The sequence below is a fragment of the Notechis scutatus genome, chromosome 5, assembly GCF_049901735.1.
Source record: "Notechis scutatus isolate UNSWTSFEM ecotype Mainland chromosome 5, rNotScu1.2, whole genome shotgun sequence".
NCBI classification, from domain to species: domain Eukaryota; kingdom Metazoa; phylum Chordata; class Lepidosauria; order Squamata; family Elapidae; genus Notechis; species Notechis scutatus.
This window is the reverse complement of record NC_142013.1, coordinates 109,087,356-109,231,534: the sequence shown is the minus strand read 5'-3', so window position 1 is coordinate 109,231,534 and position 144,179 is coordinate 109,087,356. Positions and strand designations below refer to the sequence as shown.

General features: G+C 40.8%; 1 protein-coding gene across 1 annotated transcript; it reads left to right on the top strand.

The window, feature by feature from the left end:
- The first annotated feature begins 23,708 nt into the window (after positions 1 to 23,708).
- On the top strand, positions 23,709 to 88,547 carry TDRD3 (tudor domain containing 3). Its single transcript, XM_026673487.2, has 14 exons — positions 23,709 to 23,781; positions 35,206 to 35,290; positions 40,036 to 40,101; positions 43,370 to 43,530; positions 47,069 to 47,210; positions 49,257 to 49,328; positions 49,648 to 49,797; positions 51,905 to 52,042; positions 54,460 to 54,616; positions 56,473 to 56,598; positions 59,336 to 60,162; positions 64,560 to 64,685; positions 86,520 to 86,645; positions 88,346 to 88,547. The coding sequence occupies exons 1-13, from the start codon at positions 23,735 to 23,737 to the stop codon at positions 86,637 to 86,639; spliced, it is 2,217 nt and encodes a 738-aa protein (XP_026529272.1). The 5' UTR covers positions 23,709 to 23,734; the 3' UTR covers positions 86,640 to 86,645; positions 88,346 to 88,547.
- The last annotated feature ends 55,632 nt before the right edge of the window (positions 88,548 to 144,179 follow it).

Below are 144,179 nucleotides of genomic sequence, written 5' to 3'. Positions count from 1 at the left end.
TTTTGTCTTAACAGCTGCCTTCGGAGTTGGAGAAAAGTGTTGGAGTTGGAGAAAAGTGCAGAAGAAGAACAGCTGGTGCCTGTTCCAGATGCACGTATGCACAGAGCTGTCAAGAGAGGAGAAGAACTGAGAAACAGGGGCTGACTCAGGAAGAAAGGTACACATGGGCCCTCCCTAGAGAATAAATAGAAGCAAAAGGGGAGTGGTGGTTACAGAAGACAATATTTCTTTTGTAGGATTTGCTTTTCATGGTTCGTGCCTCAGAGAGACTCCTTGCCAGGTATTGAGTTTACAGCTTTGTGACTGGAAGCTCTCAGCCTGGCAACTATCCAAGGACTGATAAGTTCTGTTCTTGCAATTAACCCTTGGAAGGATTATTGCCAGGACTTTCCTGTGTGTGAAGGCCATGAATTCACAGTTATTAAATAAAGAGGGGGTTTTGTGGGGGAGAAGGAGTCTGTTTCTTGGTTCTACTGAGCTTGGGTCAGAACAGCTTCATCTGGTCCATAATAAAACCTCTCTCCACGGAACCGGTCCATGATGCCCTAAAGGTTGAAGGCCACTGATATAGAAAACAGTAAGATAAATTCAACTCAAAATCCAAAAACACAAAAACAAAACCCTAACGGATTGGAATTGAGTCTGATGTGTAAAAACTCAAACTTTTTTGTATTGACTGGTTTTGTAGTATGTCCATGTCCTGAACTAATTCATATGTATTTATAGTCTTCTGCCACCCATGAATTCTTGCTTTAAGATAATGTGCAACGGAGGCTCCTTTGCCAGCGAACAAGGGTTTCATTGTTCTGCCAGTTCTGAAGTAAATGATTAAAAAATTATAAACTAATTTGCATTGCAGGAGATTAGAAAATTATCCCTTTATTGTAATTAATATATTTGCCCTTCCTAATTATAAAGATTCAAATCTTTCTTGAGGAACTTCATGCAGACATACTCCTCAGTATAAACTATGCATTAGGCTCACTTTTGAAAAGACATTTGCATAATGGAACAAAAAGGATAAATTGCTTCTATTCAGTAATAGCTAGTTTTATAAGCATATCTTTACTAAAACCGAAGTCACTGGGATGAAACATTCGTCCTGAACTTGATGAAGAAACTTCATTAATTGTTATTTAAAAGGCACTAGTCCACATGAAGAAACAATAAAACGCATTCCAGGGTCCAGTCAGCACCCATTTGGGAAAGGGAATTTGAGGAGGGGGTAAGGCAGTGGACGCTCAGTGGCTAAGACGCTGAGCTTGTCAATCAGAAAGGTCGGCTGTTCGGCTGTTCGTATCCCTAGCGCTGCGTAACTGAGTGAGCTCCTGTTCCTTGTCCCAGAAGCTTCTGCCAACCTAGCAGTTCAAAAGCACATAAAAATGCAAGTAGAAAAATAGGGACCACTTTGGTGGGAAGGTAATAGCGTTCTGTGTGCCTTCGGCATTTAGTCATGCCGGCCACATGACCATGGAGATGTCTTCAGACAGCGCCGGCTTTTCGGCTTTGTAACGAAGATGAGCACCGCCCCCGAGAGCCGGAAACAACTAACATGTATGTGAGAGGGGAACCTTCACCTTTAAGGCAGCACATTTGAGTCTAGAGATGATACTTTGATTCTTGGTTAGTGATTGAGTGGGCTCCCAAGTTGCAATTAAAAATATAGATCCATTACTTGAGAGCACACCCAGGTGAAAGTTGTTGGTATAAAAATGTAGAAATGATATTGGGGAATCAAGGAATGAAGCATTAAGGAAGGAAAGACAGCAACACAATGTGAGATAAAAAAAATGTAGAGGGGGAAAAATCAGAGTAACCGACTGATTTTGGGAGAGACAGAAGGTCTGATACACTTTCAATATTCTGTTATTACACTGTAGAATAATAAAGTAGCAAACTTCAAAACTCTGACGCATCTGTTTCTTGACTTGGCCTATCTTAGATTCAGAATAACAGAGTTGGAAGGAACCTTGTAGGTCTTCTAGTCCAACCCCCCGCCCAAGCAGGAGACCTTACACCCAGGGGTGGGATTCAAATTTTTTAACAACCGGTTCTGTGGGCGTTAGTTGGTAGTGTGGCTTTGTGCTCATGTGACTGGGTGGATGTGGCTCAGTGGTCATGTTATTGGCTGGGTGTGGCCAACTCAATATCATTCACATTGAGGCACACATCTCCTCGCCTGGCCTCTCATGACTGTGGGGATGCTGCAACAGTCCTAAGTGTGAAAAATGATCATAAGTCACTTTTTTCAGTGCCATTGTAACTTTGAATGGTCACACCACACAAGCAAAGTACCAGCAAAGGAGCGGGGGGAAAAGGAGGAGTTCCTGAGACAGGAAGTCTAGTCCTGCCAAGAATGTAATAAGGGTTAACGGAGAGGCAGTTTCTGTAAGCAACACCAGAATGTTTCCTTCCTGCCTTCCTTACAGGATTAGGCCAGTAATTTCTTCTAACAACCGGTTCTCCGAACTGCTCAGAATGCTAACAACCAGTTCTAGCGAATAGGTACTTACACTATTTCTGACAGATGGCAATCCAGTCTCTCCTTGAAAGCCTCCAATGCTGAAGCTCCCACAACTTCTGAAGGCAACTTCTGTTCCATTGGTTGATTGTTCTTACTGTCAGAAAATTTCTCCTTATTTCTAGGTTGAATCTCTCCTGGATCAGTTTCCATCCATTATTCCTTGTCCGGCCTTCAGATACCTTGGAAAATAGCTTGACTCCCCTCCTCTCTGTGATTGTTCTCACTGTCAGAAAATGTCTCCTTATTTGTGGGTTGTCTGACAATACACAGCTTTTTAGATGCTGGCAACCTTCTCAGTTGTTCCTCAGCCAGTTGCTGCTTTGGCAGCTGTTTTGCTCCTGTCCAGAAGCTACTAATGGAGTATTTGGATGCACCATTGAGAAAGCTGATGAAGAAGAAGCTACCCAACTTCCAATTGATGCATGTTTGTTGGTTGGATTTATCTCCTGCCTTTCCATCAAAAACTCAAGGCATGCACGCATCACACACACACACACACACACACACACACAGAGAGAGAGAGAGAGAGAGAGAGAGAGAGAGAGAGAGAGAGAGGGAGGGAGGGAGAAAATAGTAACCTTCCCTCCAGATTAAAGAATTCCAACAAAATCGATCAAATCCAAGTTAGGTTTTGATTGCAACCAAGCAAACCAAATTACGACTCCAAGTGGCATCAATCTTGAAATTAATTCAGGTGCCCCTGAACTTCTGAGAATGATTAGCCCAGACACAGAGAGAGCTGGTGGGAGGAGGAATTGAACCTTTGGAAATGTTGGCCAAGAGGGAGTATAAATTTGAGAATTAAATAATGCCTACCAAATGAACAGCCTCTATTTGTGTGCATTGGCATTTCTGGCCAGTAATTGTAATGGCTAGAATATGGGCTATGCTAACAAATTACCTCAATATGTAGAATATGTACTCTCAGGATCTACAACACACAACTTGTTTAAGGGCGTAGCTCATAAAAGATGGATATTGCCATTCTGCCAAGAAAATGGTTGCATAAATATAAAGAGAAACCAGAGTGTTTAGATATAAATCCTCGTCATATTTGGGATTCAAGATGTTGCTTTAAATGACTAATGCATGAATAATTCCTTGCACTTGGGTATCAACTCAGGTGAAAACTGAATTTGACAAATAGCCTAAGCCATTCCCTCACCCACTTCCCACTAAAGCACAAACAAGATGGAAGGAAAATTGATTTGATGCATCTTTGAATAAAGATGTCGTGTATGGAAATAGAAATGCATTACGGCATGGACTTAATGCAATACAGTTTGCATCTTGCAATCAGATAGCATCATTACTTACTTGCACTGTCCCGTAATCACATTTACTAACAAAGAGTAATGCATCAAGAGTGGACAGATTTTATTATTGTGGGATCTACTTTATATTTCCTGCCTGCCTGCCTGCCTGCCTGCCTGCCTGCCTGCCTGCCTGCCTGCCTGCCTGCCTGCCTGCCTGCCTGCCTGCCTGCCTGCCTATCTATCTATCTATCTATCTATCTATCTATCTATCTATCTATCTATCTATCTATCTATCTATCTATGCTGGAGCACAGGACACAGCTCCTAAACTGTTTAAAAATTTTTTAGCAACATTGCTTAGAATATTTTAGTTCTAGTATGAACAACTGAGAATCAGAAATATCTGTATCCAGGAGTAAATTTATGTACCTGTAGACCAATATTTTCTTTTTGACTGTCTTGGATTGACATCAGCTGAGAGATTACAAACAACATAAAGATTGTATAAACCAATCAATCAGTCAATCAATCAATCAGAATAGAGCTGGAAGGGATCTTGGAGATCTTCTAGTCTAACCCACTGCTCAAGAAGGAGACTCTATACTATTTCAGACAGGTGGCTGTCCAGTCTTTCCTTACAAACCTCCAAATATATGAGATATATGTATGATTTTAGATGGATAGATTAGATATATATATATATATTCATACATATATCTCATCTATCTATCTATCTATCTATCTATCTATCTATCTATCTATCTATCTATCTATCTATCTATCTATCTATTTATAAGCTGTGTATATATATATATATGCACACACTTTATATAAGCTTTACATAATCTTTAGGTTTTTCCCAATCTTGCAGTTTCTGAATCTTTCAGAAAGTATTTCAAAAATCTTTTAGGAGAGATTTTCTCGTGATCTTTTTTCCTTCGCATTTTATTGAAGCCAAAAAGGTCAGAAAAACCTTGGGGTGGCGCTAGATAAACAATTACATTGGCACAAGTAACCTGCAAATAAGTGCCCTGTATTTGTCTGCAAGAGTAGTATCAAATTTTCCTCGCTCAGGGAAAACAAGAAAAAAGAGAACATTTCTTCCCCTTTCTATGAAACTGATTTAAGCAGGGTAAGAAAAAGCAGTAAAAGAACACAGTTTTTGTTGTAACATTAGTAATCTATATACTCACATTCTTAGCGCCTAAGGTAGCATACATCAATACCAATAGCAGTTAGACTTATATACTGCTTCACGGTGCTTTACAGCCCTCTCTTACAGAGTCAGCATCTTGCCCCCAACAACCTGGGTCCTCATTTAACCAACTTAGGAAGGATGGGAGGCTGAGTCAACCTTGAGCCTGGTGAGATTTGAACTGCCAAATTGCAGGCAGCCGGCAATCAGCAGAAGTAGCCTGCAATACTACATTTTAACCACTGCGCCACTGTAGCTCTATGCATTTTTATATGCTAATTTGCTTACTTATTTTTGATAAATGTATTATCTTATATCCCATATAGTCCCAGTGTGCCAGATAATAAAAGGAGGCCAGTTTTATCTACCTATTGAGTCCTTCCCAAGGATCTGGGGCAGGCAGATATTATTACTTCATGGTGTTAAAAGTTATTGCCACAGGATGTAAGCCGTTTCAAGTAAAGCTGCCTTTTGCTGTTGACTGATGGCAATTTTCTCAATGCCACCGGTGTTCAAGAGATGTTCCAATTGTTTGGGGATTTCACCCAAGGGACCTTTGCTTTCTTTTGCCACAGTTGTCTTATTTGTGGTGCCGTCGGCTTTTGCTTGCAAGCAAATGGTATTTTCTTGCAGATATTCCGATGCGCCATTGTTGCTACTTTGTCATGTCGTTGTCTGTAGTCCGTGCGATCTTCTTGTAGCAGCTAACAAGGTGGCCCACTGTTTCTTCACCATCTTTGCAGAAGGTGGCATTTGCTGCAGAGAAGAGCAACAAAAATGATTAGGAGACCGGAGGCTAAAACATATAAAGAATGGTTACCGGAACTGGGTATGTAATGAAAAGAAGCACTAGGAGGGGTGACATGATAGCAGTATTCCAATATCTCAGACGTTGCCACAAAGAAGAGGGAGTCAAGTTATTCTCCAAAGCACCTGAAGGCAGGACAAGAAGCAACGGATGGAAACTAATCGAGGAGAGAAGCAATTTAGAACTAATGAGAAATTTCCTGACAGTTAGAACAATTTATCAGTGAAATAACTTGTCTCCAGAAGTTGTCCAACACTGAATGGTCCAACTCTGAAACTTTTAAAGAAGAGATTGGACAACCATTTGTCTGAAATTGTATAGAGTTTCCTGCCTAAGCAGGGGAGGGTTGGACTTGAAGACCTCCAAGGTCCCTTCAAACTCTTGTTATTCTATCTGTCTGTTGCCATCTTCTAAATTCTGCCTTTGTATGAGTTGTTCTTAAGGCTTTGTCTTGGACAGGGAAAATTAACCCTTCTCTTTCTTTCTTCAACTTTCCTGCTCTTGGCAAGTCTTATTATCCTCTTTGCTTGCTATTTATTTATTTTTATCTCTTGGCCATGTAATTTTTTGCCTTGTAACGTCTCATTTCTGTTCTTTATTTGGTCTATCTTGCAGTCCATTTTGGTCTTTCTGGCACTCAGTAAACTTTCATGGTATTTTAGCTTCAATGTAACTTCCTTCAGATATTCATTCTTCCAATGCCCTTTTGTCTTCTTCAACCGTCAGGTATAGTTGCACCATTCCACACCCAACTATTTTCCTTACCAAGTGGAGTTTGTTAATGTTACTATCACTATATTGGTTTACAGATTACCATCCTTCAAGCAGGATTAAATGGCACATTTGGAACAATGAATTTATTAAGAACATCCGTAAGTCCTTGAATTGGTGTGTAGAAATGTAATTTCATTTAGTGGTGGCGGTGTGAGAATAAGATGGCTTTAAATGTGCAAACTTGCTGCCAGATTGCAGAAATGTTAATAACTTCTTGCAATATTGTATTTATGTTACGATATTACTTGCTGTTTAGTGAAAACATTGAAAATGCTTGTGTACCATCTGTTGCCAAATGTAAAGAACACTTTATAAACATGGGATGTAACTTTCTGGAAAATTAAATTTGACTCAACTCTAACATAAAGCTCGATTTACAACCTTTCCTGTTTCTAAAATTTTATTTGTAGCGCACTTTTGAATAAATACATAAATAAAATATTTTTTTTTCATTTAAACTACTGCCTTATAACAGTGAAATATACACATGCACACACAAAGAATGCAAATAATAAAACAAGAAATAAAACTTTGCTAGCACTGTGAATCAATACAATCCTTGGTTGCATAAACAGAGGCACAGAATCAAAACCATGTGAAGTATTAATACTGTTGTGTCGGCGCGTAAGTAGGCTCGGGAGTCAGTGACTAATTTTCAGTTCTTTATTAGTCCCGAGATCGACTCGGGTCGGCTAGGGTATGCGGTGGCTTATATAGAACTTGCTGGCCAAGCCGCGGCCAATGACACCGCTTTGAATCTCCCGCGATTGGTTTCCTCCAATCGCGGGGGATTCGCAGCGGGCCAATCAGTGCGGCTTGCTCGACCAATCGGATCGCCGCGCGTCTTAGCCAATCAGAACAGTTATTTACAAGAATGCTAATGTACAATACAGAACAAATACCGCTTTATAAATCTTTAGTAAGACCACACCTGGAATACTACATCCAGTTTTGGTCACCACGTTACAAAAAAGATGTTGAGTGGCAACTATAAAATGCCCATAGAAAGGCTCTTGATTTAATTAGAGCAATCATTGGAATTGAGACTGCAAAGAAGAGAAACTAAGATAATTAAGGGTCCTGGAGACAAAAACATATGAAGAATGGTTGCAGGAATTGGGTATGGCCAGCCTAGAGAAAAGAAGGACTAGCTGTGACATGAAAGCAGTATTCCAGTGTTTGAGGGGCTGCCACAAAGAAGAGGGTGTCAATTTATTTTCCAAAGCACCAGAAGGCGAGACAAGAAACTAATCAAGGAGAGAAGCAACCTGGAATGAAGGAGAAACTTCCTAACAGTGAGGACAATTAACCAGTGGAACAACTTGCCACCAGAAGTTGTGGGTGCTTCATCACTGGAGGTTTTTAAGAAAAGGCTGCACAACCAGCTATGTGAAATGGTATAGGGTCTTCTTTCTATGGAGATTCTCAGTCATCCAGGTCACAGTTGTCATTAGAGTGCTTTTTTCAGGAGGCAACTGGACTTCCTTGTTTTTTCTTTGAAGACGTTTCGCTTCTCATCCAAGAAGCTTCTTCAGTTCTGACTGGATGGTGGGGAATGGAAGGATTTATAGGGTCTCCTGCTTGGGCAGGTGATTGGAGTAGAAGACATCCAAGGTCCCTTCCAGCTCAATTCTGATTGATTGATTGATTGAGTGAGTGAGTGAGTGAATGATTGCATGTTTGGCATTGGACACATACATGAAAAGTACACACTAAGTGTGTAACAAATCTAAGCCACCATAAATGCAACACTTCATGGCACTCTTTTCTTTCTGCCTTCATCTTAATTGCCATCCTGTGAATGAGTCAAACTTATGTCCTCCTTAGGTGTATTAAAAGCATCTTCAGCAGGTCAAACTCTGTTAGCAGGTCAAACTCTGTTTCTACAAGTTCCAGGAAAGTTGGAAATCAGGGGGTGGGATGCTACCGGTTCGGCCCAGTTCTATAGAACCGGTAGCTCTGAAGAGCAGCAGACACCAAACGGGTTTGGTGCAACGACCTTTTGTTCGTCTGTTTGGCCCGCCCGCCAGCCCGGGCTCTTGGCTGTCCTTTATTTCCAGCTTTTTCAACCTCCGCTGCTTTGCGTGGCACAGCTGAGGTTGAAAAAGCTGGAAAGAAGAGGATTTTCAAATGCTGCGCACCTGCGCACAGTACTTGTCAGCTGTCCTGGTGGCACAGCTGATGTTTTTTTGCCAATGCTGTACATGCGCGCAGAGCAAAACACACTCTCACTGAACCCGTAGTAACACCGGTTGAATCCCACCCCTGTTGGAAACCACTTGAACTCCACATGTAGGGAATGACTGTGAAAGAAGGAGCTTATCTGTGGGTTTCATATCAGGTGGTGGTCCAAGCTGGGCCTTCTAGTACCAACTCATATTCAAGCCTAGAAGAAAGAAGACTTGTGACGTCTCAGGGTCTTAGCTGTAAGCAGGGGTGGAATTCAAAAACCCCCAGCAACTGGTTCGCTGCCCGGTTTCTGGGTGGGCATGGCCATGGTTGGCATGGCCTACCGGAACTTCCAGGAGGGTCATTGTTTGCCTTGCCCAGGGTCTGGAGGCTTCCCTTGGGCCTCTAGGCGGGCGAAAATGGCCTTCCCCTGGGTCCGGGGACCCTCCGGAAACCAGAAACAGGCCCGTTTCCAGACTTCTGGAAGGCCTCTTTTTTGCCCTCCCAGAGTCTCCATGGAGACCCTGCACTTACCTGCATTCAAAATGGGCCACGTGGAGACTCCTGAAAGGGGCAGGGCTGGGTGGGCTGGGTGGGACCAGCTGGTTGGTTCAACTACCAGTTCGGTAAACCAGATGTAAATTTAACTTCCGGTTTGCCTGAACCGGTCTTAACTGGCTGAATCCTACCCCTGGCTGTAAGGCTTCCCTTGTCTCTTCCTCAATTCCTGGTGGAACAAGTAGATTGGCTTCCTAATTGAGATACACAACACTTTAGGTATAGAACTCGGAAATAGCTCTTCAGAATTCATTGTGAGTGTTTGTCAAGGACCTCATTCATCCCTCTGCTAATGAACTTTGTGAAATAAACATTTAATGACTGCACCTCTTTCTCGTCTCACAAGTAGTTTGGTTTGCTCCAGCTTAGGAAAAACAGATAATGAAACCTCATGTAATAATAACCTTGGAAAAAAGTATTCAATACGTACACAAAACCATTTGTCAGCCATTTGGCACATGAGTAAAATGCCAAAAGAAAAGCAAGCCACAAACTAGAGATAGGTAGACAATGTTTCCCTAGATAACCAGATCTGAACTCTTTTTTAAATACCTGCAACCAAAGGACTAGGGTCAGCAAGGAACACCTATAACACCTAAAATGCTCCCTTTATTGGAAGTTGAATGTTTTGCTTTTGGCTCGGCACACACACACACAATTACGGCCATTTTGAAATGTTTCTCATACCTGTCGCTAAGAAACTGGAATGAAAGTCTGTGATTGATTTTATGGAAAACAAGACGAAGCGCTAGATGCTTCTTTTGATCCCATGAAAGGGTTATGTTTATATCTTTAATGACCTCTGATTTGGATGGCAACCATTATATTTTCTCCTACCCCCATTTCCTTCCTGTCCCTGGTCAATAATTTCTGTCTATTTTTTTCTTTCTTTCTTCAATTTGATTTTCAGCTTGAATACACCCCTCCTCATTCAACAAAGTTGTTGGCTTGCTCGTAATTGAACACCTGATATCACAATATCTCTGTAATCAGTGTTGGGATTAATTTTTTTTAAACTCCTGGTTCTCTGGGCATGGCTTGGTGGGCGTGGTAGGGGAAGGATACTGTAAAATCTCCATTCCCTCCTCACTCCAGGGGAAAGGTTACTCAAAATCCCCATTCTCTCCCCATCCCACTAACCTGCTTTCCAGCTCTGTTCTCCATTGCAGGGCAACAAAAGAAGACCCAGCCGATCAACTGGGACTTGGGAGACGGAGAATATATGGGGGTGGGGCCAGTCAGAGGTGGTATTTGCCAGTTCTCTGAACTACTCAAAATTTCTGCTACTGGTTCTCCAGCTGAATACCACCTCTGTCTGTAATGTTAGGAGGAGACCTGTCAGTCTGTAGGAGCCTCGGATCAAAAGGATGTGAGTGATGTGAGCTGTACTTCACAGAAGCCTTTGAATAAAATGTGTTAATCTGAAAAGGTGCTAACACATCCCTTCTAATTTATATACTGACAGGTGCCCAAAAAACCCCCCTACTCAGCTGACTGCTTCTTCAAATATTGGCACATGTCACAGTTTTTCTTTGGAAATCTTTCATACAGTGTATTGGTGCGCTGTGCCATTGAGTAACCCAAAAGGAAGGGCAAGCAATTTGTTTCGATAGCTCTAACGCAGGGGTCTATGCTTCTGTAAGTTATTGGTTAGGTCGGTTTTAGGTTATTATTATTAATATCACTTGGGTTAAGGTATCTTGGTATCTTACATCTGATCTTCAAGCTTACAAGAGTAATTAGATCTTATTTCACTACTGTAGGGTGATGCTGTTGTCAGCAGTAGTAAGAGTGATAGAAATAATATTTTTTTTAAAAAATAACAATCACACAATACACCTCTGTATTCACACTCAGGATAAAATTTCCCTGCGTGAATGCGGATTTCAGCTCTCATATCTTCTTAAGCTAGGTATTTCCAAAGAATTTAAAAAGGAAAAATCCTGAATGGGTAGTAATCTAGTTGAAAGATCAGACAATGGACCTATGGCTACTGGTCATCATATTATTGCAGTACTTGTTAACTATCTTAAGCGCCCTTGTCATGTTTCCTACATTCCCAGGACTTGAAAATCTTGAAAGTCTGTGTAAGTTTCTCTGTATCTCCTCTTATTCGAAACAAAATTAAGGCAGGGTTATTTCTGAGTTTAATTTGCCTGCTTTTTTTTCAATCTCAGGTCTCTAACAATGCTTCAAGCTCTAAGCACATAGCACTTATAAGCAGTATCCCGAATAATGGGAAGCTGTATTTTATATCAGGGGCGTCAAACTGGATTTCTCCAAGGGCCAGGTCAGCACTGTAGTTCTCCTCCGTAGGCTGGCCAGAGGGTGTGTGTGAGATGGGACAGATGTGCCATGCAATACTTTGCTGGCCAAAATGGAGTGCGGGGGGAAGCTGCACACGACTCTCCCTGCCCCGTTTTAGCTGGCAGAGTGCTACAGGAGGCCATCCAGGCCAAAAACAGGGCATGGGCAGGCCTTGTTTGCCCCCTCGTGCCCCATTTTGACTGCACCACAGGCTGGTCCTTTGCTATTTCCAGGCCGGCCCCGCAAGCCAGATTTAAGCACCCTGAGGGGCAGATCCGGCCCGCGGGCCTTGAGTTTGATACCCCTGGTCTATATAGTTTCTTTATCTCTTATCATATTCTAATCCCGTGGTGGCAAACTAATGGTGTGGGTGCTGGAAGTAGCATGCAGAGCCATTACTGCTGGCACGCGAGGTCTACTGCTCATGCGGAGGGTGCGCTGCGTGTGGGAGTCGTGTGTGCATGCGCAGAGGCACGCAGTGTGCGCGGGGAGGAGGCGCATGCCTGCACAGAAACTTTAGCCACCGCTGCTCTAATCTCTCACACTCTAATCTAGTTTTTACCTAAGAATGAAAAAAGGAAGTCAATATGAATGTGAAGACTGACTGAGCAAAAAGTATTTGATTAAGTTGGGAGCTTTTCTTTGCTTGCTTCCTATGAGGAATGTCTCCTTGCCCTCTCTTCCTTTCCTGATTTTTATGAAGCAGCATAATTTAAAAATAATTTGGCCACTTCTCTGCGATTCCTTCAGAAGAAAGCAGGAGAGCAAAGGAGAGAAAAAATGACTTTCATTCTCTCACCGGTGTTCTTTCATTCCTTATGATCTTCCTCTCCGCATGTGAAACATCTGCCTAATCAAGAACGTGAATAACTTCTGCCAATTAATCCAAGCCATGCAGGCAATAACTCCTTTGCTTGACATACATACATACATACACACACACACACACACACACACACACATACATACATACATACATATATATATCATCAGGCGAACACAATACAGAAGCCTGATGATGGCAGATGAGATTCTGCCAAAACGTTGCTACAACTTTAAAAGTACAACTATAATGATGTGGGAAAATACCCGAACAAAGCTGAATACCATACATGTAAGTACCCGCGAAAACTTAAGAATATATATATATATATATATATATATATATATATATATATATATATATATATGTATGTATGTATGTATGTATGTATGTATATAAACACACACACACACACATATGGTCATGCACACAGAGTTGTACGATGCTTTTTTAAAAATATATATATTTTTATTTTTTACACAGACATAGACATAAAACATAAAACCATCTTTCAGTTACATACAGTGTGTCGGTTGGTACAAGTCTTTTGTGCATAATCTCTATAGTTTTTCCCCTCTGATTTATATTAATCCTACTAGACTGTTACTAACATTCTATCATTTTATGTGAGCTGATCACCATTTTAAACTTAACTTACATTGTGACATTCATTTCATCATCACTAATCAGTTCAAAAGTAGCGTATCCTTAAATTATTTTATCTCTACATTTCTATTATACTTATGTTATATAATCTTATGAAATATTTCATTTCCCTGTTTTTTTATCTAACCATTGATAAAATAGATCCCATATCTTATAAAATTGTTTATCTTCTTGCTCTCTAATTTCAAATGTCAATTTACTCATTTCTGCGCACTCCATTATTTTCTTAATAACTTCCTCTTCTATTGGAATTTTCTCATTTTCCAATTTTTAGCAAATACAATTCTAGCCGCTGTTAATACGTTTACAATCAAGTATATCAATTCTCTACTGTATATTTCAGGTATAATACCCAATAGAAATATCTCTGGTTTTAATTCTATGTGTTTTTTTTGTCATTTTTTCCAGCCATGTGTGGATTTTAGTCCAATATCTCTTAGCCTCCATACACGTCCACCACATATGATAGTATGATCCAGGTATCTGATGACACTTCGAACATTTCTCCAATTTGTTCTTGAACATTCTTGCTATTCTTGCCAGGGGTAAATGCCACCTGTAAAATATATGATGCTTTATTTGACTGGTGGTTAGAAGAATCTTTCTCTGTAAACATCCCAAATTACCTGGTGACAAAACAATGAAGATTGGGAATTGGGTAAATAGAAAGAAAAAATAGTGCTGCATTCAGAGAAAATGTCAGGAAGAACCCAAGCGTTGAACAGTTTCAGCTTTATTGCGCAAAAAGAATCCATCAGTGGCAAAATTAGGAGAAGGCTATGTAACAGCAAGTAAATTTGTCCCAAAGATGCTTTTTCAAAAGGCAACTGAACTTGTTTTTCCTTGAAGAGCTGTCGCTTCTTGGAAGAGAAGAGAGATGCCTTCACGGAAAAACGAAGTCCAGTTGTCTTTTGAAAGAGCACAACCATGGCCTGGATGACTGAGAATCTCCATAGACAGCAAGTAAATTTATTGCTGGAATCGTAGGTTGAAAGTATATAATATACTACAAAATATAATGAAATAACCAATAATAATAATAATAATAATACAGGTGGTCCTCAATTTACTACCACAACTTAGCCCAAAATTTCTGTTGTTAAGTGAGACATTTGCTAAGACATGACTTTTCCCCCATTTTACAACCTTTCTTGCAGTGGTGGGATTCAATTTTTTTTTACTACCGGTACTGTGGGCGTGGCAGGGGAAGGATACTGCAAAATCCCCATTCTCTCCCCACCCCACTAACCTGCTTTCCAGCTCCGTTCTCCTGTGCAGGGCAACCAAAGGAGACCCAGCCAATCAGCTGAGACTCAGGAGGCAGAGAATAGATGTGGGCGTGGCCAGTCAGAGGTGAGATTTCCCGTTTCTCCGAACTACTCAAAATTTCTGCTGCCAGTTCTCCAGAACTGGTCAGAATCTGCTGAATACCACCTCTGCTTTCTTGCCGCAAGAGGCAAAAATAAGAAAGTCCAGTTATGTCATGAAAAAGCACCTTTGGGACAACCATGACTGTTGTGAATCAATAAAAGTGAATAACCTAAATGCAAATTAGGGGTTGAAAACCTGCACACTTGATTGGTCCTTATACAACAACTTGGGATTGGGCCAGAACTAGCCCCTGATTGGCCACTTTTGGGACTTTTCTTATTGGTTAGTAGTTTGAACTTGTTGCACATTTTCATTGGTTAATAAGGCAGCAGCTAACCCTATAAAAGGGTTACTGCTGCCCATAGCGTTGCTCTGTTATGTTCTATTACTCTATTAAAGAGTTGAAGTCACTGGTCAGATGTCTGGTCTCCGTTATTCTCCATACATAACAATGACCTGGATGATTGAGAATGTCTACAGACTTTTAGCGATGCAACCTGGGATGAACATCCATTGAATGGTGTGGGAGTAGGAACAGATTTCTGGAGGGACTGCAGACTACAGGAACCATTAACACTACTCAGGTGACCCTGAGGATGCAGATAAACCTCCAAGTGCTTCCATGACCCTCTAAAAAGATGCAAATGACCAGCTGTCTGCAAGGAATATCAATCCTTCCATTCCCTACTGTCTTGTCAGAGCTGAAGAAGCTTCTTGGATGAGAAGCGAAACGTCTTCAAAGAAAAACCAGAAAGTCCAGTTGCTTTCTGAAAAAGTACCTTTGGGTTCCTGAATGTAATATGAACCTGATCATTACTTGAATGGAAACATTAATATTTAATTATGAAAAGGGCGGGCCAGGGTTTCATTTATTCTTCACTTTATTTACAACCAAGTCTTAGGCACCGCTATCTAGAATTAAATTCTCCTTGCCTAGCAGCTTGTCTGAACTGGCTTTCAAAACCTTGGTACATTTGTCTAACTCACTTATCACAAATATGTCTGACCACCTATATTTCTAACGGTGACCACAGTTGACAAAAGCTGTAATGCCTCCAGCAACAAATAACAGCAGAGGCAAATCTTATTTTCACTTCCTAAATTAATTTTATTGCTTTCCTTGGCTTAACCTGTCAAAACCTGTCTTAGTGTGTTGACAAATATTCAGCAATTACACTTAAAAACCGCATGTGGTAACTGTAGAAGAGATCTAAAATATTTCCGTGACATGCAGACACTGCCAAGCAACCAGATTATAAATATTGTTCTCTTTCATGCAATCTCAGTATGACTATAATTCAACCGGGATTTTTTTTATTTCCTATGTTTGCTGTTTGGAAGTATCGGTTATAAATTAATTTCATTACTTGGTTAGAAAAGATCGTTAAACTTCAGGAATATTGTCAAAAGTCTATAAAAGCTCAGAGTTAGAATCCTGTGTTAAGACATGAAGGTTGGCTGGCTGAATTTGGGTTAATCATACACTGCCAGCCCAACTCACTTCAAAAGGTTAGGGGTGGAATTCAGCCAATTCATGCCGATTCAGATGGACGGATGTTAAATTTACATCTGGTTTGCCGAACCAGTAGTTGAGCCGACCGTCTGGCCTCGCTCACCCCACCCTGACTGTTTGATCGGGTAGATCGGTCCCCATAGAGACTCGAGACCAAAAGTGAACATTCAGCTCTTTATTGAGTATACAGTTCTGTACAAAGACCTGCGCTTCGCGGCAGCCCTTCATATAGGAGCTGTCCGAGGCACGGCGACCAATGACAGGGCTTTGAATCTCCCGCGATTGGCTCGGCCAATCTAAGCACGCCAATCACAGCCGTTTAGTTATCCAATCAGGTTGCGGCCCGTGTGGACCAATCAGGTTTCAGGTTTTGGAGTATGCTAATATAGAACACTGACCCTCCCAGAAGTCTCCACATGGCCCATTTGGATGCAGGTAAGTGCAGGATCCATGTGGAGGCTCTGGGAAGGCAAAAAAATGGCCCACAGGAAGTTCTGGAAGTCCAGAAACGGGCCTGTTTCCGGCTTCTGGAGGGCCTCCAGACCCCGGGGGAGGCCATTTTCACCCTCCCAGAGGCCCGAGGGAAGCCTCAGGACTCTGGGGAAGGTGAAAGACAGCCGTCCTGGAAGTTCTAGTAGGCCACGCCCACCATGGCCACGCCCACCCAGCAACCAGGCAGAGAACCGGTTGTTGGGATTTTTGAATCCCACCCCTGGTTGTTATTGTGGGTAAAATAGGAATAGAATTATGTGTGTTTGCTGCCTTGAGTTACTTATAAAAGGAATAAATTGGATTAAGCAAAACTTAAAACCTAACCTACTGTGGAACACATTAACGGGATAAGTTGGAACTTGGTTTTTATTCAAACTACAGAGTACCTTGTCAAAGGATTATTGTCACATAAACCCACCTATTAGTTAATTCAGGAGGAGAAATGTGAGACAATTAAAGAGATTGGGCAAAAGGCCACAAAAATACAGAATACCTTATAATACGCACATTTGAAAATAATGATCATGATTTTAGGGTTGACAACACCCCCCCCCAAAAAAAAGACAACCATTTTTCATTCAAACTAGCCTACATCAATTAAATCCCCAAATGAATCTGTTTCTCACAGAGGCTGCCTCAAATAAATCAATCCTTTTCAATTACCATTAATTTGCAAAGACTGCTGTGCTGAAAAAGTCTGTTTACCAATTGATTTTTTTTTGGACTCTGTTTTATAATGTGTCACAATTCACGTTTTGCTTGCTATTTCATTCCTAGATTCTTACTGTCTCTCCTCCTCCTCCTCCTCTCCTCCTCCTCCTCCTCCTCCTTCTCCTCCTCCTCCTCCTCCTCCTCCTCCTTTTCTCCTCCTCCTCCTCCTCTTTCCTCTCCCACCCTCCTCTTCCCCACCTCTTTCTTAAGCAGAAAAGTTTGTTGCTTACCTATTGCTATTGGTAAGGGAAGAAATGCAGAAAAAAAATTACAGTGTAGATCTAGAAGTGAGCAAGAATAAACGGAAAGACATTTTAAAGAAAGAAGTACCTGCCTACTTGTTTCTGTCATGGCTTGTTCCTCAGAATTTTAGAAAATGTCATTCACTGACATCTCTTGGGGGTGAGCAGATTTTTTAATAACACTCTAATGACAAAGGTTACTGGAGGTGAGAGAAAGACTATTAAACTTGGAGAAAATCCTGATAAGTAGATGCCAGAATTAATCAAAAAGTTGAAATAAGAAAGAATGCTATAGAGAATGTAAATGTCTATGGAGAATCTCAGTCATGCAGCTTGTCCCAAAGGTGCTTTTTCAAGAGGCAGCTGGACTTTCATTGTTTTTCTTTGAAGAAGTTTTACTTTTCATCTAAGAAGCTTTAGAGCTGAAGAAGCTTTTTGGATGGTCAGCAGGTTCTGACCAGGGGTGAGATGCTACCGGTTTAGACCGGTTCTATAGAACCGATAGCTCTTAAGAGCAGCAGATATGGAACTGATATGGTGCAATGACCTTTTGGTCATCTGTTTAGCCTACACGCCTGCCCAGGCTCTTGGCTGTCCTTTATTTCCTGCTTTTTCAACCTCAGCTGCTTTGCATGCCACAGCTAAGGTTGAAAAAATCAGAGAAGAAGATTATTTTCAAATGCTGCGCACCCATGCGCAGTGCTTGTCAGCTCTTCAGGTGGCCAAACACACTCTGACCGAACTGGTAGTAACACTGGTTAAATCCCACCCCTGGTTCTGACCAGTTCTGGAGAACCAGTAGCGGAAATTTTGAGTAGTTCAGAGAACCCGCAAATACCACCTCTGACTGGCCCCGCCCCCATCTATTCTCTGCCTCCCGAGTCCCAGCTGATCGGCTGAGTCTTCTTTTGTTGCCCTGCACAGGAGAACAGAGCTGGAAAGCAGGTTAGTGGGGTGGGGAGGGAATGGAGAATTTGCAGTATCCTTCCCTGTTCCCCCAGGAGTGAGGAGGAATGGAGATTTTGCAGTATCCTTCCCCTGGAGTGGAAAAGGAATGGATATTTTACAGTATCTTTCCCCTGCCATGCCCACCAATCCACGCCCACAGAACCGGTAGTAAACAATTTTATATAACACCACTGATGAGAAGTGAAATATCTTCAAAGAAAACCCCCCGAAAGTCCTCTTGAAAAAAGCACCTCTGGGACTGTTGGAAGTTAAAACCCACCTCTTTCCTAGGAAAATGAAATATTTTAGGATATACTAAAAAGGCAGAATATTTCCCCTAAAAAGAGTAGAAACTCAGAAGCAGAAACTCAGCCCCCACACCTTTGCTAATGGGACATTACTCTGGCCTGGGCCCGTCTATTTTACTTAACAAAGATCTACTCTGGGTAGAGCCATAATAGGAATTGCCCAAAGCCCCTTTCATTACATCATCATCCAAGAAGGCTCAACCAAGCCTGGGACTCAGGACATCCTACAGAGTTGCCCCTGCATGGCCCCATGGGAGTCGGACAACTAATCAGAATACAAGCTCAAATTCAAATCCCAACAGTGGGTATAAAACCAGGCACTCTCAGCATATCAGGCCTTCTTGCTTTCCTTCTTTCTTCACCCAAGACATGTGAACCTGTCCACCATCAAACCATTTTTCCAAGCAGTCACCATGTTTCCAGTGTCTTTCTTCCCCACTTGGAACTGAACCCAGAAGGATATTTATTCCAACAGGACTATAGAGAATGCTGGTTCTTGTAATAGTGGGCATGTTCTTTGCTTCAGCTGGTCTTTTCAGAGGGTTTTTCTTTTTTTAATTCTATCCACCATTATTATAACAAGCACAATTGCTTATTCTAGTTAATATCAAAATTATTAACATAAATGACCCGCTAATTTACTCTCTGCTCCGACTCATTGAGGCACACATTTTTTATTAATATGCATTTGACATGTTTAATTAAAAATAAGACCGAAATAAATAGGAGAGCCACGGTACACCCTTGGTATCGACCTGATACCCACTCAGTTGCAGCTTCCCTAATTACCATTTAAAAAACAACAACCAAAGGGGAAAAAAATCAGATGAAAGTTCTTTGTGATTTAACTTGAAATATCAGAGAGGCACAAGCAGTATAAACTTGGTAATTCTGCATATTAAATAGAAAAGTGGAAAAAAATAATTTTAAAAGCACATTAAAAAAAAATCTGTGGATGATGGTTGTCGCCAGTTGGAGAGAGAGAGAGAGAGAGAGAGAGAGAGAGAGAGAGAGAGAGACTAGGCCATTTGTCAGCCCTCAGATGGAGAGTCAACAGCCCCCAGGTCCAGAGGTGGCTGATGAGAAAGAGGAGGAACAGTTAGGCCCAGTGCCTGATGTGCGGATGTACAGAAGGCAGAGGAGAGGAGAGCAGTGGAAATCTATGGGCCGGTCCTGGGGCTGGAAGAGCCACTGCTGCTAGCGAAGCCCTATCCTAGCTCTGGGGATAAAAGGCAGGGGGTGGAGATGAATAGATGTGGTAGACAACTATTTGTCTTCTGGTCAGATGGACTTGGTTGGACTCTTGGCTGGCATCCCTACTAAAGAGAACATTTAGTTAAATACAGCACGTTTGGGAGCTGGGTCAGAACAATGACATTCAGAGATTTTCAAATGAAGGAGGGATATATTGCACCCATTCCACATGGAATATTTCTGATCAGATTTGCAGATGACACTAAGCTGGCAGGAATAGCCAACACTCCAGAAGATAGAGAAGAATCTTGACGGGCTTGAATATTGGGAGCTATCTAACAAAATGAAATTCAATGGTGAAAAATGTAAGGTTCTACATTTAGGCAAGAAAAACCAAAATGTACAGGTACAGTATAGGTGGTACCTTGCTCAATAGTAATTACTGTGAGAGGGATCTCGCAGTACTAGTGGACAACCATTTAAATGTGAGCCAGCAGTATGCTGCAGCTGCCAAAAAAAACCAACACAGTTCTAGGCTGCATTAACAGAGGGATAGAATCAAGATCACATGAAGTGTTAATACCACTTTATAAGGCCTTGTTAAGGCCATACTTGGAATACTGCATCCAGTTTTGATCGCCACGATGTTAAAAAAGATGTTGAGACTCAAGTGCAGAGAAGAGCAATGAAGATGATTAGGGGACTGGAGGCTAAAACATATAAAAGAACGGTTGCTGGAACTGGGCATGTCTAGTTTGATGAAAAGAAGACTAGGGGGTGACATGATAACAGTGTTCCGATATCTCAGGGGCTGCCCCAAAGAAGAGGGAGTCAACCTATTTTCCAAAGCCCCTGAAGGCAGGACAAGAAGCAATGGGTGGAAACTAATCAGGGAGAGAAGCAACTTAGAACTAAGGAGTAATTTCCTGATAGAACAATTAAATCAGTGGAACAACTTCCCTCCAGAAGGTGTGAATGCTCCAACACTGGAAGTTTTAAAAAAGATGTTGGATAACCATTTGTCTGAAGTGATGTAGGGTTGGACTAGAAGACATCCAAGATCCCTCTCAACTGTGTTATTCTATATTCTAATATTAGATTCTCTTCAGGTTTGGAAGGATGTAAGAAAATGATTGGGCTTTGCACACAGTTGTAAATACAGAGGCAAATGACCGATCCGTATATTGCAGATGTTTGGGGATAGATTTAGTACACATGCTCCGTTCAGAGAAACTTGATTAGGGATTAGGAATAAATATCAAAATTAAGTTCTTGATACATGGATATTTAGCTGTTCAGACACTGCAACAGCCAAAGAAGCACCATAATAATATATATTTAAAAAATCCCTTGACATCTCATAGGAAAGCGGTGGAATACAGACTAAATAATATATCTGAGGCCTGATTGCCCGAGACTGGTGCAAAGAGGTTTTTCCAAAAGCTGCAATTTGCAAAGCACAGTAGGAGCGAAGCAATCTCTCCTCAAAATACTGAAGCGATAGTGTCTTTTTGAAGGCCACCTGTGGCTTCAAAAGGGGGTCTTGGCAGTCCACAGGTAAAGGTCCCCAGCAGAGCAGAGCAAATTCGCTGCTTACGCGTTCAAAGGGCTAATGCTTCGTTCCCGGCTGATGCATTTTGCAAAGGCCTTCTTTCGTCGTAACTGAATAAAAGTACCTGACTCCTTCGTTTACTGAACAGATTAATGGAGTTGGAAGGGACCTTGTAGGTCATCTAGTCCAATCCCCCGGCCAAGCAGGAGACCCTACACCATTTTTTACAGATGGCAGTCCTGTCTCATCTTGAAAGCTTCCAGTGATGAAGCTCCCACAACTTCCGAAGGCAACTTCTGTTCCATGTGTTGATTGTTCTCACTGTCAGAGAAATTTCTCCTTATTTCCAGGTTGAATCTCTCCCTGTTCATTTTCCATCCATTATTCCTTGTCTGGCCTTTGGGTACTTTGGAAAATAGCTTGACCTCCTCCTCCTCTCTGTGGCAGCCCCTCAGATATTGGAAGATGCTATCATGTCTCCCCTGGTCTTTCTTTTCACTAGACTAGCCATGCCCATACATTCATTGTACATTTCAGCCTCCAGTCCTCTAATCACCTTGGTTGGTCTTCTCTGTACTTTTTCTAGAGTCTCAACATCTTTTTTATAGTGTGGTGATCAAAACTGGATGCAGTATTCTAGGTGTGGCCTTACTAAGGCTTTATAGAGTGGTATTAGTACCTCACTTGATCTTGATTGCTTTCCTTCAGAAGTGCCAGGTGACAGATTTAACACTTTCTCCAGCATTTTTTTTCTCTCCCCACAACATGTCTTGACAAAAAGAGGATCACACTGAATCATCCAATCTGTTGGCTGTGACTGGATTGAAATGTGACTGGTTTTTATCAGCACCTTGTTTTACAATACTGTTTTTGTCAACGTTTCCCCCCTTTTTAATGCAATAATGGAATGCAGTTGATGCTTGCCACTGTTGGAAGGAAAAACCTTCTGGTTCAGTTCCATGCTTGGAGAAAGACTCTGGAAATAAAATGGAGGCTGGAGGCTGATTGGGGGAAAAAAATGTCCATTTATTGATGAAGCAGAACCACCAGGGTTTGTGGTTCTGGGGCAGATGACCAAATGGCCGAATAGGTGGATGGATCTTTATAGTTTCTGTTAACTTTGAAGTTTGGGATTTGTGCAATAAGGGCTTTGCATTTCTAAAAGGGTGTTAGGCAATTCCTATTGTGGCTAATGGCTTTCATCCTGTATTGGATATTGGGCAAGGGGTTGCTTGTTCTAATCCTACCACTTTGCTTTTATTAGCTGTCAAACTTTGCTGCAAGGAATTTTGAAATATCCTCTCTTGCATGGACTTCTGCCTGCCGTACAGTATATTTGCTTTGCTTATGAATGGAGCCATCTGGATAGTTGGCTTCCTCTTTCATTAAGCTCTTTATCTCTGCAAGTGCTGGCCTCTGCTGTGGGCTATTAAGAAAGACTGAGGGATGCTTTCTGCCTCTTAAAATATGTTTCTGCATTTCTCCTTCGGGGAAATATAATATTCTTTTTTTTAAATATTAAAATGTTTAATATTTTAATATTTCATTCTTCAGGAGGCGGCGCTTCCCACACCACTTAATCGATCTGTATTTTAAAGAGTGTATAATGGTGATTTGTGGGCGCTTTTTTATCAAGTGGTGACTTGGGAGCACTCTTTTGTTCATCCATCTGGGGGTAAAAGGCAAGGCAGAAAATAGACAAAAAGGGGGTTAAAACAAAAAATCCTGCATGCAGCAAATAGTGGAAAAAAGCAACCAGAACCACGAAAAAAAGAGGATGATTTCAAGTTTTTTCCCCCTTCGGACCCAGATTCTGGTTCTGCTTGCTTTTTCCACTATTTGCGGGGTCCGCAGGGAAAAAAAAACCACCCTTCAAATCATTCTTTTTTTCGTGGTTCTGGTTGCTTTTCCCTCCACTTATTTGCTACAGGCAGGATTCTCTCTGCACGCTCTTCGATGCTCCCAAGACAGGCGCCGTTCCGCCAGGATCCGCTAGGGCCACCCGCGCTCCAGGACCGCCCGCCGGAAGAGAAGACTCTCTCTCTCTCTCTCTCTCTCTTTCTCTAGGTTCCCGGACGGAAGCTGGAAAAAAAAAATGGGAGGCGGTGCGTGCGCACAGGCTGGCGTCCGGTGCCTCGGACTTCCGGCAGCCTGAGCGAATCCGAGGGGGCAGGGTCTCTCTCTCCCTCTCCCCCTCCACTCTTTTTTTTTTTTTTTTTATAAATAACTTGGGCGGAGGAGAGGAAACGCTTTCGGGATTGACCCTCTGCGGCCACCGTGCCTCGGTTTCCCTGCGCGGGGAGGGGGAGAGAGCGGCGGCGCCATGGCTGACGCGGCGGTGGCCGCCGCGACCCTCTCCGAGTCCGGCTGGTAAGTTTCCTGGGGCCGGTGGGTCTCCGTGCCCGGCTGGAGGAGGCTGCCTGCCGGATGGCTCGCTCTCCAGACGGCCGGTGTCCTGGCTCCGTGGCCGCGAGGGCCGCTGCTCGCTGGGAGCAGTGGGGGGGAGCGGGTGGCTGCGGGAGGTCAGCGAAGCTAAGCAGGGTCGGCCCTGGCTCGTCCCTGGAGGGGCGACCACCTGCAAAGGCCGCCTTCCTGGCCGAGGCTGCTTTGTGTTTTTACACCCACAACACGCATAAACTCCAAACAATGTGGTGTGTTTCTGGGCCCTTCCTGGTTTCTCCCATAGTTGCATCCCAGAAAGCCTTGCAGTAAACATGGGTTGCAGCCTGGGGCTGGGATGGGAGACCACGGGGAGATGCAGGGGGGAAATTTATATATATAAAAAAGGATACTTGGAAGAGGAAGGCAGGAGGGGATTATAAAATATAATGCCAGAGAGGAATGAGTGTTAATGTGGGTTGCACCCTTTCCAGTTGTGTTGCATTTTAATATGACATACAATATAATATACTACAGCCAAATGCACGTTAATGTGGGTTGCACTCTTTCAAATTGTGTTACATTTTATAGAATGTAATATACTAGAGCCAAATGCACATTAATGTGTGTTGCACATTTCCAGGTGTTGCATTTGATATACTATAGCCAAATGCACATTAATGTGGGTTGTGCTGTTTCAAATTGTGTTGCATTTTATAATATATACTATTATAATAAATACACTAGAGCCAAATGCATGTTAATGTGGGTTGCGCTCTTTCAAATTGTGTTGCATTTTATAATATATACTATTACTATAATAAATACACTAGAGCCAAATGCATGTTAATGTGGGTTGCGCTCTTTCAAATTGTGTTGCATTTTATAATATATACTATTAATAAATACACTAGAGCCAAATGCATGTTCATATGTGTTGCACTCTTTCAGGTTGTGTTGTGTTTTATATAATGTAAGAGGCAAATGCATGTTAATGTGTTTTGTGTTTTATATAATATACATGTACTAGATCCCATGCATGTTAATGTGGGTTGCACCCTTTCCAGTTGTGTTTTCTATAATATGAGTCAAATACACATTAATTTGGGTTACACCCTTTCAGGTTGTATTGCATTTTATGTCATATAATATAATAGAGCCAAATGCATGTTGATGTGTGTTGCACCCTTTTCCATTTGTGTTGTGTTTTCAATTTCAGAGCCCGGCACTACACTTTTTTAACAATGTTTTAAACATTAGCCTCCTTTTCCAAATGGCTTGTGTTTTACTGGTGAGGATTTGCGATAATGGAGCCAAACGAGGCCCTGATGCACCAGGCCTGCATCCAACCTCTGGGGCTCACCAAATTGCTAAAAGCTTTCGGAACTTACTTGAACAGTTACATAAACTGAAAGCTTTCAACCAAATGCAACTTTTTCATGGGATGGCAAAGAAGGGAGTGGCCATCCTAGGAAAAGTGACATATATTTCAGTGATGGAGAAAACACATTTATTGGCTTGGGGGAGGGGCGGTGTCTTTGAAAACCTATTTATATTGCATCCCGGGGCTCGGATGGGAGACCATGGGGAGATGCCAGCCGAATTTATAAAAAGAAAAAGGATTCTTTGAAGAAGGCAGGATGGTATAATCAAATATAATACCAGAGTCAAATGCAGGTTAATATAGGTTGCACACTTTCCAGTTGTGTTATAATATACTAGAGTTATCGTCAAGCAACCAACGCACTGATTGTATGTGTGTGTGTGTGTGTGAAGTATACAGTAGACATCTCTTTTTTGATATCTGAGACCCTTTAAAAAAAAAAACTGCCAGAAGTAATGCTCGCACTTTAACTGTTTTATAAACTTTTAAAAGTCAAAAACTTTCACAAAATTTAACTCTGGTGTACCTAACTTTGAAGCCTGGTATATATTTTTAAAAATAGATATGTGGTTCTATGTTTTCTCTGACGAACTTGAAATCTTCACAATGGTTTTGATTTTCGTTGTCATCAGTGTTGCCAAAATCAGAAACTCTTCAGTTTTTATTGGCTTCGGGGCATTTATAAGTATTAAATTTTGCAGAGTGGTTTCATTTCATTTTTCTCCTTTTGAGGCAGACTTGGTTAAACCCTTCCTCATACACACAGTGAACCTGCTCAGTTTTGCAAAGTAGCTATGAATGGGTAATATGTCAGAAAAAACTGTTTAGCTTTTCTGGTTTAAACATCCTCCTCAGAAACACATTAGTGAAATTACAGTAGATTACAGATTAACATAGTTAGAAGGGACCTTGTAGGTCTTCTATTCCAACCCTCGCCCAAGTGGACCCTATACCATTTCTGACAGGTGGCAGTCCAGTCTCTTCTTGAAAGCTCCCACAACTGAAGGAAACTTCAGTTCCATTGGTTGATTGTTCTTATGACAGAAAAGTTCTTATTTCTAGGTTGAATCTCTCCTTGTTCAGTTTCCATCCATTATTCCTTGTCTGGCCTTCAGGTGCTTTGGAAAACAGGTTGACCCCCTCCTCTCTGTGGCAGCCCCTCAAATATTGGAAGACTGCTATCATGTCACCATGGTCTTTCTCTTCACTAGACTAGCCATGCCCAGATCCTGCAACCACTGTTTATGTATTTTAGCCTCCGGTCCCCTAATCATCTTTGTTGCTCTTCTCTGCACTCTTTCTAGAGTCTCAACATCTTTTTTATAGTGTGGTGACCAAGGATGCAGTATTTGAGGTGTGTTTTTACTAAGGTTTTATAGAGTGGTACTAATACCTGACTAGATATCGGTAGATATTGGTATCCTCCATTTATAACTGCTTATATTTTTATGCAGAACTTTAAATCAAGCATTGTAACTCCATTTAATGTAGTGTTTTCTGTTATAGCCAAAAAGCTGTCAAGTTATTATATATAAAATATATATTATATATATATATATATATATATATATATATATATATATATATATATATATATATATATATATATATATATATATATATATATATATATATATATATATATATTTTATATATGTTATCCATAAATGGCTCAGAAATATTTTTGTTTAAACAATCTATAGCTCTAATACTGAAACTAGTTTTCAACTGTCTTCTTGGATTAAGAAAAGATTATTTTTTAAAAAAATATTTATCCCACTGGCTGCAACTCTTTGTTGCATGCCTTTGTACTCTTTTAGCTATAGTTCTTGTGGTTTCCATATCTTTGCAATTTATATCCTATCAGGCATGGCATAACTTTAAGTGAATGTTGATTTAAATGGCATCCACACAACGCCACAATAATATGTTATTTGGACAATTTATGGCTGGACTTAATGCTCACCCATTGATGATTCTGATTAGATGTACTTTAATTAGTTTTGTTTTTGATGTGGTCTTGATTGTAGATTACTTTGATTGGGAACTACTGTTTGAAATACCTTTCTGTGTGAAATCGCTGTAATTTCACTCTTTGTAACTTTGCTGGGCTTCATGCAGACTCCAATCCTTTCTCGTAGGAAAGGGTCCAGGTGTGCTTTATGGATAAGAGTTAATAGGTAGTAGTATTAGGTAGTAGTTACAGAAAGGCGGCAGTTCGGCGGTTCGAATCCCTAGTACCGCATAACGGAGTGAGCTCCCGTTACTAGTCCCAGCTTCTGCCAACCTAGCAGTTCGAAAGCATGTAAAAATGCAAGTAGAAAAATAGGGACCACTTTGGTGGGAAGGGAACAGCATTCCGTGTGCCTTCAGTGTTTAGTCATGCCGGCCACATGACCACGGAGACGTCTTCGGACAGCGCTGGCTCTTCAGTTTTGTAACGGAGATGAGTACCACCCCCTAGACCAGAAACGACTAGCACGCATGTGCGGGGGAACCTTTTCACCTTAGTAGTTTCAGAATATTAATAGCTGGCTGATTGCAGAGTATAAATCCCTTCCATTCCTCACCAGCGAAACGTCTTAAAGAAAAAAAAAATAACGCAAAGTTCTAGCAGCCTTTAAAATGGAAGCACCTTGGGGACAACCATGACCTGGATGAATGAGAACCTCGATAGACGTTATGTGCAACCATCTTTCATAGCAGTGGATTAAAATGTAATCAGTTTGATCAGGAGTATCCTAATTGGTGAGAATGAAGGTGGAGCTGGTTTTAAGGGTTCTGCCACATTTGACTAGAGTTTTGTTATCTATAAAATTTAAAAACTTGACCCAGAAATACATTTATTGAATCTTTTGGGGCAGAGTCCATTTCAGGACTTCTCAGAACCTTTGACAGCATCCATCAGGAGACACTAAAGTAGTCCTTGACTTATGACCACAATTGAGCCCCCAAAATTTCTGTCGCTAAGCGAGACATAAAAATGAATTTCCCCCATTTTGCGACCTTGCTTTCTGTAGTTGTTAAATGGATCACTGCAGTTAAGTTAGTAACCTGATTGTTAAATGAATTAATCCCGTTGACTTTGCTTGTTGGAAGCTCGGCTCACATGACCCCAGGACACTTACAACCGTCATAAATACGAGTCGGTGGCCCAGCGTTTGAGTTTTGATCACATGACAGTGGGAAATGCCTCCACGGTGGTAAATGTGAGAAATGGTCGTGAGTTTTTTCAGTGCCGTCGTAACTTCGAATGATCACTAAACAAACTGGACTACCTGTCCTATTATGTTCTTGCATCCTGACATCAAGAACATGAAGTTGTAATTTCCCCATCCTTACGACGCTCGAGGCATCTGTAAACCCAGCCAGAAACTATATATTCGATCAAGATTCTGCTTAGAGGTTTTATAGGACAAGGAGAAATCATTGCGTTTTAGGAAAGATTGGACAATCACAGCAATTTCTGTACAATAGAGGGAACACTACTGCCAGCACTACTCCGATGCACACCCATGCACCTCTGTGTAAGCGTGCCTGTGAATTTAAGACACTTAAGAGTGCTTAACTGGTTTATTTGCTCAATGTGAGGATGAACAGAACTATTGGGTTGAATTAAGAAAAAGTAAAGTTAGAGCAAAGTTTGGCACTTTTTGGCAGCCCGTTCCAAATGATACGGGTACTCCTCGACTTACGAGCCACAAGTGAGCCCAAAACTTCTGTAGCCAAGCAAGACAGGGGTTCAGCCAACTTTGTTCCATTTGATGAGCTTTCTTACCGCCATTGTTCAGTGAATCCCCCACAGTTAAGTTAGTAACATGGTTGTTAAGTGAACCGGGTTTTCCCCGTGGACTTTGTGGGTTAGAAGGTCACAAAAGTGGATCACATAACCTTGGGACAGTGCAACACAAGTCATAAACACGAGTCGGTTGCCAAGTGTCTGAATTTTGATCATGTGACCATGGGGTTCAACGGTCATAAGTGTGAAAAATGGTGATAAGCCACTTGTTTCAGCGCCATTGTGATTTTGAACGGTCACCACGAGTTGTAAGTTGGGGACTATCTGTAGAGAGTACCTGGCTAAGTAGTATAAATAAATGCTTCTCTGGACAAGGTGAAGAAATAGAAGTCTTACTTATCTCCTTGGTGTTTCCTTTTTGATTCCTGCATGGGCCAAGAATAGAGTTGGGAATGTGGGATCCATGACTCTCTCCGAGCGTGGTTATTTTCTTGCAGACGTTTCATCACCAAACTAGGTAACAACATCAGTGCTAGAAGGGAGTTGGGGGGGGGGAATTGGGAATATTAGAAACATTGTGATGTCGTTCTTCTTTAGTGGTCACTTTATATCAATATTATTGAATATATGTAACTCCTGGTTCAACTGTAGCCGTGTTGGCGAACCTGTGGCATGCCTGCTGGAAGTGGAATGGAGTGCCATTTCTGCCAGCACGCGAGGTCGCCCGGGACAGATCTACTGCGCATGAGCGGGGGGAGACGTGCGGGGGAGTTGCGCGCACATGATCCAGACTATTACAGGATTGGCATTTATTATTATCTCACCTTCATTTTTATAAATAAGGCAACAAACACGCCTGATGTTTCTTCCTCTTATTTTATGCACGACAACAACCCTGTGAGGTGAATTGGGCTGAGAGAATGTGATCGGCCCAAAGTCACCAAGATTGCTTTCCTGCCTAGGGCAGGCCTGGAATTCACAGTCTCCTGCTTTCTAGCCTGGTTGCCTTAACCATAAAGTTATTATATCGCTATAGTCTTGCAAAATAAAAGCATAAAATTGCTTTGTTTTATTTAGCCACGTGATTCTTCTTAGCGACCCTAGAATTAGATTTTACTCCTTTTTTTTTCAGTAGTCTTATCAGGATGCCTCCATTTCTTCTAAAGATATGGATCCGACTATAGATTTAAATGTGTATTGTGATTTGTCTGATCATGCAGTAAAGTGAACTCTGGCTATTAATTTATTTTTTTAAAGGTCCAATTTAAAACTTGACTTTTTTTAAATATGCCATCCAGTTTTTTGATAAACGGAAGCTAGATTTAAAACTTGAGGCGAGGGGAGGTTGGTAACAACTATGGAGTTAGGCACTTGAGTATAAAAATGTCAGGTCTGGATTGAAAACCCTTGGATGATCATTAGATGGCAGCGGTAATACTAACATTTTAACTTTTTGCTACCATCTCTAGTATTTTGCAACTCACATACAGTAGTCTTTTGTACGGTTATTATTTTTTTAAGAAAAGTTAATTATAGCTAAATAAGGTAATTGCCGTTTTTTCTTTGCATTTATAATTTAGCTTGATAGAAGACTCATTAAGATATTGAAACCTTGAACACTATTTTATGGGCCCATTAAAACTATTGCTTTACTGTAGAAAATGATTTTTGTTCCTTTTAAGTGTCCTTCACAGATACCATCGTAACAGTGAATGCCAAGCAAAAAAAAAAAAACCAGCAAACTGTAATGTAATTAAAGTTCTCTATCTCAATCCCTGAAGTGGTGAAAATGTTAGCTTTGAGGATTACTGTATTTCTAATCTGGCAATTCATTGGTTTGGATTTTGTGTTCTTTGAAACTGTCTCATTCCGTATAAGATACAATTTATCCAAAGCAAACAAAATTTGGTTACTGCTTTTACTTGATACTCTGAGTTCTGGTCTTAACTTGGCATGAATACTGATACTTTCTTATGTCTAGTGTAATGAAGGGAAAGACTAAAATGATAGCCGTCTTCCAATAACTAAGGGGCTGCCAGAAAGAAGTGGGGATCAATCGATTTTCCAGACCTGCAGAAGGCAGCAATGGATGGAAACTAATAAAGAAGAAAAGCAACCTAGAAACTAAGGATCAATTTCTTGACAGTCAGAACAAGTGGAATGACTTGCTTCCAGAAATTGTGGGTGCTCCAACACTGGAGGTTTTTAAGAAGAGATTGGACAACCATTTACTTGAAACGGTAGTTAGGCTGTTGGTTTGAGTGCCGAGCTTTGGCAATTTGGTTGATAATGTTTCATCACCATTCGAGGAGACGTTGTCAGTGCATTTTGAGTTGTGCTCCTCTGCCAGAACTGTTGTGGTCCACTAGCAGCTTGTGGAGATGGCAGCAGAGTTGGACAGTGGGGAGGACTCGGACGAGGGTCCTGTGTCTGATTCAGAGATGGGGCCAGGGCCACCTGGGAATTATGTGCTGACTCCGGAGCCTCCAGAATCTGACAGCAGCAAGGCAGAGGAACAAGGGGAGCCTGTTCCCAGTGAGCGTATGCGCAGAGCTGCCAGAAGGCAAGAACAGTTAAGACAAAAGGGGCGACTCAGGAGTAAGGCTTGGAGGTGATTCGCCCCTCCCATAAGACATAAAGGAGGAGCAAAGGGACAGGAACCTTTGCAGGAAGCAATTTTGTTCATGCTGTTCAGATTAAACCTTGAAGCTCTGTGTGGACTTTGTACTCCATTTGGCTTCTTACACTTAATTTGGCACTCTAGTTGCTGGCAGCAATTCAAGAGATAAAGGTGGGTGCTTATGTCGAGAGACTGTGTGAGACTCATTACGGGCTGGGAATGAACATAATTCCCAGTATTAAAATAAAAGGAGAGTTGCTTGGACTAAGCGTGTGCTTAATTACGGTCTCAGGAAGCCTTGGTCAGAACAAGAACACAGGTCTTTGTTTGGATATTTCTGAGTCGTAAGATATTTCTGAGTCAACAAACAACATTCAGACTAATTTGCATCTCATAAAAAGATAACTAAAGACCTGTGTTCTGACAGACGAGCACAACTCAAAGCACACTAACAATGTCTCCTCGAATGGTGACAAAAAGTTTGCAACCAAACTGCCAAGCTTGGAGCTCAAACCAACAGCCTAAGCATTTATCTAAAATGATATAGGATTTCTTGCTTGAGTAGGTTGGGCTAGAAAACTTGCAAGATCTCTTCCAACTCTATTGTTCTGATCTTTGTTTCTTTCCGTTGTCCTTTTTAATTTTATAGATTTCTCCCTCTTTCAACCTTTTTACTTTATTCTTAATAAGGAAAAGAGCTTGTCTTAATTTCTCCCACCCTTGAGAGCACTCTGTGCTTATATTTCCATAGAAGTGGGTAGAAGTAACCAAACCTGCTCAGCCCTAATTCAAATTTGGTAACTTGTACCAAACCTGTTTCCTGTCTAATCTTCTCTTTGTGATGATGTGTAATAATTTCTAGTTTCCAATTACAAACACTTGGATAAAATACATTTTCATGTTTACACTCAGCTTTTCTGCATGTTGTTGCTTTTTTTTTAAACTGACCACTCTCTTAGCTTTTAAACTGTTACAGCTTAAATTATATGCCATGCAATATGCTATTTATATGTCTGGAAACTTAATTTGAAGCTTATTATATTTTCCCAGTACTGCTTGTCCTCATCTGGAGTTGAACAAATTGGCCAATGTCATTATTCCTGTTGGAGCTATTACTGTTTTTCAGCTTTTACTAACATAGCTGTATGCTATACAAAACATATTAATGAAGTACCTCTTGTATTACAATAGCTCAGCATTGTTGGCCCTTAACAATTGTATAAATCTAACAGTACTGGCTTTACCGTTAAGAGTCTTGATGAATTGCCGACTACATCAGTTGTTTCTGATTTAAAGCTGCATCTCATCTGTCATCTGCTCTAAATTTAAATCAGTAAATTTAAATTTAAATCAAATTTAAATTGAAACTGTGTGAGAGCAAAGAATATACCCAGTGGTTAAAAATGGAGCATTTATTCTTGGATCTCACGAGAGCCAGTTTGGAATGGTGGTTGAGCTGCTGGCTTAGAAACAAGGAGACTCTGAGTTCTAGTCTTAACTTGGCATGAAAGCTAGCTGGGTGACTTTGGGCCAGTCACCAGGAGACAGTGAGTTCTAGTCCTACCTTAGGCATGAAAGCTAGCTGGGTGACTTTTGGGCTAATCACTAGGAGACAGTGAGTTCTAGTCTTACCTTGGCATGAAAACCGATTGGGTGTCTTTGTGCTAGTTATTCTCAGAGAGATTGGTAAATAAACTATCTTCCATTTTCATTCAGGCTTTGAGGTAAATTCATTTTCTGCCTTCCTATTAATGATTGACATATTCCATGGCTGAGATAAGAAGTCTAGTGTTAACTTTAATCTAACTCTGTAACTCATTCACCCTTTCTGCGATTAATTGCCAATAACTGGTACAATCTTCAGGGAATAGAACAAATTGATCCAGTTTAAAACTTTGGATCTCAGCACCCAACATTACTATCCCTGGATCAGTTGGGAGACCAACAGGAAGTGGAAAGCCACTTCTGAAACTACAAAAGAAAACTGTTTAGTTTTATCCTGTTTCAGGAATTGAAGGCTGTTTTTAACCTTTGAGGTCTGCGTTCCCCACTCCATAGCAATGGTGCTTTATTTTGAAATGTTTACAACAATAGTCTTAGGATAGTTTTAGATCCTCACTTCTCAAATATCGGTGCACCTAAAGCAGGCTGCATATATAACAGTCCCTCTGCTTATTTTCCTCACAACAACCCTGCGAGGTAGGTTAGGCTTAGCATCCCTTCAGCTATACCTAAGGGGAAAAAATTCGTCGTCTCTAAGCACACTAACCTGTGCATCAAAGTGACTTCATGTGACCTTGTTCAGAGTATTGCAGGGTAAATTCAGCACCAGAAAATTAAACACATATGGCTGAGGCTTCATTTAACTTATTTATAAACATATAAAGTAAATTTTACAATACCAGTTGTAGATTTCTCCAACATGGAGCAAACTCAAACAGAAGCAGACATGTTACAGGTTCAGAGTAGAACAGCAAGCTCAGAAACAAACACCAGTTTCACTTTAGTTCAGCAGGCAAGCAAGACACACAGCAGAGGAGAGGAGCAGTTTCATTTTCAATAGTCAGACTCAGAGTTCAACATAGCTTCAGAACTTCAGAGCTTAATATAGAGCCACGCCTAGGCCACTTCTAGTTTCAGTTTCCAAACAGTCCTCACTGGCTGACTTAGTTGCTGTGCCTATTCATTGGCTGACCTTGTTACCATGCTCTATTCCAGTTCATGAATATACTCTGACACACCTTTATCCGTAAGCCCCGCCAAATAACGTTGGTTTGGTCATCCATTCTGTTTGTTTAATGTACATCACTTTTACGAGCATAAAATTATATGTATTTTGACACCAAAACATTGTCACATTGATCCGTTCAATTGTTGAGCTCTTCTATATCTAAATGATAAGGTCAGAAGCAATGGAGCAAATATTCCAAATATTTTTTATGCCATATCAATTAGCCTTTGCAGAACTGTATATTTTCCACATCATTAAAAGTGACTGTTTTGATTGGTACAGTGGCCTAGAAGTGGAGCTTTCACTTCCCAATCAGGAGGCTGTGTGTTTGATCCTAGGTAGAGGCAGATATTTCTCTCTCTGGGCCCACTGAGAATATATCTGCTGAAAAATAAAACTCCACATTGGCGACAGGCAGGACATCCGGCCAGTAAATGCTCAGCTCCATTCAGTTGCTCAGACTCCACCCCGGAAGGGATTATGGGGTTGTTAAAAGAAGATGATTAAAAGCGACTATTTTCCTATTAAGTGCAAGTCATCCATGTTGTACAGGGTTGTATCTGCAACTTCATTGCAATGGTGTTGCTATTCTTGAACTATAATCATATATTAAAAAAAAACCCAAATCCATAATTTCAAAAGCTAATAATTACTAAAGTTATAAAAACTGTATATACACAGTTCTTTAAAAAAGGGGGGGTGAGTTTCAGTATTCATAACATACTGGTATCTTACGGAACACAGAGTTGTGTTAAAAAGAGGCTCTTTGGGAAGTGCTAAGAACTTTGCATCAGACAATTTCTCCTCTCCGTTGTCTATTGAATGATTGTTATCTAATGTACATCTCTGATTACAACAGCATTTTGCAATTACTGGATTGTTATTAGTCTGGATTTCTAATAAACTTAGCTGAAGTATTTTTCCCCCCTTCCTTTAAATAGGTACCTGTCAGATGAAGGGATTGATGCTTGCACAAACTCATCTGAAAGAGTCAACATCAACAATATTATCCTGATTGCACTTAATGTAGGTACAATTTGCGAACTGTTAAAATGTATACTTACTTTTGGTCATCTGTTAGTTAGATTTTTAAATACACCAATTAGCCCCAAAAATGAAAATGTTCCAGGCTGGTTATTTTATTTTTCCTTTGACAAATATTTATTAGTCCTCTGTTTTTATGTTATTCAAATTTACACCAGTCATGTATTGTATATAAAGCTATATTAAGTGAAAAAATATATTTTTAAAGAGGGAGGAAATCATTAGAATAGAGCTGGAAGGGACCTTGGAGGTCTTCTAGTCTAGCCCCCTCCTCAAGCAGGGGACCCTATACCATTTTAGACAAGTGGCTGTCCAGTCTCTTATTAAAAACCGGAAGGAAGGAGGATAGGAAGGGAGCAATAAGGAAGAGGACAACAGGAAGGAAGGAAAGGAAGGAAGGAAGGAAAGAAGATAGGAAGGGAGCAATAAGGAAGAGAAAAACTGGAAGGAAGGAAAGAAAAGAAGGAAGGAAACACAGCCCAAATCTTATTTCTATTTAGAATTTCTTTAGAAGTACATACTGAAATTTTACATGGTGTTGGGAAAGGATAAAGGCCTAAGTATATGTCAGTGTACTTCATATTCCTCCTGTGTTTAACAGGAAGCAAATAATAGTCAATTAGATTGCAGGGTGGTTTCTAGATTAGAGATTGCAATTTGTCTAGAATGTCAGTAATACAGTAAATCTGGTTACACTTTAGTTCGACTTGAATTAGCCAATGACATGGAAAGGAGAAAAGTAGAAACATTTTTGTAATTTCTGTGAATTTAAGAGAAACAGAAGTATGTAAGAGAGCATTATAAAGATCTTTTGGAGTGAATTTTATTGATACATATAAGTGAAAGTGGATGTGTTAATTATAATTAATCCATTCTTATACCGAAGTGGCAGAAGAATGAATATTTGTTTAAAAGCACAAGTGGTTTGATTGCTTATGAAGAATACAGGAATTACAAGGATGATGAGAGAATGTGAAACAGAGTATTTTTGATAGTATCAGAAGTGGGAGAAAATAGACTACAAAGGCATAGAAAGAAGCTTATTTTTTAATGAAAATAAAAGCCTAACCTAAAATAGAATTATTGCAAGAAGAGAAAGTATAAGTTCCTGTTTGAAAAAAAAGTGACAAGATAAATTTCCAAATGGAAAGTGCATAAAACATACAATGATAGGAAAACTGTTGGAACATAGTAAAATAACCCATGATAGGTATGAAATAAACAAAATGTTAAAAAGTTATGTTATTACCGAGCACATCTAAATTATATTAAAGTAACCAAAATATCTTTAAAATCTCCAAGGCATGTCACAACTTTTGGGCACCCCTAATGTTTGGAAATTGAAAGTTGAAAAATTTAACACCCTCTAATTAATTGTGTATGTAAGTGAAAACTGAAGTTTTCTTGGTAAAACAACAGGGCCTGCCGTATATATTTTCTACTTTTATGTTAATAGCTGTTGCACTTCCCGAGTATTGTGTTACTTATACTTTCTGAATGTTTTTCTTAAAAAAAATGTTTAGCACTAAAACCTACAGAAGAAAACTAAAAAGAACTAAAAAGAAAATAACAAAAAAGGTTTGAATTTTTTTAAAATCAGCTATATACTCATAATTTTTTGTTCAGCATGATGCTTACATGGTTGAAAGTGATCTGTTAGGAACAAAGAATAATTCATTAAATATTGACCAAGTTTGAATCCATTTCTCCTTCGTTATTGAGTTTTTCAAAGCTCTTCATTGTCAACTTTTCATCTGGAAGGATTTCCTAAACTCTTAAAAACCACGCATCTTATGAAAAATGTGTTTTTAATTGGTCACTGGTTTGCAGTAACAAATTTGCAGCTAACGGGACAAACTGAACCTATTTCTGATGTTGCGTTGATTTATACGTCTTTAGAAATAAGGCAGTAAACCATGACCGCCTTGGTTTACAGATTCAAATTTGATCTGTTAAGTTTAGCTGAAGATTTATTTTCATGGTTTTTTTTTTATTATAATGAGAGTTCCTTCAATACTTCTTTTGCCCAGTTTTGAAGGGCACAGAGGAAATATCCATTATTCAAAGCATATTTTCATCCAGAGACCCTTAAAACCTTCAAAATTGTTTACTGTCTTGTTTTGACAAAAGGCAAGGCGAAATGAGGGGGATATATATTTATTAACTTGCTTGTCACTTTGTGGGAAATTAAAAGAGGAGAAGAACGGTATCCTAAGATCCTTTCAAGTCCTTCATTATTATTATTATTATTCCTCAATTCAGAATTATCTGAGATGTTCTGTCCAATGGGTTTCCCCCTCATTTCTTGCTGACCATCTCGCCTTGTTCTTTCTAAAATGTTCTCCCAGTTCGTGACAGGATAAGTTTTCTTTGCAGTGGATTTGCTTCCTTCTAATACTGAAATTAGAAGATGTTAAAAAAGATGTTGAGACTCCAGAAAAAGTGCAAAGAAGAACAACCAAAATGATTAGGGGACTGGAGACTAAGGCATATGAAGAACGGTTACAGGAACTGGGCTTGGCTAGTCTAGTGAAGAGAAGAGAAGGGGAGACATGATGGAAGTCTTCCAATATTTGAGGGCCTGCCACAGAGAGGAATACTGCCTTATTTCTAAAGACGTATAAATCAACGCAACATCAGAAATAGGTTCAGTTTGTCCCGTTAGCTGCAAATTTGTTACTGCAAACCAGTGACCAATTAAAAACACATTTTTCATAAGATGCGTGGTTTTTAAGAGTTTAGGAAAGCTATTTTCCAAGGCACCCAAAGGCTAGACAAGGAATAATGGATGGAAACTGATCAAGGAGGGATTAAACCTGGAAATAAGGAGAAACTTTCTGACAGTGAGAACAATCAACCCATGAAACAGAAGTTGCCTTCAGAAGTTGTGGGAGCTTCATCACTGGAGGCTTTCAAGAAGAGACTGGACTGCCATCTGTCAGAAATGGTGTAAGGTCTCCTGCTTGGATGGGGGGTTGGAGTAGATGACTAACCAGGTCCCTTCTAACTCTTAAGTTCCTGATTACAAAGATCTTGGTTTATCTGCCAGCTTATTGCAGATGCTGATTTGGGCTGAAGAGACAATAATTAGACCCAGGTTCCCTTAGCTGGCTTCCATACCCATGGGTCTCCAAGTCCACAACCTTATATACAGATAAGATAGTCTTCAACTTACCACTGGTTGTTCAGTGAATGTCTGAAATGATGACAGGTGCCACTTACAAGCTGGTTTTGAAGTTCCAGCATCTGCCCTAGCGTGGTGACATGGCAGCATTATTCACCAGCTGGCCACACACGCATGGCCATTTGCGGCACCCTGCAGTCAATGTGACCACGAATTATGGTGGGTTTTTTTTTATTACTCAAAATCAGCTTTTCCTTATGGCTCCCTACAAAAAAAATGCCCTAGAGCGAACCAGAGGTTCACTTTTTCAATCACCATCTTTGCTTTGCAGCTGCCGTGTTCACTTAAGAAAGGTAGTAACAATGACTTATAGCTGTAATTGTGTGGTTCAGTTACAATCACAACTCAATCAGAGTAGGTCCCGGAAGGGACCTTGGAGGTCTTCTAGTCCAACCCCCTGCTCAAGCAGGAGACCCTGTACCATTCCAGATAAGTGGCTGTCCAGTCTCTTCTTAAAAACCTCCAGTGATGGAGCACCTATAACTTCTGGAGGCAAGCTGTTCCACTGGTTAATTGTCCTCCCTGTTAGGAAATTTCTCCTTAGTTCTAGGTTGCTTCTCTCCTTGATTAGTTTCCATCCGTTGTTTCTTGTCCTGCCCTCTGGTGCTTTGGAAAATTAAATTGATCCCCTCCTCTTGGTGGCAGCCCCTCAAATACTGGATTACCAGTATGTTCTCTTGAGACAATGAACCAAATAGAAAGGACTAGAACAGGGGTGTCACACTTAATTTCATTGAGGGCCGCATCAGAGTTCTGTTTGACGTCGGCGGGACCGGGGGGCATAGCCGTGATGGCCGTGGCCAGCTCGACATCACTCGTGTTGGGGGCACCTGTGGTGGCCCGAGTGCTCTGCCAGTGAAAATGGGCTCCCATGCTCCGTTTTTTGGCAACGATGGCCTCCTGAAACCCTTTGCCAGTAAAAAAGGAGCTCAGGAGGGCCCTCCCGAGCTCCATTTTCACTGGCAGAGGCACCGGGGGCAAGTTCTTCACCGTTTCCAGGGCAGCCCCGCAGGCCACATTTAAACACCCCGCGGTCCGGATCTGCCCCCCCGGCCTTGAGTTTGACACCCCTGCACTAGAACATTCATTGTCTTTATTTTTTTTTATAGTCCACAATGAATCTTAATGGAAATAGTGAGGTAGGTGGGTAAGTAAGAACCAGCAATTAAACTGCAACCCCACATGACTTGTTCTAAAATTAGAACAAGTGTCTCCTGTTTCTGATGATTTGTTTGATATTAATGGTAAACACTGTTCAAACTTATTATCAAAAGTAGAAAACTTGAGGCAAAAACTATTTGCTTTCGGTAGCTCCTCCACTCATCAGGCGCTTACAAAGTTGCATTTTAATTTTTGAAGTGTACCTTAAGTTGCAAAAAAAAAAAGAAAAAAGAAAAATACTGCTTATAAAAATCCTAAACCTACATTGATCGCTGTGGCCTCGGGTCAAATCATCCTTATTGCAAATGTTGAAACTCTTTTTGATTCCTTATCTCTGCCTTTGAAAAGCAACACTAACCTTTAATATTGCTTTCAACTTTAGACAGACTTGAGAGCCATTGGCAAGAAATTTCTCCCAAGTGACATCAATGGCGGAAAAGTAGAAAAGGTAAAAAAAAAATAATTAATTTTAAAATCCTCGTTCTGTCTTTAGTAAGCTTTTGTGCAAAAGGTCAAAAAGGTTTTTTTGTTTGTGTTTGTGTATGTGCTTTATTTATTATAAGGCGTCCTCGTTCTATCTTTAGTAAGCTTGTGCAAAAAAAGTCAGGAAAAAAAGTGTGTGTGTGTGTGCTTTATTTCTTATTAATGGTTGCTGTTTTTCTCCAAAGAGCAAATGTTGTAAAAGAGCAAATCTAGAAATTCTCCATGGACTGTAAAAACATGCTTCGGCCACAAGATGGCTGTATTTCATTAAACTTGAAGAAAATAACATTAACCACGCTCCGTGACAGTTTTTCTCTCTTTTATTGTCGAGTTAAAAAAATATAGTTCAGACATGATCATCGTTGATTTTTTCCAAAGCTGTCCTGGTTGATTTTTCAACACTTGTTTTTGAAGAGGTTGTACCAATTTAAAGCTAAAACCAGGAAAACACTATTTCCCCCCCCTCCTGATTAAATATTGTTGGATTACTTTGGACATTCTAAGTTAGAAAGTTGGATGTTTTCTGCAAACATCTTTTAAAAACCTTAGTGTCTTAGCTTGAAATGTGGGTACCTGGTGGGTTTTTTTTTTCTTTTTGTTGCATTATACTGAAGGTAAGATCTAAGGTTTTTTTTCGCTTTAAGTATTAAGATGATTCTCCCTCCACCCAGGATCTAGTATTTTCGTTTTGTTTTTTGTTTTCCCAAATTTTGTTCTATTGTACTTTACTAATTTATTTGATTCTTTTTGTTAGTTTTTATTCTTTTTTTTAATTTATATTTTTGTTTTAAATATGATTTCACATTGTGTAAGCTGCCTCGAGTCGCCATGGGCGAATAGGTGGCAATATAAATTAAATAAATAAATATATAAATAAATTTGCAGAAATAATTTAAGAGTCCAGCCTATCTAACATGAAAAAGCTTCTTTAAGCATATCTTAATACGAAGGTAACTTGTATGGGTATATAGGTAGTCCTTGACTTACAACCACAATTGAGCTTAAAATGTCTGTTTTTAAGCGAGACATTTGTTAAGTGGGTCTTGCCCCATTTTATGACACCTTGCCACCGCTGTTGAGTGAATCATTGCAGTTGTTAAGAACATGGTTGTTAAGTGAACCCCATTGACGTTGCTTGTTGGAAGGTCACAAAAGGGGATCACATGACTCTGGGACATTGCAACTGTCATAAGTACATGCCAGTTGCCAAGCATCTGAATTTTGATCATGATTATGGGGATACTGCAATGGTTGTAAGTGTGAAAAACGGTCATAAGTCACTTTTTTCAATGCTGTTGTAACATTGAACGGTCACTAAATGAACTATTGTAAGTTGAGGACTACCTGTAATCAATCTATCTATCTATCTATCTATCTATCTATCTATCTATCTATCTATCTATCTATCATCTATCTATCTATCTGCGAAATACCACTCACGCATCATCACAAAATCTCTAGAATCGTAAAGCCTACAAACTTGAAATTTGGCATGTATGTTCCTCTTGGTTTCCAGGTGCTCGCTAAGAAAGGATTTTTCAAAATGACCATCGGAGCATTAGTATTTCCTATATTATTATTATTAACATGCTCTGATGCTAAGGAGTTCTACTCCCGCTCCCCACCTGAAAAAAAATCTGCTCCAAATGCAAAATACAAGCACAGGAGAGGAGTTTTAGTTTCAGTTTTCGTTTCACAGCACCAAGCAGCTTTAGTACAGAACAGTTGAGTTAAGCCACGCCCAGGCTCCTTGCTGTCTCCTTGCTCACATAGCAAATATACTGTTTCAGTTACCAAACAGCCCTCAACTCTCTTACACACTGACAGGATGCTAGTCAGATGAATACTGATCCTACTGCTGGTAGGCAGATACAGATTCCCCCTTATTTTCCTTTCCAAAAACTAAGCCCGACCACATAGTTTCGTAGCAAAGCACGGTTATTGAGCTAGTATATTTATGTTTGCTGAGCATGTTCTTCAAATTACTATAGAAAGCGCCTTCAAAGTCTCTTTGCTTGCACCATACAGGGGGATGCTGGCATTTGAAAGCATAAACAAAAACCAGAATCGCCAGGCATTCACAAATAATTGGGCATTTTTTAAAAAAATATCTCCCACTTAAGCATCAAGAGAGAAATTCAGTGACACTTTTCTCTTCCTTGGTATATATATTAAAGTGACTAAACTCAACATGGAAAACTTTCCTGAAGTGATAATATCGTACACAGTTTGGCCCGTTTTTTTTCACAGGGATATTTCTGTATCTCCTAGATTATAACCCTGTCTTGGGTTTCGGTGACTATAGAGGCAGGAAGCAGAGGTGATAACTTCTGGCTAAAATGATCCACCAATGGAAAAGTGTTAAAGATTCCAATTAGTTAACCCAAGAATAGCTGGATACAAGTTCACAATGCTCAGTTATAAATGATGGACTACTTTTTATCTCTAATAAGTCACAATGCTAGAGTTTTAAGGTTAGGTAGCAGACCTTGCTCATAAAATAACTTAAATGCATTACTTGAAATATATGAAAATCCTAACTTTGTAATTACGGTAGGCATAATATTGTAGGGGATGCCCAGGCTGAGCCAGAGGGAGGGATCAAGCATGTCATCAGCCTTGAATCTTTTCATACCCGCAAGGCATCTAAGTCCAGCCCACCTTGAATTCATTTGACTCTTATCTACCACCTATTTGCTTTGACTGTTAGTAGTTCAGATTCTTGTAGAGAGCACAAGCTTGCAATAAAGCTTTATATTCTTTTAAACTGCCTGGACATTCCTAATTTTCCTGCGCTGGACAATGGTACCCTTATTAGCTGTGGAAGTGCCATTTCAGCAATAAAATGAAACAAAAACTTGGGAATGAGTTAAAAGCATTTTTCCCCATGCCTATTTGGGGTATCAGTCCAACATTTTTTACATACCTGTGTTTCCCCAAAAATAAGACCCTGTCTTACATTCTTTTTGCCACGAAAAACGCATCAGGTTTTATTTTCGGGGGAAGTTGTCCACTGACTGACCTCACTTGCACCCCCATCTCCTTTTCAGAGTCAGGGGCCTTCAGGAACTTCTGCACCCTGGAGTGGGTGGAGTCTTAATTAGGGCTTATTTTAGGGGGTAGGGCCTTATATTGACCACATGTGTAAAAATCAAGCTAGGACTTAATTTTGGAGTAGGTCATATTTTCGGGGAAACATGGTAGTTATTTTTCCCCCCCCTTTGTCATCGCAGCTAGAAGGCCCCTGTGTTCTGCAGATTCAAAAAATCCGCAATGTAGCTGCGCCAAAGGACAATGAAGAATCTTCGGTGGCTCCCAGAATGCTGCGTTTGCAGATGACCGATGGGCACACAAGCTGCACGGCGATAGAATATACTTACATGTCAAAAATAAGGTAAACAAAGCTTATGTGAACTTTATGATGACACTTGCAGCTTTTAACACATCACATCCGTCCAGTGCTGAAGAGTTACTTCTAAGAAACAGTTACTTGTCGACAAGATTTTTTTTTTTTTTTTTAAAAAGGCAAAGATCTGGGTTCCAGGTTAAGATGAAACATTTTATAAGATGACACAGAGGTTAGAATGCAGTGCTGCAGGCTAACTCCTCGCTCCAGGAGTTCGATTCTGAGTGGCTCAAGATTCACTTTCCATCCTTCCGACTTGGGTAAAATGAAGACCCAGCCTGTTGGGGGCAAGATGCTGACTCTGTAAACAGCTTAGAGAAGGCTGTAAAGTACTGTGAAGTGGTATATAAGTTCTAAGTGCTATTGCTATTTCTGTGTGGAGTATACTGCCAGTAGCAAAAGCAGTAAGACTTATATAGTGCTTCACAGAGCTTCACAGCAGTTTACAGAGTCAGCCTCTTGCCCTCAACAATCTGGGTCCTCATTTTACCCACTCCGGAAGGATGGAAGGCTGAGTAAATCTTGAGCCTGGTGAGATTCGAACTGCTAAATTGCGGTCAGCAGAAGTCGCCTAGAGCAGTGATCCCCAACCTTTCTTATGCCGCGGCCCGGTATCCCCAACCTTTTTTATGGCGCGGCCCGGTACCGGCATTAGCTGGGCGCTAATTTTTGATGAAAAAGTGCTTCCAGTGAGCTTTCTACCCGGAAAAGCTCACCGGAAGCACTTTTTCATCAAAAAAAGATGGCGGCGCCCAGCAAACCAGCGGCCCGGTAGGACTTGTTCCACGGACTGGTACCGGTCTGCGGACCGGTAGTTGGGGACCCCTGGCCTAGAGTACTGCATTCTAATCATTGCGCCACCGCAGCCAAGCCTGACTACTTATGAAAGTTGAATTAGGTGCAAATTTATAATGATTAAAAGTTTCTCCTTCAGGTTTCTTGGATAGCTTGGTATGCTTTTATGGTACCCATTGTGCCACGGTGGCGCAGTGGTTAGAGTGCAGTACTGCAGGCTATTTCTTTTGCCTGCTGGCTGCCTGCAGTTTGGCAGTTCAAATCTCACCAGGCTCAAGGTTGACTCAGCCTTCCGTCCTTCCGAGGTGGGTAAAATGAGGACCCAGATTGTTGGGAGCAAGAGGCTGACTCTGTATATCGCTTAGAGAGGGCTGTAAAGCACTGTAAAGCGGTATATAAGTCTTAAGTGCTATTGCTATCTCATTAGTAGGCTAGAATTTGGATCACAAAGAGAAAAAAACAATGGCCAGATTTCACTGACCCATTGGTCTGAATGAGCTGAAGTTCATTACTGATGGGCTATCAATTTTCACTAAAGGCTGTCCAAGGGAAGTAGTATTACTAATATTTAATTTGCCCGCTTTTGAACAAATGATTTTCCTCACCTTTATTCATAAGCTATTTTTAGGTAAAAGTAGCGACAGTTGCTGCGAGAGGCAAGTTGGCAATTCTGTAGTTTTACTACCGATAAAATTGCAGTTCACATCTCAAGGAGGAGTTTGCACACTTTCCAATTTAATTTTACTGAAGCTGTGAAAACACTATTAACATATTACACACATAGATGAAATAGTTGTTTTTTTTTAAAAATGGCTCACAAGATTCCAACTCTATTGGGCTTAAAAGAAAAACTAAAATATTCCTATTCATTTTACAAAAAAAAAGACATGTATTTATTTTTTCCCATTGTGGGCTACATCAGGGATTGCATAATAATTTCAAGGATTTGAATTGTCCCAGCCTTGCTAATAATAGCAGAAAAATAGCTGGGCCTACAAGAATTTGCTCTGATAAAATTACATCTATAAATTTCTGAGTAGTTTAAATTAGATTTGGGCAAAGGGAAAGATCCAGGTTCTACTTTTGAGGTAAAGTGGAGTTTTAACCTAAATTTCTTACAGATACAGTGCATTTTTATTTGGACTGCACCAGTTTCAGACTACCTGTCAATCAGTCGGAGCTGGAAGGGACCGTTGAGGTCTTCTAGTCCAACTCTGAAGCATTTCAGACAAGTGACTGTCCAGTCTCTTCTTAAAAACCTCCAGTGATGAAGCACCCAGAACCTCTGGTGGCAAGCTGTTCCATTGGTTAATTGTTCTGACTGTTAGGAAGTTCCTCCTTAATCCCAGGTTGCTTCTCTCCTTGATTAGTTTCCATCCATTGTTTCTTGTCTTGCCTTCTGGTGCTTTGCAAAATAAGTTGACCCCCCAGATCCTGGAAGAAGGCAGTTCCAAATCCATTCATTAGAGTTGCCAAGAAAATTCTTTAGGGCTTTGATCTTGAAGAATAGGCAATTTTATTTTTCTGAAGAATTTTGCTGCAATCTTCTATCTTTTGGATTGTGGCTACGGACGCTGTTCTTCTGTTCCCATAAATCAGCTTCATTCTTGCCCAAGTTGCCGTCATTTCAGCCAGATCTTTTTGAAGTTATTGAGATCTGATTTCCAACCAATATTCTGTCCGTTTGATGGATATGCTTGGCGGCCAAAAATGATAGATGTTTTTAGATCTTGTGGCTTGAAATGGTGTTTTTTTTTTTGGTTTCCCCGCTTTGACGATAAACAACGGATACACTCGATGGCAATTGTACAGCAAGCCATGCTTTCAAAGACCGCTGTCAGAAAAAGGACACAGATGGATTTTGACACTTCCTGGATAAAGTGATAATGATGGCCCACATCTTTTCCATGACTTTCTTGGTAATCTTGTAAAATGCAGATGAGTTATGTTGTGGTTTGCCAGCAACCTGTGCAGATGGCAGTGGAATCGGACAGGGGGGAAGAACGAGGACCAGTCAGGGAGTCTGGAGAGGACTTGGATGAGGGTCCTGCATCCGATACAGAGATGGGGCCAGGACCTTCTGGGAGTGGGGTGTTGCCTTCAGAGCCTGGCAGCAGCGAGGCAGAGGACCCAAGGGAGCCTGTTCCCAGTGCGCGTGTGCGCAGAGCTGCTAGAAGGCAAGAGCAGCAGAAACAAAAGGGGCGACTCGGCTGGCAGGTGATTGCCCCTCCCATAAGGTATAAAAGTCAGGCCAAGATGATGAAACCTTTGCAGGAAGCAAAGTAGTTCGATCGGTTCAGAGTCATTCCTGAAGCTCTTTGTACTAGTTCATTTGATACTATTTTTGGCAGCACTTCACAGAACTGAAAGGTGTGTGCTTATCTTGGGGAACTATTTGAGATTAATTCTGGCTGAGAATGAAAACAATTCCTAGCGTTGCAATAAAATAGGTCTTGTTTTTAAAATAAGTTTGTGCGTGATTACGGTTTACGAAACTTGGGTCAGAACAAGTTATTTGCCTGCAGACAGGGTGTGTTCTTTTTACCGAATCATTAAAACAATGCAGTTTGGTTTTCACCATGTTGGTCACAGCCAGGAGTTGAACTAAGAGAACGTGTATAAAATTATTGGGATTGTCTCACTTGAGTTGAATTAGAGCAACGTCATTTGAATAACTCCATCTCGTCCTAACACTTGCATTCTTCTTATGTTTTTTTGTTTTTCAATGTAGTCTGAACACACCGCCTGGAACAAAAATTAAGCTGCTGGGAGTCGTGGAAGTGAAAAATGGCTTTCTTCTTCTGGATGACAGCAACACGGTGGTTCTTGGAGGTGAAGTGGAACATCTGATAGAAAAATGGGAGTTGCAAAGGGTGAGGTAACACGATGCATTTTCCCATCTTAAGCCAAATGTTAAACTCCAGCTGGCTTGTTGGAGACATTTAAGGATGATGTATTTTTGCGTTGTTTTACCCAATTCACTCAACAACCGTGTTACTAACTTAACTGCAGTGATTAACTTAACCGCTGCGGCAAGACAAGTCATAAAATAGGGCAAAACTCACTTAACAACTGTCTCACTTGGCAGCAGAAATTTTTGGCTCAATTTTGGTCATAGGTTGAGGACCCACTGTAGTTACTTATTGGATAGTCTTGAACTGTCAGAGCCTCAGTAGAAAGCGCAGAACATATGAAATGCTTTTAATGGCTTAAAGCAGGGGTCCCCAACCGCCGGTCCGCGGACCGGTACCGGCCGCGGAACAAGCCTTACCGGGCCGCTGGTTGCTGGGCGCCGCCATCTTTTTGGTAAAAGCGCTTCCGTGAGCTTTTCCGGGTAGAAAGCTCACCGGAAGCGCTTTGTCAAAAGATGGCGGCGCTAGCGCTCGGTGAGCTTTTCCGGTAGAAAGCTCACCGGAAGCGCTTTTCGTCAAAAAAGATGGCGGCGCCAGCGCTTCCGGTGAGCTTTTCCGGGTAGAAAGCTCACCGGAAGCGCTTTTTCGTCAAAAAAGATGGCGGCGCCCAGTTGACGCCGGTACCGGGCCACGGCGCCCAGCTGATGCCGGAACCGGGCCGCGGTGTCGAAAAGGTTGGGGGTTCCTGGCTTAAAGGACTTGAATGAACATACAAGGTGTCGAATTAGTGAACCAAAAAGGCAGAAATGCTATTTATCTTGAAAAATGTATTAAACAACATTTGTGCATTAGTTTTGCACTGTTATTTTTCTCCCTGAACTGAGGGCCTTTCTGGTCACAATAAGCCAGATTGCATTCAATTCTCCTTTTATCAGGCAGCCTAGCAAGTTATTTTCCTCGCCAGTGGAAGCATTTGAGCAAATCAGGAAGAAAAGTTGAGCTTTGCCTATGAACTTGCTTTTGAAGTACATAACTAGCCAGAAACCAGGGACAAATTCTGATTTCAGACCCTAGATTGCTCAAGGAAGTAACAGAGTTCACCCCCAAAAGATAGATCTTTTCCTGCCTATTGGGTTTTTCGTGCTTGTAGGAGAAATCAGACTATAAAGAAACACGCCCTACTTGTAAACAAAACATAAATAAAAAAAAACTGGGAAGGAAGATACACAGTGATGTCTGAACTATTAAGCTCTAATCTCCACTGATAGGACAATATTGTGCAAAGTATGAAACAGATATCCAGCTTTTTGTAGCCTTTCCATAGCAAATCTGGATTATGCCTTTTTTTTTAAGTTAAAACTGTCTGCCTGTCCATCCATCTATCCATGCAACTCTATCTATCTATCTATCTATCTATCTATCTATCTATCTATCTATCTATCTATCTAAACATATCTATCATCTATCTAACCATATCTGTCTGTCTGTCTGTCTGTCTGTCTGTCTATCTATCTATCTATCTATCTATCTATCTATCTATCTATCTAATAGCCATCCATCCATTTACATATCCATCCATCCATCCATGTATCTAACTGGTTGTCTGTTTATCTGTCCGTCCATCCATCCATCCATCCATTTGTGTATCTAGCCATCCATCCATTATCTATCTATCTATCTATCTATCTATCTATCTATCTATCTATCTATCTATCTATCTATCCATCCATCCATCCATCCATCCATCCATCCATCCATCCTACTTTTTTTCTTAGGGATAAGGGCAGTCAGCCATGCCATTAAACTCCATCATGAACTAAACAGTCATTTTGTTTTCTTAGGTGTTTGTGTTTTCAGTTATTCCAAGCCTTCCTCTGTTTTTAAAGACAGCATGGAAGAGAGAAGAGATTCTGGATAGAATCTACAGAACATCCAAAGCATTCAAGCAGTGAGAAGCTTTCGGGCAACTGCATTAAAGGATGTGTTGTCAGTAATTTACACGCTGCTATCTTTGTTTCGCACCACTTTCCCTCCTTATCAGTTAATGAAAACTGCTTAATTTTTCAGAGTTTATCGAAGCACAACCGAAGCAACATAGGAACAGAAGGAGGGCCTCCTCCCTTTCTCCCTTTTGGACAGGTATGATAAGCTTTCTGGTCTGAGACATCTTCATTGTCTTCTTTACACTCTGCTGTCATGTATTTGCAATATCTCTTCGCATTTGAAAGATGTAGTCTTTTGTGAAAAATAACTTCTTTATCATTTCAACAGGTGTTTTTTTAAATCTCCTGCAGTGTTAAATCATTGGAATATTTTTTTTTTTTGGAAGTTGACATTTAAAAGCATGTAATATTTAGAAGTGCCTTGCTCAATAAACATGTTGAAGCAGGACAAGAAAATATTGGTAGCTGTAGGCTTGTTTTATCTCTGGCTTAAATGCGCTTTTGTGTGCCGCCAGAGATGCGTATCTCAGCTTCAAGTGGACAGCAAGGAATTGGACCGCCGAAAAACCCTGCAGGCGACCAATGTGGCCAAACCGATGGGCGACAATGATGAATTTGAAAAACAGCGGACGGCTGCTATTGCTGAAGTTGCGAAAAGCAAGGAGGTGAGAATGAATGCCTCTTTGTCTTTTTGTTTTGAAACAATACAGGTATTGTGTTTCCCCCGAAAATACGACCTACTCAGAAGGTAAGTCCTAGCTTGATTTTTACACGTGCACCAAATATAAGCCCTACACCCCCAAAAGAAGTCCTGATTAAAACCTGGCCCGCTCCAGGGTGCACAGGTAAAAATTAAGCTAGGGTGGCGATGGGGGAGGGGTTAGAGCTGCCCTACTACTTACCTTTGGACAGTTGCAGCCAGGCCTCGCACACCTCGGCCCATTTTTTCTAAGAGATACCCTGTTTCTCCAACAATACGGCCTCCCCCAATAGGAAGTCCCAGCATGTTTTATAGGCCTGAAATGAAATTAAGCCCCTCCCCCCAAATTAAGGCCTATATTAAAACATGCAAAATGGGGGTAATGGTGGGGGGGCTTGCCGTTAGGAAGTACTTTTGTTGCACACCCGGATATGGTGCTGCCTGCGTTGACCCCGATATGAAGTGCCCCACCAACGCCGAGGTCAACATCCAAGCCATTGCTGCCCACCCACCCAAAGATGCAAGGGGGGGGAATTAAGTCACCCCCCAAAAAACGGCCTAGCCATTTTTTCGGGGCTCAAAAAAAAAAAAGACCCGGCCTTATTATATGAGAAACACGGTAACAGATCATCAGAGTTGGAAGGGACCTTGTAGGTCATCTAGTCTAATTGCCCACCCAAGCGGGAGACCCTACACCATTTCTGACAAATGGCAGTCCAGTCTCTTCTTGAAATCCTCCAGTGATGAAGTTACGACAACTTTGGAAAGCAACTTCTGTTCCATGGGTTGATTGTTCTCACTGTCAGATTTCCAGGTTGAATCTCTCCTTGTTCAGTTTCCATCCATTGTTCCTTGTCTATCTTACAGGTGCTTTAGAACAGGGGTCCCCAACCACCGGTCCACGGACCGGTACCGGTCCGTGGAACAAATCCTACCGGGCCGCTGGTTTGCTGGGCGCCGCCATCTTGTTTTGATGAAAAAGTGCTTCCGGTGAGCTTTTCCGGGTAGAAAGCTCACCGGAAGCACTTTTTCATCAAAACAAGATGGCGGCGCCCAGTTGATGCCGGTACCGGGCCGCGGCATAAAAAAGGTTGGGGACCACTGCTTTAGAACATAGCTTGACCTCTTCCTCTCTGTGGCAGCCCCTCAAATATTGGAAGACTGCTATCATGTGTCCCCTGGTCTTTCTCTTCACTAGACTAGCCAGGCCCAGTAACCGTTCTTCATATGTTTTAGTCTCCAGACCCCTAATCATCCTGGTTGCTCTTCTCTGCACTTTTTGTAGAGTCTCAACATCTTTTTTTATAGTGTGATGAACAAAACTGGATGTAGTACTCTAGGTGTGGTCTTACTAAGGCTTTATACAGTGGTATTAGTACCTCAGTTTTGCAGCCGGATTGATCCGTAGCTCTGTTATCAGCTGCAGAGGCCTTCAGGATAGCTTTGCTGGCCTTGCCGGATGAAGAAGTTCCTGAAGGCCTCTGACAGTAAAAGAGGTTGGGGGCAACATGTGCAAGTGAGGTGAGTCAGTGGACGACACCCCCACTCCCGAAAATAAGACCTGGTGCCTTTTTTTGGTGGAAAAAATATAAGACAGGGTCTTATTTTTGGGGTGAGGTCATCCACTGACTCACCTCACTGGCACGTGTTGCCCCCAACCTCTTTTATTGTCAGAGGCCTTCAGGAATTTCTTCATCCGGCAAGGCCAACAAGACTTTCCTAAAGGCCTCTGCAGCCGATAACAGAGTCCTCGACTTACAACAGTTCACTTAGTGACCATTTGAAGTTCGGCTCCGAGACATTGCAAGCGTCATAAATTACCTGCCAGTTGCTGGACTGGAAGACCTCCAAGGTCCCTTCCAACTCTGTTAGTCTGTTGTATCAGGAATTGTTTCCTTTTTCAATCATCAGTTTAATGAACCGAGCCAATTACAGGTAGACCACAACGTATAATATTCACATAAATTCTGGGCTCAATTGTCATAAGTCGAGGGCTACCTATGTACAAAGTTTTATCGGCTACCTGTGTACCAAATATATCCTAATAAGTATTATTGTTCTCTTCTCTAAAGACCAAGACTTTTGGAGGCGGTGGAAGTAATACGAGAAGCAACCTCAGTTTGAATGCAGGAGGGAATCGAAGCAGAGACGTATTCCAGAAAGAGAAGGCGAAGCCTGAAGGAAAAAATGAAGGTGTCTATCGTGAATTGGTAAGATACATATCTCTTTCTCTCAAAAAAAGAATAGAGTAGAATAAAATTAGGGTGGAATTAGAATTAGAGTAGAATTGGAGTAGGGTGGACTGGAGTGGAGTAGAGTATTGGAATGAGTAGAGTAGAGTAATTGAAATTAATAGAATAGAATTAGAATAGAATTAAAATAGAGTAGAGTGGAGTATTGGAATGAAAAGTAATGTAGAGTAATTGAAAATAATAGAATAGAATACAGTAGAATTGGAGTAGATTGGACTGGAGTTGAGTAAAGTATTGGAATGAAGAGTAGAGTAGAATAGAATTAGAATAGAATTAAAATAGAGTAGAGTGGAGTATTGGAATGAAGAATAGTGTGGAGTAATTGGAAAGAATAGAATAGTGTAGAGTAGAATAGAATAGAATAGAATTAGAGTAGAATTAGAATAGAATTAGAGTAGAACTGGAGTAGACTGGACTGGAGTAGAGTAGAGTATTGGAATGAAGAGTAGAGTAGAATAGAATTAGAATAGAATTAAAATAGAGTAGAATGGAGTATTGGAATGAAGAGTAGTGTAGAGTAATTGGAAAGAATAGAATACAGTAGAGTAGAATAGAATTAGAGTAGAATTAGAATAGAATTAGAGTAGAACTGGAGTAGATTGGACTGGAGTAGAGTAGAGTATTGGAATGAAGAGTAGAGTAATTGGAATGAAGAATAGAATTAGAATTAAAATAGAATTAAAATAGAGTAGAGTGGAGTATTGGAATGAAGAGTGTAGAGTAATTGGATAGAATAGAGTAGGGTAGAATAGAATAGAATAGAATAGAATAGAATAGAATAGAATAGAATAAACTTTATTTTAAAACTCTAAAAAATAGAATAGAATAGAATAGAATAGAACAGAATCACAGAACAGAATTAAAGTAGAGTAGAATAGAGTGGAATGGAATAGAATATTGGAATGAAGGATAGGATAGGATAGGATAAACATAGTTGGAAGGGATGTTGGAGGTCTTCTAGTCCAACTCCCTGCTCAGGGAGGAAACCCAACAAATCATCTCCACATAGTATGAAACTGTCCTGGTCTTCAATCAGTTATTGTGACTTGAGTGCAGAGAGAAGAGCAACAAAGATGATTAGGGAGCTGGAGGCTAAAACGTGAAGAACCGTTATAGAATTTGGGTATTGCTAGAAAAGAAGGACCAGGGCTGAAAGTCTTCCAATATCTCAGGGGCTGCCCCAAAGAAGAGTGGGTCAACCTGTTCTCCAAAACATCCGAGGGCAGGACAAGAAGCCACGGATGGAAAGTAATCAAGGTGAGAACCAACCTAGGAACTAAGGAGAAGTTTCTTGACAGTTAGAACAATTAATTAATCAGTGGAATGTCTTGCCCTCAGAAGTTGTGAATGCTCCAACACTGGAAGTTTTTAAGAAGAGATTGGATAACCCTTTGTCTGAAATGCTACAGGATTTCCCGCCTAAGCAGGGGAGTTGGACTAGAAGACCTCCAAGGTCCCTTCCAACCCTTGTTATTCTGTTACTCGGTTTTATGCCATAATTAATCCAGCATCTGATGCTTCCTGCACCTAGCAGATATACAAGCTTGATTTGCTTTCAAGAAATTACTATCTAGCTATCTCACATACTGGATTGAGATAACGTTTTAGTTTTATCGATAAAGAGGACTCAATAAGCACACATTTCTTAACATGCCTTCAAACGAACATTTAAAAACAAAACAAGGTCCCCTAACATTTTGTGGTCAGTGGATTTCTGATATTTTAAGAATTTGGAGGGAATTTGGTTCATTTGCTAGAAAATGAAAGGTGGGATTGCCTTGTTTTGTTGTGCAGTGAAGGCAGAGATGAAGGTTGTGCTGTTATTTAGAAGTCCTTTTCTTAAAATGCTCTTTGGCTCCAACTTCTATTCCAGAGGAGGAAATGAGTAAATTGACCTAAAACTGGCTACAGAGGAAGATATAAAATGGGGTTTGGAGTTTAAGCCGGCTCATAGAGTTCTACCTGAATGCTACGGTGGCCTAGAGGTGAAGGTCTTTCCTCACAATCAAGAGGCTGTGAGTTCGATCCTAGGTAGAGTCAGATATTTCTTTCTCTCTGGGCACACTGAGAATATATCTGCTGAACAAAACTCCACATTGGCAACAGGAAGGGCATCCGGCCATTAAAACACTCCGCTAGCTCCGTTCAGTTACCCAGACTCCACCCACATGGGAATATGGGGTCGTTAAATGATGATGATAGAGTTCTACCCCCCAAAAAAACCCCACAACTGAGTCTTTTACAGAATATTTAGTACTATTTAGGGAAAAAAAAGAATCAATCACACTGAAAATCTTTATTTGCTTTTTTAAAAGCAAGGGTTTTGTTTGTTTCCTCTTCGAATTGACTTTTGTTGTTGTTCATTTCTCTTGCAGGTTGATGAAAAGGCTCTCAAACACATCACAGAAATGGGCTTTAGCAAGGAAGCCGCCCGGCAGGCACTCATGGATAATAGCAACAACCTTGAAGCTTCATTAAATTTCCTTCTCAACAGCAATAAACAAGCCACCGCTCAAGGACCAGCCGCTAGAGGTATAATTTCATTTATCTGTCATACAGGAAAGGATTTTTGTGGGATCCCGAATTTTTTGGGAATACAGATTTATTTCCTTAAATAGGACAGATTTATTTACTCCTTGCTGTTCATTTAGTGATCGTTCGAAGTTTCAACATCACTGAGAAAATCACACTTTTTCACACTTAACGACGGGTGCAAGCATCCCCCGTGGTCCCTTGATCAAAATTCAGACTTGCTTGGCAACCAATTTGTGTTTATGACGGTTGCATTGCAGTGGAGGTCATGTGCATCCGCTTCTGCGGCCGCCTGGCAAACCAAGTCAACGGAGAAACCAGATTTTGCTTAACAGCCGTGTTACTCACTTAACAGTTGCAATGGTTCATTTAACAAAGAAAAGAAAGAAAGTTTGTACAATGGGGCAAAACTCACTTTAGCGAATGTTTCACTTCGCAACAGAAATTATGGGCTCGATTGTGGTTGAAAGTCCATGACTTACTGACATTTTTTGTCTGTCTGTCTGTCTGTCTGTCTGTCTGTCTGTCTGTCTGTCTGTCTAATCCATCTGTTTGTCTGTCTGTCTGTCTATCTATCTATCTATCTATCTATCTATCTATCTATCTATCTATCTATCTATCTATCTATCTTACATGCCACCCATATCTCCTTGAGGCAACTCTAGATGGCTAACAATGAAAAAGTAAAGCATTAAAACAATATTAATACTATAACTAATGTAAAAATTGACAAAGATGGGAAGAAAGGGAGCAAAATGCACACGGGGAAGAATTATAGGGTTGAAAGTCTTCTAAACAACATTTTCACAACTGTTTCACAAATCAGTACTGGTGGTAGGTACGTGACCAGGCTAAAAATCATATGGGGAAAAATACTTTTTAAAAATAAGGAAATGAGATGAGAATTGGAGAAAGGAACTATTAATAGATATGGGAGAAGATAGAAAATATGAAAGGGGTATTGAAAGCATATCCGCTGAATGAAAAATTTGGAAGAGATTGCGGAGATCAAAGGTAGACGTAATTAAGAACTTAAACTCAAGCCTAATTTGAAATTTTAATATTTGAAATGTGACAAATGTTTGACTGCAGAACTTTTGCTATTTTAAATAATGCTTTTGCATAAAATGCTATCATTAACAAGTTTGTACTAGAAGTATAGATTTAGGGTCACAAATGTATAGCTTCTCTTCTAATAAATAGCACATAAGTACTGCTCCATAGTGTTTCAAAACACTCTCTGAACTGTTTACAAATTTCAGCATATTTCTCCCAAAAATCTGGGTTCTCATTTTATCGACCTCAGAAGGATGGAATGTGTTTCTGTTCTGTGTTTCGAGGTGCACTTTTAATGGCATAGGTCTGTGATGGCGAACCTATGGCATGTGTGCTGGAAGTGGCACGCAGAGCCATTACTGCCGGCACACGAGCGCTCGCCCAAAAAAGGTCCCCTGTGTATGCGCGCCACCGGCCCGACAGCTGATTGTTGGGTATCTGGCGTGCATGTGCGGGGGCGCAGAAGCGTGCAGGACACATTCGCGCATGCGCAGAAGCGCGTGGCGCAAGTCACACGGGTTGCGCACACGTGCAGAAGTGCGGGTCGCACAAGTCGTGTGAGTCACGCACAGGAGGCATGGGGGGAGGCACACGCATTGCCTTCTGGGTGATGGCACGCGAGCACAACCGGGCAAGCGCGTGCACAATTATCGGCCCGGGAGCCCAAAAAGGTTAGCCACCACTGGCATAGATCTTAACTGTACTTCTTAAGGAAATGTAAAATATTGATTTTTAAATGCTTTACAACATAGACTCGGTTTCTTTCCCCTGTCTAACTAGGCTGTGTGGCTTATCTTTAGGAAAAGGAAAGGGGAGAGGCCGAATAAGACCTGAAGATGAGGAAGAACTTGGGAACGCCAGGCCATCTGCTCCAAGCACTTTGTTTGACTTTCTCGAGTCAAAAATGGGTACTCTCGCAGTAGAAGGTAGGTAGAAAGGTCAGGAGATGCCTGGTTTCATCTCAGATGGAAATCTGCTTGTACAAAGTTGCACGTGGGTTGTCCCTCTTGAGAAAAATTAAATGTCATTAAATAACACGGCTATTCTGACCCAACTCCCCAAACATGACAAACCTTCTGAAGTTATAAATTCCTTTATTAGGAGCTCCAGCAGCCCCGGCAAAAAGTTTCTCTCTCAGCGCAGGCTAATAAGTCCATCCGTCCAGAAGATGAATAGTTGCCTGCCATATCTATTCATCTCCACCCCCTGCATTTTATCCCCAGAGCTAGGGTGGAATTTCGCTAGCAGCGGTGGCTCCTCCGTCTCAAGGATCGGCCCATAGATTTCCACTGCTCTCCTCTCCTCTCTGCCTTTTGGGCATCCGCGCATCAGGCACCTGAACCAGCTGTTCCTCTTCTTTCTCATCAGCCACTTCCTGGGGGCTGTTGATTCTCCATCTGAGGGCTGATGGACGGCCTAGGCTCCGCCTCTCTCTCTCTCTCTCTCTCTCCCTCCCCCTCTCCCTCCCTCCCTCCCTCCCCCTCTCTCTCTCTCTCTGCCAGCTCCATTCCCTGTTCCCCCTCGAAGCTCTCAAGTTGCCTTGATGCTGACCGTGATTCCCACAACTCCTCTTCCTCTGATTCGGCTTTTGGACGGGCTGGCGGCCAACAGGCCACAACAATGGCTTTGTATTTAGGGCAAATATTTAAATCACACAATGGAGCAGCACGGTGGCCTAGAGATGGAGATCTCGCCTCGCAACCAGGAGGCTGTAAGTTCGATCCTAGGTAGTGACAGATACTTTTCTTTCTGGGGGCAATGAATTATTGTCTGCTCTGAACTCCACGAAGTCATCAGGAAGGGCATCCGTTCAGTCGGCCTGATTCTACCCCGATGCAAGATGTTACAGGGTTGTTAAAAGAATAATAATAATTGCACAACAAAAACCATTTGCAATCCGTGGGAAGGAGAAGAAGGGAAGGAACAAACAAATGCAGAGATTTTACTTTGTTGCTGGAGAAAGTGATTGCGTGTTTTTCCAAGCACCTGCCTTGACCATTGAAGCGTTCCCTATAAACCAAATGGAGAGAATGCTGAAAAGTAATTATTTCAAGAATCCTTGATATGCCAAACCAGTTAGCACTGGATAAATATCAGGAAAGGGGGACTCCCAAGTCATTATTAACGAGGGCAAAATGACTTTTATACAGTTGTATAAACTGTTGTGTTTTTTCTGCACAAAAGAGAGTTAAAAAGAACAATGCTAAAAAGCACTCAAGTGTAGAACAAACAATAGATTAGCAGCTGGTGAAATCAACACTGCTCAAAGCTGTGAATTCCATTCCGCCTATTAATAGCCACTTAAACTGTCCCAGAAATTTTTAAAGCATTTGAAAAGTAAGGAGCCCCTAGGAGGTTGTCACAAAATGACTCATAAATGGGCATTGCATTATGGGTTAATTCTTCTAGAAGGTAATAAATAGTTTATTTTTAGAACAAGATCAGATGTTTATTTTATTTTTTTCCCTTTATATTGTTCCTTTCCCAATGATCCATTAGCTGGAAATTCTCAGAAGGCCAAATTTTTGCCGGACAGTTTTAACAAAACAAAATCTGTCATTTTAAAGCAAGGCATCTTATTTATTTTTTATATAGCCCAGACAGTCCATTGGCCATTATGGTAAAAAGTGGAAGAAAATGACTTTGGAAAATGCTTTTGCATTTGCCTTAATTGCAAGACTGGAAAGCTTTTGTCTTCAGTTGGGTGGTTTGAAGTTGACAAGCCTTTTCCTTTTAAACTGTCATTCAATCATTTTATTCATTTCATCGCCTGTGAATTTGTGACCTTGAAATAATCATGCCAAACCACTTTTTTACCCTTTAAAGGAAGCCTTAGAAATTCACTACGGGGGATACATTAGCCTGGGATGATTAACACAATTGAAATTTATTTAATGGATGGTAGCTTTCAAAATCCAAAGTTATTGTCAGTCAAATTATCTAACGTGACGGCTTTTCAGAACTGCACCAACAATAATTGCAACAAATGCTTCTTTCTCTTGTTCATTTTTGTCCCACTGTTGACGTCTTCTGTTAACTTCTGCCCAAGACTCCTCTTCGAATACAAATTAAGATAATTACTACCTTGATAATTTGGCCAGACCCCCCCCCCCCCACCACCACCACCAAAAGAAAAGTCTGATGGGAAGATTCAAGATGCCCAGCTAGCTAAAACAAATCTTCAGTGCAGGCTTAGGGTGGAGTAGGGAGTGTCCCCAGTAGGGAAGGAAGAAGAGGAAGAAGCACAAAAAGACAAACATTTAAATACACCTGTCGCGGTGCAGAGGTGGTATCTTCTGTTCTAGCCAATGACTTACCCCAATTCAGAGATAATAGTTTGTCTTCCTTGTCTTCCTATTGAACAGGGGTTCCCAACCGGGGGTTGCTCGTACCCCCTGGGCGTATTCGATGATATTCCAGGGGGTGCAAAAACTTGGGTTTAGAAGTTTCAAAATTGTAGTGTATATGCATAATTATATGCATATAATTACTTATTTTTGTAAGGGGTGCGAGAATATATCAGAAGCGTTCTAGGGGTGCGGGATATAGAAAAGGTTGGGGCCCCTGCTGTTGCATAATGGCCATATTTTGAAAGCGTGCCCTTCTGTTTGTGGGATCCGTTTCAAAAATCAGTTGTGTTAGAAGTTGTGTCTTCTTTTGCAGAACCAAAGGCCCAGGTAGCATTGCAGCATCACGGACACCAGAGAGTGCCCAACGCTGAGCAGAACGGCGTGAAAATACATAACCACCCAAGATACGTTTCTCGAAACGAACCCCGGCAGCCAAGGAACGAGAAGCCGCCGCGCTTTCAAAGAGACAGTCAGAACCCGAGACACAACACGGACGGCAGCGGATTGCCAAGAACCAGGCCTTCCGAAAGGCAGAATTCCCTGGGCCCTGATCAGTGGACTGAAGAGAAAAACAAGTGTGATAGACTTTACCCTCGGAAAGATTTTGGATACCCTACGACCGGTCATTCAGCGGACCTTCCTTTCAAGAGGAGGGAGAGTCCCATGCAAAACCGGCCGGGGAAAATCGGGTCGCTGGTGGAAATGAAAGAGAACTCTTCCGGCCATGAGCCAACCAACAGCAATACCCAGAAACAAGGAAGTCAGATGCATCACCCCAACAATTTCTGCGATAGGAAAACGTTGATCCTAGCGAATGAGTCTTTTACTGGCTTAAAAAACGAGCAGCCATTCGGCATGGCGGTAGACTACCCGAACCCAGTTAGAACTGATCCCTTTTGTTCCGTACCAAACGGCGATTTGGAACATTTCCCCAAAGGGAGGCGGGTCGGACCTATCAAAATGCCTCCCCAAAACATGGCCATGCCCTTCGATGTCAAAATGTACTATGATTCTGGTCCCAAAAAGCGATCTGGGCCCATAAAGCCGGAAAAAACATTGGAGCCACATGTTTCGGGAGAATACGGGAAAAGTTGGCAACCGGGGGATGAGTGTTTCGCTCTTTACTGGGAAGACAACAAGGTAGGCTTTTGTTCCAAGCCAAAGCTAATGTTTTTGGAAGTGGCCGTCATTTTTTGTAAGGTTATAACGTTGAATCGGGGAAAAGGGACCCATGGAGATGTCCAATGGTTGCAAAAGGGGATCAAGTGACCCCAGGACACTGCAACCGTCATACGTACATGCCAGTTGCCAAGCATTTGAGTTTTGATCACATGATCAAGGAGAGGCTGCAACGGTCATATGTGTGAAAACTGGTAAAAGCTGCTTTTGCCAGTGCCGTTGGAATCTCAAAACGGTCACTAGGCAGATGGTTGTAAGTCAAAGGGCCATCTGTACAGAATAATTTTTTTAAAAGTCAGTGTGGTCTATTCACAGGCTTAAATTTTGAAATATACCTGTGTGCCTAAAGGCTCTTTGAGTGCCGGATCAAGTGATCTGCCATCCACAGACGTTTGACTTGAAGTCACAGATATAAAAGATAAGCTTGTATATCAGGGATATCAAACTGGATTTCTTCGCGGGCTGGATCAGCATTGTAGTTTTCAGCGGGCTGGCTTGCGGGGTCCTCTGCTCTATTTTGGCTGCCAGTAGCACTGCGGGCCATTCCCTTGCTATTTCCAGGCTGGCCCCATGGGCCAGATTTAAGCACCCCACAGGCGAGATGCAGTCCGCGGGCCTTTGACACCTCTGTTGTATATATTTTTGGTAAGGTTATAAAGTTGAATCGGGGAAAAGGGACAGTAGCTATGTAATAAAACCTGTCCTATCGTCTTCTGCCCTAAAAAAAAAAAAAATCAGCTCTTTGAAGCTAGCACAGGGGTGTGACATGTACTTGCTTTGCGCAAGTGCAGAGCATTCGCTACTGACCTTCAGCAATCCCTGTCTGTTAAACAGCTGACAGGCGGCAATCCGCTGTGCCGCGCGAATCATCTGAGCTTGAAAAACAGGATATAAAGGACAGCCTAGAGCCTGGGAAAGTGGGTGGGCCCAACAGCTGATCGACGGAGCAAACCAAACCAATTTGCTCCCAGCTGATCCTCGGAATTACCGGTTCACCCAAACCGGCCTGAACCGGTAGAATCCCACCCCTGAGCTAGCGTATGTAGAAGTGTTTTTCTGAGCCATAGAGTTTATATTATTAGCTGCAGACAATCTTTCTTAAAAGTGGTTGAGTTCCAGGGATGACAAATTGACTAGTGATAAGACTCCTAAAAGATAGTCAGTGATTCACTTCTCGGGGCTTTATGGCCCCGGTATTCTTAAGAGATTCTTAAGAGATTTGAGATAAAACCTTAAGCAAGATAGATGTTTTAGCCCAATGTTTCTTTTTTTAAAACAAGCAGTGATTCCTGGAAAGTGATCCAGTACTAAAACAGATCAGAAATTGGGATTCTTCCAGGTATCGGTGACAGCTGCAATAACAAAGGACTTACTAAAGGTCTCTTTGTTCTGTCATGCTGGACCTAAGTTTATGTTTCATTTTTTTTAATTTTTGACAAAGGGTAGGTTGAGCTTAAAAAACAAGGCCAAGAATCATGGTGCTAAAGAATACGCAACAAAGCTATATAACAAAGAGCAGCAAAGATAATTAGGTGGCTGGAGGCTAAAACATGTGAAGAAAGGTTGCAGGAATTGGGTATGCCTAATCTAGTAAAAAGAAGAACTAGGAGTGACATGGATAGCAGGGTTCCAATATTTGAGGGGCTGCCAGAAAGAGGAGGGGTCGACCTTTACTCCAAGGCAGGACAAGAAGCAGTGAATGGAAACTAATCAAGGAGAGAAGCAACCTAGAATTAAGGAGAAACTTTCTGACATTCATTAATAAGTGGAACAACTGGCATCCAAAAATTGTGGGTGCTCCAACACTGGAGGTTTTGAAGAAGAGTTTGGATAGCCGTTTGTCTGAAATAGCATAGGGTCACCTGGTTGAGCAGGGAGGCTGGACTAGAAGACCTCCAAGCTCCCTCCCGACTTTTGTTGTTCAAGGAATTATTTCCATTTTCAGTAATCAGTTTAACGAACCAAGCCAATACATGGTTACAAAGAGTTTTCCACTATTTACAGAAAGGAAATTATCCCTTGGCTAGACTCCTTCCTTAAGCCAAATATGTTTGATTACTATATGGACTACAATTGGATATATTTTATTTATTCCCAGCACTCATGCCTTGCCTGAATCAAGCGGGTCATTTTGGTATGATACGGCCGGGGAAAGGCCTCACAATATCTCCATTGAGTTTTTTGCTTGCTTAGAAACACAACACACATTATTATTGTTCTTCTCGGGAAAGTGGGGTACCTCAGGGTTCCACCCCCAAGTAGTCTTCAAGAACCGAACAAGCTTCTTGGATGAGAAGCGAAACATCTTCAAAGAAAAACCAGAAAGTCCAGTTGTCTCTTGAAAAAGGACTTTTGGGACAACCATGACCTGGATGACTGAGAATCTCCATAGACAAGTAGACTTCAACTTCCAACAGTTCATTTAGTGACCATTCAAAGTTAGAAATGCCACTGAAAAAAAATGACTTATGATTCTTTCTTTGCACTTTGATTCTTTCTTTGCACCATTGCAGGGTCACTCCAGGGTCACTTGACCAAGATTCAGATGCTTGATGAAGGAGTCTAGCCAAGTTCCATGTGATATGGGGACAATTTTCTTTCTCTAAACCCTTGGTAACCATGTACTATGTAAGTCCTCAACTTACGGACCGTTGTTAAGCGAATCACTGCCATTGTTAAATAAGTGACACGGTGGCTAAGTGAATCTGGTTTCCCCACTGCAACCGTCATAAATACGAGTCCGTTGCCAAGCATCTGAACGTTGATCACAGGACCACGGGGATGATTTGACAGACATAAGGGTGAAAAATGGGTCGTAAGTCACTTTCTTCAGTGCCGTCGTAACTTCAAACACTCACTAAGTGAATGTTGCCCAGGGCTATGTGTATTGTCTTGATTTGTTAAAAATGATGATTGAAAATGGAAATAAATTCCTGATATAACAGATTAAGAGAGTTGAAAGGTAGCTCAGAGGTCTTCCAGTCCAGCAACTGGCATGAATTTATGACACTTGCAATGTCCTGGCGTCATCCCAAAGATACTTTTTCAAGAGGCAGCTGGGCTTTCTGGTTTTTCTTTGAAGACATTTTGCTTCTCACGCCAAGAAGCTTCTTCAACTCTGACTGGATGGTGAGGAAAGGAAGGATTTATACCCCTTGCAGACAGCTAGTCATTTGCATTCTTTTAGCAGGTCGTTAAGGTCACCTGGAGGTTTATCTGTGTCCTCAGGGACACCTGAGTTGTGCAAATGGGTTGAGCCTTCTTGGAACTGTTGAAAGGACAGTGTTGTAGATGTGAGATAGGTGATGGTGTATCTCTCCCCCTTTTTTGTGAGAGGACTGTTCAGTTTTGACATAGATGATCCCCAATGACACAGATAAACCTCCAAGTGGCCTCAATGACACTTAAAAGAATGCAAATGACCGGCTGTCTGCAAGGAGTATAAATCCTTCCATTCCCCACCATCGAGTCAGAGCCACCCCTTTCTTGGATGAAAAGCGAAACATCTTCAAAGGAAAACTAGAAAGTCCAGTGGCCTCTTGAAAAAAAACCACTTCTGGATGACTGAGAATCTCCATAGACATGCCCCCGAGTCACATGATCCCCTTTTGCAGGCTTCTGACGGGCAAAGTCAACGGGGAAGCCGGATGCACTTAAGTACAGCATTATTGTCAACTCATAAAACATTTTGTATAAGCATTTTATAGTTGACAATAGAAAGAAGTGTGTGTGTGTGTGGGGGGGAGTTTCAAAGAGCAGGCGGCAGTGTGGAATCGAAAGTACGTTCCATTCATATTTTCTTCAAAAACTGATTAGATGACTGAAGCTTCTGCCGCGCAAAAATCTAATTGGAGAGCATGATTGATGACTCTTGACTATGGAAGTTTTTCGTTGTATGATACACCCAGAGGGGTGGGGGGAAAAGCAGGATCAAGGGTGACAGTGAATTACATATCTCGGAGTTGGCTATACCCAGGTTAGTGCCGGACGTAAAATGGTAGCTTCAAATAAATTCTCTTTAGTGTTGGGAGTATGGCTCGAGGTTCATGATTTAACTGGAGTAACTGCCAGAACCCTGACAGTTAGCTAATTTAAGAGTCTGCAATGATTCACTTAACAAAGAGTGGCCAGAAAAGTCGTGCAATGGGGCAAAATTCATTCGACCAGAGTCTCGTTCAGCGAACAAAAAAATTCAGGTTCATTGCAGCCGTGTCAACGACTAACCATATCGCTGCGGAAAAAAAACGACACACTGCACAAATTGTTATTTAGTCGTTGAAATATGCAATCGCTTGTTTTGTAAAATGCCATATTTTTTTTACATTTCCCCCCGCCTCTTTTTTTCCCCCTCCCCTCAGTTTTACCGGGCAGAAATCGAAGCTCTCCATTCTTCTGGGACAACTGCTGTTGTTAAATTTTGTGACTATGGCAACTATGAAGAAGTGTTATTATGCAACATCAGGCCCGTTCAAGCTGACACCTGGGTACGTGATAATAAATTGTATACAAAGAGATAAAGTACAGTATTTCTTATGAACATGGAAGCCATAAACAGATGACTGATTGCAGAGGGTTTTCGAATAAAAACCTGAAGACAAGAATTCTAAAACTGGTTAAGGTGTTTTTTTTTTGTTTTTGTTTTAAACCGCATCTCCATCTATAACTATGCCTTAAGAAGCATGTAGCCTTAACTTCACCTAATAACAGTTTGTAAATTGAGCAATATAATTCTTGGCTTTTCAAGCAAATAATGATTGACAATGAAGAAGAAAAATTAATGGTTTTGAAATGCATTTTTTTTTGCCAGGCTGTAGATTCTAATGGATGGTTTCCCCTGTGTTTTGCTTTAGTTTAGAAAGCAGATGAGCTCACAAAATTTAAACTCCAGAGTTTAAATGTCCCCCCGTTCATTGTATGTATGCCTGAGCTTATCACTGTTTCTCTGATTGTATTGTGTTCCTTGGACAAACATTAAAGATATTTGAGGGGATGGTCTAGCCATAAGGGTTTCAAAGGGCTTTGTGAAACACCCAACACCTCAATGCAATGAGTTCATAGAAAGGTGCCAAATGATAGCATTAGAAACCGGGGTTATTTTTCTGAAACATGCTTAAAAACCGGAAGAAGGTCACTACAGAAAGAGTTTTCTCATTCACTAGATTTTTTTTCCCCTCCCTCTCTTCCACTTGTCTTTAGTGGGGTTATTGCATGGCAAGAACAAGAAATTATGTTCTTCTCGAAATGTATCTGCGTTTAGCCATTTTTGTTTAGTTTCCTTTCTAAGATTCTATCCACCCCAATTAGCTGCCATCATTATTCATTTCATATTAACGATATACGGAAGATGGAGCATGCCAAGTTGGCTTCTAAATTCTTTTTTTAAAAAAATTGAAAACGCCGCCTTGTGTCCTGCATTTTTCCCCCCCTCTTCAAATGTTCGCTTGTGTTCTTATTTCAGAGACACAAGTTTTATTTTTTTTATATAGCTTTAAACAGACTCTGGCATTTACTTGAGATTCTGCATCTCTCGGTGCCAATTTTCATCGAATGACGAGAGAAATACCGTGATTAGGGCAGGGCAAGGATAAATGGTAAATAACTAGTAGGTTTCTTGAAGAAAGGAAGCGAATCAGGCAACTAGCTGAAGGCATCATCAGTTCATCTACAGAAATTTCAGGGTTACCCATTGAATGTTTTATAGTCACCATCACGACCATTGCTTCATCCCATGGCGGTAAATTATACACAATACAAGTAGGTGAAGTACACGAAGTCAGGCTTGAAATAAACAGAGATCAGACTAAGATGGAAGGATTATTGGATTATTGGGCAGGACAATGAGGTTTTAGTTCCTGTTATACCTCCATAATTGTGGTCTGTCCAATTAAATATTTTCTTTTCTTGGACTTCATTTTTGGAAAGGCCCCGTTCTGATTTCTTTTTGCTCCTCTTGAATTCAGCAATTTTTCTTTAGTAAAACAAGCAAAAAAAAATATAAAGTTAATGGAATGATCACTGAACAGTATTCTCCATGGCTTCTCACGTCATGGTGGATAAATAGCATTTATTTAACAACAGCAAAGTACATGGTGCAGAAGGCAGGAATGAATTGAGCAAGCAAGCACACTTTAGTTTGATTAAACATAAATGAACGGCTATACGAATTCTGTATTTTTTTTCCCCCCATAGAGCAATAAATATGGAGTGTTGAATTAGCTTTTCCTATGTAGGCATTGCGGAATTTTCATTAGAAAATGTGGACGAGAAAGCAGCTTGCATTTCCATTTGTTGAAGGATTGTTTAACCTTTTACACTTGACTAGAGAATGTACCCATATATATAGATATATATATATGTAATCCACTGTTATGCTAAAATGTGGCAGTGATCACAGAATAAAGTTATATGTTTGCAACATATCAGCCCAGGCTTAAAGGCCATCACCGTAATAAACTCTTTTTTTTTCCTCTTGCAATATTTAAAATAAATATCAAAAAGCATGCATTGTTCAGACGAAATTAAGTCTGTGCTGTAGAAATATAAAATAAACACAAATAACTTAAACCCAAAGTGTTCTATGTTATTTTCTCAGATTTAGAAGTGTCACCAACGAGTACATATTTATTAGGAGCTCATTTTATTCTCAGTATACATTTTCCTTCTTACTTGCATCTGGTAACAATAGACCAGTGATGGCGAACTTTTGTGTTGTGGTGTGCCGAAAGCCGCGTGTGCGTGCCAGCACCCATAATTCAATGCGCACTGCCCTCCCCTGCGTATGGGACCGTTTCATCACTTAGAGGCTTCCCTAGAACCCCCGTAAGGGTGAAAACGGCCTCCCCCAGGCTCCAGAGGACCTTCGGAGGCTGAAAACGGGCACTTCCGGTATTTCCGGAAGGCCCGTTTTTCGGCCTCTCGAGGCTGCAGACGCTTCCCTTGAGCTTCTAGGAGGGCAAAAACAGCCTCAAACGGGCTGAAAATCCGCTGGGAGGCGCGCGCATGCGCAGTGCAGGTAAATTTGGCTGGGGCTCACGTGCCCGCACAAATGGCTCTGCGTGCCATGTGTGGCACGTGTGTCATAGGTTCGCCATCACGGCAATAGACTATTGTGGCTTCCCCTGTTCCTGAAATATATTGAGATAATCCGGAGAGAAACTTTTGAAAAACAGATGCCATTTTTCCAATTGGCTAGGCGATTTTAGCTTCCTTTTGTAGAACCCTTGTCAAATCGACAACCTTCGTGAGGGTCTTCTGTGTACAAGTAAATCTTGACTTACAAAAATTCGTTTAGTGACTGTTCGAAGTTCAGTACCAGGAAAAGTGACTTATGACCATTTTTCACCCTTACAACCGTTGCAACTTCCCCATGGTTACGTGATCAAAATTCAAACAGGCTTGGCAACTGGCATGTACTTATGACAGTTGCAGTGTCCCAGGGGTCACACCATTTCCCTTTTTATGACTTTCTGACAAGCCAAGTCAACAGGGAAGCCAGATTTGCTTAACAACTGTGGTGCTTCGCTTAACAACAGAGGCAAGAAAAGTCGAGAAACGGGGCAAAACCTCACATAACAAATGTCTCACAGAAATTTTGGCCTCCATTGCGGTCGTACGTCGAAGATACCTATATTGTAGAAATTAACTTGATGTATTCTAGAGGCATTTTCCAACTTGGTCATATCACTTGCCTCTCTCTCTACGTTGAATTTAACTTCGAAGGAACACTTCTAATGCTTAAAGTTGAGACTGATCTACGTGTCAAGTGTTGAATTCTTTCATAAAATTCAGTGCCAAGTAATTACTCCCGTATCTCTCCAGGGCCACTTCTAAAACAACTTAACTTTAACGTAAAACTCCCAGGAAACCAAGGTGAATTGATTTCATTCCTAGGAGAAAGGTGATCCAGCACGGATGTGAGTTCTGTCTCAGGGTGTACAACATTATTGCAGAATAACCAAACCCATCTGTACGATACTACAGTGACATTGATGGGTTTTGCTTCCCGGGAGGTTGTACATGTTAACATTCTAGCTTCAGTGGAAGAAAAAATAAAATAACAGAAAACAATTTATTTACAATTGCTGTATGGTGATTACCAGCTTTTTCACTGGAATATCTGTGACCAAACAAACAGTAAGAAATGTAGAATCCCGAAACTGCTACTCGTAGGGTCACTTCTCGATGTTTCTATGCAATAATATCTAATATCTAATTATAAGGCATGGATTTTGGAAGATCAACGGATCACGGAACTTTATAGCTTAACACGAATGAACAGAAAATGTTACTTCAGTTAAATTTTACTTAAGTAAATCCTGTCTATCTTTTCCTAGTGATTTATGATTCACTTCCACTAGCCGTGACAGCTGTCAGATTTCATTGCAAGGGAAGAAAGTTTTGGGTGAAAACTAAAACTGAAATAAAATTAGTTTTAAAAAGACCTTGGGGGGGGGGGAACTATGCTAAATGACAAAAGGACCTAGAAGTCGTCCTTGACTTACAACCACAATTGAGCCCACTGTTCTGTTGCTAACCAAAGCAGTTAAGTCAGTTTTCCCCACTTATGACCTTTGGCCCACAGTTGTTAAATGAATCCTTAAAGTTGTTAAATTAGTCACGCGGTTGTTAAGTGAATCTGGCTTCTCCATTGACTTTGCTTGTCCAAAGGTTGTAAACCATGGTCACATGACCCCAGGATACAGCAACCGTCATAAGTACATGCCAGTTGCCAAACGTTTGAATTTTAATCACGTTACTGGGATCGTAAGTGTGAAAAACGGTCCTAAGTCACTTTTTTCAACACTGTTGTAACTTGGAACGGTCACGAAATGAACTGTTATAATACTCTAACTCAGGGGTTTCAAACTCAAGGCCTGTGGGGCCCGTGAGGTACTTAGATCTGGCCCACAAGGCCGCCCTGGAAACGGCGGACCAGCCCGTGAAGCTTCCGCCAGCAAAAATGGAGCTTGGGAGCCCGCTTTTGCTGGAAGCACGCTCGGGCCACCACAGGCGCCCGCTACACAAGTGACGTTGAATTGGCCACGCCCACCCTGGCCACGCCCACTCTGGCCCTCTGAGGCCAAACACAACCCTGATGCGGCCTTCAATGAAATCCAATTTGACACCCCTGCTCTAACTTGATTCCACCTGATAATAGTTCTCCCTTCCCAAAACTGGATTTCTTGTAGATATTTTCCACAGCTTCCCAGGTAGACATTCCATCTTCCAATTTCAAAAACATTCTCGCTTTTTCACTTAAACAGTGCATGATTTGCTGATGCTGCTTTTCTCATATATCGGTCCTCAATTCAATGATTTTGCTTCTTAGGGAGGGCATTTGTTGAAGGGCAGAGATTCCCCAATTGATCAAAGCCCTCCCCCCAAAAAAAAAAAAGGTTCTAGAGAGTTTTCCATTTAAAGCTTGGCTCCTTCAAAACAGGTAGAATTCAATGCTGCTGAACATTCATTAGTTATTTGGAAATGGAGAGGGATTGAGAGGCACAACCTGACACAGAAATTCTGTTTTTCCTTATCTGAAAGCTTGCCAATTGAACAATGTAACGATGAATGGCATATTAATATAAACTTCCTAAATTTTTTAATAGCTGGGATGTTATTATCCTGACATTATAAGTCTCCATTTACACACACACACACACAGAGAGAAACAGACAGATATATAGATATAAAACCCCTTGCGTCTTCCGACTAATGATTATCAATAGACTGAATGTCATGTATTCCAATTGCCTGTCAAAAATAAAATATAGAGAGAGTGTATCCTTTCTGGAATATTCCCCACCCACAGATATATACCAGGAAGTATTAATATACTGCCCAAATTGTTTTAAAGCGGGGATGTTATTATCCTGATATTATAAGTCTCCAATTACACAGACACACACAGACAGATACAGGTATATAGATATAGATAGATACATAGAGAACTATATATACACCGCGTTTCCCTGAAAATAAGCCCTACCCAAAAAATAAGCCCTAGTGAAGATAGTTATCAGCCCAGGATGGGGATAGGTGTGGCCAACACAGGAAGCAGCCAGTGCGCGGGGACAGAGACAACCGGCCCAAGCGGTAACAGTGCTCCCACTCCCATCGGTCCTCACATTTGCCACTTTCCGTACAGGGGGGGGGGAGAAGACATCCCCTGATTTTGGAGCCCCCCCCCCAAAAAATATATAAGACTGGGTCTTATTTTCGGAGAAACATGGTAGATGTATAGATATAAAACCCTCTGTGTCTTTCTACTAATGATTATCAACAGGCTAAATGTCATGTATTCCAATTGCCTGCCAAGAAAAAAATATAGAAAGGGAGTTTATCTTTTCTGGAATATTCCCCACCCACAGATATATACCAGGAAGACACAAAATGTTCTGAATTTATTCACTGAAATGTTTTGCACATATCTCTTAAAGGAGATTCGCAATACCTCTAATGCGATTTTTTTTTCCAGTTCGGTCAAGGCATTCTCAGTTTCGTTTTTCAGTCATTACCAGCACACACACACTATCTATCTATCTATCTATCTATCTATCTATCTATCTATCTATCTATCTATCTATCTATCTACCTACCTACCTACCTATCTATCTATCTATCTATCTATCTATCATCTAACTCTATCTATCATCTATCTATCTATCTATCTATCTATCTATCTATCTATCTATCTATCTATCTATCTATCTATCTATCTATCTATCTATCTATCTACATCTATCTATCTATCATCATCTATCTATCTATCTATCTATCTATCTATCTATCTATCTATCTATCTATCTATCTATCTATCTATCTATCTATCTATCTATCTCTATCTATCTACCTATCTACCTATCTACCTATCTATCTATCATCTATCTATCTATCTATCTATCATCTATCTATCTATCTATCTATCTATCTATCTATCTATCTATCTATCTATCTATCTATCTATCTAATCTATCTAATCTATCTATCTATCTATCTATCTATCTATCTATCTATCTATCTATCTATCTATCTATCTCTCCCCCCCCTCCCCATCTAAAACATTTTATTAAATTATAGAGTAAAATGCAAAATGCAAAAGCAAATAGTAGGACAGAGTGGGAGGAGAAGGGAAAAGGAAAACGAGGAGGGGAGGGAGAAAGAGAGAAATAAAGGCATTGGCTTCCTACTCCCTCTGTTGCAGTAGAATAAAGCATTAACATCGAACCTCGACTTTTTACTTTTCCGTAATAGTATAACCTAGCCATTTCTGTAACAACAAATGGTTCGAGTATTTTCCGTCATTGTAGTTGTTCTTTTAAGTTGTAGCAGCGTTTCAGCAGAATCTCATCTGCCATCATCAGGCTTCTGTATTGAATAATACAGTATTGAACAATACAGAATTGAACAATACAGAAGCCTGATGATGGCAGATGAGATTCTGCTGAAACGCTGCTACAACTTTAAAAGAACAACTACAATGACGTGGAAAATACAACAACCAAGCCGAATACCATACATGTAAGTACCCGAAAACTTAAGAAAACAAATATATATATATATATACATAAAATGAAAGCAAGGGATTTTTACATTTGAGACCTCCCCCCCCAAGTATATCTGTACACCTGCTGAGAAGATATGATTTCCTACAACTTCCTCTTTGTCTGTTCTGGAATGATTTTTCCGTGTAAATGAAGAAGGTCTGGAGGTCAGTTACCTTAATGAGGAACAGAGCGGCTAGCAATAAAGTTTCTTACACTGTTTTATACACTTCGTAATTGAGATTTTTATCAACTTTACACGAAGGAGGGGGAAAAAAGAAACCACAGACTTTATTCCAGATAGGAGTTGAGCAGAAAGTAAAGGGCCAGTGGAATATCTTCAGGGTTTTTATTATATTAATTATATTTATGATATGATTATCATATCCTTTAACAGTACACTTTATTTTATTTTATTTTTTATTCAAATACCAGTCAGTAAAGGACCATAGAACCATAGAATAATAGAGTTGGAAGGGACCTTAGAGATCTTCTAGTCCAACCCCCTGTTTAAGCAGGAGAGCCTATAACAGGGGTGTCAAACTTGTTTTCATTGAGGGCCGCATCAGGGTTGTGTTTGACCTCAGAAGACTGGGGGCTCAGTGTGGCCCTGGTGGGTGTGGCCAGATCTGGACGTGGCCTTGGGTGTGACATGGGACTTGTGTCGGGGGCACCTGTGGTGGCCAAGTGCTAAGGCAGGACTTCCTTGAGACCCTCCCTCACTCTCATTATAATCTATCTTCCTTCCTTCCTTCCTTCCTTCCTTCCTTCCTTCCTTCCTTCCTTCCTTCCTTCCTTCCTTCCTCCTCCCTCCCTCCCTCCCTCCTCCTCCCTCCTTCCTTCCTTCCCTCCCTCCCTCCCTCCCTCCCTCCCTCCCTCCCTCCCTCCTTCCTTCCTTCCTTCCTTCCTTCCTTCCTTCCTTCCTTCCTTCCTTCCTTCCTTCCTTCCTTCCTTCCTTCCTTCCTTCCTTCCTCCCCTCCTTCCCTCTTCATTCTCCTTTATTCTTCCTTCCCTTCTTTCCTTCTTTTTCCTTCCTTGCTCTCTTTTCTTTTTCTTTCCCTTTCTCCTTTCCTGTCCCTTCTTGCATGCTCAAATCAGTGGTGGTATGCTACTGGTTTGACCGGTTCAGCTGAACCGGTAGTAAAAAAAATGGCTCTGAAGATCAGCTGAAAGGAGGAAAAAAAATGGCTCCGAAGATCAGCTGAAAGGAGGAAAAAAAATGGCTCCGAAGATCAGCTGAAAGGAGGAAAAAAATGGCTCCGAAGATCAGCTGAAAGGAGGGAAAAAAAGGCTCCGAAGATGAGCTGAAAGGAGGGGGAAAAAAAAGGCTCCGACAATCCGCTGAGAGGCGAAAGAAGAGAAAAGGGCAGGATCAGCCCTCCCACCCACCCCTGCACTTTTCTTTATCCTCTGAGCTGATTGGCGCTCTAGGCCTCAGCTGTTGTGTGGAAAGTGTAGGATCCTACCGCTGGCTCAAATGCAAAAGGGGAAACATTTCTCCTTTTGCTTTTAGTTTGTTTTGATATTTCTCTACCAGCAAAAACGGGGTGCGGGGAAGAGGAGGCACTGAGGGCTGGTCCTTTGCCATTTCCAGCCCAGCCCACGGGCCTGATCGTTGCCCATGGGCCTTGAGTTTGACACCCCTGCCCTATATCATTTCAGACAGGTGGCTGTCCAGTCCCTTCTTAAAAGCCTCCAGTGATGAAACACCTACAACGTCTGAAGGCAAACCATTCCACTGGTCGATTGTTCTACTTGTCAGGAAAGTTCTCCCTAGTTCTGGGTTGCTTCTCTCCTTGGTTAGTTTCCAACTATTGTTTCTCCTCTCGCCTTTTGGTGCTTTGGAAAATAGGTAGACCCCCCTCATCTTTGTAGGAGCCCTTCAAATATTAGAACACTTGCTATCGGTGAAGGAAAAAGCAATCCTGCTAAAATAAAATAATGCGCTGTTTTCCTCTTCTTCTCAATGTATATACTGCTGGGTATTTGAACATAAAATTTAGCAGCCAGAACTGCTGCTGAGCCTTTTACATATCAGGGGGAAAAATTCAAGACCTGAGGGAAAAATATATTTTTACTAGTTCTACCAAGATCCAGTTGTTGAATCTGTGACCTGGAATCCATCTTTTAGGAATGACAGTCCACCACCATATTTTTCTTTTCGTGCCACATCTGAATTTAAAAGCAGCAAACTGTGGTCAGCTTTAAATAATTGGGCCACCAAAATAATAATGCTATTCAATAAATGCACATCCATATTTTGAAGTATTCCCAAAACATTGCACAAATTCCTGTTACATCTTTCCTTTAGAAATGTCAAACTTATTCAAAGCCTTGCTACTAAACGTATCTTAAGGCCAATATTGCAGGAAGTTCTCGACTTGCAACCAGAACGGAGCGCAAAATTTCTGTTGCTGTTAAAGTGAGTTGTGTCCCATTTTTACGGCCTTCCTTGCCACAGTTGTTAAGTGAATCACTGCAGTTATTTAGTTAGTAACACGGTTGTTAAGTGAATCTGGCTTCCCCCTTGATTTTGCTTGTCAGAAGAGATCACATGACCCTCTCCAGGACATTGCAACCATCATAACTTTGAGTCAGTTGCCAAGCATCTGAATTTTGATCAGGGGACCCTGGGGAATGCTGCATCGGTCATAAATGTAAAAAATGGTCATAAGTCGCTTTTTTCAGTGCTGTTATAATTTTAATGGCCCCTAAATGAACTGTTGTAACTTGAGAACTGTCTGTATTAAATGTTCTGAATGTGTTGAAAAACATAAACATCATCCCAATATATATAAATTAAAGAATATTAAGAGAATGCCTCCTTATGTTTCATGGTTTTTTTCCCTGCCAATCTATATTGCTTAGTCCTTTGTTGTTGTTAGTCGCAAAATCGTGTCCGACTCATCACGATCCCATGGACAATGTTCCTCCAGGCCTTCCTTTCTTCTACCATCTTCCGGAGTCCATTTAAGCTCACACCGAATGCTTCAGTGATTCCATCCAGCCACCTCCTTCTCTGTCGTCCCCTTCTTCTTCTTTTGCCCTCCATCGTTCCCAGCATGAGGCTCTTCTCCAGTGAGTCCTTCCTTCTCATGAGGTGGCCAAAGTCTTTGAGTTTCATCTTCAGGATCTGGCCTTCCAAAGAGCAGTCAGGGTTGATCTCCTCTAGGACCTACCGGTTTGATCGCCTTGCATTCCAAGGGACTCGTAGCAGTCTTCTCCAGCACCATCGTTCAAAGGCCTCAATTCTTTGGCGCTCAGCCTTCCTTATGGTCCAACTTTCACAGCCATACATTGCAACTGGGAAAACCATAGCCTTGACTATACGCACTTTTGTTGGCAGGGTGATACCTCTGCTTTTTAGTATGCTGTCTAGATTTGCCTTAGCTTTCCTCCCTAGGAGCAAGCATCTTTTAATTTCTGGGCTGCAGTCCCCATCTTCGGTGATCTTGGAGTCCAGGAAAATAAAATCTGTCATTTCTTCCATTTCTTCCCCATTTATTTGCCAGGAATTGAGAGGGCCAGATGCCATGATCTTAGTTTTCTTAACGTTGAGTTTCAAGCCAACTTTTGCACTCTCCTCTTTCGCTCGCATCAAGAGGCTCTTTAGTTCCTCTTCACTTTCTGCCATTAGAGTGGTATCATCTGCATAGCTGAGGTTATTGATATTTCTCCTGGAAATCTTAGTTCCAACGTGTGATTCATCTAGCCCAGCCTTTCTCATGAGGTACTCTGCATATAAGTTAAACGGGCAGGGTGACAGTATACAGCCTTGCCGGACTCCTTTCTTAATTTTGAACCAATCAGTGGTTCTGTGTCCAGCTTAGTCCTTAACAAACTGTAAATAAGCCACCTTTTATTCTGGGCACAAAACCTATCAGTAACTTATTATTTTTTAAAGTAATGACCAGAGAGGGTTTGGTGTTGCATGGGGGAAATAATCTAGTTTAAACATGATTTATTTCGGTGCTTGTAGCGAGTTTTGTCAAATAATACTTGTTTTTGTCATAATTTAAGTATATGCTGTGAACAACCTGCGGCTGGAATTAGTCTTTAAATAATATGAAATGGTTCATTTTGATTCAATTTCCTCACGTGCTTCACATGTTACTTTGAAGTTTTCCCACCAGTAATTGATTCATTCTTCACTTTTTAAAAGCTTTTTGGGTTTGTTTCGGATAGATGACAAGGGACTTTATCAGTACTTAAAATCTAGCTTTTCCTAATCCATTTATTCATAGCATATTCAGGATCTTGCTTCTTTGACATTATTTGGGTCCAACATTCAGTCATATGGAAAAACGTGAGCTTTCATCAACATGTAGATTATTGTTGTTGTTTTTGTTGTTGTTATACACAAAAATGACAGTGTACACAGCAAACTATTCTGGGTTTTGTATCACAAATCACTAGTCAAACACTTCCCAAGCGTTTAGGTCTGTGTGATGTATCGGTGGATTATGCGAGCAGATCCCAGTAAGGTGGCCTTCTGCAGCTGACCCATGGGGATTTTGTCAGTGCCAATTGTTTTTAAGTGCTTGTCAGGGTCTTTAGGCACAGCACCCGGTGTGCCAAGTACCACTAGAACCACCTGCACTGGTTTGTGCCAGAGTCTCTGCACTTCGATTTTCAAGTCCTTATGGCTGACACTGAAGAAAGAGACAGAAGGCCTGATTCTTGCAGCCCAAGAACAAGCCATCAGAACGAATGCAATCAAAGCCAGAATAGAAAAATCTGCTGATGACCCCAAATGCAGACTCTGCAAAGAAGCAGACGATTATTATTATTATTATTATTATTATTATTATTATTATTATTATTATTATTATTATTATTATTATTATTATTATACACAAAAATGACAGTATACACAGCAGACGAGATAACCTTGCTGGGTTTCGTATCACAAATCACTAGTCCAACACTTCCCAAGTGTTTAGGACTGTGTGATATATCGACGGATTATGCGAGCAGATCCCACCTGCCTATTATTATTATTATTATTATTATTATTATTATTATTATTATTATTATTATTATTAGACACAAAATGACAGTATACACAGCAGACGAGATAACCATGCTGGGTTTCGTATCACAAATCACTAGTTGAACACTTCCCAAGTGTTTAGGACTGTGTGATGTATCGGCGGATTATGCGAGCAGATCCCACCTGCCTATTATTATTATTATTATTATTATTATTATTATTATTATTATTATTATTATTATTATTATTAGACACAAAAATGACAGTATACACAGCAGACGAGATAACCATGCTGGGTTTCGTATCACAAATCACTAGTTGAACACTTCCCAAGTGTTTAGGACTGTGTGATGTATCGGCGGATTATGCGAGCAGATCCCACCTGCCTATTATTATTATTATTATTATTATTATTATTATTATTATTATTATTATTATTATTATTAGACACAAAAATGACAGTATACACAGCAGACGAGATAACCATGCTGGGTTTCGTATCACAAATCACTAGTTGAACACTTCCCAAGTGTTTAGGACTGTGTGATGTATCGGCGGATTATGCGAGCAGATCCCACCTGCCTATTATTATTATTATTATTATTATTATTATTATTATTATTATTATTATTATTATTATTATTATTATTATACACAAAAATGACAGTATACACAGCAGACGAGATAACCTTGCTGGGTTTTGTATCACAAATCACTAGTCCAACACTTCCCAAGTGTTTAGGACTGTGTGATGTATCGGCGGATTATGCGAGCAGATCCCATCCACTTATTATTATTATTATTATTATTATTATTATTATTATTATTATTATTATTATTAGACACAAAAATGACAGTATACACAGCAGACGAGATAACCATGCTGGGTTTCGTATCACAAATCACTAGTTGAACACTTCCCAAGTGTTTAGGACTGTGTGATGTATCGGCGGATTATGCGAGCAGATCCCACCTGCCTATTATTATTATTATTATTATTATTATTATTATTATTATTATTATTATTATTATTATTATTAGACACAAAAATGACAGTATACACAGCAGACGAGATAACCATGCTGGGTTTCGTATCACAAATCACTAGTTGAACACTTCCCAAGTGTTTAGGACTGTGTGATGTATCGGCGGATTATGCGCGAGCAGATCCCACCTGCCTATTATTATTATTATTATTATTATTATTATTGTTGTTATTATTATTATTATTATTATTAGACACAAAAATGACAGTATACACAGCAGACGAGATAACCATGCTGGGTTTCTTATCACAAATCACTAGTCCAACACTTCCCAAGTGTTTAGGACTGCGTGATGTATCGGCGGATTATGCGAGCAGATCCCACCTGCCTATTATTATTATTATTATTATTATTATTATTATTATTATTATTATTATTATTATTATTAGACACAAAAATGACAGTATACACAGCAGACGAGATAACCGTGCTGGGTTTCGTATCACAAATCACTAGTTGAACACTTCCCAAGTGTTTAGGACTGCGTGATGTATCGGCGGATTATGCGAGCAGATCCCATCCACCTATTATTATTATTATTATTATTATTATTATTATTATTATTATTATTATTATTATTATACACAAAAATGACAGTATTCACAGCAGATGAAATAACCATGCTGGGTTTTGTATCACAAATCACTAGTCCAACACTTCCCAAGTGTTTAGGACTGCGTGATGTATTGGTGGATTATGCGAGCAGATCCCATCCGCCTATTATTATTATTATTATTATTATTATTATTATTATTATTATTATTATTATTATTATTATTATTATTATTATTATTATTATTATTATGCATTCACATTGCATTTCAGTAAAAAGGATCAAAATACAAAATGTAAAACATAAAATCTGAAATTTTAACAGGAGATTGCAAATCTATACAGGTATTCCTCAATGTATGACCACCATTGAGCCGAAAATGTATATTGCTAGGTGAGAAATTTGTTTTGCCCCATTTTAAGTGTTAAGTGAATCACTGCCATTGTCAGTCACACAGTCGTTAAGTGAATCTGGTTTCCCCATTGACTGGCTTGTTCGAGGGTCGCAAAAGAGGATTATGTAACTCCGGGGCACGGAAACCGTCGTAAACATGAGTCCCTTGTCAAGCATCCAAATGTCAATCACGTGACCATGGGGATGCTGCAGCAGTTATTAAGTGTGAACAATGGTCACAAGTCACTTTTTCAGAGCCATTGTAACTGAATGGCCACTAAGCAAACTGTTGTAAGTCAAGGACTTCCTGTATCTGATTTGCAAATATAATTAGTTTTATTTCGTTTGTCGCAGCCAGGAAATTGATGAAATCTCCATTATAAGCTCTGTTTTGATATTCTTGTGTTGAATGGTCACAACCACAGTCACAATTTGGTCAAAGTCACAGTGCCAATTTGGTTCAGTGTTCTACTTAGTTCAGCAGATAGAAATCATCATCATCTTTTAATGACCCCATAATCCCTTGCGGGATGGAGTCTGGGCAACTGAATGGAGCTGCGTGTTTACTGGCCGGATGCCCTTCTTGTCTCCAATGTGGAGTTATATTCAGCAGAGAAATGCCCTGTGAAAAGATGCTTCAGTCTTAACAGCATAGAATGAGTGCACAATATGGCATAAAATCCATTTCTCCCCCTAAGTACATGCACATTTAAGTGTGAAATTGTGTTCAGTTTTCGGGATGTTTGGTCAACAGCCATTCAATCTGCCAACTTTATTCATTTTAGCCACTTTCAAGCAACGGAACAGTGCTACCATCTTGGGAAAAACGAGAACCTAGCTATTCTACATCCTTTCTGAGTTCAAAAAATATTTAGCTGTGAATGCTTGTTTATTCCCTTGAAATGGTACTGATGCTAATGAGAATGGCCATCAGTCAAAGAACTAAACTTTTATTTACTACTAGAATTGAAATGGATCTTGCAATATCTTCCAGTCTTTTTTTCCCCCTGTTGGCTTAAACTGTTAAATTCTTTAAAAGTGGCATTAATGTGAAATCTTTCTTGATATGTCTGATTGATGCTTTCTAAGTTTCTGTTTTATAATTATAACCTCATGGAAAGAAAAACAAGACGCTGTTCATATTTTGTTTCCACTTACAAAATGTCACTTTGATTAATCAGGAGGATGATTAATTGTCGGCGTTTAGGATTTTTTATTTTCCTTTTCTAGAGGCTGTTCGATTCACCTAGAAGGAATAGCGAAAAGGACAGTTAGTGATCAGAATGATTTAGTAGCACACATGCTGTGTAAAAACTCGGTATGCCAGAGATTGGGAATTTTAAAAAGAAAACTGTTTGGGAGAAGACATGTTAGGGACATTGATTGTGATTTTTTTCTTTCAAGTCACTTTTCTGGACACTGAAGAGGTGGTGGGATTCAATTTTTTTTTACTACCGGTTCTGTGGGCGTGGCTTGGTGGGCGAGGTATGGTTTGGTGGGCATGGTGTGGCATGGTGGGTGTGGCAGGGGAAGGTTACTGCAAAATCCCCTGTCAAGCCCAAAATTGACATATGCGTAGCCATTTTACTTAGCTTTTCTATATATTCTTTTTCTTTCTCTTTGCTGGTATTGGAGTGAAGGGTTTCGGGCTTGCCACATTCCTAAGGTGGGAGGAGTGGAGACAGAGGGAGTTGTTTAGGCTGGGTGGTTCTCCTTACCCTAGGAACGAAAGCTGATCTTGCTGAGACCTGGAGGTGGAGATTGATGACACAGGCAACGTTGATTGACTTCCATTAGAGAATGTGACTTTTAGAGGTGGTTTCTAACTTCCAATATTATGTGTAATCTGGGTTGTGTCAGATCCGAATTACAACAGACTTTGCAAACTTGATGCTTTCCTAAATAAAAGAATTTGTTTTGGAAGATGGACTTTGCTCTTTTCTTTTTAAATGGATTTCATCTCTTGGAAACCTGACATCCCCATTCCCTCCCCACCCCACTATCCTGCTTTCCAGCTCCATTCTCCTGTGCAAGGCAACAAAAGAAGGCCCAGCTGATCAGCTGGGACTCGGGAAGCAGAGCATAGATGGGAGTGGAGCCAGTGAGAGGTGGAATTTGCTGGTTCTCTGAACTAATCAAAATTTCCGCTACTGGTTCTCCAGAACTGGTCAGAACCTGCTGAATATCACCTTTGCACTGAAGGTTTTACGACACATACTTTGGAGATGCTATCTAGTAATATTGATACAGTTTTCGCTTCCTTTTTGTTAACTTATACAGCAGTCTTTGTGTTGGTCTGTGCATCTTTCAAGGAATATCATTAAAAACTGTCTACAATTAGGCTACTGGGACTGTGTCCACAAGGGATCTAATTCTTATCTTCTGACACAACCATTCCAATTTTTCCTCCCATTTAAAGCCTAGCTCCATTGCAGCATCTAACTTGAACTTGGCTGATCTTCAGATATTAGGAAAATCAAACCTGGTTAGTACCTGAATGTTAGAAGCCTGAGTTTAACAGAGTTGATAGCAAACTTATGAAACAAAATAATAAAAACCATCCTATTTTATCCTGTAGCCAAGAAAGCTACAGAGACACGTGTCAACGTTCCAACTAACCAACTCCAAACCAATAAACTCCAAGACAAAAAATTCCTCAAAGTTCCATTTTATTAGAGTTATCATATTGGCACATCTGGGGAAAAATCTGAGAGTTCCAGGTTTTTCCTTCCCAAAAGAGAAATCAAAAATCCATCCCCCTGCACCCATCAGTCCATCACATGGCCCAATCAAATCGTCATCCCAACTGGAGACATTTCCAGTCACTTCCCTCTAGGTGCAGGGCAACATGTCCTTGACTCTCTGAGAAAGAATGTTGTTGTGTCTTAATCTTCTGCCTCTCTATGAAATCCCCCCTCCCAAATTCCCAGGCACTGAATGTGGCAGCCTCGAAGCTTCCAAGACAAAAAAATGTCTTCCAAGGCTAACAACGTGTCCACCAGGAGTTGAACTAAACCGGAAGGATTATTATTATTATTTTCAATTCAGTTAGTGTTTCTAATTAGATGAAATAATAGATGTACAATAGATAAGTTGAGAAAAGATCAGTATGCCTCACATTCAATGAGAAAAAGGATAAGATTAAAAGTGTTGACTTACCATTTGTTGATCCTATTAAAATTAAGTCCTCCAAGAGGATTAATTCTCAGGAATCAGTCCCTGATATTTAAGTTGCTGGGTTGTATGTTTCTAGCTTCTCATTCCTTCCCAGTTTTCTTGACCTTTAGTCATTTTTAACTGGAGTTTGAATTACACTTACAAAAAAAGTGGAGGAAACAGATTGGATGCCTGAAATTTCAACCTAAATATTAAAATGTAAGATAACTGCTATATGCAATTTCTGGGTGAAATTTATTTATTTTTTGGTTCATTTGTTTTTCAGAAGGTTTCAGGAAAGTAAAAGAGAAGAGTTGATATGCTTTCTATCTTGACAAGTGAGGCTCAGCTTTGAGAATGAAAATAAGAAATGGTGGGGAGTGTGAAAATAGATATTTTTTTGATTTTAATCCTTAGCCTTAATTAGCTCAGCTGGATCCCCCCCAAATGTTATGAACGAAAAGCCTGCCTAACTCTAGCAAACTCATTGAAATGAATTCATACAAGACATAAAACAGATCTCCATCTCTTGAAATGTTCGCTTCTTGTGGTGTAAATACCGGAGATATAAGTGATACCTTTCATTCCCACATATTTGTGATGGATTATAATTGGACTGTTAAAAGAACAGTTGTATTTCAACTTCAACTTATCTCACACTGTCTCAAATATTCTTGGAGATGACATGTTTGGTTGCTCTCTGTGTACCACGCTGTGCATAACATCAAGCTATAATGTGGGGTGGCTTGTTTTTAGCAAACCATGGGGAAGGGCTGACAGAAAACTATAATAATCAACCATTCACTCTGATGTGTCATTGATGTATGGCAGAATCTTGTGTTTGTGCTCTACCTGTCACATTTAGGCATTGAGAGAAGAAATTGGAAAAAGACCACAACTGCTTACTCTTAAAGCTTCTTCTTCAGCAAACCCTGCTTAGCTTAGTGTTATATATGAACCATGCCAATAATTATAATATATACTTACCCTCCTCAGTCTATAGTTCTCCATCTGTAGGATAATTCTGCATCATCTTCCATAAACATGATGTGGAAGATGATGAGAATTAGAATATTCATCTGGAGAGGGAATGATGGTTTGATTTGTATCAATCTCTTTGTCTCGTTTCATGGCAGAAGGTTGCAGGAGGCCTTCAGAGCTGAAAGCAGAGGAAGGCCCCACACAACCCTCCTGAGCTCTGTTTTCACTGGCAGAGGCACTGTGACCCGGTCCTTCACTGTTTCCAAGGCGGCCCCACAAGCCAGATCTAAGCACCCTGTGGGCCAGATGCAGTCCATGGACCTTGAGTTTGATACCCCTGTGCTACAGGGTTGTCATACACAAACACACCCGAATTCTGGGTCCAGTAAAAGTCAGCAGGGAAGTAAAGAAAACTTTATAGATCTTGGTGTACAGGAGTCACAACTGATACTTCACACTTCTTCTACAATGAGCTTAGATATCTGTCCCTTAGAACAGTGGCCCCCAACCTTTTTTGTCCCACAGCCCGGTACCGGCATCACAAAATGATCCACAGACCGGTACCGGCATCAGCGCGCACGACCAAGGCAAGGCGAGCCGAGCGACCGGCCAGCCAGCCATCCCCCGCTTCTCCCCGCCACCTTCAACTCCTCCTTTGTACCTTTGTCGATGGGCTTTTCGGGCTCTTTCTTAATCTCCTCCTAACGCGAGACTCCACCGCCATCGGGACAGCTCTTCGTTCGAAGCCGCCCCCCTCTCAACGAAACTAAGGCACGAGGATTCCTCCAGCACCCAAACGCCGCTTTCCAACCGATGACCGACAAGCTCACCTGGAAGCACTTTCTCAAGCGCCATCGAAACAAGATGGCGGCGCCCACTTCTTTGCGGCCTGGTAAAAAATGATCCACAGCCCGGTACCGGTCCGGGGCCCGGTGGTTGGGGACCACTGCCTTAGAGTATCTCAACTACTTTCGTCACATTTCTGTGTTCTTGCAAATAGAGGGAATGGATACCTTACTTTTCATAGTTCTGATCATGAGATTCACTATCATCCCCATCCAAGACAAAAAATTCCTCAAAGTTCCATTTTATTAGAGTTGTCATATTGTCACATCTGGGGAAAAATCTGAGAGTTCCAGGTTTTCCCTTCACAAAAGAGAAATCAAAAATCCCCCTGCACCCATCAGTCCATCACATGGCCCAATCAAATTGTCATCCCAACTGGAGACATTTCCAGTCACTTCCCTCCAGGTGCAGGGCAACATGTCCTTGACTCTCTGAGAAAGAATGTTGTTGTGTCTTAATCTTCTGCCTCTCTATGAAGATGCATTGATGTATCATGAAAGGTGCTGAAATCGAATCAGTTAGACATGCACTTGAAGTGTCCTATAAACTGTTGTGGCCTGCCAGTGGTTAGCGGAGCTGGCAGCAGAGTCAGACAGTGAGGAGGTTGGGGAAGAACATTGGCCAGTCCTGGAGGCTGAGGAAGGCTTGGACGAGAACTCTGCGTTGGAGGCAGAGATGGGGCCAGGGCAGTCTGGCAGCCATCAGCTGCCTTTGGAGTCAGACAGCAGTGAGGTGAGGGAGCATCTGGAGCCAGTTCCCAGCCTGCACATACGCAAAGCTGCCAAAAGAAAAGAACAATTACGAACTAAGGATCAATGTGGGAGTAAGGCCACAGGTGGACGGTGAATGGCCCCTCCCATAGGGATTAAAAGAGGAGCAAAAGGGGAGGCGGCTTTTGCAGGAAACAATTTGTTCATTGCAGCAGTGTGAAGATCTGTCTGTGCATCTCAGAGACTCTGTGCTGAGTCCTTCCTTGTCAACACTGCATTTGGAAATATTTACTTGGCAGCTCTCCAGGCTAGATAAGGTCTGTGCTCCTAATTACCACCCATGAAAGACTGTTTTGCCAGGCCTTTGGCTGAGTGTGAATGCCAGAAATTCACCTTTGTTTAATAAAATGGGTTTTGCTGGGGAAATATTTTTTGGGGAAGCCTAGGTCAGAGCATAAACATTATAGGAGGTTAAAGGTAACCTTCCCTCTGATCATAAATGACCCAACAAGCAAGGCTATATTTCCTCCCCGAAGTACCCCAAAGTTTCTAGAAAAGTTGCTCACTTCAGTTCTGTAGCAACTGGTGTGTTAAATTTCTGCTATGAATAGAGCTCTTGGGCTGGATGCTTTGTATTTTAACTGTGCTTTTGACCTATACCCATTGGTGGATTGTCAGAAATGGCCAACTTTTGAAAATCCTGACGTGCACATTGAGTATCGTCAAGTAAAAAAAATCTCCTTTTCCATATGTTGGTAAAGCTTCCCAACATCCAGTCTTCTTTTCCATCTTTACAAGTCTCCATGCTCAATGTAACAAGCTCCAGTTATGCTAATCTCAAAGGTATTGGATCTGTATCTCTGAGGATTCTCAGCCATCCAGGTCATGGTTGTCCCAAAGGTGCTTTTTCAAGAGGCAACTGGACTTTCTGTGTTTTTTCTTTGAAGACGTTTCGCTTCTCTTCCAAGAAGCCTCGTCAGCTTTTCTTGCAGGAGCTGGATATGTCTAGTCCAGTGATGGCTAACCTTTTTGGGCTCCTGTGCCAAAACATGTGTGCGCGCTTGCACGCTCCTGTGCCAGCACCCAGAAGGCAATGTGCACCCCCCCTGCCCCCTACACATGCATGCACAATCCCCCATCCCCCACCCCCCCGCCTCCCCCTTACCTGCACTGCGCCTCACACCTGAATTTCAGCTGGTTTGAGGCCCTTTTCGGCCTCCCAAAGGCTCAAAGAAGGCTTCTGCATGCTTTGCAGACCAAAAACTAGCCCCGTTTTGTCACTTCCAATATTTTCGGAAAAACAGGAAGTGATGAAACGGGGCTAGTTTTCGGCCTGCAAAGCCTGCAGAAGCCTGCAGAAGCCTTTGAGCCTTTGGGAGGCCGAAAAAGGCCTCAAACCTGCCGAAAATCAGCTGTGAGGCATGCACATGCGCAGTGAGGTAAGTTTGCCTGCAGCTAGCGTGCTGGCATAAATGGCTTTGCATGCCACCTGTGCCATGGGTTCGCCATCACCGGTCTAGTCTAATGAAAAGAAGGACTAGGGGAGACATGATAGCAGTGTTCCAATATCTCAGGGGTTGCCACAAAGAAGAGGGAGTCTATTTATTGTCCAAAGCACCTGAGGGCAGGACAAAAAGCAATGAGTGGAAACTAATCAAGGAGAGTAGCAACTTAGAACTAAGTTGAAATTTCCTGACAGTTACAACAATTAACCAGTGGAACTACTTGCCTCCAGAAGTTGTGAATGCTCCAACGCTGGAAGTTTTTAAAAAGATGTCGGATAACCATTCGTCTGCAGTGGAGTAAGGTCTTCCTGCCTAAGCAGGGGGGGTTGGACTAGAAGACCTTCAAGGTCCTTTCCAACTCTGTTATTCTATTCTAAAAACCAAAAAGTGCAGTTGCCTCTTGAAAAAGCACCTTTGGGATATTGGATCTGTGTTTCCGGAAAAAAAAACCCTTAACTTGTAACCCATCTCTGAGTTTCCTTTATTCTTCTTTTTTTAAAAAAAAACAAAACAAAAAAACAAAGGTAATTCTGTAAAGATCGAAGAATATCCTTACGGTCGTGTGCCTTTCTAAATCACGTTGTTTGTTTTTCAGGAGGAGGAAGACATGACGTATGAGCAAACTTTAGAATTTCGCAGAGGGGGTGATGGGCAACCCAGGCGCTCAACACGACCGACTCAACAGTTTTACCAACCTCCAAGAGCTAGAAATTGATCAAAGGTAAATCATTACTTCTTACCATTAAAAAAAAAAAAAAGACTAGTTCTATTCACCTGGAATTCCCTTGACGTTCCAAATAGCTTTGAAAAGGGAATGTGCATATCCATTTTGATAACTTTGATATCAAGTATCCTTAGTACCTTTGTCCAGCCTGGTCCATACTTGGATGATAAATACAGTGAAAGATCCCGTTGGCATGTCCAGTAAAAGAAGCTCCCAGAACATTTTTATTACCAAGAGTAAAACTTTACTGATAGGTCCATTCAGGTATAGAAGAAGCAAAGCCAATTCTGAAGTTTCGGCACAAAGCGCCGTACAGTGAGATTCCCTTTGCCTTCACCTGGGTTACCCAGTATCCACTGTCCACCCATCCAGGTGCAGCATTTAATTTTGGGAAGCAATTTGCATCTTTCAAAAGTCTTCCGCTTCCAACCTTGGGACTGTGAGAATGTCTCAGGCTGCCAACGGCTCACGTAAATTCCTTTTCTTCTTCTCACGCATTCCAATCATGCCCAGCCACCCGTCCTCTCTTAACTTCTTTGTCAAGCTGCAAGCAGAAAGAGGTATTTGCGGGTCAATAACTGCCAGCCAAAATGAAGGGGATGATTAAAGAAGAGCTCATCAGGAGTGCAGAATGAGGGTCATGTGTTCCAGTTAAGCTGATTTATGGTTCATCAGGCCTATACGTAAGAATCTAGTCAACCAGTGGTCAGCACTAAACCGGCATGAGATAAGAGCCAGTGGAATTCAAGAAGGGTTGAACTTAGATCCTTTGCAGGAACGTAAGGATTCCAGGCTCCTTCCTCTCTTGACTCTGCCCTCAGTCTCTGCCTGCTGTTCTCCAACAGAGGTGTCATTTTGGTGCACACAACTTGGAAACTCTTAAGACACATATTAAAGTGCTGTGTATATTTGTGTGTGTGTGTGTGTGTAAACATTATATGTTCAGTCTTTTTTCCCCAAATATTTTCTATATGGTCAAATTATCTCGATGAGTGTCTGTAGAGATTCTCAGTCCTCCAGGTCCTCGTTGTTCCAAAGGTGCTTTTTAAAGGACTTTCTTGTTTTTTTTTTCTTTTGAAGACATTTCTCTTCGCATCCAAGAAGCTTCTTCAGCTCTGACTGGAGGGTGGGGAATGGAAGGATTTATATTCCTTGCAGACCGCTGGCCATCTGCATCCTTTGGGCAGTCCATTGAAGCACTTGGAGGTTTATCTGTGTCCTCAGGGTAACCTGAGTAGTGCTAATGGTTCCTGTAGTCTGCAATATTTTCTCTGGAAATCCATTCCTACTCACACACCATTCAAAGACTTTTAACGATACAATTTGGGGTGAACGCCCTTTGAATGCTGTGGGAGTAGGAATGGATTTCCAGAGGAAAAAAATGGCAGACTACAGGAACCAGGAGCGCTCCTGAGGTGACCCTGAGGACACAGAAAAACCTCCAAGTGGCCTCAGCGACCCTCTAAAAGGATGCAAATGACCAGCTGTCTGTAAGGAATATAAATCCTTCCATTCCTCACCATCCTATCAGAGGTGAAGAAGCTTCTTGGATGCAGAGAGAAATGTCTTCAAAAGAAAAAAAACAAGAAAGTCCAGTTGCCTCCTGAAGAAAGCACCTCTGGGACATCCCGATGAATAGACAGCGTAAAAGTGATGAAATTTATCCCACATTCTCCTTCCCCCTCCTCCTATTTCAGATATTCATTGTGGTGAGATCGTGCTGCATTTCTTCACGCCCGAAGGACAACATTTTCGAAAGATCCAGACGGGAAGTATAGAAATCTACCCACCAATGACTTTTTTTTAAAGTTAATGCTGTGAAGCTAAAATTTTTACATATATATTAAAAAAAAAAAAACCTTGTTAATATTGACATCAATAAAAGCCACCATGATCAGCATTGTCTTTGCTTTGTGTGTTTTCCTGCTCACATAAACTGTTAATAACCGTGGCCCTGATCTCTCCCATATCAAATAATTGATGGGCTCTGTTAAAAATTAAATGGGACGTGGTGGCTCAGTGGCCAAGATGCTGAGCTTGTTGATCAGAAAGGTCGGCAGTTCAGCGGTTCGAATCCCTAGTGCCGTGTAACGGAGTGAGCTCCCGTTACTTGCCCCAGCTTCTGCCAACCTAGCAGTTTAAAATGCAAGTAGAAAAATAGGGACCCCTTTGATGGGAAGGTAACAGCGTTCTGTGCGCCTTCGGCATTTACTCATGCCGGCCAAATGACCACGGAGATGCCTTCGGACAGCCCTGGCTCTTTGACTTTGTAACGGAGATGAGCACTGCCCCCTTGAGCCGGAAACGACTAGCACATATGTGCGAGGGGAACCTTTACTTTTAACTTTAGTAAAAATTCAGACCTGAAAAGTTGAGAACTGTGATGGACCTGGGTTTTTGCAGCATCTAGCTCATGTTGGCTGATCTTCAGATGCTAAGAAGATCAACCCTGGTTAGCACCTGAATAGGAGAAGCCAGAGTTGATAGCAAACTTATGAAATAAAAAAACAAAAACCAGCCAATTTTATCCCACAGCCAAGAAAGCTACAGAGACGTGCACACCAGGAGTTGAACTGAACCGAAAGGAGTCATTATTTTTAATTCAGTTAGCATTTATATTTAGATGAAATAATAGTTGTGCAGTAGACAATCTGACAAAAGATCAGCGTTTCACGCTCAATTATTTAAAAGGATGAGATTAAAAGTGTTGACTTACCCTTTGTTGATCCTATTACAATTAAGTCCTCCAAGAGGACTAATTCTCAGGAACTGCTTCCTGATATTTAATCCCTGTGTTGCATTTTCTAGCTTGACTCATTCCTTTCCCAATTTTCTTGACTTTTAGCCCTTTCTAACTGGAGTTTGAATTACGCTTGCAAAAAAAAAAAAAAAGTGGAGGAAACAGATCGGATGCCTGAAATTTCAACCTAAGTATTAAAATGTAAAGATAACGGATGTTGGAATGGTGTATGTAATTTCTAGGTGAATTGTTTGCAATGATTGTTATACAGTTTCTGAAAGGCTGCAGGGGATTGTGCGGTGTAGTGAGCCCGGGGCCTTTTGCTATTCTAATGGTGGTGGGTTAATCCTATTATGTCCTAAAGGTCCTGTCCTGTCCCTAGAATTTGGGTGAGAGTCGGGGATGTAAATTCTTAGTCCTATCAACTGGAGCTGAAGGCAGTTGGTTTGTGAATAGGCCAGCCTGGATTTCTTAATGGACACAAAACATCCATCTCTAAAGACATCCGACATCTGCTGGGGGCTGTTTTCCTGGGAAACTAGGGCTGCTTTTTGCCTTTAAAAACATGTTTTTTCCATTTCTCCTTTGGGGAAATATAATATTCTGCCTCTTTTAATATTCCCCCAAACATTTCATTTTCTTGGCAAGGGGAGGTGGGGAGGCTTCCTACAACCCCTTCAACTCCAAACTCAAAGCTACTTTGGAATGCGTAGAAGGAGATCTTTTCATCTCGTACAGTTTCATTTTTACACAAATCTCAACACGGCTCAGGTGTCTTGAAAGGGAATCATGCACCTCTGATAGATACCTGACAAAGGCATTTGTGTAAACATGACACAAATGGGAGAGGCCCTCCAGGCGAGAAAAGCAGCAGCTACATCACAGTTAACATGAAGCCCGTGATTTAAACTGATCTGGAAGGTTCCAAAGTGCTCTTAGATGGAAGATTGATTTGTATTTCTAAAATAGGTGTCCCCAGACTTTTTTTTGGAGGGACTGGACTCAGCTGCTGTGGAAATATGACCAGTTTTGTTAAAACAAAACAAAAAAACCCTCACCCTGTTTATTTACCACCTCTTCTGCAAAATTTCCCATTGCCTACTCTCCCCCATTCCTTGATATTGCCACATTGCAAAATACTTGCTCAATATAACAGATCCATGAGCTTAAGAAAATGGTGCTTTACTATTATATAACTTTATAATTCTTGCATTGCTCTGTTAACTTAATTGGGTTATTATTCCTTCCTTCCTTCCTTCCTTCCTTCCCTCCTTCCTTCCTTCCTTCCTTCCTTCCTTCCTTCCTTCCTACCTACCTACCTACCTACCTACCTACCACCTATCCTTCCTTCCCTTCCCTTCCCCTTCCTTCCTTTCTTCTAGTTTTCCTCTTATTGCTCTCTTCCTACCTATTCTTCCTTCCTTTTTTCCTTCCTTCCTTCCTGTTTCCCTCTTATTGCTCTCTTCCTACCTATTCTTCCTTCCTTCCTCCCTTCCTTCCTTCCTTTTAGTTTTCTCTTATTACTCCTTTCCTACCTATTTCACTTTCCTTCCTTCCTTCCTTCCCCTCCCCTCCCTCCCTCCCTCCCTCCCTCCCTCCCTTCTTCTCATTTTAAACTGTCCCAAATCTTAAGTGGGAACAGAGGAGGAAGAAGAGGAGAAACTGAAGAATCATTAAAATATTTTTTTAAATTTTGCCCCAGCCCTACTTGCCATAGCAGTGCATTGATTTTTTTCCTCAGCCTTGGAGTGGTTACACCATGTGAAGGGCAGTGGCATAATGAAAAATAATGTTCTTTGACATCCCAATTAGTAAGATGAATGCCACTGGCTTTTCAGGGATATGCAGTGAAATGAATTAGAAGTCTGTTCTCATATTGCATTGTTTACCTCAAAGACATTCTGGGTGGGTGAATGAAATTCTGTTTTTAAAAAACCCAGTAATTTTACTTATAAAACACCTGCTCTTCAAAGGTGAGCATTGATTACATTAAAAGCATGTATAAGACGCAACCATCACTTCTACAGCAGAATATTGTCTATCATTGATTGTTTTCAGGAAAGGCTGAAATGCAACTGGGAAAGAGTGACAAGGAAGACCAAGGTGACAAACTTGGCTGGAGCAACCTATTTTTGTTCCAACTTTCGCCTGAGCCATCTCTATAACAGCTTACCTGCAGAGGTGGGCTGCACTTACATTACCAACTGGTTTGCTGGTTGTGAGTGCACGCACTGGCTTTGCTCGCATGCACCCCTTTGGGGCTAAAATGGAGCTTTAAACATGCAGCTAATCAACTCAGACAGCTATGGTGAGTGCAGCAGGGGTGGTGCAGAACTCAGCTGGGCAGCATGGGTGGTGGGAACGAGCAAGAAAGTGTTAGGTCGGGAGATCGAAATAAACACCCAGGAGCTGAGGATTCACATTCACAAATGTGAGGATTCACATTTATTGGAGGTAAGCACAACAACAGTGTAGCAACAACGAACGATAATGGCTGGCAGGCAGCCTTTATATAGCGACTGCCTGCCACTCCGTTATCTTTGAACTATTCTTCCCAAGCTGCTCGCGATGGGCTGCTCTGTGTCTGTGCCTGCACAGACACAACAGAAAGGGTAGCCCAGGGGTGGGTGGGCCCAGCCAGTGATCATGACTGAGGGTTCGCCCGGACCTGTCAGAAGCCCATCACTGCTTAACCTGTCCTCACAGTAGTCCTCAAGTTATAACCAGAGGTGGGCTGCTGCCGGTTTGGACTGGTTCACCCGTACTGGTAGCCCGACCACTGGCTGGGCCCGCCCATCTGCCCTGGTGCTACCCCATCCTATATATCTCACACTCTGGCTTGCTCACCCACCCACGCAGCCCAGATGATTTCCACGCTTCATCCTCTCTACTCACCGCGGATGCTCGAGAAGGTGTGCTAGAAGCCATGTGCATGAAACCGCCATGTGTTTTAAGCTGCATGCATGCTCACATTTTTGGTTCTGCATTAGGCGAACCGGTTGTTAAATTATGTGAAGCTCACTTCTGGTTATATCCATAAAGGAGACTTTTGCTAAGTGATTTTTTCACCCCGTTTTATTACTTTTCTTGCCACCAATGTTCAGTGAATCATTGCAGTTGATAAGTTAGGAACCTGGTTGTTAAGCGAATCTGGCTTTTCCCTTGACTTCGCTGGTCTGAACATTGCAAAAGTGGATGACGTGACCTTTGGACACAGCAACCATCATAACTATGAACTGGTTGCTAAGCATCTGAATTTTGATAACCTGATCATGGGTATGCTGCAAAGGTCATAAGTCTGAAAAGTGGCCACAAGTCACATTTTTTCAGTCCTGTTGTAACTTTGAACGGTCACTTAATGAATTGTTGTAAGTCAAGGACTGCCTGTATTGCAATTGAAAGGTGCAGGGGGAAGGCAGTGGCCCAAACAGGCAAGGAAAGGGTTAGAATATTTCAGGGGTTAGGCTTTGAGTTGGGTTGTGCTGTATTGGATTGAGTGGCCAGGGACTTTTTGATAAAGTTCCATGGGTGTCCATTTTGTTGTGTAGAAATATTTTTCCTGCGGTGTAATTACGAACAAAAACATAGCGGTGGCTGAAAAACTTCCTAGGTCTTGGTCTTTACACTAGAGTTTCTGTAACAAAATACTATTCATCATCACAAAAAGAAGTGTGTCCATAAGAAAAGAGGCTCAAGGGTAAGATTTGAGTCGGGGCTGAGAATGAGGACTTGGTCAGCAAATAGTCTCAACCTGAGCTCACCATTTTTTTCCAGACAGTAGACTTTCATTGATTCCTTGCAGTAGAAAATAAGGCCACCCTTATCTCTGAATTACAACCTTCCTATGTGATTCTTTTCCAAAGAGTGATTCTACCATGGTAGATAAGATATCCGGTTCTAATAAGGCCAAAGGTGGCATCTTCATTCACTTCCATGCAAAGAATAAGCAGGTCTTGTATAGAAGAAGGAGCAAAAATTATCACGTTCATATATAGCACAGTGTGAACCCCAGTCAGAAAGCCAATTTGAACAGGTTAGTCGACTGTATCCATTCCGCCCTTGCATGTCCTCCCAAGTCTAAAATTCAGCATTTCCTTTCCCACAGAAAGACTGGTAGGGTGTAATTGTCTTGCAAAAGTGGCCAATTATGCTTGCACATTACAACTTGTAATTACCACCAAGACGATAAAAGTGCAAGTCAGAAGACCGGCCTCGGTTATGGAGAGCAGGACAAGATTACCAGTCCATTTTCCCTCCCATGACCCACAAAGTTGAGAATGGGAAGTGCTGCTAGCTCACTTTCTCAACAAAGTAATCAAGTCTACTTTGGAAAGACAAGGTCCATAACTTTGATTTTGAGGAGGTGGTTTTGAAACTACTGTGTTTTCTGTGCTGGATCTTTAAAAATACAGATTCCCAGTCATCCAGACCATGATTGTCCCAAAGGTGCTTTTTCAGGAGGCAACTGGACTTGTTTTTTCCTTTGAAGATATTTCACTTCTCATCCAAGAGACTTCTTCAGATATGACTGGATAGTGGGGAATGGAAGGATTTATATTCCTTACAGACAGCTGATCGCTTTCATCCTTTTAGAGGGTTGTTGAAGCACTTGGAGGTGTATCTGTATCCTCAGGGTCACCTGAGTAGTGCTCCTGGTTCCTGTAGTCTGCAATTTTTTTCTCTTGAAACCCATTCCTACTCTCACACTATTCGAAGGGTGTTCATCCCAAATTGGATAGCCAAAGGTCTATAGCAATTCTCAGTCATCCAGGTCATGGTTGTCCCAAAAGTGCTTTTTCAGGAGGGAGGCAACTGGACTTCCTTGTTTTTTCTTTGAAGGTGTTTCGCTTCTCATCACAGATAAACCTCCAAGTGCTTTAACAACCCTCTAAAAGGATGCAAATGACCAGCTGTCTGCAGGTAATATAAACAGTGGTGCGATTCAACCAGTGTAACAATCGGTTCGGTGAGCGCGTGCCAAACACGCACTCCATGCGCATGCTCTGCATTTAAAAAAGCCAATTTTCAGCTCTAATACTTACCTTCTACTGCAGCCCCTGTGAATACAACAGCTGAGGCGTGGCAAACTGCTCTGCCGTGTGAATCAGCTGTGCTCTAAAACAACTAAATAAAGCACAGGAAAGAGCAGAGGCTGGTGAGTGGGGCCAAATGCTCACTGGAACTACTGGTTTACCCAAACCGGTCCGAACTGGTGGAATCCCACCCCTGGATATAAATCCTTCCATTCTCCACTATCCAATCAGAGTTGAAGAAGCTTCTTGGATGACAAGTGAAACATCTTCGAATAAAAACAAGAAAGTCCAGTTGCCTCCTGAAAAAAAGCACCTTTGGGTGTGCTGGATCTTAATAATAAATACTTGGTGAGTTGAAACAAGTTCTAATAATATAAGAGAGCTAGGTGTAGTCATTAAAGGACATTGGCTAGAAACTGGGAGTTGGTGAGTTCTAGTCCCACCTTAGGTGCAAAACCTGGTGGATTACCTTGGGCCTGTCCCTCACTCTTAGCCCTTGGAAAGAGGTAACGACGAGCCACTTCTTTAAAAAAAAATGCCTAGAAAACTTCAGGCCAGGAATCAACACAAAAAAATATGTTAAGGTGCAAAAATATATTAACCCCTTGCTTTAATTTTGATCTAGCTTAGATCAAGGGTCTTGAAACTTGGCAATTTTAAGGCTTGTGGACTTCAACTCTCAGAATTCCTGAGCTAGCATGACTGGGGGAGGAATTCTGGGAGTTGAAGTCCACAAGTCTTAAAGCTGCCAAGTTTGAAGACCCCTGGCTTAGATAAAGTGAAACAATTATTAATCAGAATAGAGCTGGAAGGGACTTCAAAGGTCTTCTAGTCCAGTGGGTTAGGGTGGTGGCCAACCAGTGGGCCAGGGACCACTGGTGGTCCACAAGAAAATTTTGGTGGTCCGCAGAGAAATGTCACCCCGAAAGCAATTAATCCAGGCTGCACGAGAACACAAGGCTGCGCCACCCAGGTGGCCCGTGGGAACACAAGGCTTGCGTTGCTTGCATTGTGAACAACATGAGGTAGTGGGGGGGGACAAAGGGTGGAGGGGAGGAACTTGCCCCACACGCCTTGCCTGGCCACTGGGCTGCTTTTTTCCGCTTATTTCTTCTTCTGCTTTTGGCTGCACGCAACAAAAACAGCAAAATGAGTCTTTGGGACCCTGCAAAGCATCCTGGTCCAAGAGACTGCACCAGTGCGAAAAGTCTCACAAAGACTCATTTCTAGCAGAATTTGGGGGAGAGAAAGAAAGACTTCTGCTGCTTCTGCTGCTTTCCTTGCATGAAGCCAAAAGTCTCTCTCTCTCTCTTCGTCTGAGAAGCTGTAGATAGCTGTAGATGGTATCTTGCGATCCGAAATAAAGAATGTTTGAACGGTAGGAAAACGAGGTGGGAAAGTTTCCTACAGACTTTTGGGGGGGGTTTCCCAGGGTCTCTGGTACGCGGGATTTAAAATTATGAGTTTGGTGGTCCCTGAGGTCCAAAAGGTTGGTGACCCCTGTTCTAGTCCAACCGCCTGCTGAAGCAGGAGACCCAACACCATTTCAGGTAGATGGCTGTTCAGTCTTTTCTTAAAACCCTCCAGTGATGAAGCACCCACAATTTCTGAAGGCAAGCTGTTCCACTGGTTAATTGTTCTCACTATTAGGAAATTTCTCCTTAATTCCAGGTTGCTTCTCTCCTTGAGTAATGTTCATCCATTGTTTCTTATCTTCTCTTTTGGTGCTTTGGAAAACAAAGTTGACCCCTTCTTCTTTGTGGCAGCCCCTCAGATACTGGAACGCTACTAAAAATATCATTTAAATATTTTGCACGATCATGTTGGATGTATAAATGTTGTTTCTAGAAATACCTCGACAGTCAAATGTTGCGATTCTGTTGAAAACCAAAGGTGAAGAGTACTTGAACAGAAGATGGAGTGCTACTACACAATAATACTCTCCTTTTAGGGAAATTGTTAACAATGGAATATTCTTTTGTGTGTGTGTTTAATTTGTAACCTGCCTTTATTTCAAATAATTCATGTCTTCCTCCTCCTATTTTTCCTATTAATCATCTTCCACTTCTGTAAAGTGAAAAATTAGATGTGATATTCAAAAGGGTGAAAACAAACTGATATATTATAAACTAGATGTCATCTTCACATTAAATAATTGATGCCATTAATTCATTTAAATTATAGCGATGGGAACTGAGCCATATTAATCTCAGAATAGACCCATTCATGTTAGACATAAGTAAAACTTTCAATAGCATTTAACCGTGACCGATGAATATTTATATTTAGGACAGGTTTATAAAACAATGTGAAGTTAAACTATTTATATTCCTAACAATGATATACTGTATTCATTTTAGGGTTGTGCAAAGCATTTGAGGGGATGCTTAAGAGGTGGTATTCAGCCAGTTCTGACCGGTTCTGGAGAACCGGTAGCGGAAATATTGAGTAGTTCGAAGAACTGGTAAATACCACCTCTGGTTGGCCCCTCCCCCATCTATTTGCTGCCACCCGAGTCCCAGCTGATTGGCTGGGTCTTCTTTTGTTGTCCTGCACAGGAGAACGGACCTGGAAAGCAGGTTAGTGGGGTGGGGAGGGAATGGGATTTTACAGTATCCTTCCTCCAGGAGTGGGGAGGGAATGGAGATTTTGTAGTATCTTTCCCCTGCCACGCCCACCAAGTCATGCCCACCAAGCCACACCACAACCACTAAGTGACACCAAGCCCACCAAGCCACACCCACAGAACCGGTAGTACAAAAAGTTTAATACCACCACTGGGATGCTTCATAGATATTTCTGCCTTCCCAGGAGGGGGAAATAATGGAAAAGTCTTTGAAATTGCCCAGTTGAACCTTTGGATGAAACCTTGCTATATAAGTGAAGCAACATCTGTTTGTGTACTTTGCAACAATACCTTTCATAGAGCATATGAAGGAAGTGAAGAAAGTGCACACTCATTTATTTAGCACATGGCAAAAATGTTAAAAAAACCAACAACACATCACACAATTACATTCCTAGTGAGCAAAGATGAAACTGTTTTATTCTATTTACAAATTCAAAGGTACGCTATTTATATATAGTCAATATATGATGGCGTTGCAGACAGATAGTCTCTGGGCTTTCCCTGAGAAGACCCTGTTCCACAATACGTCACCTGGTCTGCTTAGACATGCCCAATTCCAGCAACTGTTGTTTATATGTTTTATCCTCTAGTTCAGTGATGGGATTCAATTTTTTTTTTACTACTGGTTTGTGGCTTAGTGGGCGTGGCAGGGGAAGGATACCACAAAATCTCAGAGAATAGATGTGGGTGGGGCCAGTCAGAGGTGGTATTTGTCGGGTCCCCGAACTACTCAAAATTTCTGCTACCGGTTCTCCAAAACCAGTCAGAACCTACTGGATACCACCTCTGCTCCAGTCCCCTAATGCAGTGATCCCCAACCTTTTTGACGCCGCGGCCCAGTACCGGCATCAGCTGGGCGCCGCCGTCCGGCATCAGCTGGGCGCCGCCATCTTTTTGATGAAAACGTGCTTCCGTGAGCTTTCTACCCGGAAAAGCTCACCGGAAGCACTTTTTCATGAAAAAAGATGGCGGCGCCAGCAAGCCGCTGCCCGGTAGGGAGTTGTTCGCGGACGGTACCGGTCCATGGACCGTGGTTGGGGACCCCTGCCCTAATGGATATGAATGTGATATGAACCTAGGATACGAACTTGATAATTTAGGGATGGTGGCTTCCACCCTTCATTGGGCTTTACTTCCATCTGAGTAGGTAGAAGTAAATTGATGAGGACACCTGTGTGCACTTCTGCTTTGTCCTCCCCTCCCAAAAAAAAATAACTTTGAGCACAAGCAAATAATTTAAATTTGCTGCCATAACCAATCCCACACATTTTCTACCACTGGGTACCATATCATTCCTCCTCTCTTCTAGAATGTTATCTGTGTCATAACTCAGAGGCGACCAGCTGTTTTTCACACAGACAATGCAGGTGGCACTCAAGCTTGCATTGATATAATAAATGGAGACAAACACACAGTAAGACTCGAGAGGAGACAAAACTGTCACTCCAACCGATCCTTTCTCCCTGCAGAAAAGAACATGATTGGCAATGATAAATCTCTTCCTGTTTCAAGCTGTTCTCTCCCAATTAGTTTGCGCTAAAAGCTGGAGATGCATTTTTTGGGGGGGGCTGCAACATTTAGTTGCTGATTTCCAGCCTTCTGTCCCCCCACCTCATCCCCAATCACCCAGAGCTTTTCTTGAGGGTACTTAATGAATCACAAAAAACACCCGCCATCTTTCATTTCGTTCAAATTGCCAGCGCAGAAAATTACCCAAGGCTCCATACAGAACGTAGCTGGAGGCTACTGAATCATCCTTTTGTCAGCTGCTAAGTCCCACCGATGGCTTTAAAGGACATCCGAGGAGAGAAGCTTTTGTATCGTACCTTGTATGGCTGATCCAAAAAACATCTTGCTCTCCAAAATGACTCTTTTTTTAAAAAAATAATTGCCCTCTGCAGCCCCACTCTGTGGATAACAGCTTGGAAAAGATGGAGTTGTGTTTGGAAAGAAGGAACTCAAAAGAAAAAAAGAAAAAATGGAACTAGAAGACATAAATCAAAAAGCAGGATAAACAACTGAGGAATATAGAGTAGGGTAGAGTAGAATAGAACAGAATATAAAATCTGGAATGGAATAGAATAGAATAGAATAGAATAGAATAGAATAGAATAGAAGAATAGAATAGAATAGAATAGAATAGAATAGAATAGAATAGAATAGAATAGAATAGAATAGAAGAGAAGAGAAGAGAAGAGAATAACAGAGGTGGAAGGAACCTTGGAGGTCTTCTAGTCCAACCCCCTGCTTAGGCAGGAAACCCTATAGCTGTGATGACAAACGTATGGCACGTGTGCCAGACATGGCACTCGGAGCCATCTCTCCATGCACGCCAGCCATCACCCGTTTCTCTTCCAGGTTCTGGTGCGCACATGTGCATCGGCCAGCTGGTCTTCTCACGCACAAGAGTGCCAGAAACTGGAAGTGTAGCTCCCCGGAGCACGCATATGGTTCTTCTGGTTTCTGGTGCTCCCGTGCTGCTCATGTGGGGAGCTGCTCTTCCAGTTTTCAGCGCATGCTTCTGTTTCGGCACTCAGTGCCGAAAAGGTTAATTAACACTGCCCTATAGCATTCCAGACTAATGGTTTTCCAATCTCTTCTTAAAAACTTCCAGTGTTGGAGCATTCACAACTTCTGGAGGTAAGTTGTTCCACTGATTAATTGTTCTATCTGTCGGGAAATTTTCCTTAGTTTTTAGTTGCTTCTCTCCTTGATTAGTTCCCACCCGTTGCTTCTTGTCCTGCCTTCAGGTGCTTTGGAGAATAGCTTGACTCCCTCTTCTTTGTGGCAACCCCTGAGATATTGGATCACTGCTATCATGTCACCCCTAGTCCTTCTTTTCATCAAACTAGACATTTTGGCTGTTGGCTGTTGGCATTTTGCTGGATTTTTTTTTTTTTTTGGTCAATGCAAGCTTATGAAGTTTCAATCAGCTTAGAGCTTGGGCCTGTATCTGCCTCTTAACCTTCCTAAATAATAAGGAAAAAACCAATTCTACCCATTGGCACCTAACCTATATAAGGAGGAAAAGACAGTGCGTTTTGTTTGCCAAGTCTTGTTTTTATACCTGTCTACTTTCTCATCTTTTATTCTACCTCTCCCCTGCTGATGGATCACAGCACTTGGCTTCATTAGAATTCACTGCTGTAGTCATCAGATTGATTGCTGCATACTGGCACCGATAACCACAGGAGCCCTTGTAGAGTATGCTAATTCTGAATCCATTAATTAAACCTGGCAACTTCCATAATCGCCTCTGTATAATTTAAGCCCGTATTAATCAAGTTCTTGTAATCTAGCCCCACTTATTAATAAAACAAAAACAGGTATGTGCCTTACTTTTTATGTCGCCGTGCAAATATTTTGATTTAACTGAGTAGGAAAAACTCATCTATTTCCAGCCTCTAGGTGGAAAACTTGCAAAAAAAAACCACACACACAAAAAAACAAGGTACACTAATTCAACAGGCGTTTTGCCTTTTCCAAGCACTTGGTTGATCAAGAAAGGACACTGCCCTTATTTTCATTCATGAACTATAAAACACATGATTTCTCCTGTAGTTATTACACTGTAATTTTTATCGAGGCATTAATAGTTAATGTAGATGAAGCAGAGGTGAGCACAGTCTCAACTATTTCTCTTTCTTTTCGTTTTGCACTCCTGAGAATGTCCTCTGGTCCTGATTGCTGGAAAAAGGGGCGTTTTCTGCTTAATCGAATAAAGGAGTACCATAAAACTTTTGAACTCCGAAATACATCGAACGGTTGGAAAGAAAAGCTCAAGAAATCACAACAAAACGATCAGCCCCACCCATTTACATTAAAAGCGTGTATATTGGCCCTCTGACCTTTCCCCAAATGTTAAATGTGTCTTCCAGCCATCAAACTTTTTTCCCACCTATATAAAAAGAGATTTTTTTAAAAAGAAGGAAGTTTTTAAGAAGAGATTGGATAACCATTTGCCTGAAATGGTGTAAGATTTCCTGCCTAAGCAGCAGATTGGACTAGAGGTCTCTTCCAACCCTGTTATTCTATTCTATTCTGTTCTGTTCTGTTCCATATTTTCTATTCTATTCTATTCTATTCTATTCTATTCTATTCTATTCTATTCTATTCTATTCTATTCTATTCTATTCTATTCTATTCTATTCTATTCTATTCTATTCCATTCCATTCCATTCCATATTTTCTTCTTCTCTTCTCTTCTCTTCTCTTCTCTTCTCTTCTCTTCTCTTCTCTTCTCTTCTCTTCTCTTCTCTTCTCTTCTCTTCTCTTCTCTTCTCTTCTCTTCCCTTCCCTTCCCTTCCCTTCCCTTCCCTTCCCTTCTGTTCTCTGTTCTCTGTTCTATATTCTCTACTCTGCTCTGCTCTGCTCCGCTCCGCTCCGCTCCACTCCACTCCACTCCACTCTACTCTCATTCCATTCCATTCCACATAAGAACAAAGCCGTTTTAAATGTAATCTCAAAGTTGAGACTTTGGAAAAAGTGCAAAGAAAATTAACTCAGATGATTAAGGGGCCTGGAGACTAAAACATATTAAGAACACTTGCAGGATTTGGTTTTGGCTAGTCTAGAGAAATGACGGACTAGGAGGGACATGATAGCAATATTCCAGTATTTGAGGGGTTGCCACAAAGAGGAGAGGGTCAACTTATTTTCCAAAGCACCAGAGAGCAAAACAAGAAACAATGGATGGAAACTAATCAAGGAGAGAAGCAACCTGGAATTAAGGAGAAACTTCCTAACAGTGAGGACAATTGACCAGTGGAACAGCTGGTCACCAAAAGTTGTGTTTGTTCCATCACTGGAGGTTTTTAAGAAGAGACTGAACAGCCATTTGTCTGAAATGGTGTAGGATCTCCTGCTTGAGCAGGGGGTTGGACTAGAAGACCTCCAAGGGCTTTTCCAGCTCTATCCTGATAGATTGATTGATTTGAACTGGTGGTTGACTTCCATCAAGAGTCTTCTCTGCTTTATTTCAGAATGCCTCTGTAGGAAGAGGCTTGTAGCCCTGAAGACCATGTTCAGTGGTGGGATTCAATTTTTCTTACGACTGGTTCTGTGGGCGTGGCTTAGTGGGCGTGGCTTGGTGGGTGTGGCAGGGGAAGGATACTGCAAAATCCCCATTCCCTCCCCACCCCACTAACCTGCTTTACAGCTCCGTTCTCCTGTGCAGGGCAACAAAAGGAGACCCAGACGATCAGCTGGGACTCGGGAGGCAGAGAATAGATGGGGGCGGAGCCAGTCAGAGGTGGGATTTGTGGGTTCTCTGAACTACTCAAAATTTCCACTACCGGTTCTCCAGAACTGGTCAGAACCTGCTGAAGACCACCTCTGACCATGTTTAATATTCTTTGAATGAAATTTTGAAACCTTTACTTTGTACCAATTTGTTTTATTTATATATAAAACACCAACATCCTACCCTATTTCTAAAAGTCATGAAAATGGGAAGAGCTGCATATAATCACTACCATGTTCCATTCAATCTTTTGGTTCAAATCATCATGAAAAAGCATGAGAATTCAATGATTCCTTTTGTAACCAGTTAACCAAGTTTAAGACTAGTAGACCATTCCTAAGAGCCAGCCAAGAAAGCTTTCTGTAGCACAGATTTTTTTTTGCAGCTCAGATTCAACAGCTTTAACAAATATTAATCAAGCATCACACATTTTGCTTTTATTTAATTTCATCGAGGTGAACTCTTGAGTGAAAAATATTTCCCCTTAAATTCACTCCTTGGTTTCCATTCTAATTGATTTCATTCAGCTTAATGAGGACACCAAATCTTCTATTATATAGCTATAACCCTTTTTCTATTTTTTTAATATTTCGACTTACCTATTACTAATGCAGGCTAAAGGATAATAAACCTTTATAAAAATCCCTTTTTTGCTTATAAGAATAGCTGCAACCTTATTTGCATTCTTCAAAATTGATGTGATGCCCCAAATACAGGTTATATGTACCTAGCTATTGATAGGAGGTTAAGCCAATATCAAGCAAACACTAGCCTGATTTAATGAGATATTTGTCCATTGCAAGAAACGTAACTGCAGTGGATTGTTTGACAATAAGAGCCACAGATTGTAATGGGATGGGGTGAAAACCTCAAAACATGAGGTTGAAGAAATTTTGCCAAGGAAATGGTTAGATAAGAGATAGCATAGCCCACAGCTGGACAATAGATAGGGTAATAGGCTTAGATTTGTTTGAAGAAATACCATCTGGTTCAGTCCCAAGCCAGGAGAAAGACACTGGAAACATGGAGGCTAATTGGAAATATGGTTTAATGATGAAGCAGAACCACCAAGGACATGGTTCTGGTGTAGCTGATCATATAGAGTTGACAGTAGGTGTCTTTTATACCTTCGCTTGGGCTATGAACTTGAGCTTTCTGTTCCTGTGCAAGAACATATATTCTATTGGCTGTTAATCAGATTCCCATGGGGCCATGTACAAATCCTAGGAGTTTGTCTGAGCTAAGTTTGGTTAAAGTTTGGCTGATGCAGTGAAGAGGTATTGGGCAATTCCTATTGTGGCTGAGGGCTAAGTCTACCTTTGTTGGACCTTGTGTGAGGGTATTTGCTTAGCTTTCTCTTTATCTCTTAAGTGCTGACATCTGCTGTGGCCTATTAAGGAAGGTGGGGGCTGCTTTTCAAGAGCATGTTTCTCCATTTCTCATCCAGGGAAATATAATATTTTGCCTTTGTAATATTTCTCAAAATATTTCATTCTTCTAGGAGAGAGGCAGGTGCTAACTTTCTACAGTTGGAACCTTCATTAATTTCTGCATTGGACGAAGGAAGCTTGCCTTGCTTGAAGGAGACAGTTACATGGAGTGTAATGAGTTCTGTGTAATCTTTGATTGTCAACTGCAAAGGAGCATTGTAAAATCAGCCCTTTTCTTAGTGGCTGTCTGTCAATCATCTCAACTATCAATGGATTTTCTAGAGTTTGAAGTGGAAAACTGATCACTAGCCTCTTGTTCCACCCACTATCTAGATCAGGGGTGTCCAACCTTGGCAACTTTAAGACTTGTGGACTTCAACTCCCAGAGCAAAGCTGGCTGAGGAATTCTGGGAGTTGAAGTCCACAAGTCTTAAAGTTGCCAAGGTTGGACACCCCTGATCTAGATGGAGGCTCAGCTACCTCTTATCTGCCATTTGGTGCCCTTGGTGCCATTTCTTCACACACACACACACACACACACACACACACACACACACACACACACACTGAGAGAGAGTCGGAGGGCAGGAGAGGGGTCTATCCTCCATCCCATTACAGAGGTAGTATTAGCAAATCCCTTTCTTATTTGATCTTAATTAGTTGGTTACACTTCATAAATTACAGGATGCATAGCCTTCCTTTACCCTCAATTGCCTTTTCAGAATACATGCATTTTGCCTCTCTCCAAAAGATAACATTAAATGCATGCTTAGAAAATGTGTATAGGCCGAATCAGGAAAAGAGAATTGGCATTTGTGTCTATCACTGTGGTAATATAATCTATTGATCATTTTATCATTTTCTGTAAGGCCTTTGAAATACTAGCAGTAAGTCTAGGGAGATGTAGGCATTCTTGGTGGGGGTAGGAGTACCTTTGCTCATGAGTGTCTCATCCTGTTTGATTCTGCAAGTTTAGAAGGAATAGGAAAATGGGTGAAAGTTCAAGGTACACAGTTGTGCTTTCTCTGGGACTGTCCAAACTTTCCCATGAGACTTTCCGTGGCTGTATGATCTCATCCTAGCAAGGTAACATCTGGGACTTTCCAAGATTGTGTGTTCTCATGCTGGTGAGGTAATTCTGTTGAGGTCATTGTTTTCTGAATATGCATACTGTACTTTTGTTTTACTTTTTCTCAATAAATACTGCTACCTGAGTTCACTCAGGGCTGGCATTTTCTCAGAGATTTTCCCTGTGTCTCATTTTCAAATGTCAGTCCACCATAAATGGTGACCCCGACGTGATAGCTTGGAAGGCTATCGTTTCCGCATCCTATACTCATCGTCGCGGACGTCGACTGGGCCCTCATCTTCTTCGCTGGACGAAGATAGATTCTTTCGTGAGTATGGGGGAGATCTCTCGAAGGCTCAGAAAGAGCACATCAGGGAATTGAGAGGGATCATTGGGAATAGTTTTGGGTTTGGAATTGGCAGTAGGGGTTGTGCTGTAGGAAAGAAAGAAATTGAGGACTTACTACAGTATGTTTGGAAAAATATTAAGTCATATCCGGAGGGAGGTAGTATTAAAGTAGAGTCCTGGAAAAAGATAGGGAAATTTTTGCATGAGGAACCTCGTGCCCCTTCTTCAATTTTGTTAACCTGGAGGGTGATTATGGATGCGTTAGCTACTTATGAACAACCGCTCCTAGCACCCCCGAAGAAGGTTTGCCGCTTTACCATGCGGTACGTTTGTTGCCGCCGATGGCACCTCCAGATAAATCTGGGGACTGTCTGGCGCTAGAAATACTTTTGTCAGAGGATAAGAGTTTACCTTTAAGGGTTCAGGTGGATGCAGTTACTGCAGCTATTCAAGAAGCAAAGAATAGAGGGGAATTATCAGGAGATGATTTGGTGGAGTTTGGAGTAGAAGTTCAACTTAATCCAGTAGAAATTGTCATGGATGCTGCGTTGAATCCGCAGCGGGAGTGGAAGCCTTTACCTCTCAGGATTTTGAGGGAAGTTAAGCAAGCAGCAAAAGAATATGGTGTTAGATCGCCATATACTCAGGCATTGTTAGAAGCAGTTGGTTATGGAAATAAAATGATTCCGGCTGACTGGAAAGCTCTGTTGAATATGATTTTAACTCCAGCTCAATATTTGGTGTTAGATCAGAAATGGAGACAGCTGGCAGTCCAGAGGGGAACAGCAAATGTTACCCCAGATCAGCTTTACGGAGCTGGTAATTTTACAACAGTGGAACAACAGAGAGATGGTATGCCTGAGGAAGGGTTCGTTCTTCTCCCACAATTAATTTTTCAAGCCGTAGGGGCTCTCCCTGACGCGAAGGTGGTGAGAAGACCTTTACTAACATCAAACAAGGGAACAATGAACCCTATGAAAATTTCATTAGCAGACTGAAATTGGCTATTGAAAGACAAATTGATAATCAATTCGCCCAGAAAGAGTTGCTTTTTAAGTTAGCAGTAGAACAAGCTAACACAGATTGCAGAAAGATCTTAAATCCACTTGTAGCAAGTGGAGAGCGAGAAATCGGGATTTGATTAATGCATGTAGGAAGGTTGGGAGTCAGTCTTTTAACATGGAGACTTTAGCTCTGGCTTTACAAACAGGACATGCTCAAAGAGGGGAATTGTTTCAATTGTGGGAAGCCTGGACATTTTAAAGCGTAATGTCGGGCTCCTGGAGGAGGTCAAAGTCAGCAAAATAAGAGATCAATGGGACAGGGTGTTCGTCCTAAATCAGTGTGCCCAAAATGTAAGAAAGGATACCATTGGGCATATCAGATGCTCCTACAGTTTTTACTGATGGAGGGAAAGTTTTTGGTGCTTGTGTTTGGAAAGATAAATCTGGAATTTGGCATACAAAAGTGACTTCAGAGCAGAAGTCTGCCCAGCAGGCAGAACTTGCTGCTGTAGTTTTGGCTTTTCAAAATTTTCACAATCAGGATTTTAATTTAATATTGGATTCATTGTATGTGTATAATTTGTTACCCTTTGTAGCAGGTTCTTATTTGTCTCCTGGAATATCACCTGATATTTTAAGATTGCTTTTGCTGTTACAAGGATGTTTGGAGCAGCGTGTGAATGTGTGTTTTGTTGCTCACATGCCACGCTCAAGACCATGTTGACTAAATTAAATAAAAAGGAGGGAAGCTCCTGGGGCTTCCGGCGATTCAAGATCAATTAAATCTAGCTTTATATACTTTAAATTTTTAATTTGTCTGGTAACCCCCTGCGGCGCGGCCAGCAGGCATTTTTCTTCTCCTTCTACAGATGCGGTGAGACCTCGGGTGTTGGTGCGGTTTCTTCCGGATCCAGCATGGGTTCCTGCTGAGCTGATAACGTGGGGACGTGGTTATGCAGCAGTTGAACATCTTGGTCAAATTCGTTGGGTTCCTGGTCGGTGTGTTCGACCTGATCATTCGCAGGCACCCGTGAAGGAAGTTTCGGAGGAGCAAGATGGTGTACCTGTGGTTCCTGATTCTCTTGATGCCGATGGCTCGGACGCGGCGATGTGAAGACTGGGAAAAGATGACTGCTTACCTGAGATTACCAACATGTATGCAGCAGGTTTCTTTGGGGAACCGGACTAAATTAATCTGCAAACAGCGGTATCCTTTGGTTTTTCCAGCATATTGGTCCTGGCACAAGGATCAAGATATTCTTTACTCGGGACCTGATAAGGATATTATATCTTCAGCCTGTGCAACAACTCTGATCCTGTTTAATGTTTCTGTTTCAGACTATGGACAATATCAGTGTCAATTGGAGTTGCCTAAGTTACATTATACAGACTCTCTTGCTATGAACTATAGGGATATTCATATTTTAAATAATTTTACTGTTGCTATGTTTAATGATACTATAAAGAATATTAAGATGATTAATGTAGAAATGTCTGAAATTCGTAAAGTTACTTTGCAAAATCGATATGCTTTAGATATTATGTTAGCTGCCCAAGGAGGAGTTTGTGCTTTAATTCATTCGCATTGCTGTGTTTTTATACATAATTATGAGCCAAACATTACAAAGACTGTTCAGGACATGGAAGATCGTATTGCTCAGCATCAATCTGGAGCCGATGGGTTTAATGCATCATTCTGGGACAGTCTGTGGTCCTGGCTTCCTGATGGATCATGGTTTCGCTCCTTATTGCAAGGGGTTGTTATTATTATTGCTATATGTATCTTATTATGTTGTTTTATTCAATGTATTCCTAATCTATTACAAATGTGTACTTCAGTCTTCCGGCGTGTGGGATCAGGTCATGAGGGAACTGTGTACTATGCCACTAAAACACCCCCTATCTTTGAATAAATAAAAAAGGAGGGAATGTGGTAATATAATCTATTGATCATTTTATCATTTTCTGTAAGGCCTTTGAAATACTAGCAGTAAGTCTAGGGAGATGTAGGCATTCTTGGTGGGGGTAGGAGTACCTTTGCTCATGAGTGTCTCATCCTGTTTGATTCTGCAAGTTTAGAAGGAATAGGAAAATGGGTGAAAGTTCAAGGTACACAGTTGTGCTTTCTCCTGGGACTGTCCAAACTTTCCCATGAGACTTTCCGTGGCTGTATGATCTCATCCTAGCAAGGTAACATCTGGGACTTTCCAAGATTGTGTGTTCTCATGCTGGTGAGGTAATTCTGTTGAGGTCATTGTTTTCTGAATATGCATACTGTACTTTTGTTTTACTTTTTTCTCAATAAATACTGCTACCTGAGTTCACTCAGGGCTGGCATTTTCTCAGAGATTTTCCCTGTGTCTCATTTTCAAATGTCAGTCCACCATATATCACTCACCTTATTGTTGCTATTTGAAATGTACAAATGCTTAAAATTATCCAGCCCAAGAAAATCTGCATTCTTTCCCATGTTTTGTGCATGCATAAACCCTCAGAAAAATTGCAAGCAATCCAGCCCAAGAAAACCTGCATTCCTCTCCATGTTTTGTACATGCATAAACACTCAGAAAAATTGCAAGCCTTTTTTTTTAAAAAAGTCTCATTATAACTGATTAAGCATTCTTTGCAAATAGGCAAAACCCAGCTTGAGATCTTTCTTGTTGCTATTGAAAGGACTGTCGTTTTGGTGTAGAACAAATTCACTAAACCAATTCAGACAAGCATTGGACTACTTTAAAAGCGCTCCCTGGCTGAATTCAGTCATTCAGTGAATACCTTCATTCGTAGGCTTAATCTCTTATGCAAACTGAGCCACGGTTTACGCCTCATACGAGCTATGCCAGCCAGAGGTAGATTTGTGCTTGTTTGGTGTTCCAGGAAGGTGGGAATATAAATGCACTGCGGGATATTGAATGATGATTAGAGCTAGTCGTAGAATTGTGAAGATACGTCAGTCAAAACTGGAAACCAAACATTCAACAGTGGGGGAACTCAATCTGTGAAATGTGATTTCTCACGCCTCTGTATGTCAGATCCACAGGCATTCTGATTAAACTCCATTTCATATCATTTAAGGTAGCTAATGCGCTTGTTTGATTTATTCCAGAGAAAAAAGATATGGCGTGTGCCAAATTAAAGACAGTTATTGCTGCTGCCATTGTGTTAACAAGAGGTTACAGATCTGGATGGAAAATATTGTAGTGTTTCATCCTTCATAGGCAGTAACCCAACTGCAAAATGTGAGATACCCTCTAGATGGCAGCAGAGAGCCCTTTTCATCCTTCTCTGCTTTCTAATGGTCATCTAAATGTTTGCAGCTCAGTTTTGTACCTCTAGTGCAGGGGTGTCAAACTGTCAGTCTGTGGGCCAGATGCATCACGTGCATGAAACTGGTGGGAGACTCGGACAATGAGGAGGTTGGGGAGGAACATGGGCCAGTCCTGGAGTCTGGGGAAGGCTCTGATGAGTGCTCTGCGTTGGAGGCAGATGGAGCCAGGGCTGTCTGACAGTTATGAGCTGCCTTCAGAGTCAGAGATCAGTGGGGCAGAAGAACAGCTGGAGCCTGTTCCCGATGTGTGCATGCACAGAGCTGCCAGGAGAAGGGAACAGTTAAGGAACAAGGGTCGATTTGGGAGTAAAAGGCACAGGTAGACAGTGAATGGTCCCTCCCATAGGGAATAAAGAGGAGCGAAAGGGGAGTGGTGTTTGCAGGAGACAATTAGTTCATTTAATCAGTGCGAAGATTTGTTCGTGACACTCAAAGACTCCTTGCCAAGTATTTCCTTGGACAGCGTTGCGCTTGGAAGCTATCGGCTTGGAAGCTCTCCAAGACTGATAAGGTCTGTGGTTGTAATTCACCCTTGAAAAACTGTTTGCCAGGACTTTGATGGATGTGAATGATAGGAATTCACATTAGCTAATAAAAAGAGGTTTTGTCAGGACAAGGAGTCTGTTTTGAGATTTTGTGAAGCCTAGGTCAGAACATATTGTGGTTAGCCGGCAGCAGGTGAGAACGGTGGAGGAGAGAGAGGACTCGGTGGAGGGGCTGGGACCATCAGAGAGTGGACTGCTGCCTTCAGGGATGGTGGGGGCTGGCAGCAGTGATGAGGAGGTTCCAGAAGAGCCTGTACTAAGTGTGCATGAGCGCAGGATGATTCATAGAAGAGAACAGCTGAAGCTGCACAGACGACTTGGGAGTAAGGATGCAACGTAATGGCCCCTCCCTCGAGGGAATATAAGCCTGGTTTCAAATGGTTTTTGCCTTTGCAAAAAGCAAAAATGTTGGAAGGACTCAGTGTTGTGATTACAGACTGATTTATTTGAAGACTTCTGCCAAGGTTTTTCTAATTGGACTAATTGGCTGCAAGCCATCTGTTATCTACAAAGAGGTTTATTTGTAGATTAAAGCTGTGAAAGTTACTGAGTTTATCTGTGTTTGCTCTCGGGGATTTGAGATGGGTCAGAACAGAACAACACCCACCCAGTGGTGGGATTCAATTTTTTTTTACTACCAGTTCTGTGGGCGTGGCTTGTTGGGTGTGGCAGGGGAAGAATACTGTAAAATCTTCAGTCAGAGGTGGAATTTGCCGGTTCTCTGAACTACTAAAAATGTCTGCTACCAGTTTTCCAGAACTGGTCAGAACCTGGTGAATACCACCTCTGCACCCACCCAAAAATATCACAACACATCACGTGATGGCAGCGAGTTTGACACCTGTGCTCTTGTGGGAGGTACAGTATTTTTCCACCAAAGACTTCATGGCCTTATGGAAGACTATTTGATTAATTATTACATATCTTTGGGGTAGATATATTTAGTGTCCTTTGATTTACTGTTGTTATTTTGCAGAATGCAGCAGTGTATTCATTCACTGAGTATGCATGGACTGTCCCCAACATGCTTACTTTAAATGAGTCATCTGTCCCTGTATGCCAATTTTACTGAACAGCATCTTACACTGTGAATCTATTGTGTGTTATTAGCTTTTTTAAAATCTTGCCACATTCGTGGCATTCTCCGCCACCGAGGATTCTGCTTTGAACCAAAATCCTAAATAAAACTGTCTTCAATTACATCTTAAACAGCCCATTGATATTCTTCCCCACATATCTTTCAAGTCTAAATAACACAAAATTGCTCTAGCAAAGGCACCATGGGTTTCATTTTACGCTTACATCCTTCACTGCGGTAGAAGTAATGGCTAGCGATGCATCTGATCAAAAAGCATTAGATCATGCAACATTCGAGGCAGCTTCACTTACTATGGAGTGAATGTTTTCCTGTAAGTCCCTCTTCCAACTGAGGGTTGTGAAAATATTCTGAGACGAAAATATTGTGAGACAAAAGAGAAACTAAGGTGATTAGAGGCCTGGAGACTAAAATATGTGAAAAAGGGTTGTAGGATTTGGGTTTGGTCAATCTAGAGAAAAGAAAGACTACGGGGGACATAGCTGTTCTATATTAACATACTCCAAAAGATGAAATCTGATTGGCCCACACGGGCCACTTCCCAATTGGTCTACTAAATGGCTGTGATTGGCGTTCTAAGAATCAACCGCGATTGGCCGAGCCGATCGCGGGAGATTCAAAGCCCTGTCACTGGTCGGCAAGCCGCGCGCAGTCCCTCTATGAAGAGCTGCCGCGGCTCCGAGGTCCTGTACAGAACTATACAATAAAATAAGAGCTTGAAGTACACTGGTCTCGCATCTCTCATAGGGACCGATCTACCCGATCTAACAATAGCAGTATTCCAATGTTTGAGCAGTTGCCACTAAAAGGACAGGGTCAACTTATTTTCCAAAGCACCAGAAAGCAGGACGAGAAACAATGGATGGAAACTAATCAAGGAGAGAAGCAACCTGGAATTAAGGAGTAACTTCCTAACTGTGAGAACAGTGGAACATCTTGCCTTCAGAAGTTATGGATTCTTCATCCTTGGAGGTTTTTAAGGAGAGACTGGACAGTCACCTGTCTGAAATGGTATTGGATCTCCCACTTGAGCAGGGTGGTGGTTCCTTCCAGCTCTATTCTGATTGATTGACAATTGCCTTTTTTAAAATATAATTTTTATTAAAACTAAAAAAAGAAGATAAAATCTAATATAGACTTTACAATTAAAAAAAACTAAAAATGCAAGAATTTTTTTTTAAAAAAAAGAAAAATAAGGGAAAAAATGTAAAAGTCACATCATAAATACTCTTATTTCTATCACCTGTCCTGTCTAATGATCAAAACCAGAAATCACGAGTCCATTAAAAAAAAAACTTTAATAAAAGGCTTCCGATCTTTAATCAAAGAACTAAACATCCATTTTAGCAAGATTGGTCAGTTTGACTTTTTTTCCTTCCAGAGAGAATAGTGTCAAATCTTTCCCTCTTGTGCATATACTGTAAATAATCTTGTCTAATGTTAAAAATATCCTGAGACAATTTCCATTTCCCTGATTGTAGATATTGACATGGTAACATATGCAGATGTATAGCCTACTGTAGGGAATATGGGCCCATAGACTAGGGATGTCCAATCTCGCCAATTTTAAGACTTGTGAACTTCAACTCCCAGAATTCCCCAGCCAGCTTGAGTTGAAGTCCACAATCTTAAGTCTATGGGGACTGTCAATCATCCAAGTCATGGTTGTCCCAAAGGTTCTTTTTAAAGAGGCAACTGGACTTTCTGGTTTTTCTTGGAAGATGTTTTGGTTCTCATCCAAGAAGCTTCTTCAGCTCTGACTGGATGGTGGGAGAATGGAAGGATTGATACTCCTTGCAGACAGCTGGTCATTTGCATTATTTTTGGTGAGTCGTTGAGGCCACCTGGAGGTTTGTCTGTGTCCTCAGGGTCACCTGAGTGGATACAACATCATCTATCTCCAGTCTACAACGCAGTCCTTTTAACAGTTCCAGGAAGACTCCACACCCATTTACACCACTCAGGTGACCCTGAGGACACAGAAAAACCTCCAAGTGGCCTCAACAACTCTCTAAAATAATGAAAAGGACCAGCTCTCTGCAAGAAGTATCAATCCTTCCATTCCCCACCATCCAGTTAGAGTAGAAGAAGCTTCTTGGATGAGAAGTGAAACAGAAAGTCCAGTTGCCTCTTGAAAAACTACCTTTGGCACAGTTCTTAAGATTGCCAAAGTTGGGTACCCCTGGTTTAGATTTTCACAGCAGGCAGTATACTGTAGTTTATAAACTACAGTGATTAAGTTCAGTTCACTAACATATGTATGCTTTCACCTGGAAAATATATAAGGTGCAGTTAGCAAAAGAAATGAAATAAAGAGAAAAAAATCTAACTAAATCTATCTTATACTAACACCATTCATTATTCTTCTCTATACATTTCTGTCCTTTCCAGCATATCTCATATCCAGCATTCATGATACAGTTGTCTATTAATATATTAAACAACCAGGGAGACACCATACATACAACCTTGTCCTACTTGCTGTTAACTATGTGTTTATTTTCACACTTGCCTTCCTTCTAACATGTACCCAGTAGTTTATTACAGTTGACTGTAGCTCATCAAAGTTTCTAATAAAATTGGTTAATTTGAAAAAGGGCGACCAGATTCCTTCTGACACTTTAAAAAAAAACTTTCCTCATATATCATATTCTTATCGCCTTCAGCAACCAGCCTTCAACTCCATATTCATGTAAAACCTCCCATAATTGAAACCTACATAATGCATCATGCATTTCCTTTAAATCAAAGGTCCAAGGAACGTTCTCACATTCATATATTTCTCAATGACTGGTTGAATGCAAAAAGTTTGTCTTGTACATTCCTGGCCTATCGTAAATCTACATTTTACTTCATAACTTTTTTTCTCGTTGTCATCTCTTACATCCTTTCGGCTGTAATTCTTCCAAACATCTTTTCAAGCATTAGTCGAAGCAACTGGTCCATCTGTCTCAAGCTTTTATTCATAATTCATACATTCTCATGGAGTACAGGCCTAATCTGTTTTGAGTGCCTTTTTAACTCAGTTAATGCTAAGAAAATGTTTATCAAAATAAAAGCCACTCTAAAGGAGAACATTTGTAGCCTGGAATTTGGAATGAGGGCTCCTTGCAGAGGTGGCATTCAGCAGGTTCTGACCAGTTCGGGAGAACCAGTAGTGGAAATTTTGAGTAGTCTGGAGAACCGGTAGCAAAAATGTTGAGTAGTTTGGAATACTATCTCTATTCTCTGCCTCCTGAGTCCCAGCTGATTGGCTGGGTTTTCTTTTGTTGCCCTGAACAGGAGATCAGAGCTGGAAAGCAGGTTAGTGGAGTGGGGAGGGAATGGGGATTTTGCAGTATCCTTCCCCTGCCACACCCACCAATTCATACCCACAGAACAGGTAGTAAAAAGTTTTGAATCCCACCACTGGTCCTTGGTTGTATTTTGTATTTTTTGATGTGTTCTGACCCAGCTGCCCAAACATGACAAACCCTCTGTAGTTAAATCAATAATTCTTTTATTAGGAGAGACAGCAGCCCAGGCAAAAAGTTTGTCTCTCACCGCAGGTAACAAGTCTGTCCGGCAGGGAGATGAATAGTTATCTGCCACATCTATTCATCCTTGCCACCTGCCTTTTATCCCCAGAGCTAGCAGGGCTTCACTAGCAGTAGTGGCTCTTCCATCCCAAGGACCGGCCCATAGATTTCCACTGCTCTCCTCTCCTCTGCCTTCTGTGCATCCCCGCATCAGGCACTGGACCCAGCTGTTCCTCCTGTTCTTCATCAGCCACCTCCAGACCTGGGGGCTGTTGACTCTCCATCTGAGGGTTGATGAACAGCCCAGGTGCTCTCTCTCTCTCTCTCTCTCTCTCTCTCTCTCTCCCACCCCACTCTCTCTCTCTCTCTGCCAGTTCCATTCCCTCTTCACCCCTCAGAGCTCTGATGCTGACCCTGCCTCTCATGTCTCATCTGATTTGGCTGTTGGAGCGGCCAGTGGCCAACAGGTCACAAGACATTTCATGATCCACACTAGTGAACTGATGATGTTACATAGTTTGGGTAATAAAATGTCTGCATAAAACCCACCCAAGCTCAGAGAGGGTCAAACACTCCCCAGAAGCCCCTTTGGAGCTTGTACAAAACTTGACTATGTACAAAACCGAACAATGTTATCAAACCAATCCTAAAACTTACTTTATAATTCTGCTGATTTATTTGATAGCTGAATAAATCCTTATTCCCAATGTAAATAGAACGTGGGTGGAGAGCTACAGTATATAGGCCATTAATATTGTTTTAAAGCATCTGGTTTGTTCTAAATGTCTTCTTTGCTGCCATGAATGTCCTTTTGGGGGGAGGATAATATGCAGTAATTAGAATACCCAATCCTTTGGCAGGCACTCTATAAGGAACAGAATTCCAAATTTTGAACATTGACAGTCATTTGTTTAATTTCCAAGTTTTCTTAATCAACCAACTTCAGTGAAATTGACCTAAACAGCAAATTGTTGGAGAGCTTGAACAGTCCATGAATTCATCTAATTAGGAGTTATTGCTTCATTACAAAGACTCATTGGAGATTCCCTATTTATCATGCCCCATAACTGTAGTGTACAATCTGCCAGGAAAATTTCACATAGTCTTTTCAAGATTTTAACAGAACAGAATTCTTTATTGGCCAAGTGTGATTGGGCACACAATGAATTTGTCTTGGTGCAAATGCTCTCAGTGTGCAGTACATAAAAGAAAAGATACATTCGTCAAGAGTCAAGAATCAAGAATTCCAAGAATTGGAGTTAGGTTGCAGAATCTTGACTATTAAGAAAGGATGCCTCCAACTTTTCTTTAGTAATGGCTCTTTCTAACGCATTTGCTCCCCCCTGGACTGTTTGAATGAGTGACTAACAATTGGTTTCTGTGATAAACCCAGGGGTGGGATTCTGTCCACCTCTGTAGAACCGGAAGTTCTGAAGAGCAGCAGACAGAGAGCATACATAGAACCAGTTCTATGTCTGCTGCTGTTTTGGCCCACCTGCCCGTCCGGGCTCTTACCTGACCTTTATTTCCTGCTTTTTCAAATGCAGCTGCTTTGCGCGACACAGCTTTGGTTGAAAAAGCAGGAAAAAAGGGCTTTTCCAACCGCTGGCGCACTTGCACGCAGCACTGCTCAGCTGTCCGAGCAGCTCAGCAGGTCGTAAATTGCATTCGCATGATTCGCGTGACGCAGAGTGACAGAACCGGTAGTTATACCGGTTGGATCCCATCCCTGGATAAACCAGTAACCACCTCTGCCATTTATTCATTCTATACAGAGTTATTCCTTCTATATCACCATCACATGTTGTATTAAGAAGAGCAACGAAGAGGGTGAGGGCACTGGAAGCTAAAACCTCTGAAGAGCGTTTGCAGAAATTGGGTATGTCTAGTTTAATGAAAAGGATAGCAGTGTTCTAATAGCTAAAGGGTTGCCACAAAAAAAGAAGGGGTCAGTCTATTCTCTAAGCAATGAGACAAAAACATATGAAGAACAGTTGCAGGATTTGCATTTGGCTAGTCTAAAAAACAAGAAGGACTAGGGGGGACATGATAGCAGTCTTCCAGTATCTGAGAGGCTGCCACAAAGAGGAGGGGGGTCAACTTATTTTCCAAAGCACCAGAGGGCAGGACAAGAAAGAATGGATGGGAACTAATCAAGGAGAGAAGCAATCTAGAATTGAGGAGAAACTTCTTAACAGTGAGGACAATTAACCAGTGGAACAGATGGCTAACAGAAGTTGTGGGTTCTTCATCACTGGAGGTTGTTAAGAAGAGATTAGACAGCCATTTTCAGCAATGGTATAGTGTCTTCTGCTTCAGTAACAGGTTAGACTAGAAGACCTCCAAGGTCCTTTCCAACTCTGTTATTCTGTTATCCTGAACCAAAACCATGTCTTCAGCAGAGTTAGGTTCCATCATGAAAAGTCTGGGTGCTTAAGGTTCAGCCTTAAAAACTATAGGCCATTTACTCAAATTAGTAAAGGACTTGCCTTTGCCAAATTCTCTGCTTTCTTTTCTTCAGATGATGGCAGTCAAGTTCACTCAGATTTTTTTATTTATTTTTTACAGCAATCATTGGCCATTTCCTCACCAGTGATTGATTGTGTCTCACAACGTTGGCCAGAGATTGCAGGGGAGAAACACAACCTGTCGTTGTGGATGATGTATTGTCATGGTGAAGGCTGGACAGTGCTATGAGTAATAAATCACTGCTGTGCAATTAATTATGCTCTCTTGGGAGACATGTTTCTTGATCCAAACTTAGCTTTCTTTGATGGCTCCGATTTTTATTTTTATCTGAAATTCTTCCCACTTATATTTCTTTTGTCTGAATGCACACAAATGTAAATTGCAGTTTTCTAAGCTACCTTTGCTCTGCAGTTTCTGTAAGATAGTTTAGTTTAAAGCAATAATCGAATGAATAAATATGGTTGTTCAGTGGGTATGAAAAAGTACAGAGACAACTAAAAAGCTGACAGTGGGGAGTTGAATCCAAATTCTCCATGATTTTAGCCCAGATGTGGAATAGAAGTGGTATTCAGCAGGTTCGGACCAGTTCTGGAGAACTAGTAGCAGAAATTTTGAGTAGTTCAGAGAACCGGCAAATACTACCTCTGACTGGAAATTTTACAGTGTCCTTCCCTTCCATGCCCACCAAGCCACGCACACAGAACAGGCAGTAAAGAAAATTGAATCCCACTACTGAAAGGGAACCTGGAGTTTTAGTGGACAACCAGCTAAATTTGAGCTATCAGTGTGCAGCGGCAACCCAAAAAGCCAATGCAATCCTAAGATGCATTAACAGAAGGATACAATCAAGATCAAGTGAGGTACTAATACCACTCTATAAAGCCTTAGTAAGACCACATCTAGAATACTGCATCTAATTTTGGTTACCACACTATTAAAAAGACTCTAGAAAAAATTCAGAGAAGGGTAACCAGGATAATTAGGGGACTGGAGGCTAAAACATACGATGAACGGTTGCAGGAACTGGGCATGGCTAGTCTAGTGAAGAGAAGGACCAGGGGAGACATGATGGAAGTCTTCCAATATTTGAGGGGCTGCCACAGAGAGGAGGAAGGGGTCAAGCTATTTTCCAAGGCAACTGAAGGCCAGACAAGGAATAATGGATGGAAACTGATCAAGGAGAGATTCAACCTTGAAATAAGGAGAAACTTTCTGACAGTGAGAACAATCAACCAATGCAAAAGCTTGTCTTCAGAAGTTGTGAGAGCTTTGTTAGGTATAACATTGATACCAAATATGGTTTGGGTGAATAAATATATAAAACTTAGATATCATGGTTTAAGTGCTTATCACTTTAAGCACAATGCTGCAGGCAATTAGCCGATTAAGGGTGCGGTTAGAAGTTACAATATAAGGAAGCATTAGAAGCTGGAAAGCTTACTGTAACTAACTGCTACTGCGACTAACTGTGTCTTACTGTGACTAACTGTGATTACTGACTGTGAGTGCCTGTGACTGAACTGTTCTTGTTTGCTACTGTTTGCTGATTTACTGCGTAATTCTACTGTTCTACTGTTTGAACTTCTTGCTAAATATCCAGCGTTTGTTCCTCTGGAGAGAGGCACGGAGGAGGAGGAGATATCTTTATCGGCTGATAAAGATATTGCAAGGACTCTTAACTTGGACTATACTAGTGAGTCTTACTGGATGGAAATACTGTGAATGACTTAATGGACTGAATGACAATGCTTTAAACTCTAATTGGATTAAAAACTATTTAAACTACAAACAGTGTTTGTGTTCAGTGTGTGTATACTCTGGGGCCCTTCCTGGCTTGACTACTGCTGCAATACTCTGCTAGGGTTAATCTCAAACACTAACAAGCTTCGTCCCCTGGAAGCTTTCAAGAAGAGATTGGATTGCCACTTATCAGGTGTGGAAGCAATAGCCCAGTGCCTCTCACCTGATGTCACCTGGGACTGTCAGAGTGACTAATAGTCACAGGTGAGATCAGACTTGGTATTGAAGAACATCCCAGAAGCCAAAATTTCTCTAAGAACTCTAGGCATCTTTCTATTGGCCATACAAGTGTTTGAGATATTTAGACATAAATGTTAAAAGGTGACTTGTGTTTTCCTTTTTGGCGATTTCCAGTTTGGTGCCTTGAAACTTTCTTAGCTTTGGCCTGTCTCCATTTTTCAAGTGCTTGTCACATGGAATTTCTTTCCTAAGGTTTTTAGGGGTTCATGTGAAAATTTATTGATGATGATTTGGAGGTTTTTTTTTGCTTACCAACTTGTAACTAAGATCTCTGGATGCTCTCTGAAAATCATATGATCAAACCTTGAGTTACCCTACAAAAGTATGTTCTGCGTTTTGGGGTAATTATATGGTACATTGCAAATTACTCTTACTGGATGGTACTGTTGTTATCTGAGAGTAGATCATCCTCAATATATAAGAGAGAATTATCCATGATAGCACAATGAATGTTTAAATGGAATAGCATGAATATAGGCTGAGAGAAGAGAAGGAAAACATAGATTGTACTTCTAATGAAAAATAAAATCTCAAATGTTTCTGCCTTCTGACATTGGACATGAATTAGGAGGCAGCAACCCACCTCAAGCTATTGAGAAAAAACAGCTACATAATAGGAAAAAGGGAAGTATTTTTCTAACCATAGAGTAAGAGATAATTTTGTAATTACAGTAATTTGCTGCAAAGGAAACCAGAAGCTTCCTCCCTCCCTCCTTCCTTCTTATTCCTTCCTTCCTTCCTTCCTTCCTTCCTTCCTTCCTTCCTTCCTTCCTTCCTTCCTTCCTTCCTTCCTTCTTCCTCTTTCTTTCTTTCTTTCTTTCTTTCTTTCTTTCTTTCTTTCTTTCTTTCTTTCTTTCTTTCTTTCTTTCTCTCTCTCTCTCTCTCTCTCTCTCTCTTTTTCTTTTTTCTCTTCCTCCCTCCCTCCTTTATTTTACTCTTTTATTACTTTGCATATGTTTTTATACTATTTGTAAAACTTTTAAATACAACATTTATGGCACACTCACTTCCCGCATCAGTAACGTGCCTCCAATTGTACAGAATGAAGGAAAAGACAGTAAGTCTCTCCTCTTTGCATTTCTTCTGGAGAAGCAGCTGAAATAATGAAGCCTCAAATCAAACTCTTGGAAGTCCCACGCTACAATGGAGACAAAAGAAGAGCAGCTGTCAAAACAGCAAAATCTCTGTGGAAGGACCTAAAATTAAAAAAAGAAAAAAGAAATGAGAGAGAAATGTTGTTAACAATTCATATTGGCCTGAGAAACTTTGGCAAAAGGTAATTAGGGGAGAGAGAGGGAGGGAGGGAGAGAGAGAGAGAGAGAGAGAGAGAGAGAGAGAGAGAGAGAGAGAGAGAGAGAGAGAGAGAGAGAGAGAGAGAGAGAGATCACATATTCCCACAACACTACAATGGAGATTTGCTCTACCCAGGAAGGAAAAGAGAAATCAATTTTAAATATGGCCTTTTTCACGGCAAGACCTTGGGCTGATCCAAAACAATCATTTTTAGCGTTTAATCTTTTAATGATGAAAAATACTGGGATGACTGTTAATTCCCACAGCACTCAATTTAACTTTAGAGGTAGTCTCTCAAACACAGACCACACACACACACACACACACACACACACACACACACACACACCCCTCTCCCAGGACTTCTAAGCATTGCTATTTGCTTGCAAAGATTTATGGGCTTCTGTGTTAGGCAAGGACATTCTTTCCCCTCCAGGCTGAATTCTGATTTCATGCCTGAGAACATAAATGGGAATAATACAAGCTGCCATTTTAGGCAAAGTTCAGGGTCAGTTAAAGGGGCCAAATGCTGTCCAGGTAAGTCCTTGAGTTATGACCACAATTGAGTCCACAATTTACCTTTGTAAGGGAAACATTTGTTAAGTGAGTTTGTCCCATTTTATGCCTTTTCTTGACCCATCGTTAAGCAAATCGCTGCAGTTAGCTACATTGAATTTTGATTCTGTGACTTTGAATCGGTCACTCAGTGAACTATTGTAAGTCGAGACTACCTATATCCTGCTGAGAGGGACCTTGTAGGTCGCAGGGTAATTATTATTTTAGGAGAAATCTACAAAATACATCACTGAAGTTACACTGACTCCTACTACAGGTAGCCCTCACTCATTTAGTAATGGTTTGAAGTTACCACGGCATTGAAAAAATTACAGATTACAGATAATCAGAGTTGGAAGGGACCTTGTAGGTCTTCTAATCCAACCCCCCACCCAAGCGGGAGACCCTACATAATTTCTGACAGATGGCAGTCCAATCTCTTCTTGAAAGTCTCAAGTGATGATGCTCCCACAACTTCAGAAGGCAACTTCTGTTTCATTGGTTGATGGTTCTCACTGTCAGAAAATTTCTCCTTATTTCCAGGTTGAATCTCTCCTTGATCAGTTTCCATCCATTATTCCTTGTTTGGCCTTCAGGCGCTTTGGAAAATAGTTTGACCCCTTCCTCCCTGTGGCAGCCCCTCAAATATTGGAATACTGCTATCATGCCTCCCCTGGTCCTTCTCTTCACTAGACTAGCCATGCCCAGTTCCTGCAACTGTTCTTCGTATGTTTTAGTCTCCAGTCCCCTAATCATCCTGGTTGCTCTTGTCTGCACTCTTTCTAGAGTCTCAACATCTTTTTTGTAGTGTGGTGACCCAAACTGGATGCAGTACTCTAGGTGTGGTCTTATTATGAGACAAAAAAGTGACTTACAACCGTTTTTCTCATTTAAAAACCGCTGTAGCATTCCCATGGTCCTGGGATTGAAATTCAGAAGCTTGGCAACTGACTCGTATTTATGACGGTTGCAGTGCCCCAATCTTCTGACAAGCAAAGTCCGTGGGGAAGCCAGATTCACTTAACAACCATGTTCCTAACTTAATAACTGCAGTGATTGACTTAACAACAATGGCAAGGAAGACGTAACATGGGGCCAAACTCGCTTATCAAATCTCTTGCTTAGGAACAAACATTTTGGGCTCAAAATGTTTGAGGTGTAGTAGCCAAACAAATGTTTTTCTCTGGATTGACACCAAGGTGTAGAAAAAAAGGTTTTCCGTCAAAGTCCACCTTGCTACCATTAGTACCCTGTGCCTCTGAAAAAGGAGGCAGTTGGCACTAAATTGGGTATTCATGTATTTAAAAACAATTATTTGTTCGGCTGGCTAAGGATTTATGTAGAAGTGACTTCTGATGCACCTTTCTTGCAGAAAAAAAAAAATGAGATCATTTCCCAAGCTTTCAGCAAATTTCCCCGCAATTTCAGCTCTTTCTTCAGCTCCAGCTTTTTCTCCCAACTTGGGGGAAAAAAAATAGTCATATGAAAGGGGACAAAGGACAAGGGAAGATGTTCTGCTAGATACAGAATACTCTACACTACCAGACTTGAACTTTTGGGCTTGGACAATCCAGAACTACACCACCTATGGTTGGATTTAAGTGTAGTACACAAAATTATCTGCTACAATGTCCTACCTGTCAATGACTACTTCAGCTTCAACTGCAACAATACAAGAGCACACAACAGATACAAACTCAATGTAAACCAACGCTCCAAACTTGATTGCAGAAAGTACGACTTCAGCAACAGAGTGGTCAATGCCTGGAATGCACTACCTGACACTGTTGTTACATCCTCTAACCCTCACACCTTTAACCTTAAACTATCTATAATTGACCTCACCCCATTCCTAAGAGGTCTGTAAGGGGCGTGCATAAGTGCACAATTGTGCCTACCGTCCCTGTCTTATTATCCCCATTTATTTGATGTGAAGGGGAAAAAATCGGAATGATTCTAATGGGATTCTCATTTTTCGAATCAAATCAGTAAGGAAAGAGACTTCACAGCCAACTTAGTTGGAGGTTTCATTCCCGCACTGCTCCTTATCAAAATTTCCAGAAATTTGGAATACGTCATCCAAATTATTCTAGAAGTCATGCTACGGATTCAAACTTTTTGCTTAGGAAATATATGACCAAAAAAAGAGAGAGTGAAATTCCCCTGGTTTTTCAACTCTGTCTAGGCATGTGTGACATGGATGTGCTTTAGATACAGAATTTTAACTGGATGACTAAAGGTCTACAGAGGCATCAGATGGTGTAGCTTACACAAAGAAGACATTGCTACCAAGAAGACTTTTTACATGTACTGGAAGAAATATCTATCTGGTTCAGTTCCAAGCTGGGAGAAAGGCATTGGAGACAAAATGGACGCTGAAGGCTGATTGGAAAGAAAGGTTCTCTTTATTGATGAAGCACATGTGAATCTGGGCAACTGACCACATGGAATTGAGAATGAGAGGTTTTTATACCTTCTCTTGGGCTTTGCACTTGAGCTTCCTGTTCCTGTGGAAGAACATGTATTCTATTGGCTGTTGTCAGACTCCCATGAGGCCATGTAGGGGTTATGTAGGGGTCATAGCTGGCTCTATAGGTTGTCTGAGCTCCCAGCTTGGTTGAAGTTTGAACTGCTGAGATGATGCAGTGAAGGGGCTTTGTTGTCAATCATTTGGAAGCCTGCACTCACAAACAAAAAAATCTCCACACCACAAGCCAGGCAAACACCTGGGCACAAACAGATCCCCCTGATACCTCCAGCTCAAACACATCCCAACCAGGCACCCAGATGAAACCCAGCTTCCTAACTAATGATAGCCGTCCATTTACCCGAAGCCAAGCTGCACTAAAGACCTCCAATAAAGTAACACAATGCTGCCAGCCAATCAAGATACAAAAGAGCCAAAAAACAGACAGAAGATATTAGAGACACCAATCAAGCAGAACACAGCAAACTCCGAGACCAATAAACACAGACCAAGACTCCCAACCAATCAGGATGAAGAAAAAACCATTCTGGCACAGCAATAGGCTGCCCCAAATTTAAATCTGAAACCACTGTAAAAGTCTGACTCACAGACGGACACAATACAGAAGCCTGATGATGGCAGATGCGATTCTGCTGAAACGTTGCTACAACTTTAAAAGCACCACTACTATGACGTGGGAAAATACCCGAACAAAGCTGAAGGCCATACATGTAAGTACCATGAAAACTTAAGAAAATATATATATATACACACACACACACACACACACACACACATTAAAAAAATCCTCATTTCCCTTTGTAATTGATTCTGCAACAAAATTGCTTAGCTTTTGAAAAAAAAAATATTTTCCTAACATTCATCAGGAACCTGCCTTGGGCCAAATTGGGTGCATTTGATCAGAGGTGGCATACATAATTTCTTCTCAATTTACTCAGGGAATAAATGCATGTCCTTTAAAGTCTTGTTGCCATCACTAAGAGTTCTTGTAAACTTAAATTGATAGTTCTTACATTGATTTGGATTTTATATTGCTGTTATCTCCTCTTGCAGATCCTTGTACTCAGCAGGGAGGGGAGAGATATATTCTCATTTACATTTTCATTTACATCCTTCTTTACACTTTTCATCCTGCCCAGCAGTCAAAAATAATTTTCCTAAACCTAAGGTCCAGTTGGTTCAACCAGTGTAACAACCAGTTGGGATAAGGGCATTCCTTGCCATTTAGCAAAGACCATTTATAGCTCTAATACTTACGTGTGTGGCCAAAACAGGATGGGAATCTGCTCTGCCCTCAAATCGAGACTATTCTCAAAACAAGAAAATAAAGTATAGATAAAGGCAGGGTGGTACGTGGGCCAAATATCACCAGAACTACATATCACCTAAACCAGTACATACTGATACATACATACATAAGCTCCTACAGCTATACATTTATATATATATATATATATATATATAATCCTAATAACAGACTCTTCTTTCCTATGAACAGATTCTTCTTGCCTCTTTTTAAACTTAAGACTGCTCTCTCTTTTTTTTTGGCACTCTGGATGGCTTGAGAGTAGAGTTGCCAGACCTTTTGTGTGACAAGAACTTCAGTGGTGGGATTCAAATAATTTAACAACCGGTTCTCTGCCCTAATGATTTCTTCCAATAACCACTTCTCCAAACTGCTCAGAAGGTTAACAACCAGTTTTCCTGAACTGAGTGCGAACTGGCTGAATCCCACCAGTGAAGAACTGCCCAAATGTCTTTTTTCGAGGCTAAACAAATCCAATTCCCTTTGTGTCCTCTCCGAGGACTTTAAAAAAAAACAAAAAACTTCCCTCACCATCTCTGTCATCCTCTTGGGCAAATTGGGTGCATTTGATCAGAGGTGGCATACATAATTTCTTCTCAATTTACTCAGGAATAAATGCATGTCCTTTAAAGTCTTGTTGCCATCACTAAGAGTTCTTGTAAACTTAAATTGATAGGAATACGTTTGATTTCAATCCAACTCCAGCTCTTCTTCTCTGGAATGATCTCCTACTCAAAGTGCAGGTTGGCTTTGACCTGGTTAGCTTTTAGGAACCTTTAAAATTTGGTCCCATCTCACTCTACCCAGCCATTGGATAAGCATCTATCTATCTATCTATCTATCTATCTATCTATCTATCTATCTATCTATCTATCTATCTATCTATCTATCTATCTATCTATCCATCCATCCATCCATCCATCCATCCATCCATCTATCTATCATCTCTCTCTCTCTCTTTTATCATCTATCTATCTATCTGTCTATCTATCTGTCTATCTATCTATCTATCTATCTATCTATCTATCTATCTATCTATCTATCCACATCTATCTATCTATCTATCTATCTATCTATCTATCTATCTATCTATCTATCTATCTATCCATCCATCCATTTATCTATCTATCATCTCTCTCTCTCTCTTTATCATCTATCTATCTATCTATCTATCTATCTATCTATCTATCAATAACTCTAATCCTAATAACAGACTTCTTCTTCCATCCATATGAACAGATCCTTCTTGCCTCTTTAAACTTAAGACTGCTCTTTTGTTATGGCATCTCTGGATGGCTTCTAGAGTAGGCTGTGGCCTATTATGTGACAAGAACTGCAGTGGTGGGATTCAAATAATTCTAACAGTCGGTTCTCTGCCTAATGATTTCTTCCAATAACCAGTTCATCAAACTGCTCAGAAGGTTAATCTAACCATTTTCTTGAACTGGTGCGATCTATCTGAATCCCACCAGTGAAGAACTGTCCAAATCTATCTTTTCTATCTATCCAGGCTAAATCAAATCCATTCCATCTTTGTATCATCTCTCCTCTTTAAAAAAAAAAAACTTCCTCACCATCTCTGTCATCCTCTTCTCAAAGTTTACTATCTGTGGATTCTTCTTAAAACAGGGCACCTGGAGTTGGACACCATGCCTAGTCAATGCAGAATACAGAGGAATACGTTTGATTTCAATCCAACTCCAGCTCTTCTTCTCTGGAATGATCTCCTACTCAAAGTGCAGGTTGGCTTTGACCTGGTTAGCTTTTAGGAACCTTTAAAAATTTGGTCCCATCTCACTCTACCCAGCCATTGGATAAGCATCTATCTATCTATCTATCTATCTATCTATCTATCTATCTATCTATCTATCTATCTATCTATCTATCCATCCATCCATCCATCTATCTATCTATCTATCTATCTATCTATCTATCTATCTATCTATCCATCCATCCATCCATCCATCCATCCATCTATCTATCATCTCTCTCTCTCTTTATCATCTATCTATCTATCTATCTATCTATCTATCTATCTATCTATCTATCTATCTATCTATCTATCTATCTATCTATCTATCTATCTCATCTCTATGCATCCATCTGTTTTAATATTAGAAACTCCCACCTATCCTAAGCTCATTTTCTCATTAGCGTAGCCTACCATGGAATCCTTACCATTGCTCTAAGATGGTTTAAAATGGCTTTTTTTTTAAAAAAATAAATAAATCCAAGGTACACACTTGATTGTTCTGGAGGTATCTCTTAATTCCAAGAATGCTACTATTACATGGTCGATTTCCCTCAGAGGGCCTAGTACTTACCCTTTGCCCACTAAAGCTCTTTCTCCATATAAGTGCAATGCTGAGCGAAGATTAGCATCATCTCTCTTGTGTCCATGATACCAAAGCACTTACAGAAGTCTTTCAACTTCAACTGATTCGTTTCCAGGTTAGCTGCTGCCTCAGAAAAAAAACACCACAAAGATACTTCTTCCACGGTTCTTCTGAAACTATAAGTCAGGCAATTTCCCATTGGTGAAACTTCTGCCTTTTCCTTCCTCTTCTGAAGTCAAAGTAGCTGTAGTAGTTGTTCATATAGTCTCCTCCTGAATTATAATAGGCTGATTGCTTGTTCTTTTTGGAGGGCCCTCTTAGAAGCATCATCAAGCCACCTGTACATTTTCCATTATCTTCAGTATCAATCAGGGATTTTCATTTTGAACCATGGATCTCCATGTGAAACTATTTCCTCAATAATTTGTTTTCGTAAGCTGTTCCACATTGGCAGAATTCAAGTGGAATCATCATCTTCTTTTAGAGACTTCATAATCCCTTACACCAGGGGTGTCCAACCTTGACAACTTTAAGACTTGTGGACTTCAACTCCCAGAATTCCTCAGCCAGCTGAGGAAGCTGGCTGAGGAATTCTGAGGAAGCTGGCTGAGGAATTCTGGGAGTTGAAGTCCACAAGTCTTAAAGTTGCCAAGGTTGGACACCCCTGCCTTACAGGGTAGAGTCTGGACAACTGAATGGGGCTGAGTGTTTACTGGCCAGATGCCCTTCCTGTTGCCAATGCAGAGTTTTGTTCAGCAGATATATTCTCATTGTGCCCAGAGAGAGAAACATCTGTCTCTACCTAGGGTCGAACTCACAGCCTCCTGATTGTGAGGCAAAACCTCCACCTCTAGGCCACTGCACCAGAATTCAAGCAGAATGGCTGGCTAAAAAGATGCCCTTTCCTGCAAAATCTCATTTAAATCATGATTACTCATAGAACTATAATCCTACCAGTGTATTTTTTTGAATAGATGGACATTGCTTAATCAAGAAACCAATAACATTAATCACTGTCTGTTTGGAATGAAAATAAGAGGTTGATTCTGCCTGATTAATTAATTAATTAATTAATTAATTAATTTATTTGATTTGCCAATTGTTTACAAGATAATAAGTATAAGTGTATACATAGTTGTGAATACATGAAATATGTACTCGTATGGATTGTTCCTTTTATTTTTAAAAATATTTGGTGGGTTCTCATAGAAAATCAGTGATTGGATTCATTGTTCTGATGATGCTTGTGACTGAACTGAAACAAGTTGAACCATCGGAATATTGGACAAATGGGATTTTGATCTGTAGTTATTTAGTTAGTTTACTTTATTGTTATTGCATCTCGTACAACAAAATCAAACACCATCTTCAGGGCACATCATGACCATGAAAATAAACACAAACACACATCCTTCACACTCCACACATTGAAGCGAAACCCCCAACACCACACCAACACTGCACTATACAGCAGAATTCAAAAGAGTTACTGCCCTGGCATAGAAGCTGTTTTTCAGCCTATTTGTCCTTGTTTTTATTATTATTATTTTTGAAAACAATTTTATTAATTTTCTACAAACAAACAAAACAAACAAAACATTAAAACATCAACTCTCTTATATACATACAGTGTGTCGGTTGGTTCATCAGTTTTGTGCATTCATTTCGCAGTCTCAATTACAATTATGTTACATAACAACTCATATTATCAATCCAAACTTTTATATCCTAATATCGCTATTAAAATCATTTGACTATACTTTTAATCATTCATGCTTTATGAGATAACAATGCTTTAAACAGTTTATTCTACAGCAAATCATATAATCATACCAAATCTATCCTACAGACACTTTATAGATATAATGTTAAATAGCAAAAGCGAAAAAAAAGATAAAGGTATTCCTTGCTGTCTAACATTCTAAATATTCTATTATCGTATTTTGTCATCTAACCATTGATAAAAAAGATCCCAAATTTCATAAAATTGTTTATCCTCTTGCTCTCTAATTTCAAATGTCAATTTACTCATCTCAGCACATTCCAATATTTTCTTAATAATTTCTTCCTGTGATGGTATTTTCTCATTCTTCCAGTTTTTAGCAAATACAATCCTAGCCGCTGTTAATACATTTACAATCAGATATTTCAAATCTTTGCTATATATATCTGGTAAAATTCCCAATAAAAAGAACTCCGGTTTCAAATCTATACATTTCTTTATCATTTTTTCCAACCACATGCGAATTTTAGTCCAATATTTTTTAGCGTCCTCACAAGTCCACCACATATGGTAATATGAGCCAGGTATCTGATGACATTTCCAACATTTTTCAGATTTGTTCTTGAATATTCTTGCTATTCTTGTCGGGGGGAAATGCCACCTGTAAAACATCTTATACAAATTTTCTTTATATGCTGTTGACATTGTCATTTTATAATTTTGAGACTACAATTTTTGCCATTTCTCTAAATCAATCCCATATCCAAAAATTTTCCCCCATACAATCATAGTTTCTTTAACTTGTTCTTCCTCTAATTTAATTCCCAGCAAGTAACCATATAATTTTTTAATCACTTTCTCATCAGTACCCATCAGGATCTTATCTAGATCAGTCTGTTTATCATAGAATCCTTCTGTTTTAAAGTCTTCATCATACCTTGAATGTATTTGCGCATATGAAAACCAATTCATCTTTATACCTTGTTCCTCTAAATTTTGTATCGATTTAAGTTCACCCTTTTCATCCAATAGTTCCCCATATCTAACTGTTTGTTCCTTCTTATAAATTATAGGATAGGAAAATGCTTCAATAGTCGATAACCAAACTGGAATTTTCAAATAACATTGTCTTTTTATCTTCTCCCAGTTTAACCACAAAGACTCCCGTATATGATGTCTTCTAAAATAGCCCTGTGTTTTAGTTCCCTTATACCATAAAAAAGCGTGCCAACCCAACAACAAATCATGACCTTCTAGTGTCAACAATCTGGTCTTTCTTAATGTTATCCATTCCTTAACCCACATCAAACTTGCAGCTTGGTAGTACAATTCCCAATTAGGCAAACCGAATCCTCCTCTAATTCTAGCATCTTGCAAAAGCTTTAACTTTATTCTCGCTTTCTTACCTTGCCATATATACGGTACTTCAACATAATTTTATTTAAATCTTCAAAATAGTCTTTTCCGAGTCTAATTGGTATTGTTTGAAACAGAAATAGGATTCTGGGTAAAATATTCATCTTAATATTGTTTTTATTATTCTGTACCATCTGCCAGATGGTAATAGTTCAAAAAAAGGATGCCCAGGATGAGATGGATCTTTGAGAATGTGTTGAACTTTCTTAAGGCAGCGGGAGCTATAAAGCTCTTCCAAAGAGGGGAGAGGGCAACCCATGATCTTCTGGGCAATCACATTAACTCTCTGGAGTGCTGTCCTATTTGCCACTGTGCAATTGGCAAACCATACAGAGATGCAGTAAGTTAAGATACTCTCTATGGTGCAGTGGTAGAAGGTCACCAGCAGTTTTCCATTCAGTTGTTATTTTCTGAGAAGTCTCGGGTAGCAAAAAGGTCAGGAAGATAGATAGAATGGAATTCTTTATTGACCAAGCGTGATTGTCTTGGTGCATATATTCTCAGTGTACATAAAAGAAAAGATACTTTGTCAAGAATCAAGAATTATAAGGTGCAACACTTAATAATAGTCATAGGGTACAATAAGCAATCAAATCATACTAGGAAACAGTCAATAAAAATTGTTAGGATGCAAGCAACAAGGTTACAGTTATACAGTCATAAGGTTGGGCTAGGTTAGCACAGGAAATTTTAGCATCCCATGTTTTTCACTTTCATTAACTGATTCTTAATAGCAATAGCACTTAGACTTATATGCTGCTTTACAGTGTTCTACAACCCCCTCTAAGCAGTTTACAGAGTCAGCCTATTGCCCCCAACAATCTGGCTCCTCATTTTACCCACCTCGGAAGGATGGAAGGCTGAGTCAACCTTGAGCCTGGTAAGAATCGAACTGCCAAATTGCAGGCAGCCAGCAGTCAGCAGAAGTAGCCTGGAGTACTGCACTCTAACCACTGCGCCACCGCAGCTCATAAAAAGTCATTCTTAAGTTTTTTAGTTTCATTTTCAAATATGGTGCTTTGAGTACAAGACCTGAATCAAGACCTCAGGAGATGAAAACGGCACCATTTAAACATGAGGACTAATTGAGAGAGTTCAACTACAAGGGCATTCATAAGAGCCAATTCCAATGTTTTTAATCCGTATTGTCTCATTTCTTAATTATCTGTCCAAAAAATAGTAATAAAATAAAATAGTAATAAAATATAGAGCATGCAAAGATTCAAAACGTGATCTTGAATTGACCTTCAATCCATGGAGCTCCAGAGGCACTTTTAGGAAGCTATGCCTTTCTTCTAAAACAAGCTTATAGGAAAGAGACACACAAGAAAAACTCATTATGCTGCTTGAACAATAGAACAAAAGTCTTTAACTGGAGGTGGCAGAAGGCTGGTATCTCCAATAGCCTGCTTCCTGGCAGGACATCCACACATATAGTAAAACAGAGGAGTCAGTGTTCTATAAAAGATGAGCCCCTTTATTTTCAGTAACAATTGCAGACTGTAATTTGACCTCCCCGATTTTATAAAAGTATTCTGTACCCGATTATTATTAATGTATCTAAATTAAGTCTTTAGGAAAGTGTTCCCCTTCACCAGAAAGCTTGTCTTTTCTGGATATTGGAATAGAATCGGGTAGAGTAGAGTAAAATAGAATATAGAGTAGAATAGAATAGAACAGAATACAGTAGAGTAGAATAATAGAGTAGAATAACAAAATAGAGTAGAATAATAGAGTAGAATAATAGAATAGAGTAGAATAATAGAATATAATAATATAGAGTACGGTAGAGTAGTATAACAGAGTAGAATAATAGAATAGAGTAGAGTAGAGTAGAGTAGAGTAGAGTAGAGTAGAGTAGAGTAGAGTAGAGTAGAGTAGAGTAGAAGAACAGAATAGAGTAGGAGAATCGAATAGAATAACAGAGTTGAAAGAGAGATTGGAAGTCTTCTAGTCCAACCCCTGCACAGGCAAGAAACCTTATACCATTTCAGTCCAACCTATACCATTTCAGACAAATTAATGAATGCTTGCAGTATCTTATACTGAATATTGCCAGCCCTGTTATAACAGGGAAGTTCACATATCTGCCTTATCCCTGTAGTGTGAAGCATGGTAGAAGTGGAGGCAAAAACTCTAAATAGCATATAGCTAGGAGGACCTGATGTTGCAGAAAACAACAGTGCTAATGCAGGTGGGCCAACTTTGCACCCTCATACATACGTCAAAGTAGTTAGAAAGAAGCTCAAGATCTCAGCAGCTGGGAGGAGGGACAATGATAAAGCCACTGTTGTTGCCAGACCAAGGGAACTATAACCCATGAAATCCCCAGCGTCTGAGCTTAACTCAAATGAGATTTTATTAACTTGATTGCTTTCGATGCCTAGGATATGCATTCCATCCTATTTAAATTATAGTTGTTGATTCTTAACCATGTTCTTAGGTCAAGCACTAGTTCCTTTAAGTCTCCCGGAAAACTTTCTGTGTTGGCTTTCTTGGTAATTGTTTGCTTTGTCTAAGTGCGTCCCTCATCTTTCATTCCATAAATGTGGAATGATTATGCTCCTTAAGTGTTTCCATCATCCTTGTGTGACCTCTAAATATTGTTGTATTGGCCACGTCATTGTGTTGTCAAGCTCAGACAGCAAGGAAATGTGTAATTCGTGCAAAAAGCTTAGGTGTTGGAAAGATACAAGCCAAGATAACTAGATAACAATTCAATAGGACATGTTAGCAGCCAAATCTTATGTCAGTGATTTATCAAATGCTCTTTTCACAGGGAATGTTCCCTGCTACTACATTATTTTCTTCTTCCAAATATAGACTGGTGGCAGGCACATTTATTCTTTTTTAAGGTTGTCTTACTAGTTTGTAGCTGATCAGTGACATTCAATATCTACTCTGCTTGGACAGCTTTGTGAAATAATGGATTGCACCTAAATTTGGAGCTTTCTCTCATCTCCTTCTCTCTGTCTCTCTCTCCCCACTTTCTCTCTCTCTCCCTCTTCCCCTCTCTCCCTCCCTCCCTCCCCTCCCTCCCTCCCCTAAGAAAAATCATAAATTGAAAAGTATTTCCAAGATTTTATAAAAGATATGTTCTCACTCCCACACATTTTGCATTGATTTCATTCTGAAGATTTTTTTTTTAAACTACATCGCCTGTATTTCTGTCTTCTGACATTTACTTCTCTCCCCAGGTATATTTTTGTTTAGATTTATAAGAAACAATTCTGGACAGGTTCCTAAGCTTGGGGAGAATCAAAGGTCATCTCTCAAAAATATTTAAGATTGTGGGTGGTTATAGCAGTCAGTGGAAATGGTGAAAGAATAGGATTCAATCTCCAGATGTAAAATGAGTCATTTGGATACCATCCAAAAATGGATTGATGTGAAGCTAAAATATCTTGAGAGCCTCCCTTCAAAATATAATCTTTTATTGATTCATCTTTTATGAATTCAAAGCTTGTTTGGCTTCATAACCAAGACAAAATGATAGCAAGGCAACAGAATTTGTGACTAGTCGTTCAACTAACTTGAGTTTGACACCCATGCATAACCTTTCAAGTAGGAAATCTGTGGGTTGGAGAACACCAGATTTGGGAAAGGTTGAGGCAAGACTTTAAAACTCGTCTGAGTTTGGAGTTTGAGACTACTTTTGATCGATAGATTCATCCTTGCAACCCAAGATTTGCTGTCTTGTCTAAAAGGCATAGGTTTCATTTACTTGATCAAATTATCTCATCAATGGAAGCTTTTTACATAATGAAAGAATATGATAATGAAGGGAGCTTGAAAACTCGATGCTCGGTGTTGCCTAAGTGTTGTGCTGTCTTACGTGTCATATTGGAATATGATGGTTTATGGATTTTGAATGAGGACTAGCCACTTTGCTCAAATGTGAACATTAGGAAAGGGTCTGTAGACTGAAAGACTGTATAGACCAGAAAATATGTATAATGTTATGAATCTGGAGACTTGCCTTGCTCCAGTGAGTAGTGAAGTGACACAGCTCTGATTGAGAGTAGTCATTTGGCTTGTGCATCACTTAGATGTGGAGGCATAAAACAGATAGTACCTGTCTACAACTCCTTAAAATGATTCTTTCTGCAGCTGCAGAGGTCAGCCATGGAAAAACAGACAGGTGTTATATATGTTATATGCATGTCTAATCCTGCTATAAAGCTTCTCTTCTCTTCTCTTCTCTTCTCTTCTCTTCTCTTCTCTTCTCTTCTCTTCTCTTCTCTTCTCTTCTCTTCCTCTCCTCTCCTCTCCTCTCCTCTCCTCTCCTCCTCTCCTCTCCTCTCCTCTCCTCTCCTCTTCTCTTCTCTTCTCCCCTCCCCCTTCTCCCCTCCCACTCCCCCTCTCCTCTCCCCATCTCTATTCTGCCTTCAAATCACTCATGTAAGACTGTTCTCTCTTAATCTCTTATACAAGGGTCTTCAAACTTGGAATTTTTAAGACTCGTGACTTCAACTCCCAGAATTCCTGAGCTAAAAAGACTGAAGGAAAAATTCTGGGAGTTGAAGTCCACAAGTCTTAAAGCTGTCAAGTTTGAAGACCCCTGTTCTTATATCACAGCTATAAATGGTCAGGAGCAGTCCAGTAAAGTGATAGCTGAAAACACAGCCAGATCAGCAATAGCAATAGCACTTAGACTTATATACCGCTTCACAATGTTTTGCAGTCCTCTCTAAGTGGTTTACAGAGTCAGCCTCTTGCCCCTAACAATCTGGCTCCTCATTTTACTGACCTTGGAAGGATGGAAGACTGAATAAACCTTGAGCCATTCAGAATTGAGCTCCTGAAGTGAGCAGTGAGTTCGCCCTGCAGTACCACATTCTAACCATTGCACCAGCGTGGTTCTGTTAGATAAAAAATGCAGATCTAAGATTTGGGATCTGTTAGCCTGCATCACATTCCTCAAAGGATAAATACCTTTGTTGATTCTGATCTCTACTGGCACTTTTATTTATTGCATCCCACTCAACCTTTTTTCATATACAGACTAGGATATATTATTGTCCATGTTGCGGGCAATAAAATAAAATAAAATCAGGAATGTGGTGGAGTCTTTTAATAAAACAACATATTTTATTAAAAGGGATAAATGTTTGTGAGCTGTATCTCACTTCATTGAATGCCTAGGGTGGGTAGACTGGTTTAAGATTGAAATCGGTGTTAGATATTGAATTGTAGTATTAAATAACCATTGTGTTTCTTGAGCTCTTCTATTTCCTGAAACCTTTTGATGTAAGTGTCTTCTACAGGTTTTTTTTTTTTTGCTGTTAAACACCTGTTTTTCTAAAGCAGTCACTCCGAGATCTGCTATAGAGTGTTTTTGGGAAGCTGAAATGCTCTGATATGTCCCTCTTTTGAATCCCAATGTCAAATTGTGTTTATTAACTCTTATGTACAAAATTTGTCCCATTTGCCTTGTGTAGAATCCAGAGGGGCATTGCTAGCAGATGATTTTATGTATCACATTAAAGGAAAAGCATGGGAAAGCGCTTCTAATCTTGTGTGCATTTGTTGTGTGTACTTTCAGAGTGCTGTTGGTGTAGTTGTTCTATATTTTTTTTACAGATAAATTATAAGTCATTCAACCCGCCAAAGAAAAAAAAGATGCTAATGTTGAAAAAGTTTGTTTTTGTCTGAACTGCTTAACTCTGGGTCATCCCTGGGTTCTAGATTGCACAACAAGAATGGAATCTGACTCAAAGGAATATTTCCTTTACCAATGTTTTATGCATAATTTCAATTTCTAAAGTAGGAGTTGTGAATCTCGCTCTCTATAAAGATTTTCAGTCATCCAGGTCATGGCTGTCTCAACCATGCTTGTTTTTACTTATATTGCAAAGATCACAAAATGGAAGGAGGTGTTTTTTTTGAGAAAGGACGTATGAAAAAGTGAAGGGAAGAAAGAGACAATTTTTTTTAACTAATGTACACAATATTTGGGTCTCAAAAGTAACTGCTTAGTGGAGATATTGTTATGGTGAGAACTCTTAGTGACCAACAGTTAGGAGCTGTTTCTAATCTTAACCTTACAGTCTTTTAATAATACACCCATTGGTGTTGTAATTGAATCTATTCCTGTCATGGTCCTGGTGGAGACTGACTCTGAGGGAGAGGAGGAACAGCCAACAGGGAGTGGAAGGGTGGCTCCAGATGTTGTGGAGGAGGCTGGGGAAGGACAGAGGCCAGCTGAGCAGTCAGAGGAGGACCCAGGCCCATCCCCTATCCATCCTAGGGCACGTAGGGAGGAGAGGATAAGGGAAAGACGTGGTCTCCTCGGGAGGAGAGGGCCTTGATCCTCTTCATGGGCTGCAAGTGTGAGAACTGAATAAGAGTTTGGACCTGTGTACTGGCAAATGCTGGAAACAAAGTGTGTTTTATTTTGGTTTGAAGTTATCTTGGTTGACGTCCTTCCAACAGACTGTGCCTTGTTATCTCCTTGAATTTGGTAAACACTTCTCCTGTTCCGTTGTGGAAATTTCATCATTGTAGTTTGTTTGGTTTGTTATTTCACCTCTATCTGCTCATTAAGTTTGGACTGTATTGCTTTTTTTTAAAGACTATTTTTGAGTACGTTTTATCTCCAACTGAGTATTATTGAACAGTGGGGCCAAAGTTGGAGGCATTAAAGGATATTTATTTACGTTTCGGATTTTGTTATGTTTGTGTTACATTCTGGGTCATGACAATTCCCTTTACTGCTAAATACCCCTCCTCTTCTCTTTCCCTTCCTTTCCTTTCCTTTTCCCAGTACTATAGACTTCTCAAGGGAGTTGGGTCTTTGCATAATCTGTGTAAAATGAGACAACATAGCAGGGCTTAGAAAGGATGTGCAAACATATTGGCACAGTGCAGTTCTTTGAATGTTTATTCATGAGCCCAACTTATGTACTCTTTTAGAATTAATTAAAACACTTGGAAAACTGTTCAGGGACAGGAGACCCAAATTTATATCTTACTACGACTTGTATCGTGAAGGTAGGGGTTCTTTCTTTCCAATGCCTTTGTCAGCATTCCAGAAAACCAGATTCAGCATAATGATTCAGGATAATGTCAGCGTTCCAGAAAACCTCCACTCCAACCAATAACCCCGAGACAGACATCTTCTCAAAAGTTCTTTTTTTATTAGATAGTAAACTGGCACAAATGAGGAATCCCGAATCTGAAAGTTCTGGAATTCCTTGCAACAAGTAAAAACTACAACCCTTGCACCCATCATCACATCACATGCCCAAATCACCATCCATCCCAACTTGACACTTCCCCTCACTTATGCACAAACTAACATGACCTTGAATTGGAAAAAGAATGTTATTATGTCTAACTACATACACTCCAAGAAATTCCTCCCTCCCATTTTCCAAGGCTCAAAATGTCAAAGTGTGGGAGCATCTGGCTTCAAAAACTGACAACCTTCTCCTTGGTCTTCAGGGTCAGCGTGTCTGTTGAGAATTTTACTATTATAGTAATTGTCATGCCCCTGTTGGAATCTGATTCCGAGGGAGAGGTGGAACAGCTGACAGGGAGTGGAAGTGTGGCTCTGGTGGCTGTGGAGGAAACTGGGAAAGGTCACAGTCTGGCTGGACATTCAGACCAGAAAGACCTAGGCCCACCCCCTCTTCATCCTAGGGCATGCAGGGAGGAACGGATAAGGGAGCAACGTGAGTTGTGTGGTTTATGGGGGAGGAAAGGGCCCTGATCCCCTTCATTGGTTGCAGCTGGGAAGACTGTTTAAAAGGGCAAACTGCGCACAGCAAAGTTGCTGGAAGCAAAGCTTGAAATTATTCTGGTTTGTCAAATCTTATCTGAGTTGTGGCATCCTCCCAAGTGTGTGTGTTTCGTTATCTTCTGACATCTTCAATCCCTTATCCTGCCCTGTCTTATTAATTGCTGCAGTGTGGTTTGTGTGGTTTTTTTCTATTTATAATTTATATGTATTTTGAGTTTGAATGGAAGTTCTTCCCTTTGAAAACTGTTCTTGGGTGAGTTTTTTCTCCAGCCGATGATAACTAGACATTGGGGGCCAATTTTGGGGTATTAAAGGGACTTTACCTACTTTTGTGACTTTGTTGCTTTTGTGCCATGCCCTTGGTCATTTATCTCTATCTTCCAACTCAATAGTTGACACCATTCGAAAGTCAAGATTTCATTTCCTGCCAGTGGATTAGTCTGTAGAATCTGTATCTGGATTTAATTTCTCTTGAGAGTAGATGAAAAAAAGAAAGAAAGAAGGTGACCTACCCCATTTGAAATGCTCTTTCAAAAACCAGACCACTTCAACCTAAATATTAAATGCTTATTTATCCATTTTGACATTTATCTCGGAATGGTGTTATGCTCCCGTACCCATTTCTTCTTAAAGTTTGATTGCTCTATTTTCCGGTGTCACTACATATCTATATATTTGGTTTTCCAAGTTTTTTTTTTTTTTACACAATCCATGGATTAGCAATGCTTTGGGGCAATTATTCTTCCGAGTGTGTGGAGGCTCTGCTTTATATCTTTACTTTCTGTGCATGGTGGTGTTTTTGTATTTTATATTGGCATTTTATGTTTTCACGGTTTAACTTCTGAGTGATGTTCCGTAGCCTGCTCTTAGCTTGGGGAAAGGCAAAAACAAAGAATTGTGTCAAAACAACAAATGGTAATTTGGATGATTTCATGCATCTTATTTGTAAAAGCTTTACACTGAGCAAGAGACACCAAAGCCTACACACCAGTTGTTGCAGAGTTTGGAGAGTAACGGAGTCTCTTTGGGGAATAGTGTGAGTAAGAATGGCTGCCCCAGAGGGAACGTTTGTAATTACCACTAGCTCATTTGTTCTACTTACCCAAAGCTCTTCACAGTTTCTTTTCCCTTTTATATATCTCTTTCTCTTTTATATATATTTTCCTTGTGTTCATTTACTTTTGTTCCTCTTTCTTTCTTCCCTTCCTTTCCCAGGGTAGCATTTCTTTTTTTTTTTAAATAAATTTTATTAAGTTTCCAAATTTTAAAAAACGTAAAACAAAACTTTATACATTGTTATCAACATCAAGACATCTTTTGCATTTCCTCACATTTTTCAGTATATGTATTTACTTATTCCTTTACATTGCATCTTACTCTTACTATAAATCAATATCTTTTATCCTTACATCTCAATCTTCTCCATGGTATATTTACATATTTACATATTCCCTCATTCTTTTCCTAACTGCCATTTTATTTTATTTTTATTTCTAAACCACTCATACCAGGCATCCCAGGCCCTATAATAAATTGAATCTTCTCTGTCTTTTATTTGCATTGTTAGCCTGTCCATCTCTATACAATCTATTATTTTTTTTAATAACCATGCCTTCCGGTGGAACCCTTTTTTCCTTCCAGAGTTGTGCGTACGAAATCCTTGCAGCTGTTAATATATGTAACAAAATATATCTATCTGTTTTATTGCATTTTTGTGTTATTATACCTAATAAAAAAGTTTCTGGATTAAATTCAATTTTCTGATTCGTGATTTCTTCTATCCATTGTCTAATTGTATTCCAATATTTTTTCACTTCCTGGCATGTCCACCAAGTATGAAAATAAGTGCCTTTTTCTTTTCCACATTTCCAACAATTTGGGTCTGAGTTAAACATTTTTGCCAATCTAGCGGGAGGAAGGTGCCATCTGTAGAACATTTTGTATTGATTTTCCTTGTATGCTGTGGATGTAATTAGTTTGTAATTTGATCCCCACATTCTCTCCCAATTTTCCAGGACTATATTGTGGCAAACATTTTTCGCCCATACCACCATCGTCTCTTTGACCACCTTCTCTTCCATTTTAAAATCTAGTAGAAAGTTATATATTCTTGAAATCATTTTCTTGTTCATTTATTGTAGAATTTTATCTAATTGATGCTTTTCCATGCAGAAACCAAATTGTTCTTTGTCCTTCTGATATCTTGCCTGGATTTGCATATATGGCCACCAATCTATCTTTATATTTTGTTGCTGTAATTCTTGTCTCATTTTTAATCTTCCTTGTGTGTCTAATAGGTCTTTGTAACTCCTCTTTTCCCCCAGATCCATTGCATTTGGGTATATTTGTGCTTCCATAGTTGACAACCAGTTCGGTATTTTAGTATAATGGTTCTTTTTAATCTTGTTCCATGTCCAAATTAATGAATCTCTAATCATGTGTCTCTGAAAATATGCATGCTGTTTACATTTCCCATCCCATAGGAAACTATGCCACCCTCTCTGCAAGTCGTGACCCTCTATTGAATACTCTTCTATTTTCCAGGGTAGCATTTCCTTTTCTTAATTCTTCTTCTTCCTCTTCTTCCAGTTTATGCTGAGATTGTGGGTCTCTTGTGTTCAAATCAAAAAGCTTGCTCCAGGCACATACTGATCAATTAATTTCAAGTGTCTTGTTTTACAGCCAATCAATTTTAATTAGTATTTTGTCCAGTCTTTGGCCTGGTTTCTCCTTTGGATGTGCTTCAGTTTGAAAATGTCCATCCTAAAACATGGCATGCAGAATTGGACATGGGACTGAGGTGAACAATTATTTCTCTTGATGTTGACATTGTGTTTTAGTTGACACAGCTTTGGGTTATATTCACGGCTACATCAAACAGCTGATTCACGTTCACTCTGTGATCCACCAAGACTTTCTGACCCATTTCATATGTACTTCTGATACAGATTAACAGAGTTGGAAGGGATCTTGTAGGACATCTAGTCCAACCCCCCACCCAAGCAGGAGAGCCTACATCATTTCTGACAAATGGCAGTCCAGTCTCTTCTAAAAAGCCTCCAATGATGAAGCTCCCACAACTTCTGAAGGCAACTTCTGTTCCATAGGTTGCTTGTTCTCACTGTCAGAAAATTCCTCCTTAGTTCTGGGTTGGATCTCTCCTTGATTAGTTTCCATCCATTATTCCTTGTCTGGCCTTCAGGTGCTTTGGAAAACAGGTTGACCCCCTATTCTGCTCAGAATAGTCTTCCCTCACCCCAATCCTAGTGACATGCTTTTAACACATTTTGTACCTAAATGTAAGGACTTTGTGTCCTGATGCCAGCAATCTCCCTAATTAAATCATGAGCCTTCAAAGATTTCATTAGGAGCGACATACTGGCATAACCTGTATGAAGCTGATTCTGACATACATAATTACAGTCACCTGTGACCCTGCTTCTCCCTTCCCCCCTGGGTGTGGCATAAATCAGCTTCTCCAATTAAGCATGTACATGGGCTAGGTGTCATCCATCACATTCTCCAATTAAAGTTTTTCCATGGGCAAAAGCTTCAGTCACTTAGCTACAATCTTTTTAAAGATAAAGTCGGAATGTGCATCTAAGTTCACTTGCTGTATGCTTCTCCAGTCCTTTCCCTCCCCCTTTTTCTTATCCCAACTTAGAAATAAGTGTAGGAATGTTTTACAAGTTGACACTTTGCACGTGTCTCCGTTGAGATAAATTGTTCTGGTTTCTGCCTTCCATTCCTGCATCCTGATAGCATCCTCCAAAGTGGACATCCTCACCTCCATTTGTGCTGTTAATTATGTCTTATAAGGTCTTATGAGATTGTATCTTATATTGTCATATTAGTCATTTACATTGAACAATACAAGGTTTAGAATAACAGGTGGGAATACCAGCCATTGCTTCCCTCCAGTTTAATCTGGAGACATTGATGTAGGGTTGATGGGGACAGTTGTTCAATCAGTTCTGTAGGAATTCCATAATCCAGCTCATGTACAGAATAAAAGGTTGAAAGGGAACTTGGAGGTCTTCGAGTCCAACCCACTGTCCAGGGGTGGGATCCAACCAGTATAATAACCGGTTCGGTGAGTGTTTGGAAATCATCTTTTCCTGCAAGCTCTGTGTGTACCACAGCGCTCATGCAGCGATCAAATGTGCCATGTGAGGGAGCTGAGGTTGAAAAAGCGGGAAATAAAGGACAGCCTAAAGCAGTGGTGGCTAATCTTTTTGGGCTCCTGTGCCAAAAATTGTGCATGTGCTCATGTGCCAGCACCCAGAAGGCAGTCTGCACATACCCTTGCCCCCTGCACATGTGCACATGATCCCCCCGCCCCCTTACCTGCAATGCGCCACCCAGCTGCTTTTCGGCTTGTTTGAGGCCTTTTTCGGCCTCCCAGAGGCTCGAGGGAAGCCTCTGCAGCCTTTGGAGGCCGAAAAATGGGCCCGTTTTGTCACTTCTGGTATTTCCAGAAATACAGGAAGTGATGAAATGGGCCTGTTTTTCGGCCTCCAAAGGTTGCAGAGGTTTCCCTTGAGCCTCTGGGAGGCCAAAAAGCAGCTGGGAGGCACGCACAAACGCAGTGAGGTAAGTTTGCCTGGGGCTCGAGTGCCCGCACAAATGGCTCTGCGTGCCACCTGTGGTGTGTGTGCCATAGGTTCGCCATCATGGGCCTAGAGCTTGGGTGGGTGGGTGAGCCAAACAGAAGAACAGAAGCTTGTCGCAGCGAACTGGTTCGGTCTCAGCTGATCTTTGGAGCTACCAGTTCAGAACTGGGCCAAACTGGCACCTCTGCCACTGCCCAAGCAGCTCTCTAACATTCCGGACAAATAGCTGTTCAGCCTCTTGTTAAAAATCTCCAGTCATGGAGCACCCACAACTTCTGAAGGCAAGCTGTTCTACTGATTAATTGCTTTCACTGACAGCAAATTTCTCCTTAGTTCTAGATTGGATCTTTCATTGATAAGTTTCCATCTGTTATTTCTTGTCTTGCCCTCAAGTGTTCTGGAGTATAAATGAGAAATCCTCCTCATTTTGATATTTTGATTCTATATTATACTATAAAGCGATCAACCATAATCATAATAATATTTTGTAATAGCTCTTTTTATGAGTTGAAAAGCCTTCCAGGCAAATATCAAACAGACCACATTTTAAAACTAGATTTTTAGTTTTAAAACTAAAGCGAACTCTCTCACAGTTTGTCCTGTCTCTGCCTTTCCTTCTTCCAAGCTCAGAGAAGACCCATCATAGCATTTTCCATCTTGTTGTGCACAACAGCGAAGGAAATTTGAATACCACATGAGATCTCAGTGTCAGCTTTCCATTTTCTCTGTCGCATTTGACGTATCTTGGGTGTATGCGTTTTCCTTGTAGATTTCTGAAATAAATTGATTAACACACCTTCTGTGCTGAATAAGATTCTCCAGGTGGAGTATTTGAAAAAGCTGAAGGTTGATAATTTTTTTTGTAATTGAAGAAAAAACCAACCAACCACAGAACTTTCCTACACAGGATTTTGGCACGATAACATTTCAGCTGAAGAACGCAATTCTGGCTTCCTTTTATCCACCTGGCTCCTGAGACATGCTTTAAAAACAAGTTGCTTTGTTCTCTAGGAACAAACACCAGTTGGGAACTGCTGTGTAATCTATAAATGCTTCCTCTCCTGCTTTTACTCTGATGGGAAATGCTTTTCCATAAACCTTGCAAGTTCATTGTATTCAATTCGTATTTTTCACATAAATAATTTTAAGAGGTCAAGATGGAGGCATTAGAGCATTGCGCAATTGCCTGCATTGTTCACACTAAGCAGTGTTTTTTTTTTAAAGAAAATTAGCCAGTAGAAGGAATTATCTTCTGGGCTCTATCTAACAAAATGAAATTCAACGGTGAAAAAAAGTAAGGCTTTACATTTAGGCAAGAAAAACAAAATGCACAGGTATAGTATATGTGGTACCTCACTGAATAGTACTAACTGTGAGAGAGATCTTGGTGTCCAAGTGAATAATCATTTAAATATGAGCCAGCCGTGTGCTGCAGCTGCCAAAAAACTCAACACAGTTCTAGGCTTCATAAGCAGAGGGATAGAATCAAGATCACATGAAGTGTTAATACCACTTTATAATGCTTTGGTAAGGCCACACTTGGAATACTGCATCCAGTTTTGGTCA

Excerpts from the sequence above, each read along its gene's own strand:
- TDRD3 (XM_026673487.2), top strand. The coding sequence starts at position 23,735 with ATGGCTGACGCGGCGGTGGCCGCCGCGACCCTCTCCGAGTCCGGCTG. Across the intron at positions 23,782-35,205 it reads ACCCTCTCCGAGTCCGGCTG|GTACCTGTCAGATGAAGGGA; the intron begins GTAAGTTTCCTG and ends TCCTTTAAATAG. Across the intron at positions 60,163-64,559 it reads TTTACTGGGAAGACAACAAG|TTTTACCGGGCAGAAATCGA; the intron begins GTAGGCTTTTGT and ends CCCTCCCCTCAG.